The 121896-nt window shown below is 38.2% G+C and overlaps 7 protein-coding genes and 1 long non-coding RNA gene across 13 annotated transcripts; 2 read left to right on the plus strand and 6 right to left on the minus strand.

Moving 5' to 3' along the window:
* Nucleotides 1-3498: 3498 nt before the first annotated feature.
* LOC120112235 (spidroin-1-like) lies at nucleotides 3499-4195 on the minus strand. Its single transcript, XM_039131103.1, has 2 exons — nucleotides 3578-4195; nucleotides 3499-3507 (listed from the first exon to the last, which is right to left on the minus strand). Exons 1-2 carry the CDS (start codon nucleotides 4193-4195, stop codon nucleotides 3499-3501), a joined length of 627 nt encoding a protein of 208 aa, XP_038987031.1.
* Nucleotides 4196-9037: 4842 nt separating this feature from the next.
* Nucleotides 9038-15192, minus strand: LOC103722828 (cytochrome b5-like). Its single transcript, XM_008813523.4, has 3 exons — nucleotides 14999-15192; nucleotides 9630-9696; nucleotides 9038-9536 (listed from the first exon to the last, which is right to left on the minus strand). Exons 1-3 carry the CDS (start codon nucleotides 15083-15085, stop codon nucleotides 9292-9294), a joined length of 399 nt encoding a protein of 132 aa, XP_008811745.1. The 5' UTR covers nucleotides 15086-15192; the 3' UTR covers nucleotides 9038-9291.
* Nucleotides 15193-26807: 11615 nt separating this feature from the next.
* Nucleotides 26808-28188, minus strand: LOC103722827. Its single transcript, XM_008813522.4, has one exon. It carries the CDS (start codon nucleotides 27897-27899, stop codon nucleotides 26952-26954), a length of 948 nt encoding a protein of 315 aa, XP_008811744.1. The 5' UTR covers nucleotides 27900-28188; the 3' UTR covers nucleotides 26808-26951.
* Nucleotides 28189-30747: 2559 nt separating this feature from the next.
* LOC103722826 (probable serine/threonine-protein kinase WNK3) lies at nucleotides 30748-53746 on the minus strand. Its single transcript, XM_008813520.3, has 8 exons — nucleotides 53448-53746; nucleotides 53111-53148; nucleotides 52763-52990; nucleotides 52430-52653; nucleotides 52187-52344; nucleotides 32698-32878; nucleotides 32427-32570; nucleotides 30748-32327 (listed from the first exon to the last, which is right to left on the minus strand). Exons 1-8 carry the CDS (start codon nucleotides 53535-53537, stop codon nucleotides 31426-31428), a joined length of 1965 nt encoding a protein of 654 aa, XP_008811742.1. The 5' UTR covers nucleotides 53538-53746; the 3' UTR covers nucleotides 30748-31425.
* A 5339-nt stretch (nucleotides 53747-59085) lies between these two features.
* On the minus strand, nucleotides 59086-64116 carry LOC103722824 (elongation factor Tu, chloroplastic-like). 2 transcript variants are annotated; one of them, XM_008813517.4, is made up of 3 exons: nucleotides 62446-64116; nucleotides 60570-60615; nucleotides 59086-59304 (listed from the first exon to the last, which is right to left on the minus strand). In XM_008813517.4, exon 1 carries the CDS (start codon nucleotides 63999-64001, stop codon nucleotides 62553-62555), a length of 1449 nt encoding a protein of 482 aa, XP_008811739.1. In that variant the 5' UTR covers nucleotides 64002-64116; the 3' UTR covers nucleotides 59086-59304; nucleotides 60570-60615; nucleotides 62446-62552. The 2 variants fall into 2 exon arrangements, with proteins under 2 accessions (XP_008811739.1, XP_026655662.1); XM_026799861.2 differs by lacking the exon at nucleotides 60570-60615.
* A 4512-nt stretch (nucleotides 64117-68628) lies between these two features.
* On the plus strand, nucleotides 68629-84685 carry LOC103722832 (chloroplast sensor kinase, chloroplastic). Its single transcript, XM_008813527.4, has 9 exons — nucleotides 68629-69161; nucleotides 70981-71151; nucleotides 71792-72109; nucleotides 76829-76894; nucleotides 76969-77037; nucleotides 77125-77217; nucleotides 77665-77888; nucleotides 81449-81722; nucleotides 84202-84685. Exons 1-9 carry the CDS (start codon nucleotides 68664-68666, stop codon nucleotides 84448-84450), a joined length of 1962 nt encoding a protein of 653 aa, XP_008811749.4. The 5' UTR covers nucleotides 68629-68663; the 3' UTR covers nucleotides 84451-84685.
* A 10609-nt stretch (nucleotides 84686-95294) lies between these two features.
* LOC103722823 lies at nucleotides 95295-121542 on the plus strand. 5 transcript variants are annotated; one of them, XM_026799857.2, is made up of 16 exons: nucleotides 95295-95458; nucleotides 98552-98599; nucleotides 98742-98909; nucleotides 99000-99108; nucleotides 99213-99350; nucleotides 109310-109414; nucleotides 118683-118766; nucleotides 119433-119548; nucleotides 119638-119739; nucleotides 119825-119941; nucleotides 120144-120200; nucleotides 120295-120361; nucleotides 120442-120495; nucleotides 121018-121092; nucleotides 121185-121220; nucleotides 121312-121542. In XM_026799857.2, the coding sequence occupies exons 3-16, from the start codon at nucleotides 98881-98883 to the stop codon at nucleotides 121444-121446; spliced, it is 1224 nt and encodes a 407-aa protein (XP_026655658.1). In that variant the 5' UTR covers nucleotides 95295-95458; nucleotides 98552-98599; nucleotides 98742-98880; the 3' UTR covers nucleotides 121447-121542. The 5 variants fall into 5 exon arrangements, with proteins under 5 accessions (XP_026655658.1, XP_017702084.1, XP_017702086.1 ...); XM_017846595.3 differs by lacking the exon at nucleotides 98552-98599; XM_017846597.3 differs by lacking the exon at nucleotides 98552-98599 and having other exon boundaries at nucleotides 99009-99108.
* On the minus strand, nucleotides 114566-115525 carry LOC103722822. Its single transcript, XR_606536.4, has 2 exons — nucleotides 115123-115525; nucleotides 114566-115003 (listed from the first exon to the last, which is right to left on the minus strand). It is a non-coding gene; the product is annotated as an uncharacterized LOC103722822 (long non-coding RNA).
* Nucleotides 121543-121896: the final 354 nt, after the last annotated feature.

The raw sequence follows: 121896 nt of genomic DNA on the forward strand, positions 1-121896 counted from the left end.
GACTCCAAAAGCCCTGTGGCTCAAGGATAAACCTCACCGCATGACGAGCAATGAGCACCTCGCACCTCTCCAAAAGAGACTGCACCCCCAAATCTCCCTTGCGTATCGGTATACAGACTCTCTCATAGGCTACCAAATGCACCCCGTGGCTAGCTTTGTGTGAGCCTCACAGAAAACTCCGAAAAAGCCATTCAATCCCTATCAGCACTGTCTTCGAGACGATAGTATTGGCCATGAGATAAATAGGCATGGAGCACAAAACTGACCTAACCAGCATTAATCTGCCCATCATAGGGATGGTTTAGATATCCAAGATGTGTAGAAAATTCCAATGGGAATTTCTGACCTGGATTTCTTCACCTCTCTCTATTCACCATTGGGAATCCGTTCACCATTAGAAACTTCCGGTCCATTTCTCCTAACAAACTTTTCCATCAAACAATCAGGCAAATTATCATAGGTTAAGTCTAAATTCTGAAAAACCATGGTCCAAATCAAGGTCTTTCTCCTTTAAAGATCAAGATTTGGTGATGGTACGGATGGCAAAAGCAATGAAATAAAAGTAGAGGACAACAGGTACAAATAACGGCGTTCTAACCTGAGTGGTTTTTAGAGGAAAAATTTGCAATTAATCCACCACCAGGATGGTTTTAACTTTTAATAGGCTTCTTTGTCGGAGAGGTAGGTAGGGTGGTGATAGGGTTGTGAGAGAAGATGAAGCTATTCTTTCCATTTAAAATCAAAACATTATCGAGGGAACAACATGGCATGTTCCATTTACTAGTTACAGACCATGAAGGATACCGACCGCAAGATATTAAAATATAGGTTGCGTGGTACCAAACTCAATTATCCAAAAGTTGCACCACAGAGGATCCGAATCTCATAATAAGACAGGTGCCGACGTGTGATTTCACCGGCCAAATTATTTTTAGTTGATCCATTAAGTTCTTCTAGAGATCCTTTGCTTAATATATTTTGAGTGCTGCCATCCAACGCTGCTTCATTTCTTATGTAGATTCTAAACTTGAATGTGGATAGTTTTCAAAATTTTGGTGAATGATGGATGTCAATAATTGCAGTTGCATAACTGCAAAATGGAGTTGGTATCTAGGGTTTGAGAAAAAAATAGTTGATTATGCAGCAGTTTTCTACTTGGTGCTACAAAGCCAAAAACTTAAGTGTTATGGACATTCACCTAGGACTTGCCACAATCGGCACGTGGTCAGTCCAAAGAAATCAATGCTGCACTGTCCCATAATCCACATAGGTTATGGGCCCGATTTGCTTTGATATAATATATCAAATTGACTCGAAAATCGTCTCTAAAATAACAAAAACACAACTAAATCGACTCAAACAAAAGCAACTAATAAGGCAATAAAAGAAACATGACGCAGACTCGAATGAACCCAATCCGGGGCCTGACTTAATCCGGTGGCTCAAAATCATCTCCTAGCTATAATGATGTCAATCTCTGGCACGAACACGAGCGAGCAGCTCTGATGGCTCGATTGTCTAAACGAACGGCTCTGATGTCCCCATCAATTTAGGCTATTCACCAAACTAGTAAATATCTTTTTGCTGCCAAAATTCCTCTGATCTTCCTTTAAATCCACTCAGCCACTCTTCATCACATGCTGAACTATTGGGCTTGCTATCCAGTCAACTACCCAAATTTTCTATTTTTGCAATATGAGAGGAGTTTCATAAGAGCACTACCATTATGAACTTCTTGTTCCAGATTAGCTGTTGAAGTCCATACTGGAGTCTGTGATAAGCAAGAAGTTATAGATGGATTTCATAGTGAAGCTTTACTGACCTATGTTTTGAACGTTCTTCTTATGATTTTACTGCTTTCAAATTGCATATTCTCCCTATCGAAGTTAAGAATATAATCTTTTCAACTGGTCTTTCTTTATTGATCATCTTCTTGACGTAGGTAAGAGTTCTTTGTGGTAAGGCTAAGGAAATTTTGATGGAAGAAAGCAATGTCCAAGTAAGTTCTATTTCATTTCTTATTATTACCCCTTTTCTAGATTTTCTTATTTCTAGTTGGAATTTTCTAATACTCCATCTTCATGAGTATACAATATAAATAGTTGATTTAATGTCTTCTTTGTCTTTTTTCTTTCTTTTTGTGTAGAACATGTACTAATTGTGGCAAAATAGATGAGACACAATTATAGAATTAAATTCAATTATAATTTCTAACATTGGTGTGCTTTTGCACATATATATTTGATGGGGACATCAGAGCCCTTCATCCAGATGATCCTGAGCCCCCGGATTGAGCCAGACCCGTTTATTTGCATATTTATTTTATTATTTTATTTCTGGGCTTATTTGCATTCTAGGGTTTATTTGTGGTTTATTTTATTTCCGGGCTTATTTGCATTTTAGGGCTTATTTGTGTTATTTGTGGGTTCATTAGGATTTATTTCTGTGTAAGGGGGGTTTATGCAAGTTGTGTATTTGTGCCCTATATATAGGGAACTATTTTCATGATTAGGTTTTAATGAAGAATTAGAAATTTTCTCCCCACCTAATCTCTTTCTCTCTTCTTCTCTTCTCCCTCTTCTCCTCCTCCTCCTCTTTCTTTCTCCCTCTTCTTCTATTCTGGTTTAAAATCCCGCTGAATTTCTTCCTCCAGATTTGGTCCGGCATCAACTTGGTATCAGAGCAAGGCTGGTTTTGCCCCTGCTGCCAAAGCCCCGATCCAACAACAGCCTTCCGGTGCTTCAAGGAGAACAGGGCCTTCCCTCTGTCAGCCTGTTCAAAAAAAAAAAAAAAAAAAAAAGGATCACTGCCGAGTCTGTGAAGGCCCAGATCGACAGCCACCCGCATCCGACCCTTCCTCTCTCTCGGTCTGTGTTTTCATCAGAGCAAAAAAAAAAAAAAAAAAAAGGAATCTCTCTCTTTCTCTCTCGGTTCAAACCAGAGGAGAAAGGAAAACCCCTTTCCACCGTCAAGCCGCACTGCCTCCATCCTCCGCCTGCGCCACCGCCAGACCTCACCCGAGCTCCAGACGTCACCCGAGCTCTTGTGCAACCTGCTCGTGCCGCCGCTCTCTTTCACGACCGCCTTCGCCGACGTCCCAGTCGACGCCGTCGCCCGCCGCGCTCCGCCTCATCTTCTGCACCACCGCCGCCATCTGTCGCCAAAAGTCCGCCACCGCCACCAGCCGGAGCTCGTGACCGGTCGCCGTCCGCGCCTGTGACCGCCTACCCGAGGTCGGCCGCCCCCGTCGCCGCAGAGCCGCGGCCAAGATCTCCGCTCCGCCCGCAAGTGCCGCCGCGAAGCGCGGCACGCCCTCCCGAATCCGTCGGGAGGTTGAAGAAGACCGGCGTTCACGGGTAAGAGCCAAACCCATTAGCCCATTACCCGCTAGCCCGAGTCCGGCTCCAACAAATCAAAAAAAAAAAAAAGTTTCACGTGACCCACACGTGACGGGTCCGTAAAGGGTATCGGATCGGGTCAAACCCGTTAACCCGAATCCTAACGGGTCTGAGTTAAAAAAAAAAGTAAAAAAAAAAAAGAAAAAAAAAAGAAAAAAAAAGAAAAAAAAAAAGGGTACCTGTTCATCTTCCTCACCGTGAGCACCCTCGCCACTGCCTTCGTCCGCCGTCGCCGCCCGCCTCGCCGCCTTGCCACCGCCTTCGTCCGCCTTCGTCACCGCGGCCGTCCGCAGCTCCGCCCGTCCTTGCCGCGACCGCCGTCGCCGTTCCACCGCTTTAGCGCCGCCTCCGCCGGGCCCTCCGCCAAGCTTTCCCTCCGAACGCCGCCTTCCCCAAGCAGACCGCCCGCAGCACTTCTTCGTGCCCTCCGAGCACGCCGCCATCGAACCACCGAGCCGCCCCACCTCTGTGCCTCTTTCTCGGCGCCGAGATCCATCTCCCTGCCTCTGCTCCGCTGCCTCGCCGCTTCTCGCTGCTTCCGCTCTCGCCCCAACCCGCGTCCGGCTCCCTTTGTCCCTCTCCTCCCCCACTTCCGCCGCCCCCGCCCCGCTCCCCTTTCCCCTCCCTTCTTCTCCGATCAAAACCCCTCTTCCCTTCAAACTCCCACGGGCCGACTCCACAGGGGTTTCATCAGGCCCCACACCCTCACACTCGCCCGCCCCTTCCTCAACCTTCGGGCCAACAAGTCTCAGGTCCGCGCCACCACCATAAGCATAATCCACCCCACCCCCCGTCATCAGGCCATCACAAAACAGTATTCGGCCCATTCCTCCCCATCAGACCTAGCCTGAAAACCACCCTTTTCTTCGCAATCGGACCACTGTCGCCAAGCACGCCACTCCTTTTCAGAGCCGCTGAGTATAGGCCTACTAATTAGAATTATTCAAGTCTGCAAATTGCTGAAGTCAAATTCGGGAAGAGCCTACCAGCTGCATTCGTGCCCCTGATCGTCGCCCCAGTCCACAAGCACACGATTTTGGTCGACTACTTCACGACAGGTGATAGGTTTCTACTTTTTCTGGCTTGTTCATTTAATTATGTTCTAGTTCTCTTGCATGATAGCCATATTCTTGAAAATTTATATTGTTGTCAAAATTCAGAACATTAAACCTTTCACTTCCGAACCCATCCCATTACCCTTTAAATCTTAACATTAAATTAGCACACCCTAGTAACAGGACGTTTCTCAACATTATTCGATCAGATTACTTTAGGATCAGAACAACTGTACTACTTGATTGCAATCTAATTTCTTAAATTGAATAATCTTAATCCTTAATTCTGAATAACCGAAGTAAAAAATCAGCAACATTTAAACTTTAAGTTATTCTTGTGAAAACTTGCTGATCTCTGAAATCATAATAGATTGCATTAGTAGGTTGTCCCGCATCAAATTTGATCTTGCATCATATTTATTAGGGTTTCATTAGTGACACTGCATTTCACATCTTCACCCAGTGTTATCATTGCATGCCAACCTGTAGTGATATGGAGTACTATCTCAATCAACCTAAAACCCCTGTAGCTACCATGAATTCCGACATTTTGAGGTCTCTCTTAGAACAGATCGTTGCCATGCGGGCTGGATACAAGGAATTCCAACAAGAGATCCGTGAGCTCGTGCAAAATTCTAGGACCCCTAAATCGCCAACCCCTGTTACAGCCCAAACTAAAATCGGTTTGGTCGCACCACCTGTAGTCCTTCCCCACTCTCCTAGGCACCAAACCCAATACTCTAGGTGTCAACAATTCGGCCATATAGCGCCCCAATGTTCCACTAAGACCTACCCGATTACTGAACCAGAAGTTAGGAACCAAGAGGCCGAATATGTCGAAGAAGTCTATGAACCAAATATAGAAGACTATGAAGAAGACTTTGAAGACGAACCTACAGAATTAGACTTTGTCCAAAATGATTCCCAAAGGGAGACTATTGATCTAAGTACAACCAAGCCACTTCACATCACTATTGTGGAAGAGGTAGTGACAGATATTGAGAGCAAGTCACCTGAATTGGCACTTGTAGCTAAAGATACCCATGCAGAGTCCAACCTTGAACATTCCCCAGTAGTAGTTTCTCTTCTAGAGGAGTTTCATGATGCACTCCCTGATGATCTTCCGGATGCACTTTCTCCAATGCGTGATATCCAACGCGCAATCGATCTAGTTCCCGGAGCATCCCTGTCCAACCTTCCACATCATAGGCTCAGACCGAATGCATATGCTAGGACCTGGAATTTAATGTTACCAACAGTTGAGTTTGCATGTAATAGTCCATTCGAATTGGTGCATGATCACAAACCTAGGCAACCCATAGACCTGTTTTTCATGTCTCATCAGTATAGAGTCTTTGAGTCTACACAATCAATTGCATCACATCCACATTCATTGCATCAAGAAATCAGCAATTGTAGTCACTTTAATAACTTAAAATATAAATTCCTTGCTGATTTACATAGACGTTATAAGGAGTTAAGTGAAAAAGATTACGTCATGATAAGAATTAGGCTTGAACGACTTTCTTCGGAAACGTTTAAGAAATTGCAAATTTGTAGTGCAGAACAGTTCAAAATCTTAAAGAAAACCAGTTCGAATGCATATGTTGTGGAACTTCCTGATGACTATGGGATTAGTGCGACATTTAATATTGAAGATTTAGTCCCATACAAAAAGATAATATTCCTGCCTTCTGACCCCTTTATTGATATACCTGCCCATGTTGGACACCCTGCCCTATTACCTGCTGTTGAGCCACCACCTCCCAAATTTCATGCACGCAGAGAACAAATAGAACATATATTGGATGAGCAGGTTATTTCAAGCAGGAACGGTGGTTACCAACGTTACCTTGTTCGGTGGAAAGGTCGACCAAAGTCTGATGTGACGTGGATTTCCAAAGCACAGTTGCAGCGCATTGATCCCGATCTTCTGGAGCAGTACGACAGCCGGCCAGACCTGTACTCGACGGGGTCGAGTTTTTCTCACCCGGGAGGAGTTGATGGGGACATCAGAGCCCTTCATCCAGATGATCCTGAGCCCCCGGATTGAGCCAGACCCGTTTATTTGCATATTTATTTTATTATTTTATTTCTGGGCTTATTTGCATTCTAGGGTTTATTTGTGGTTTATTTTATTTCCGGGCTTATTTGCATTTTAGGGCTTATTTGTATTATTTGTGGGTTCATTAGGATTTATTTCTGTGTAAGGGGGGTTTATGCAAGTTGTGTATTTGTGCCCTATATATAGGAAACTATTTTCATGATTAGGTTTTAATGAAGAATTAGAAATTTTCTCCCCACCTAATCTCTTTCTCTCTTCTTCTCTTCTCCCTCTTCTCCTCCTCCTCCTCTTTCTTTCTCCCTCTTCTTCTATTCTGGTTTAAAATCCCGCTGAATTTCTTCCTCCAGATTTGGTCCGGCATCAATATTGACATATGTACTTTTGTTCATATATTTTAATGACTATCCTTTGGGTCTGTTGGAGCTTCTATATTTGAGATTAAATAATAAAATTTCTTTGTTATAGTCAATAGAATGGATTGACAATTATAGTCTTTCTAAGTTTTCTTAATGAAATTAAACTATGTTTTCTGAAGGGTACTATGGCTTGTCATAAATGTCACACTGCGACTGCATAACTATAATTAAATTTGTTTTGGGGCCAATCTAAATTATCTTAATGCCATTTATCTTTATGGTCTTGCAGTCTTTCACATGATTACTTTCAGGTCCTTTTCACATGACCTTTTGTTGGCCTGTGAAGTTATATCTACATGCTTTGAGCTTAACTTATCATATTTTAAATAAAATGAGCCAAAGCAGCTGAGTTGACATTGAAATTCTATAGTATTTGGAGAATAAAAATGCTGTATGTAAAAAAGGAACTGATATAATAAAATCATTGACCAGCTAAAAATTTACAGTTTCAAAATTCAAAGTTTATTACAGTTTCAAAATTTATTACCCCAAAGATTTTTGATGGCCGAGACCGAGATGAATGAAGATTCACAGTTTGTCTCGGGCTGACATGGAAGTCAAATCTTTTAGAAGTGGATACTTTCTAGAATCTTGACTAGAAACTTTTTTACTGCTTCTAGTTCTATAAAATTTTTTTACTGCATTCTACTCTGTTTCAAAATCCAGTGCTCGTTCTTCTCTAAACAAATCCAGTCTGCTTCAAAATGTTTTCAAATAGGACAATGGTTAATTTCTTAGAGGTCACACTAATGTGTAGAGGTGGTTTAGAGATGGTGTGTGAGGTGCATCTTCATAGTGTTTAGAGCATTGATATCGAACCCAAGTCGGAGATCGACCTAGCCAAGGGGCAGGATCACTACAACCTCGACTAAGCCATTGGATTTATCGGTCCGATTAGGTTTATAATTAAACATTTAAAATAAATTTAAAAATTAGATATAATATAAAAACATGCATAATTATTGACAATTTTTCATTTTAAATACTATTTTTGAATTATATTAATCTATATCATACACTACTCATTTGTTGCAGATAGAAAAAAACATGATTCATCTAAGTTTTCAAAAAAAAAACCATAGAATTTATTGATATTTTTAATTTTTAAATGCTAAAGTTTAAAATATTCAATAAATAGCATGAAAGTATATATTTTTCTTTAATCTTGTACAAAAGGGAAAATGAATTAACTATTTTTATGGAAATAATTTATTATTTACAAATTGAGCAAATAACTTCATTTAAATATAAAAATATGAACTTTATTACTTGACAGGGCATTCGAACTCTTGCTTTTTCAGTGGTTGAGAGAATATTAAAATAACAAAAGCAAAGTGCAGCAGGACCGTTCCCTTTCCCTCACTGTCCAACAAGAACCGAACAAGAGGCCCCTCTGAGAAATAATAAGAATACTTTTCTGGTGTTAAATGACTATGTTGGTCATAAACAAAAAAATGGTGATAAGAATCAAAGAAGTGAGTCAAATCCCAGTTGCAAATTCTGTAAATAATTTCTAGGTAAACCTCAGAAAGTCATGGTATGAACATTAAAAATCAAAAGTCACCATTAAATTTCTTTTTTAATTAGCAGAATAAAGGATGGGATAATATTGCCATTCGATCACTCCACTGTTGATTGCATCATTGAATTACCATGCTTGAGGAAAATCCAGGGTCAGAAGAACCAACATAAAACATGATTCAGAACATGCTGCATCAGTCAAGAGGAACAAATAGCTGAAGTCAGTATTACCATGTTGTAGAGGACAGTGCATGTATGAAAAATGAACTCCAATTCCATCATTCCTCATTTTGTCGAAATAAATTGAGGCTTGACGGATTTCGCAATTATTAGCAAGCACTGAGGACCTAAAGTGGAGTGCTTGGGAGACAAGAATTGTAGCATGACATTGATCCTGCTATGTGAATATTCTGATCTGTGCATTCTTCGTGAACAGAGAATACGATATTAAGTTTCTCTCAGTGAATTAAGCTTTCATCAAGTTTATATAGCACAATCTGATACCCGTTTGAGTCATATTTTACGATTAGCTATGCTGCCACTCTTTTCTATAGTTAGGGTCAGCTATAACAAACATAATTGTTGAAGAAGATAACATTTCAAAAGGCAACAAATGAAAACATTCAAGGGAATCTCAGGCATGGAGAAGAGTATATGTTCCAGTATTACAGGAATAACAGATGAAAATAAGTTAACCAGAAATGAGAAGTAACCCCAGAAATGAGACATAAGCAGAGAGTTAACAGACACACTTAAGTCTCCTAGAGTTGCAGTAATGGAAGACATTGCAAATACCGACTTCTCGCTAATTTATTTAACTTGGCAACACATTAAGCTCATTTTGTGTAGATTCTGATACCAACAGCCACCCCCAAGATAGCCAATGGAACCAAAAACTGGAGAAGCTTAATGATGAAATCAGAAGTCCTGTCCTGGTTGTAGTGAGGTTGCTTGGGAGGGGTGTATTTGACTTTGGTGGGAATTGTCGATGCATCTATCTCCCCAACACAGTACTCATCCATCATCGCCCTTGCAGTGGTACTGTGCCCCACATCCTCAAAATCATCTGTGGCATCCTTTCCTACAAATTGCAGAATCATATCACAGGTAAATTACCACATTGTCAAAAATATTTCACATATTCTTGAGCATTGGCAAGTCTAAACAGGTTTACCAGTTGACGACAACAAAACCTCGTCTCCGCCTGGATGATCTTCCAAGAATTTCGTTACATCATAAACCTGTGCAAACATAGAGATCATGTAAACGAGATGTTCAGTTTTAATGGCAACTGTGACGGCAAGGAAAAGAATCAACATGAACAGCTGCAAAGTATGAATGTCTTATGGAATCAGCAACTTCCAGCAGTGCTAGTAATCCATAACCATAATCATAATCATCAAGCCTTGTCTGAAAGTGCCAATGCATCACCGGTACAAGGTCTAGTACCGAGACTGCGAACCTTGGTAACAACTATAGGAGGCCTTTCAAAATATCAAACTCATATTTTGTTACACGAATATTGGTTAAGAGTTGGACCACACACTTTATGTCAACTCCTTGTAAAAGGAGCCAACAATTTTAAAATAATGATAGACCATTCAGATTGAAGATCCAAACTGTTGAACATAATCTATACTGCAAAAAAGATCTAGAAACCAAAATTCATACATTTCGAAGATCTCTAATCTATGCATCAAGTTGGTATAAAATGAGTAGTATCAATTACACTATTGTGGTTACAAGACATGATAGAGCATATAAATTGAAAAAGCACTTTATAGGTCATGATCTACACATCTTAAAAATAGATATATTTAAATTCAGTAGGTTTTGATGATTAAATCATAGTTAGACATGGTATCATATTATTAGAACCATCCATTTTAACATCTACTTGATTAGATTGGAGAGCACCCAAACACATGAATTTTGGTATATAGCACTTTTTTTATAATGTATATCATGTTCAACATTTCAGATCTTGAATTTGGATATCCTATCATTGATTTTGAAAACTTAACTTTTTTCAAGGAATTAATATGAAGTATGCAGTCCAACTCTTGTTTTAAATATTTTTTTTGTCTTCATGTTTTGTTTTACATATGTATAAACTATGCAAGTTCTTTTGGAGGCATTGCAGACGTTTGATAAAGTATCCAAAAATACAGAACTTCTGTTATTTTATATTCTCAACAAATATAATTTTGATTGCAATACAACTTCTAAGTTTTTTTGGTATTCCCTTTTGTTTTCTATTTCTATTTTTGCCGGACTTTAGTTTTGAGTATTACTATGTTTTAAATATCCTAGATAGCTTGTAAAGGTCTAAAAATGACTGAAACTACATAATATGCTATGTGGATCCCCATGACAAATATAACCTAAATCAATACATAATTATTTTCCCAATTTGTGCATTATTTTGCTCTGTTATTTCTCAGCTTGAAAAGGTTCTCTTCTTTTGTTTTAATCAAAACTCTGAGATCTAACCAAAAACATTGAAACTACTGAAATTCAAACCCACGTGCTCTAGCCAAAACCAAGGCTAAAACCAAGTTTCGATCTTTGATACCATTCAATTGAAAAGCACAGCACAAAGTAGAACATATATGATGGCAATGAATATAATACCTGTTATCAGCGATAATGGTAGTTCTTTATTGAAAAAAAATGAAATAGGCCCCACTATGCAAAATAGCATTACTTTAAGAAAAGACTGCTGCACAATCAGTTACAGAGAAAAGTGATTAAGTAGCTAAGAGAGATGGGGAAAAACAACTCAAACACGTGGAAAAGCACTTCCCTTGAAACCCAAAACATCCTTCAAATGGAGGAGAGGTACAACAATTGGGTTATAAGCAGCTGCTTAAGTCCAAACTGGATAATATTGTAGCACTTAAGGGCCTATTTAGATAATCCTATGCAATCCAGCAGAATTCACATGACCACAGGTTGGACCAGGCCTATAATCACAGAATTCACAAAAAAAAAAACCTTCGGAGTAGGCCGGCCCAAATCTCATAGGGAGAAAAAAAAAAAACCTAAGCATGTCTTTTTTTTTCTCCTTGCAGAAATAGGCTGAAGAGGTCTGGTTGACATGGGTTGGGCCAGGCCTCATATTCTGTAATACTAGAAATCCTGTTTCCAATCTTGAAGATCCAGCCGGGTTATCCAAACAAGCCCCAAGTTTAGTGGACTTCAAAGGACTGCAATTAAAAGGGTCCAATAGTATGTCTAAAAATTTGTAGTGAGATAGAGCAGAAAAAGGACATGCATGGCCACTGCCTTCCATATCTTACCCTTCTACTCCTCTAATCTTATGTTTTTCCTCATTATCTTTCTTCTGAACTCTCCCTTTTATCTGCTGTCTTCTAGTCAATCTATGACTATTCTTGTACATTCTTGAAAGATTCAACTTATGTAGTTTCTTCCTTTAAATAGCTTGCTATTCTGACTGTCCTCATTCTCTTCTATTTTAATTGCACATGTGCTTGAATGATGCAACAATTTTCTGTCACCAAACAGACAACACAGACTTCTTTGATTATCATAGGATTAACACACTGTTTTAAGTTTGTTTGGACTGCAATTGAGATTTATGTGGACATCCTCTTAAGTTTTATTGCTTAATGACCAGAACATATTTAGGAGCTTTGACCTATCAAATGACCTTTTAGGCTTGCCATAATTTCCTTAGAATTTAAAGCAGTTTTCTTAAAAATGCTGCATAAACTGTTTGCTGAATGAAATTGAAAGCAAGAGTGAAAATGAAAAAGCAAGAGCGAAATTGGAAAAAACAACACTGTCCATTATAAGAATGTAGTACTTGGACATCAAAAGCACATTAAGACCACAAATTTTCGAGGAATAAGTCACAACATGATGGAAAAATATCAAGCGCTGAGAAGTATAAGAGAAAAATATCAAGCACTGAGAAAAATATCAAGGGATAAGTCACACAATTGCACGTTCGAGCTACAGGCCTGTCCAGACCTAAAAGTTTCATTGTAAAACTCGATCTAGAAAATAAAAATTAGAAAAGAAAAATGAAATTGGACAGTTGCATTGTACATCTTGAATAACTATAAAGATTTGGATGAAATTTAGAAAGCATACTTAGTGGATTGGATCACATTGACCTATTTCTCTAAATGCTGCAAGTGGATCAGATTGACCTTTTTTGTGGTCCACAACCAACTGGAAGAATATGAACCTATCAAGTGAAAATAACCTGATTCAATCTGAACGAGTCATTTGGATTTTGGATGAAGCTTGGATCCAGAAAACGTCATTTGTTTAAAAGATAGAATCAATATGGATCATATAAGAGCTCCACAACCAACTGGAAGAATATGAATCTATCAAGTGAAAAAAATGATTCTCTGAACCAATCATTTGGATTTTAGATCAAGCTTGGATCAAGAAAATGTGACTTGTTTAAAAGATGGAATCAATATGGATCGTATAAGAGCACATCCAAATCTGCACCAACTTGAAGCTAATACAACATTTTTCCTCAGCCACCTTGGCCCTCCTCAAATATAAGAAACTACCGTGCCGTTAGTAATAACTTTGAAAATGGGCAGGGTGTCTTGAGTTTTCAGAAAGCTGCAGAGCAAGGTTGTGATGAATGAAATGAGCAGAGCTATTCACTAATGAGCCATTAGGTATTATATATACTATCATTAGATGATAAATCTTAATTATGACTGATGTAACATAGCAATGCATAACATTTGCATGTATGTAAAAGTTGCAGGGAGTTGCACACATATATATCCCCCTTATGAAACTGAGGATCGATTACAGATAGAGAATATGCCAATAAGATAATAAATGCATGAAGTACCACATGTCTTCATATTGATAGTAGATGATATTAAAAACACATTCATGAGAAACTAGATTGCCAGCCATCTAGACCAAGGTTTTAAATCCCGTGAGACTGGATTGTCTCGGTTTCTCCATGAAACGAGAGGCCCTGCTGTAGTGCCTCATCGCAGCAACCATCCCGGTCAAGTGTCCAGGTAGCTACCCTCCATCTCTCTCCCATTCTTCTTTCTTTTATTTCTTTCTTCTTTTGTTTGTTTCTTTTCTTCTTTCTTTCCTTTCTTCCTTCTTTCCTTTCCTTTTTTTTTCTTCCTTTCTTTCTTTCCTTTTTCTTCTTCTTTCTTTTCCTTCTTTCTTATTTTTGTCCTTTCTTTCTTTTCTTCTCCCTTCCTGCCTTTCTTTATTTCCTTTCTTCCTTCTTTTCTTCCTTTCTTTTCCCCTTTTCTTCTTCTTTCATTCCTTTCTTTCTTTCCTCTTTCTTATTCTTCCCCTAAGTGGATGGCTCTTGGAGTCCATGTCCCAGTCCCAATTTCTCACATGAACGGGATAGGACGGATGGGATGGCTCTCGTCCCACCAGGATTTAAAACACTGATTTAGACAACCTTTAGGTAATACAATGGATATATGAATTGCACATGTATTGCCTATGTCTGAGGGCAATTGATGAATCCAGGCTAGCATTGAGATCATTGCACATTACTCAAGAATAATATTGGGACGAGAAATGACATCTTGCTGCCTATATAACATGAGTTTTTCTAGACAAGATGCAAGATTCAACAAAAGAATGATCAATAGAATCAGTGCCTCAATCAATAAAGCTACAAAACTCAGTTCGAAGAGCAGGAAAGACAATAGAAGTAACAGAAGCACGAAGATGTCAAAAACAATGTATAGGCAAGTAGCATTTGGATGGATTATAGAACACATGCAAACTGAGTTATCAAGAGAACAAACCTGACAATGTCCATGAAGAGATGAATAAGCAGGCAAAGCCCCTTAACATCTATCAAATTCCAAGTGCAATTTAGCAGGGTTTTCCATTAGCAAAACAACTCAAATGAAGCCCCATCACATTACCAAGATATGAGGGTCGACTAGACAAAGCACAACCATCAGTAGGTATGCTCCCTCTCTTTCTCTCTCTGATTGCATAAGTTCCCAGAGAAAATTCTTTAATAAAATTATAATCTTTAAGATTGTCTTCTGAATTCTGATCTTCAACACTGAATGGAGTCCCCTCATGCTCATCTGAATTACTAAAACTTCACAACATATGCTTGGCATGATTAATTATCTAACTAACCAATTGTGCAAACAAGTAGAGTATGGCTGGATTCTTAATCTTTTTTCTGCATAGACGTAAGTATTAAGCAAAATATTTTGCATGTACTCATAGATATCAAAGGGTTTTATCTAAAAATCCTAGTGTATCAAAATACTTCTGCTCCAATGAGAGAGATCAGCCCTTTCTGTGCAGCAACAATCAACAAAGCTTCACCTTTTCCCACTAAAAGTATCCCAGAATCGATTCGTTAGATAGGTAAATATTCCCTTCCCCTTTTTTCATTAAACCAATCCCAAGAGACGGATCCACAGATAGATAGATCAATTCATGGACGACCAAACAAACATGTACAACAATGGACCAAACTACCAAAAGATGAGATTTTTTTTACCACAGATCGCGAATCAAATCCAAGAATACCTTGCCGCCGATGACGAGCCAACAATCCTCGTTGGAATTGTGCTTCGAGGCTTCCTCCAACGTGTACACCTTCGCATCGCTCCCCATCTCTCTCTCTCCCTCACTCTTTCTTGGATCCCAACGAAACCAAGACAGTAACGAAGAAGACGACGATTTGGAGGGGGGTAGAGAGGCACGGTAGGTGAGCACGTCTACTTCATATTTATATAAAGATATCTCATTTTTTTAATAGAAAATGGAAGGAAAAGGTGTGAGATCCCTGTCATCAGACAAGAATCTACCCGGACATTTACCAAACCCAGTCACAATCTGACATGGCAATCTAAGGATGGATATCCAGAGAAACCAACGAATACCATCTTGACACGTCATTTGGAACTTGCGGGCACCGCAATTACGGTTTTCCGGAAACCCGACTCCACCGAGAGGACGTGTTTTTTAAGATCCGCATAGATGGACGGCTGTGATGAGCTGAATCTATACTTCGCTGTTCAAGAGGAAACAGCAGATCCTAACTTTGCTTTGGGGTAGTATTGACGGACTTCCTAATTCCTAAAAACAAGATTATTTTAATAAACAGTTTTTAAAGCATCAGGCTGAACAAATCTCAGGTGTCTGATTTTAATGGACGGTGTGGATGGATGCAAAACATGAGAGATGAGAAGGGAGTAGTTGGCTGGTAGTTGGCTCATAAAACCCTACTAAAAATCTAAATTTACATAAATACTTTCTTTATTTTTGTACTTCATAAAATACTATTTTTTGCAAATATCTCTAATTTAACCGTTGTTCTAACATTATTAATAAAAACTATATTTATTTTAATAAAATAAAATAAAATTTTAAAATTATTTTTTTTCTCCATCACCGCTTTATAAATATTTTTTTATCCATCTATCCATTAAAAATATTTTAGTTATTTTAATTTAAAATCATTATTTTTTTAACGGTTTTAGATGGCATGGATACATATAACAAAAATAAAAAAAAATAGAATAGTAAAACAAATATTTTATAAAAATATACGTGTAAATATAAATTGTGAAAGAATATTTATACAAAATTTGATGTTCCGGAGGATATGCCTGCAAAAAAAAAAAAATATTTTTAATGGACAGTTTTGAATGCATCAGGCTGAACAAATCTCAGGTGTCTGATTTTAATGGACGGTGTGGATGGATGCAAAACATGAGAGATGGGAAGGGAGTAGGTGGCTGGTGGTTGGTTGGCTCACCGGCTGGTTTTCTTCTTTCCCTCGCACCCCACAGTGGGGGTTGTTGGCCCATCATTATTATTTTTTTTTCTCCCCTGCTTTTTTCTTTCCTTAAGATGATCCCATTGCCTATTGTTTATGCTCAAACTTGGTGCTGATTCAATTCGCCCACAGGATGATCATTAAAGGCTGGGCTCGACCCACTTAGTTTGGTGGAATCCGGCTTGAGAATTGAATGCGGCACAATGACCAGTCTCGATCGTTGCTAACTTAAGGTTTAATGGTTTGGACTAATAATAAAATTTATTGGTCAATGAGAGGTTGGAGTTGGCAAGAGCTTATATAAATGGCCCTTGAGGGTGGACTTAAATATGTACATTAAAAATCATGTGATATAGATGACTTGACTTGTGATTTTTTTTTTTTTAGCTAAAAACGGGAGTATCATACGTAACGTGTATGGATACAGCCAAGAAAGCAAAAAGCAAAACATCGCGCAGAACACTGAGCAACTCTGCCTTTTCCACCCAGAGGTGGTTCCCGAAGCGGTCGGCAATGAAAGAAGTCATCCAATCCGCGGTCTCATTGGCCTCTCTAAACACATACTTCGCCTGAAGTACCATTCGACCACAAAACATGGTCCGAATATCTCTTAGAAGTGGGTGGTAATCGCCGGCTCTCCCCAAAACCTACAGAATCCATCCAATGATCGTTGCAGAATCGCCCTCTAGAAGGACCTCTCTCCCCTGCAAAGCATGCCATATGTAGCACAATGCAGACCAGGCCGCTCTCAACTCTACCCCTGGCACCGAGGTGTCAAACAAATGGTAGCTCCCAGCTGCAATCATCCTAAAGTCTGGACTCCTAACAATGAAGCCTGCACCTCCTCTCCAAAAATAAATGATTAAGAAATTTGCTACTCGATAGAAGTACGGCTATAAATAGGTCAGGTTGACCCATGATTCGACCTGACCTGACCCGACTCGTTAGATCCGATCCGACCTATTTGCACCCCTAGATAGAAGTGTTGATTGTCAACAACAAATTAATTGCCCATAGTTTGGTGAACCATCCTAATAACACACCATCCCTCCATAATTTAGACATTCTTTTTATATACGGGAATCCTTTGTAAAGGCCACTGCATTATAAGTTCATGAAAAAAAAAAAAAGACACCAGAAATATCGTCAAGCAAAATGTAATCCAAATGAGGAGATAATAGATAAATGCGCACGTTGTAATAATGTTAAATTGATTTGTGTTTTTATATAAGTTATAGAGCTGATATGCTTCTTCCCAATTCTATATAGATGTTTCTGGTAATTAATTTTATACAGATGTTTAATTGCAGTACGATTCTGTGGTTGTAGTTCCTCAATAGGAGAGTTGATTGACAAATTAGTTGCCCATAGTTTGGAAAATCTTCCTAATAACATATTATCCCTTCATAATTTATATTTGGGAGATAAATGCTTCTTAACACCTTTTTATATGAGGGAATCTCCTATGAAAGCTTCATTACAAGTTCACGAAAACCTCCAGAAGCATTGTGAATCAAAATATATTCAAAACAAGGAGATAATAGATAAAGGTGCACCTTCTAATAATATGAACTTAACTTGTATTTTGATATAAGTTATAGAGCTGATGTCCCTTTCATTGTAGTTCCATAGCAATGTTGCATAAGTGGGTCACTCGATAAGACAATCTCTAAATCCCCTCATTTGGTCCAATAGATCCTTTTTTTTTCCTTTTCCTTTAATTCTTTATATTTTTTGGAGATGAAAAATTAAGGAATGGCCATTTAAATTCATTTTTTCATGGAGATATACACATAAGAGTGAACAAAAGCAAAATAAATTGTAAGAACGAATGCCATTTTTAATTCTACTACAAAAATAAAAGCACTAGACTTATCTCGATATATCTTCCATGGTTTTTATGAAACACTAAATGTTCCTCAATTCCCTCTCCTTCCACATTCTTCACCAAATGACACATAACATCCCATTTTCTTCAGCCTTTTTAAGATTCCTGAAAGAAAGCGAAAAAGTAACTGGCCCAAAGTCCTCGATTCAGACTAGAAGTAGTTATAAATTACTTTAGTAAAAGGATATCTGAATGCGATATCTGCCAAGGAATTAAAGAAGACATTGAACATTGCATTATTACTTGTTCAGTAGTAGCTACTATGTGGAACACAAAAATAATGCAGCAATTCTCACATTCAACTCAATGCAAGATCTAATTGATTTCTATTCGAACAAGCAAGTGGCAAATTTTGATAGATCATTGATATGTTACGCAGGCTAGATTACTTGGAATGCAACAAATGAGCACATCTTTAAGGGGAAATCAAACAATCAATATGAAATTAGCCACCATGCTCGACATCTTACGAAGGAATTTTTTGAAGCCATATCAAGCATCATCGAAGCCGATAAATTACAGCACCAAAACTAGGGTGCCGGCAGCTCAGTGAGCTCAAATGTACATGGGCACCCCCTCCCTGTGGATTCGCAAAGGTGAACTTCGATATTTCATGGAAGGAAAAATAGGGCCATAATTATTATAAGAGATCACAGTGGATCCATTTTACAAAATTTAAAGCATCTCAAGTTCTAGAAACAGAACTTAGAGCGACCAAGGAAGGAATATTAGCAGTTATTAACCAACTTAGATTAACCAGAATATGGTTAGAAGGTGATTCAAGCACCATTATGAATTGGATCATGAAACGTCTCAATAGTTTCTCCACGGCTTCAAAGCTTCCATTACTTTCAGATATCATCTATTTTGCTTCTTTATTGGATTTCTTCTTTATAAGCCATGTTTTTAGAGAAGCCGACCAGCAAACGGATAGACTAGCAAGAGCCAAAAGCCTTGTTATATGCATATGCTTATGGAGTCTAGTCCTTGTCAGCTTAATGTAGTTCAATTTGTTCTTTTTGGGATCATTTTCCCCATTTGTACCTAAAATATCATACAAAACATAGGAAGGTGGACTATGCTATGATGTATTAATGAAATTATTAGTTGGAATTATGCCTTTCCAAACAACAAGATACTTGTGAATGCTTGATATTTCTAGGAGGCACCTCTGCTCATATTTGGATGAATGGGCCGGTTGGGATTTATCCATGAGTAGGGGTTGGGCTTCATGGTTACATGAGTTTGGGCCGGATGGGCTCTCCTACCTCTTTCCCTTTGCTTCTCTCATCATCCTTTTCCCTTTTGTTATTTGTGTCTCTATTTTCCTTTTTCTGGTCGCCTTGTTCTCCTTTTTGTGTGCATCTTATCTCTAATGGGATGTATGGTGGCCTTCCCTACTGTTTTGCTGAAAAAAAAGATATTTTTAGAAGTCGAAGCGTTCGAAATAACTGAGAATTGATACCGAAATTCATCTAGAGTTGAAAAAACTATAATATGTTTTAATAAAAAGAATTTGTGAAGGTGACTGCCAGCCTATTTGGGCTTAATAACGAACTAGACCTGGTCCACTTGACTGGCTCAGTAAACATAAAATGGCCCAATCCAAAAAAAAATGGCCCAGCACGTGCTTTGCATGCGCACAGGTAGGTAGATAATTATTATAGTATTTAGAGCATAAGTGGATAAATCATAAGTCATATAATTATACTTAAGATGAGCATAGGTAGGTAAATACTAGGGACATTGGGATGTTAATCTATGATAATCGTGGCATAAGTTATCTAATAAATTATAAGTTTATTAAGGGTTTGTTGCTATCTTGTAGATATAGGTTAAGATACCTCCACGCTGGATGAAAAAGACTGCTCAAAATGCAGCTACAAAGGCATCAAACCAGCAAGTTAATGGCACTCCTCAATAAGAGGGAGTCATTGATCCTGCCAGGAACCATTAGATAGAGCAACTGAAACTTATCATAGCCCAACCGAAACCTACTCATAGAAGTCCTTCACCGACAATATGGATAGAGACATGGCCACCTAAAAACTTCTACTTCTACTCAAACTTGAAACCCTCTTCAGAGTGGAAAAATCTGTGTATTTCCAAGAGTTTCTTCTGACTTGAAATAATTAAAACTGCAACACAATCCTGTGCATATCCTTTTTTTGCCCCTACAACTACTTTCTTAGTTTGATGACAGAAAACTTTCAGAGTAGCTGTTTCTTATTACTTTTCCTTCATTTTCTTTTGTTTCCTGTGCTGTTGTATCTGAGATGCTTATCTAACCCTTATAGTTAGTTGAAGGCCTCTTTGAGAGTAGATATGTTAGCTATCTGATGGGTGAGGAGCAACGAGGAAGAACTAGAGGGGAAAAAAAGGTTAAAAAGATAAGGAGTGTTTTAAGAACGTATGCGTCTCTTGGTTTCTTGTACTCTTGTTAGACCCGATTCTGATACCCTTCTTGTATTCATTTCTCCTCATGAAATGAATCTAGGGGGAACCTACATTTCTGCCAAAAAAAAAAGAGAGCATTATCTTGTGCACTCTTCTTCACTTCCTCTACGTTAAAAAAAAAAAAAAGAGAAGAAGAAAAAGAGAGAAAAGGACAGTCGTAATGCACTTTTTGGATTTTCTGTTGGATCTCATGTCTTCTTTTTTTTCATGTAACATCCTCGATGCTATGACAAGCTGCCCTTGATCTCTACTTTATTATTGTGTAAAGTGGCAAAAGTCAAGCAGCCTAACCAGTTGATCCAGCTTTTACCAACACCATATATTACATTATGATATCTTGAGTAATATTTTCTTTACATATTTTGAGCAATATATAATGTATATTACATCTTTGTCCTTTTTATCTCAGTTAAGGTATGTTTGGTTGTTAAGAATTATCTTCTTAAAAAATTCAAAATATAGATTTTTTTTTCAAAAGTAGTTATTTTTTTTAAAAAAAGTCAGATTTCCTTGCAACCAAATATACCCTGATATAGATTGCATACCGATGCAATTTTAAGTTAATTGTTTATTAACAAGTTCTCTAAAGGATTTCTAGGTAGTATGTGATACCACTTTCATATTTCTATTTATAACAATAGCAAACAAAAAAATTTAGCAATTAATCTTGGGTTTTGGTATTTTGCATTATTTTCATAACATGGTTGAAAAATGCATGTGCTCGAAGAATTTCATGCTTGGGTGGTAATACTTTTGTGAACAAATTTTAGGTTATATCACAATTTTTGAAAGGATAAAATTTTATCTAATTGTGTCGTAAATATGTCGGTCTTTAGCCAAGCACCTTGGTCTTCCTTATGTCGATGCATATCTCAATTCGGTTGGGGCAAATTTCTCCCATGGAGCCAATTTTGCGACGGGGGATCAACAATCCGAAATCAGAACACATCTTTCTTCCAAACCGGCTTCAGTCCATTCTCCCTGAACGTGAAAACTTGGTAGTTCACTAAGTTCAAGTCCGGGTCCCAATTTGTTTGCAACCAAGACAAGTATAAATGTCTATTTAATCTTCGAACACAAATGCAATCTCGTCAATGTGTTTCCTTAGCTTAAGAGTGAATGCAAATTAGATGGAAATGGAACAGTATTCATATTACTGATGTTAAGATAATTTTGGTGCCATAGGTGGAGTATTCAAGGACCAATTACCCAAGGAAGATTAGTTCTCTCAAGCACTTTATACCTTTGGCATAGGCCAAAATGATCTCACCTTGGGCTATTTCACAAACATGACAACTGAGGAAGTCAGGGCATATATCTAGAAGTGCCAAGCAAATTCACTAACGATATAAAGGCAAGGGAAAGCTCGATACTGTTACTAGTATTAGAATCTGAAGCCAGATGTTTGGATCACCAAGACCCGGGATTTCTAATCACTATACTATGGGTTTTGTGCAGGATATATATGGGCAGGGTGCTAGGTTCTTTTGGACTCATAACGCTGGTCCTTTTGGCTGTCTACCAGATGTTTGGAGCTCCCTTTAATGAGGTGCTTGAGCCATCTTATTGAAGGGAGCTCCAAACATCTAGTAGACATCTAGCTCATAGCCTTCTGGGCGACTCATGTTTATCAGAAGACGAACAGTGTTACTGATTGGATTGTCTCCTTCGTTGCACATCATTCAGGAGAGTTTTTTTGTGGTCTCAACTCCATTCCTTCCCCTCTCAGTCATCGTCTTCTTTTTGACTCTTATGGGTGTACTCATGCACGTACGGCATGAGGTACCGTTGTATAAAAAAAATGAGGTGGCTCAACTATTCATTGTGAAGCTTAAGGAAAAAGTGGCTGAACTCAGCAAGGACCTTCCCCTCGCCGTGCTCACCTATGTCGATGTCTGTTCTCTCAAGTTTCAAGCTCATCAGCCATGCCAAGAAGCATGGTGAGAGCAAAAATTTTTTTCCATCTCACGAACAACATTTAGTCGAAGGCTAGATCGTAGTAGTTTCGATTCCTGATCATACCTTGATGAACTTGCTAAAACTTGCCAGGATTTGAGCATCCATGTACTTGTTGCTTGCGTTGGCATGGTGGCGAGTACAACTACAATGCACGTTTTGGCTGTGGAGCCAAGATTTCGGTGAATGATACCGAGGTTTTGGTTGGGAAGTCAAGCAAGAATCCCTCAAGAGTTCATTACACCGAAGCTGCGAACGGATGGGTGTTTGATCGGATTGTAGATCGTAAATTTTCGGATCCGCCAACCCCGCTAAGGATGGCATGCCAAAAAAAAGGCAGCGGGATGGCATGCCGACCCCACTAAAGATCTTAGTGGCAGTGGACAGCTGTCAGTTATTCAATATCAGGATCTCTGGTGCAGAGCTGAGGGTTGCCTGGGCGAGCCTTCAACATGCTCGGCGAGTGCTACTAGCTAGTTTAATCATACTAGAGAGTGACTCGGCCATGGTCATCAGTTAGATCCAGAAGGGTCCGAGGACTGCCGACTCCGACCATCTCTTGCTTTGAGCATCTGGATGATGATGAGGGATTGAGGGGCCGTCTAAGCTAAACATGAATTTAGAGAAGCTAATGGGACTGTGGATTGGGTGGCCGCCTATATGGCCAGACATGCTGGTAGCACCTTGTGGGTCGGGCATGGAGAGCTGCCTCGGGAGCTCCGCAGTATTCTGTTTTCTAATTTTATTGGATGTATTCGTACAAGTATTGTATGAATTACCTGCTTTAGCACAAAAAGAAAAAAGGCATAATGAGCAGCATGCAAATTTGAGCACAAATATTTTGGCATCGCCAAAGACTGCAAAAACAAATCTTAGTAGTATGAGTAGTTTGTGATCATAGAGTTTATTTTCTTTGTTGCTGATGCTACTAAGTACTTGCGATAATTGTTGATATAGAACAAAATGTGAATGCAAATTTTAGGAGTTTAATTGTTTGTTAGTCTAGTGCAAACTTAGTAATTATAGTATGAGTGAGACTTTAAAAAAAATATTATTAGCATGGTGAAATGTGTACATGCTATGGAACTTTGTTATTATTTAACAATTTGGGAACTATCATGGCCATGTTTAGCCAACAGGCTAATCATACTTAATATGCTTGCTTATAAGCATCCTGCATAACTTGTTACCCTTTCTCTGATTGCCTCTCATCAGCGTCAGAATAGATATCATCCTTTCCCTAAACAACTTGATGAATATAACTTACAATCAGAGGTTGTCTAATATAGAGTAAAAGGCCAAAATTTGCTCCCTTAGAGGTGGTACCTTGCAAGTAACTCAATTGAATCTCCCTAAAGAGGTCATATTGTGGAAGCTTTAGTAAACACAACCTTTCATTCTAGTTTCAGCAATAAAGTATTCCTATTAAATTGGGACATAGTGCATGTTTAATTGGGGATTTGGGGTCTGGAATGGGTAGGGCTGGAAGTGGGCCCAGCCGGGCCAGGCCATGACATACTCGAAAAACAAATTAGCTCTATTTAAGCCCAAATCCGGTCTGAATTTTTTCGGGCCTAGCTCGAACCTCGGCCTAGTCCGAGCCCATATTCATCCTGAGAAATGCGAATGGAAATGTGAGACTCTCATTCCAACTGTTTGGTTAGAAAATGTCTCATTCCGATTTCGATTCCGAAAGAGAATGAAAAACTGCCAATCTCCCAAAAATCTAATTTCGACTCTTCTCAGGTATTCAATTCTCATTTCGATTCCGATTCTGATTCTAGTTACGAACCAAGTATCGAAAAATATTGCTATTTCAATTCCTTTTCTAATTCACTTATGAAATTTTTAGTCCTACAACAAGTTGGAATCATCAATCCGTTGATTGCGGCAGTCGTACCGGATTCAGATGGCTCAAGCCAACCAGGTGGGTCCTGGTTTACTAGCTCTCTGACCCCAGCCCCAGGCGACGGGTCCAATACCCATCGGAATAGAGTCGAGTGGTCTCTCTCGGTTCTCAAAGGTGGCTTTGGACTTTTCGGGCATGCAAGACTTTGGACGCCAGGGGTTCCATGTTCACCGCTCCAAATATGAAATTGGAAGACAACTTATTATTTAGCACCAGAGCTTGCTGTGTCATGACCAGAGACAAGGGACACATGCCCCTACGCAAGGACGAAGGATAGGTCCATGACTAGTCCGGGAGATTCCAGCATTAGAAGCGGTAATTTATGGTCTGATCCGCCAATTTGACTCGTGAACGATCTATTTTAAACATGTTTGAATTTAACATAAATAAATTTAGGTCATAAATGGGTCAAATCGTCTAAATTTATTTATTAAATAGGTTGGATTCAGATCTAAACCTTAAATCCGTTTAACCCATTTTGACCCATTTAATAATTAGGTTGGATTATAACCTGATCCGTTTAACCTATTTAAAGCTTGTTTAAACTGTTTGAAACCTGCTTAATCTATTTCTGACTTGTTTAACCTGACACGTTTAATCTGTTTAAAATAATTTAAGCTATTTAAAACTCGTCTAACTCATTTAATCCTTTTGACTTGTTTAATAAATGGGTTATATGGGCCGGATCAGGTTATCTGTTTAATACATAAATCGGATTCAAATTTGAAATTTTAATCTGTTTAATAAATATGTTAGATTTGGGTTGATGAATTTTTGACCCGAACTATATCAAACTTAACCCGATCTGATTGCCATCCCTACCCGCACTCGAATATATATAATTTTTTGATGGTTTACATACCAAAAATTATATAATTTGGAGATCTTTAATCCATATATCGAAGGGACCAAAAAATTGAATTCTTTTGATCATTTAATGCATAGACTAGATCCATCTTCTAATTTAAATGTGTAAATAGTTTAGAATAGTAAATTATATCAACGGTTTGGATCATTAATGTGAGACCCTGTCATCTAATTCAAAAAAAAAAAGTATAACTAAACCATGGTCTATGTGTAAAACGAAAAGAAAGGAGAGGAATAGAAGAATTTCCGTATGCCCTGATCTCTTTATAGCTTAATAAATAATTTTACTTTTTAAGGGCTTGCGAATCTCCACAGCCTGTTAAAGATTAAGCAAACTAGAACAACAAGTGCGACAGTGACAATGGGTATCCAAGGATAGGATGACAGGAAGGATTATTAGATTGAATAATATATATTGTATTTCTCAAGAAGTGAAAACTTTGGTAATGAAAAATAATCAGCTTTTGTACTTAGAAAGATATTTGCATTTCTTCAAGCATTCTAATAATAAAAAGAAAAAAAAAGGCAAAATCCTTCTTCAAACTTTTTTTGTACTCTTTTCTTTTCATTATACAAAATAAATTGGTAAAAACATGATTCCATTCTTCCAAGCACATAACCTCGTATAGAGACGGTTATTGGTTAGACCAGATCTATTGTTCAGCCGGGCAAATTAGAAAAGAATACAATATATATACTCTCATGCATATTTCATCATGGCTGGATTGGCCTACCAACTCAGTGGTGGATCTGAACCAACTGCAAATCACTTGAAGAGTGAGTATTGGAGGATTATTTGACATGAAAATTAAAAAATAAAAAAATAATAATAAAAAAAAGCTGGAGATGCTTTGATACGGGGATTATTGGAGTACTGCATACTAGCGTGATTCCAGTTTGGCATCTTTTATCTTGTCCTTTTGGTCAAAGACAAGTTGAGGCTAACTTATAATCTTACACTGGAGCCCACCTCCGACTTCCCATGTGCTCTCTCTCTCTCTCTCCCCTCTCTCCTTCCTCCCTTCGCTGTGAGTCTCTTTGTCTGGCCTTCAACCAAACACAACTTTTTCAGTGGGACCAAATGCCTCTCACTCTCATTTTTTCCTGAAGGAAGAGAACTTAATTTACATCGAACATGAGTTACAGTAAATTGCATGCAAGGTTTGATCGAGGCAACCTCTCAACTATTAGGATCGTAGGCACTGTCATCTCACTAAAACCCGCAGGTGATAGTGAAGGCGCTGCCAACAATATAAAATATATAAATAAATCTACCTTATCCTATTAGCTTAAGCTTTTGGGACAAGTGGTGATTTTAACATGGTATCAGAGCAGAGATCCTGAGTTCAAACTCTGTCTCCGTACTCTTTAACCCCATTATTAAACATTTCACATGTTGGGCTCGTCCATTAAAGAAAAGTCCAGCCCACATGTCGGACACAACTTTTTCAGTGGGACCAAATGCCTCTCACTCTCATTTTTTTCCTGAAGGAAGAGAACTTAATTTACATCGAACATAAGTTACAGTAAATTGCATGCAAGGTTTGATCGAGGCAACCTCTCAACTCCCTCTAACTTGCAACAATAACATGGTATTAGACTAGCGTAAGAAATTAATCCATCATTCTAACTTCCAGGCATAAAGAAACAAGCAAAATCCAGATGATCCGTCTGCATCGGAATCCTTTCCATCAAAAGAACTCATCAATGAAGGGGAGGACGACGTAGAAGAGTGCAGTAGAGACCGAGGCTTAAATATGAACAATGCGTGCGTCAGACCAGGGCTGAAGAGCCAGTCATGAACATCCCAATACACTTCCACTCTAGCTTTGTTCACTGTGATAGACTGATTGCCTCTAAACTTCCATTGGAGATGTCTCACATGAATGGCCACATGCGCATCAACCTTTATCACCATCTCTGGATCCATGTTGCTTCTTCCAATGCTGCTGCTGCTGCTCCTGTTGCTGCACTCGATGAGTATCTCATGGAGCTTCCCCTTCTCACTGAGTATGGATCTTGCCACAAACCTCTTCTTGCCAAAGACGTGCTCCTTTCTGGACACCAAGGTGGCATCTATTGCTGCTGGCCGAGACCCCGTCCTCCGGTAGGCCTCCTTGTTAAGATCACCAAGGAGGAGGACCACCTCATCGTCGGAGACCACCGCGACATAGTAGTCGGATCGAGGCTCGGGTTCGCCTGAGAATTTTGCGCTCTTAAGATCCCAGAACACATCGACAGGTTTCCCTTCCACGTGGAAGCGCTTCCAGCCATGTTTGCGCCAGAAGCACCATGGCCGCAGCTCCACCTTGCAGCTATGCCGTTTGCTGCTGATCATGTTAGTCTCATCAACATTGTCTGAATCCTCCACCACCGAAATGGACAGTCCATGAACTCGGACATCTCTGCACCAAGTCACAGTGATCAATCGGCAGTGGCCGGCGATCATGGTCCGATAGACCGATGCCACGATGCTCCGGCCTGACCTGGTTGCAGCAATAGATGTGGGATCATCGGCCGTCGGCTCGCCCGGCGTGAAACAGGAAGGGATGGAGAATGTGTCTTGCATCTTCGTAAAGTAAGAAGATGGCTGGCCAATGGAATTGGAAAAAGCCTAATTGAGGGAGAGGAAATAAGCGATAATAAAGAGAAGAAGAGAGAGAGAATGAGACTATAGCTGGCCATCATCAACAATATAATAATAACAGGAAGGAAATACACAAACTTCAATCATTTTTCCTAGCTGGGGACAGAAGGAAGCAGAGTTGGTGAGTGGTCTGTGGGAGTGATTGAAGGTCTTATTTTTGGAGCCTTTGGGCTTTCCTTTGACCAAATCTAGTTTTATATGTACAGGCTTCCATGCTTTCCTTCTCTAATTAAAGAAACAAAGAACTAACTCCAATACACAGTAAAAAGGAGTGCATCTCCGTAATTGAAGTAGGTTACTTCTCATCTGTTGTACTTTCACCATGGATTTTGGAGCCTGAGATTTTAACGTACGCGGTCAGTTGGATCATACTGTGAGAGAGGGGGACAGAGCAACGTGAGGAAAAGATTGTAAAAAGAGTCATGTGATCTGTTTTTCTTTTTTTAACAGGCAGGGAGTTTTCGAAGCTTTATGGGATGTGTTAATGGGATTGGTTAACAGGTCTTTCGAGCAGTAGTTGAAAAGTAGAGGGGCATGATGATCAGTTGCAGAAAAAGATGAAGATGGGAACAGTGCAATGGTCCTCTCTGTGACAAGGATTTGAAAGGGACAATATATGAGAAAACTAAGGAACTTTATTTGGCAGCTCAAAGGACATGCATGGACGGTAAGAGGGAAGGAGGGTGCACACTAGCTTGATTTGTTTTGGAGCAGTAAATGTAGTCATATAACAACATATCAGTGAATCTTCTCACATGGGTTTCAGAAATGCATCAAAGTAAGAGTCTTTAGTTTCCCTTTCTGAAAAAAGATTATATGTATGTACATGTTACTTTGCTTGAGTTGTCGAGGGAACTGCAGCTAAATTGTTCTAAAAAGGTCCCTCCCAGCAGCCGTACGTTGGATTGTACAATGAGTTAGCAAATGAGTTAGCTGGAAAGACTAATCTGATTATTATAAGACACCAGTTTAAGTCCAAATTGACTTGCTCTAATATATATATATATATATATATATATATATATATATATATATATATATATATATATATATATATATATATATATATATATATATATATATATTGTAACTCTAAAAAAGGAGAGCAATTGAGTATTCTAGAGATTAGATATACTGGGAGCTAGAGTTTGTGAGGAATTCTTATATTTTATAATCTTCTATTTTTTATAATAAAACTTTTGCATCGTCCCTGCTCATAGACGTAGTTTAATAGATCAAATCACATAAATATTCTGTGCTCATGTTCTTTTCTCTCTTTTTTTTCTTGTTTCATTATTTTCTCTATCTATTGCAGCAATGCTGACTATGGTTTGTCTTAATTGGGCTGGTGAATCACAAAATTTTCTACATCAATCGATTTGGCAATGTTTACGGTTGGTGGAATGGATGTATTGTTTTTCTTTTTTCCCTTTGCTATTTGAAGGAAGGGTTGGTTGGATGAATTCATGATTAAATTATTGCTATTTCATTTTGGATTGAAGTAGAACGCCCGCTCAAATGGTACAGCTTGATAAGTTAATTGGATCAGATTTCCTGGTCCGGTTAATGTATAAGAAAGCAACCATTCTACAACGAAGATATACAGATTTGAAGCATTATGGGAGCAATATTAGTCAACATGTAATATGCTCGTTAGAAATGGCAAAACTTTGAAGTCCGTCATCTTCTTCAAGGGACCTGCATGGACTGGTTTATCCAACTCTAATAAATTAAACTCCATTCTTCACTTGAGGATTCCATTATTTAAGTAACTCATCCATGTCGACCCAGAGCTCACACATACGGGCATTGAGTACTTTTAAAATATTGAAGTTAGGAAATAGCTCATCATTCAAACAATCATGCACTTTGGCTGTTATGTTCTTGAAGAGAAAAGCTTGAACATCTCTCTCTCTCTCTCTCAAGAAAAGCTTGAACATCTCTCAAAAAAGGCCAACTAAAATCAAGGTGAGGGTAGGACATAGATACAGATAACCGCTGCCATCCACTTTACCAATTGAACCAGTTGGCACCCTTACCAGAGGAGGCTTTTAGCTAGTCGAATTGAACACCTTGGAACAATAGCTTTTCACCTTCCACTTTCTACCATTGGATCATCATTTCTATAATAGCTCAGGATCTCACCCAAAGGGCTAGCCAAGAAGTTATTATTTGTATTTATTAGTCCTATATAAATACCTAATATCTTCTACTATATAATTGATATGTGATTAAATATATATCTGCACGAGTCCTTATGCAATCCACATTTAAGCCCGAACATCCTCACTGGACAAATGTTTGATTAACAAAATCCAATCATAATTACCACAATCAACTATAGATAGCTCTAAAAAGGTCTGTACTGTAGTTTCTCCTAATCTACATAGACTCTAGATTAGATCCGCTCTGATATTATTTATAATGACTATAATCTCGCCTAAAAAGATTAGCTAGAAAGTTATCATTTAGATTTCATGATCCTGTATATCTCGAAACAAGATCCACGAACACCATACACACACATTTACACTTATTAATGGAGAGAACCAAAGTTGTTTTCGTAGCTTCATATGAATGGTTTTGAAAACAAAACCAAGCACAGCATATTGATCACGACCAAATAAGATAACCCAAATAACAAAATAAAATAAAATCAACAGACACACACATTCACATTTATTAATGGAGAGAACCAAAGTTGTTTTCGTAGCTTCATATGAATGGTGTTGAAAACAAATTCAAGCACAGTATATTGATCACGACTAAATAAGATAACCCAAATAATAAAATAAAATAAAATCAACTTGCATACATAAAACACCGGAATACATTTGTGCATCACTAGAAATTACATGGAAGCCATGAGGAATATCAAGATACTACTATCTCACAGATTCTACAAATATATACAATATGAATTCCAATAATTTATGGGATATATTGAACAATGCACACAAGTTGCTCAGACCTGCTTTCAAGAATTTTTTTTTCTTTTTTCTTCTGAAGCCACAGTCAAGCTGAAAGTTTGCTCTTGAAGAGCATCTATATTGGGCAACACCATCACTGCAGTTGATCTGGATTTGCAGAAACCATATCATGGTTCTATGACATCAAATCAAGAGGATACTTCAGCACACTTTTCAACAGCCGGGCCTTTCTAAGATTCCGATTTATCTCAGTTTCTCACAGGATTAAAGAAGACCCACATCAAAAAAAAAACTTGAATGTTGGATTAGCATATTTGTCCTGCCTCTGAAAGTCAACTCATCCACCTGCAGAATTAGTGGCCATCTATTCTAAAAGCTCAGTGCTTGGTGAAATGTAAGGTTATTCCAAAACACCATTCCAAAGCAAAGCTGGCCATATGAGATGGCAATAACTCTGGTGGTTAGAAGGAACAACAGCCACCAGAATATCCTGCATACAGTTCCCTGTAACAGTGGATCTATTTAACATTAATTTTCAAGCAACATTTATCTAATGTCGTATTACGAAGTTGAGGAGGCAGTCCCTTTAACACATCTGCTATAGCCATCTCATGCTTCCTTTTTAATTCATCGATTTCTTTTTGCTGCTGGACCATCAAATGCTTTAATTTCTGCACAACAGATTTCACATCCTCCGACTCAATTTCCAATAATGTATTAGACAAGTGTTCATCATCACCCACACGTTGCTCATCAGTGGCTCGATGTTGATTGCAGAACCACTGACTTACAGAAGCCACATCATGACCTTGATTAATCATATCAGCTGGGGATGCATTTTGTAAACCAGGAGATGCTAATGAGGAATCAATTTCCAAATTATCTTTACCACTGCCATTAGGTTGGGGGGAATCTGTCCGCTGGTTAGATGAAGTGCTGCCATGGGACTGATATTCCCTCTGTCCATCATTATTTAAGCCATCATTTTGCTGCTCATAAACCTCAATAGGTGCATCATCACTTGCATGCAGATTCAACTCAACAGAGGCGTTGGACAGTGTAGGACACAGTGGAGACTCCTCGCCAGTTCGCCTAGGAGAACTAGACCAGTACTTCCGACCAGAAGGTAGCCGTTCTAGCACTAGAGCACCAGAGGGATGATCTGATTCATTGGGCAAACGAGAAAGTACATCTTCAGCTTCAGTGTCAAGGTTATCTGAAGCATATGTATTGACATGACCGTCAAGAGCTTCTCCTGGCATCCATTCTGGAACATGGGCCAATATTTCTGCATCTATCATTGCAGCAATTGCTGTAACATCTTGATCTGTAAGGTCTAGCTCAGCAACCATTTCAGTGGCGACACTGATTGATGTGTCTACTTCAATATCAAATGGGAAGTGGATGTTGCGAACTTGACCTGCAGAAAGAAATTAGTGGCAGAAACATTAAGGATGTTCTGAGTAACATATGAAGACCATATGTACAACTAAGCGCCTAAGTCAGCAATTGGAAAAACCTGTTGAATCTGCAATTCGTAGCTTTAGAAATATCGTCTTAATGTCTTTGCGCCGACCTTCGACTGTGAAATCTCGGCCAGTAATGGGCGGTTCTTCTTGTAGACATGCATGGCTGGCACTTGCATTGGAACAGTTGGCATTATCTGCATTGGCAGTCGAATTTTATGAAAAAAGAAAAGGCATGACACAAATCTCAGAACATCTATATTACAAACACCAATACCAAAAACTAGGCCCTTTGTGAATGTACTTGGTTTTTATTTCCTTTACCTGCATGATCGGGAACAGGCTGCAGATAGCTTGATCTTTCATTCTCAATATCTGGTAGCAGAAAAGGATCCCTTAATAATTCTCTTGCAGGCAATCTCTCAGAAGCACTGGCAATGCATTTTTCTATAAATCGTTTAATTGTAGGATCCTTCACCTTTGCCAATGATGCAGGCTTGACTCCCTACATAACAAACAATAAAAGAGTAGGGACCAGACAAGCAGGAAATTCATAGTTTTGAAGATGCCAATCTATGATGAGCAGCTATGAAACACAGACATGGATACAGATACAACAAAATATGGATATGCTGACACGAAAAACCTTAAAAAGTAAGAAATGATTTGGCTAGGATATATCAATGGATATCTATATGTATATAGATAAAAATATACACAAATATACATGTACACATTACATATATGTATGTATATATTTATGTACACACACCAAGGTAGGCTGAACCGGTACCGGTAGGCATACCGGTCGCTTACCAGACCGGTTCGAGACCAATTCATACAAGAACTGGTTCGGTACGAACCGGTCTCCTACCCCCCCCCCCCTCCTTTTTTTTTTTGGTTCCCATCCGCACGCGGACGCATAGATAAAGGCCACAGAGTGGCATTAAATGCCATACTGTGGCATTTATGACCTGCGTGCTGCCCCGCACGGATGAACTGGCCCACGCCTGCTCGGGTGCACTGCCTCGCGCGTGGCGCTCTGCCCGAGGGAGCGCGTGGCCCTTTCGGCCACACGCTCTAACACCACGGCGCGCACGCTGTGATTAAAAAAAAAATTGGCATACCGGTGTGAACTGGTCAGTTTGCACCGGTACATCACCGATACACGACCGGTACGACAGACGTACCAACTGGTTTTCTAAATAAAAGCTTCCGATGCCGAGACCAACCTGGACCGGTTCATACCGCCCCGTACCGGCCAGTACGGGCCGGTATGGCATACCCTGACACACGCACATATATAAGCATCCGTGGAGCATACCAGGTCATTAAAATAGCATAGCCCATACTTTATATGATATCATCAAACATATTACGAGCCCATGATCTATTTATCATTGAAATCCATGGACCATGATCAATAACCCATACTTTATATGGGTTCCCTTGATTTTTAGCCAACCCTAACTAGTTTGGGATTAAGGCTCAGTTTAGTTGAGTTGATTTGAATTGGTATAATCGTTATGTTTCCTTACCTTGTCTGGCCCACAAAATCAAGTCTTTATATAATTCTCAAAAAGAACACCTAAAAAAATGTTTGTACAGAAGATCATTCCAAATAGAAGTGAGCTTGCTCAGAGTAGTTAGGTCCAGCAAAGTTCGTTGAACCGATACTGGGACCCATTTCGGTCGGCAGACAGATCAGTACGGTATCGGTTCGGTACCGTACTGACACAATACACTTAGGCGTGCCGGTTCCGTACCGGCATGCCCATTTTTTTTAGAGTTTTTTCAAGTTAATAACTACCAGCATGCCCATCTTTTAGAGTTTTTTCAAGTTGATTTAATTAGTAATCAATCTTTTCAAACTTTTTCAATAGATTTAAGTCTAATTTGATGTTTATTTGATATTTTTTTGATATTTTTTGATGTTTCTATGATCCCGTTTTAAACTAAATGATGCATCTTATTGTTTTAAAATAATGCAAAATATAAAATAATTAGTGAGATATTGCATGCTACAAAAAGAAAAATAAAATATCCTCAAATTAAGTAGACAGATGACAAATATAAAATAATACAACCAATTATATTTATTTAAAGTACAACATACATACTGGTATCTATAATCTCGTCGAGTGGTGATACCTCACGTAGATATCCGAATCATTAGCATAGTCAAAAGACACATCAACCCACCCCCCTAACCAAACAGGTTGTAGTATCGTATGTTCATCCCATAAGGAACGCGTTCCAAATTATAAGCACTCTCAGATCTCTCGCTGAAGCTCTGGCTTTGAGAGATCCTCTAGCTGATAAATTGGTTAATAAAACGACTGTGAAGAGGCCCATCCGAATAGGTCGGCAGCAAAATCCGACCCGTAAGATGCTTCAGGTTGTATACGACAGTAATCACTGGAAGATGCCTTAGACACACCATATCCATGTTCGTATCCATATGGGTCATAGGCTGCTTGTAGCTACGGGTAATAGGATCCAGTATACGACTCAGAACTTGATACGTCTATAGATTCCATCTACAGATTCATCTGCAGCTGCATCATGTCCTCTTAAATGACCTCGAGGAGCCCGTCTACTATATGCAATTAGATTTTTGCGGGCTCCACCAGATTGTGCACCGTGGTCTCTATCCTGTGTAGCATGCGTAAACTGAAACTTACCGGTGGATCGAAAACCATCCTGTGGTTGTCTCATAAATGGTAGTCTCATGTTCTCCACTTTTTTTTGGCCAGTCGATCCATGACCACCAGAATTGCTGCTCCTGATCTCTGAATTTGAGTGAACTGGCTCCTCTACACTCTCCATTGGGGTTGCAGGTGCTTTTTATTTTTTTTTGTGTGCTGGATAGCTGCCTTTTCACTATTCATGCCGCTCGCTGCCTTCTTACCCTTCGTGCCACTCGCTACCTGGCTATGTTGGAAGGATGTATGCCGCCCTTCTGACCAAGTCGACTGGATAGTGTAGTGGCCTCGTCTAAGCATCTCTCGATCATATCTCTGAGAGGATGCCTCGAACAAGAAGTCATGTGATGACCAGCTCTCTTGTGACTGTGGCTGATCAGCAAGAAAGATGCGTAGAATATTGCCCTCTGCCCATTGCCTTGTATCAACCCTAGCCTCACTGACTACAAAACTGGCCCGTCGTGGAGGCGATCCTCGCTCATCAAGTTCTGGTTCTGGCTCTTGCTGCTGGCCCATAAGCCATCCGATTATAGATCATCCTCCTGCAGTTGCTGATGATCTGGATATCTACGAGAGACATTGCCATTTGACTCGATTTTAGATATCGGCTTGGAACCGGTACCGAACCGGAACCGTACCAGTGCCGGTGCTCACCGGTACGCTGGTACGTTCGGTCCGGCGAACCTTGATACAAATCATAAAATGATTAGTTATCGATTTTAGATATCGGCTTGGAACCGGTACCGAATCGGAACTGTACCGGAGCTGCCGCGCGCGCGGACATCAAAAAACAAAAAAAAAATACGTGTCCGCGGACGCGTCAAATGCCACAGAGTGGCATGAAAAATGCCACTCTATGGCATTTAATGCCCCCACGCGGGCTGGCAGCCCGCGTGGGCACGGTGCCCCGCGCGGGAACCGCGCTTGGGCGCGATTCTCTGCTGGGGAATCGTGCGAGGGCTCGGTTCCTACGCGGGGAATCGCGCGTGGGCGCGCGTCCGTGCGCGTTTCCCAAAAAACAACAAAAAGAAAAAACGCATCCACAGACGCGTCAAATGCCACAGAGTGGCATTTAATGCCCCCACGCGGGCTGGCAGCCTGTGTGGGCATGGTGCGCCGCGCGGGGAACCGCGCTCGGGCACGATTCCCTGCTGGGGAATTGCGCGAGGGCGCGGTTCCTGCGCGAGGAATCGCACGCGGGCGCGCATTCTCCGCTCACGCGTCCGCGCGCATTTAAGCCACTCTGTGGCATTAAGAGGCCCACGCGAGCTCCAGCCGCGTGGGCGCTCTTCCCCGCGCGCCCACACGCGGGGAAAGAGTGGCTCGAACCGTCGCGAACCGGCCCGGTTCGCACCAGTCCAAGTACAGAACCAAACGATTCCAACCCAATTTGGGTCAGAACCGTTTTTAAACGCTGTACCGTACCGGTGCCCGTCGGCACCAGTTCGGTACAGGCTGAACCGACCAGTTTCGGTCGGTTCAACATACCTTGATTTGTATCATTTTAAAATAATAAGATGCATCATTTAGGTTAAATCGGAATCATAGAAACATCAAAATATCAAAAAGACATCAAATTAGACTTAAAATTATTGAAAATTTTCAAAAAGAGTGATTACTAATTAAATCAACTTGAAATACTCCATTAAAAAAAATTGGGCATGCCAGTACGGAACCGACATGCCCTACTGTACGGGTCTCGATACTGGTTTGGCGGACCTTGCCTATTGGCATTGTATGAATCATAAGAGAGATCAATATAGACCACCACTTTAGTCCATAATACCAAAGTGAAAGGCTTCAAGTAATAGAACACCTTCCGTGTGATACTCTGGAGACCGGGTCCAAAATTCATATCTTTAAAACTTGAAATAGAAAAATATAGGAGCAGATATAGAGTTCAAAAGCATTATGTTCTAGGTATTTACATCCACCAACCACCACTTGTCACCCACTTTTGGATATTGGCACAAATTTATCATCATAGATTTGATATATTTTGCACATATTCTATTATACCTTCCTTGGGTATAGAAATGCTTCGACTCTTCCTAGGCCAAGGCTAAGATGAAGTTTCTATGAGGAATTGTTACCAGCATTTGAGTTACGCATTAATTGCATACACTAATAACTCAAGCTTGAGAATTTTTACTCCAACACATCAGGCATCTTAGTAAATTGTTTGATATGATGGCCTTCTTAGTCTAAGTAAACATACAATTCTGGAATTATGTTAACTTGGGTATAAAAACAACTAATTATAGGGTACCAAACCAGGCATTTTGACACTAGGATAATAATTTAAAGCTATGGAAGGTTACAAGTTTCAAAAGTTCCCATTTGGTTGATGAGTGCACGTAGGATCTTTAGATTGAATCAAGGTCTTCAGAACCTAGGCTAATGGGGAAAAAAAAAGATAGATATATTGCAAAAATTAATTACAAAACACTTAAAGAAATTCACTTCATCAAACAACCAAAAAAAATATGAGGATGATAGTGTTATTTTGATGATTAACAAGCAATTATCTAAAGCATGCTATAAGCTAAATTGATGCTTCATTTATAAGTTCATTACTCTCAGTACATTTGTTTAATTGAGAATATATATATGGTCTTGTTCATTTGAGTGAATCTAACCTTAAGAATGCAGCAAAGTGTGGATTGAGTCGACCCATAGGTTGATTGGGTCGACCCCGGCACATCAAGGAATCATCTGGCACACTCCTGCAAAAACAGCACAAATGAACAGTGAGTTGGGTCGACCCAAGGTAGGCATGAGTCGACCCAACCTCCAAAGAACCTCAAAATGCAAAGGAAAAATGGTTCTCTGGATTTACTGAGAGGGTCGACCCAAGATGAAGTTGAGTCGACCCAAGCTTGAGTCGACCCAAAGAAAGGTTGAGTCGACCCAAGTGAAGAAAGGCTGAAATTCAAGGTTCTGATTTTCCTGAGTTTGGGTCGACCCAAGAAAAATGTTGAGCTGACCCAAGGTTTGAGTCGACCCAAAGAAAGGTTGGGTCGACCCAAGGCAACAGAAGGCTGAATTTCAAGTTTCTGTGTTTTCTGAGAGGGTCGACCCAAGGAATGTTTGAGTCGACCCAAGTGAAGGTTGGGTCGACCCAAGGACAGGTTGAGCCGACCCAAACACGGGCTGAACATAACGGCTAGTTGTGCAGAAATGCTTTTTGGACTCCCAACGGCTATAAACGGCTAGTTTCTTCAATCCAACGGTCAGAAAGGACTATTTGGAGGTTGGAGAAGTATTTAAGAGGGAGTATTCATCAGAGGAAGCAAGCTTTTGGGGAAAATACATCAAGTGCATTCAAGAGAGAACCCTAGCAAGACAAGCTTCATCAAGAGCTTCATTCAAGAATCAAAGAAAGGGATTGAGCAGATTCAAAGAGGCATTAAGAGCTCCTTCCCCCATTGAAGAGTGAAGCTTTCTTGACCAAGAAGAGCAAAGCGACTTCAAAGCGATAATTTCTTTCTAACTCTTCTTGTTGTTCATATTGCTTTATATGCTCATCTAGGAGTTTAAATCATTTCTTTTCATTTGTATAAACACTTTGTAAAGGTTCGTTGGTAAGCCCGCAAAACCAACAAAGGTTCGTTGGTAAGCCCGCAAAACCAACAAAGGTTTTTGGTGAACCCGGAAAACCAAAGTTGTATAGGTTCGTTGGTGAGCCCGCAAAACCAACAAGGTCTTTGGTGAGCCCGAAAAACCAAGTGTATAGGTTCGTTGGTGAGCCCGTAAAACCAACAAGGTTTTTGGATTGTGAGCCCGGAAAACAATCCAACTGTAATCCGCAAGATTATAGTGAATTCCCAAGGGTACGCTTGGGGAGTGGACGTAGGTGCTAAGGAGAGCACCGAACCACTATATATTGGTGTGTTTGCATTGTGTTTGTGCTTTCATTTTCTCTTGCTTTATCTTCTCTTCTTGCATTAGATTAACTCACTTAAATAACCTAAGAGAGCATCCATCGCACTTAATTTAGAAAGTTTTAAAAGTACCAAAAATTTAGAAGAAACCAATTCACCCCCCCTCTTGGATTGTCACCTTGGGCAACAAGTGGTATCAGAGCAAGGTGCTCTAATAGTACCCATTGATCTCACAATCAAGAGTTAAAGATCATGACAATCCAAGTGGGATGTTCTATAGGAGAGGGACAATTAATTGATAGACCACCTCTATTTAATGGCACAAACTACACTTATTGGAAAGCTAGAATGAGGATATTCATTCAAGCTTCAAACTATGAATTATGGTACATCATTACTAGAGGCCCTCACTCACTCTCTCACACTATTAATGAAAAAGACTTAGCACAATTGAATGCTAATGCTATGAACATACTATATTGTGCTATCCATGAAACTGAATTTAATAAAATCTCTGCATGTTTATCTGCTAAGGAAATCTGGGATACTTTAGAAAATATTTATGACAATATTCTGTTTAGCTCACATATGCTTCAATTACATACTAACAGTGAGCCTGCAGAAAACGATGTTGAATCTCCCAATCCGGAAGAAAGAACAACAAATGAAGAATTCGGTGATGAAAACAAGGATCCATACCCAAACACCGAAAAATTCAAAAGCTTCCTAAAGACAAAGAAGAAGAGGAAGCAAGAAGAAAGTAAGAAAGAGATAAAAAGGAAGAAAGCCTTGACCAAGGAAGAGTCAAGCAAGAAAATAAAAGTTGGGAGCAACAATGATGATACTAGCTCCAAAGAAGTACAAGGGGTAACTAACTTGTGCTTTATGGCACAAGAAGATAAGGTACAATCTGAATCTACTCTTACATCAAATGATTTTCAAGAAGAATTTTCTTATGATGAATTATTAAATGCTTTTCATGAATTGTATTGTGAATGTAGAAAACTAGCTATGAAGAATAAAAATTCTAAGAAACTAAATCTAAAAATTTCAAAAGAAAGAAATTCTTTTGCTGAAATACAAGACAAACTAAATTCTGAAAATGAAAGCTTAAGGTTAAATTCAGAACAATTGATTCAGAAAAATCAGAATTTAATTAAAGAAAATCAAAACCTAAATGAAGAAATCAACCAATTAAAATCTTTTATTAACAAATTCACTGTAAGTTCAGAAAAATTAAAAACGATGTTTGAAAGCCAACATGCTGTTTTTGATAAATCAAGACTTGGCTGGATTCCTTTGCTCAATAATAAAACCCTAAAGAAAAAGGTTATCAATTTGCCAAGCAAACCATCAAATAAGATAACTTATTTCAAATATAAAAAGATTGGGCATAAAAACTTTATTTATGGTTCTAATTCGAATAAATCAAATGGTAAAGTTATTACGATTAAACAAATTTGGATTCCAAAAGGAACCATATGCACTAACCCTCAAGGACCCAAGCAAGCTTGGGTACCCAAAATGAAAAATATGAGGGTATAGATGTAGGTGTGCCAAGCTACCCATGGAACAAATGAAATTTTCATACAAATGGGTGCATTGACACATAATTAAAGATAAGTCTCATTTTATTCATTAAATTTAGTATAAGGTTTAACATTCTACTTCGTGCATTGAAATTATCTTTTTTATGAAATTACGATACTCTCTGCATCAAAGTTTTTAAATGCCTCATATGTTAAATTTTATCTCAACGAGTTTAACATGAAACTTTCTAGTGCTTGCATCATGATAAGAAAACAATGAATGGATATATATATAACCTTCTTCTTCAAGTTTACAAAAATCTAAATTTCCTCTCTAGTATAAACACTTGATGCTGATTTCATACCTTCATGTTAAAACTTTATTGAGCATAATACTTATGAAATCTTATTTCATTATTTGTGAAGGTATGAGTATAATTTATCATAATATCACTCATTCCTTATGTGATTATTTGAAATATATTATGATTTACTCTATAAGTCGCATGTATGCATCATATGTTTCAATCATAAATGATTAATGTGTCGTGATCATAATGAAAATTCTACTAAAAAGTTTTATAACAATGATTTTTTTTGTAATTCTCAAGACTATTCAAAAAAATCTAAGATTAATAAATCTGATCTTTAAAGTGTCTCATTTAGTATAATCACTGTATCCTTGATTGAATGATTAATATCCTTACATAAAATTATCTCGAATTCTATTGATTAATGTTAACACGTCATGTTTAATCTGAGCATAAAAATATTCTAAAAGTATGAATATTAATTCCTTTGAACCATCTCCCATAAGTCAAATATAAAATCTTAATTAATCTAAAAGAAAATTGCCTATCTCTCTAAAACAAGATTATTTGTATTGAAAGCCGAATCATAACCAGAATTTTGATAGAAACAACTATTTAAAATAACTTGATTAAAACTTAACTGGTATATCTTATTGATAATTATTTTAAGCAAATAGAATCTAAGCTAAATTGCTTCTGAAAATAAAAAAAAAATTGGTTTGACTTTGATAAATCTTCCTATTGCCTCACATGGGTGTCCTTGAACCATATTATTTAATAAAATTATCTCTTTAGTTCAAGTGACTTGTGCTTGCTTATATTTAGACAATCTCTTGAGTAAAGTGACTTAATATTCAATTATTGTCATATCTTATGTTGAGTCATCTAGCTAAAGAAATATATTGTATGAATGTTTTGTATCTTGAAGAAACTAATGACTTTCCTTCAAGAAAGAAAAAGAGTTTATTAATGATACAGGATTTATGAGCAAGAAATTTCAACTTGAAGGACACCTTGATGAAAGATACAATAAACATTCCTTGCAAACAAAAAAAAGGAGAGAGATTTTCTTCAGCCAAGGGTGTAAAGAATCTAAAAGGTATTTGGCTTGAAGAATGCTAAATACACTGGTAATCTAAACTCTTCTCTTGTGAGTTAGTTGAGCAAAATCAATAATCTGAAATTATATGGTAGCATGATTAAACCTTTAATTGCTGATCATCTTGATATCATGCTTCATTCTCATGCTAGTGATGATTGTTTCATGGTGTGATTAAATTGAAGTTTACTTTTTCCTATATAATGCATAACCATGAAATACACAAGTTTATGCCTCAAATCTCTAATTCAAAATAACTTGTGATAAGCTATGAATCATTGGGCATAATGAAAATGCTGTTTGCATGATATATATTTATATGCAGCATATTAGATTAATTCTTTATTCTGCTCTTTCATGTAACTACTTGAAAATAACAAAAAGATAGAGAGATAAAGAAAAAGAAAATGAACATTGCTCAGAAGAAGTAAAAGCTAAGTAAATACTCCAATCTTAAGTAAAAGCAGCACAAGCATAATATATTCAGCATATTTGTGAGACTTGTGTGAACATTCTTTTGGAAGGGATAAAATCCGTAATTAATTATATTTAAATAGGGAGAGTTTGGAGTGAATATCTTGTTGCTAAAGAGAATAGTTTAACATTTCTACATTGCTCATTATAGGGATGGTGCCAATGGAGAGGCTAGTGGTAGTACCCGGCACTATTTGACCCAACTATTCGGTGCAGGGCATATTAGGGACGGCACAAGAGGGAGGCTAGTGGTAGTACCTCGTGCCCCTTCCAACTCCACCGGATAGGGAGCAAATAGAATATAGAGCATAGAAAAGTAAAACCGAAAAATAAATGAAGATAATCAAAATGTTCATTGAATGGTTAAAGAAAGAAATTAAAAATTTGGGGAATGAATGATAAATAAATAAAAATATATAAGAAGGTTGTGAAAAATCAAATAAAGTTTGAATCACTTGAAAACACACCTTAAGGATAAAATCAGTGCTAAATTGTATTTAAATAAAGAAAATTTTATTTGAAAAGAATTGATTTTGATCCATGACATGCTTGTTATGTTTTGCATATTTTGAATTATGTGTTTTCAATATTCAAATAGCAAAGATCTTTCGTAGATATAACTTGTAATGCTTTATGCCTATAAATTTTGATTGAAACATGTTATTACCAACAACAACATCATTTTGTTTTAATGAATATATTTTGAAAAATAAAAAAAATTTAATTTGTATTTGCAAATTAGGCAAAATGGATTGATTCTGACATATCTTTTATCTTGCCTAACATTAGTACATAATATCCTCCAATTTGTACCAAAATTCAATATGAATTACAAAGATTCTAGATGTGCTCTAATGTTCTTGAAATATGTGTCTTCAATCTTAATAATTTAAGATGAGCTACAATGTAGAAGATGCATATCTCAAATTATAATCCTGAAAGGCTCCTTGAAAATTTTTATGAAATTCAGAATCTGATGTTGTATAAAAGCTTAAACTTAATTTAAAAATGCCTCTATCATTATATTTTTGTAACCTTCATTATATGCTTCAATGATTGCATCATTTTGGGGAATAACTCAATATGAATTTCTAGATAAAATTACAGCTTAAGAAAAATAGAATAATTCTGATGCCTTGATTGCTTGCCCTGATACGCATCTGAAACATATCATTTCTTATCTTCAAAGTGTACTAATATTGGTCTGAATGATGTGTCTTTTGATGATCTTGATTGCAAACAAATATTTTTTAATATATGATTTTATTTTGATATTGAAAAGATTTATTGTGCTTCATATATACATTGCTGAAAAACCTTGATTAAGAAATTGAGTTCTATAAATACATATACTTCAATGGTCATCTATATATTTTTTTTCCCTCTCCTACATTGTTAAAGACTTTCATCAAAATATATATGTATATATATTATTAAAAGAGTGAATGATCTCAAGTCTAGAAATATTTCAGCTCACTCAAATGATTCTTAAAAGAAAGAAAATGTAAATGCTCTTGAAAGAATTTGAGCTTCAAATGAATCATTTTCTGATTAATATTTCAGTACATTTTCTCAAAGATTAAGAGGAAGCATAACTTGTTCTTAAAAGATTAAAAAGAGTGATTGCTATAAATTTTGAATAACTCTAGATCACTCTACATTCTTGATATCATAAAGTTTCAGTTTTATTCACGTTTATCATTAAAATCTGAAATTCAACAAAAGAAAAGAAAGTTTAAAAGAAAATGCATCTTTTGAGGGGGAGCTTTAAATACTCAATCTCTTTATTGAAAATTATCTTCAAACTCTAAACTCTCAAATGGAATGATTAATTAAGGGAGAGAAAGAAAATTTCAGAGGGAGAAATCATATAGAACTTAATCGTATAAATTCGCATCTAAAGATGAGACAAAGAATACTAAATGTAAAGTGGTATTAAACTATGTGCTTTATTGAATATCTTTTGAAAGTTGGATTTCCATCTGTATTCATCGGTAAATCATTTATTTCTGAAAATTAATTGACAAGGATTCCGTCTGTCTTAGTATCGAAAATTTATCTTGAATCTACTTATGAGTTCTTATTGGCTTGCACCTTAGTGTTTCAATCCTAAGCCAATTCATTTTAATTGATTTTGATGTTATGATCTTTAAAGGAGTAAAAGAAAGTCTTTAAGAGAGCCTTAAAAGAACTTTCAAAGCCCTAAATTTAATGTATCCTACATTGCATAAATTCATGTTTTGGTATCTATGCCCCAATACTTTTATATCATGAAAGAACTTTGAAGTCATTAAGAATTAAGGATTCAACATAATCTTATATTTTTCGAGTATATAAGTTTTGATCTTTATCTGCTCTTATATTATACTCTAAAAATTAATTAGATTGCTCTCATTTTGCTATATACTTAATATATTAAAAAAAAAATGTTGGATTTTCATCCGTGCCTTTCTTTGAATATTATTCTTGATACTTCTTGAAATAACATGAAAAAGATTCCATCTACACTTGATTTCAAAACTATCTTTGGAATCTACATTTAGAGATCACTTCTGGCTTACATTCTAAATATCTCATTCCTAAAGCCAACCACATAGAAATAAGATATCATTTTATTAGGGATCATGTGCAAAATGGAAACATATGAACATATATGCACTGAAAAACAATTAGCCAAGATAGATTCTGCACGCTAAGGAGGAAATTAGGCATATGTGATCCGTCTTATTGAAGAGATATAAAAGGAAGCAAGCAATCTCATGATACATTCCTCTCATTTCTAAAAAAAACCTATGAAACATGAGTCAAACTTGTAATCTATAGATTCCTTACTCATGTATCATTGTCCCATAAAGAGTTTATAAGGATTGGAAGCAAGGAAAACATTTTAGAAGCAAAACGGAAGAGAAAAGAAAAATTCTGCACTTGGGTCAACCCAACCCAGAATAGGGTCGACCCAACGTTGAGTCGACCCAAGAAGTTTCTTGAGTCGACCCAACGTCGGGACCCCACTGTTAAAAGGGGGACCCGTGAGCTATCTGGGGCACTGTTTACCCTTTGTCCTCTTCCGAAAACCCTATTTCCCACTCTCAATTAGAGTCTCCCTAGGCTGATCTTAGCATCTATATCTAGAGCCTAGGCTAGAAATCTAGTTCTCGTATGTATCTTGCCTTTTCTCATATGTATCTTGCTTTTTCCCTTATGAATCTTGTCTTTCCCTTATATCTTTAAATCTTGATTGTGGAACATTGTACTTTTCATCATTTTGAGCATTAATATATGAAAATGTTCCTATTTTGATCAATGAAGTCTGAAGTTTGTTCTTTATTGCATCTTTTCCTATATATATGTTTTTGATGATAACAAAAAGGGGGAGAAGAGAAGGAAAGAGTATATAAAAGAGAAGAGAAGGAAAGATAGAGTATATAAAGGGAGAAAGAGTGTATAAAGGGAGAAGAAAAGAGTATATAAAGGGGGAGACGAAAAGATAGAGTATTCACTCTAAGAAAAGAAAGAGTATTTCATTTGAGAAGAAAGAGTATTACTTTTGTGAGAAAGAGTGAGTAAAGAAGTTATGAAAAGAAAAGAGAAATAAATGGGCAAACAAATTGAAAATCATATAAGAAAGCTTACATATCTAAGGGGGAGCAATTTGTAACAATGAAAATCATCAAATCAAAAATTTCTATCATAATTCAGAATTTGGCACATATAAATTCAGAATTTGGCACGCTCCTTTCGCACCCCGATACATAAGCTGAAACTCATATGTTATCTCAAATTTTTGAAGTTTCATTGCTAATGAATTATAAATGAAAGGGGGAGCCATTCAAAAAGTCAAATTGGCAACTTTTGAATGATATAGGGGGAGATTTCACAAGTATATATGAAAAGCTGAAATTCAGAAATTTAATCCCTCTTATAAACTGATTTTAAAGACAAGTATCAATAGGCTTATACTCTTTATTTTGTAATCATCAAAAAGGGGGAGATTGAGGATGATAGTGTTATTTTGATGATTAACAAGCAATTATCTAAAGCATGCTATAAGCTAAATTGATGCTTCATTTATAAGTTCATTACTCTCAGTACATTTGTTTAATTGAGAATATATATATGGTCTTGTTCATTTGAGTGAATCTAACCTTAAGAATGCAGCAAAGTGTGGATTGAGTCGACCCATAGGTTGATTGGGTCGACCCCGGCACATCAAGGAATCATCTGGCACACTCCTGCAAAAACAGCACAAATGAACAGTGAGTTGGGTCGACCCAAGGTAGGCATGAGTCGACCCAACCTCCAAAGAACCTCAAAATGCAAAGGAAAAATGGTTCTCTGGATTTACTGAGAGGGTCGACCCAAGATGAAGTTGAGTCGACCCAAGCTTGAGTCGACCCAAGCTTGAGTCGACCCAAAGAAAGGTTGAGTCGACCCAAGTGAAGAAAGGCTGAAATTCAAGGTTCTGATTTTCCTGAGTTTGGGTCGACCCAAGAAAAATGTTGAGCTGACCCAAGGTTTGAGTCGACCCAAAGAAAGGTTGGGTCGACCCAAGGCAACAGAAGGCTGAATTTCAAGTTTCTGTGTTTTCTGAGAGGGTCGACCCAAGGAATGTTTGAGTCGACCCAAGTGAAGGTTGGGTCGACCCAAGGACAGGTTGAGCCGACCCAAACACGGGCTGAACATAACGGCTAGTTGTGCAGAAATGCTTTTTGGACTCCCAACGGCTATAAACGGCTAGTTTCTTCAATCCAACGGTCAGAAAGGACTATTTGGAGGTTGGAGAAGTATTTAAGAGGGAGTATTCATCAGAGGAAGCAAGCTTTTGGGGAAAATACATCAAGTGCATTCAAGAGAGAACCCTAGCAAGACAAGCTTCATCAAGAGCTTCATTCAAGAATCAAAGAAAGGGATTGAGCAGATTCAAAGAGGCATTAAGAGCTCCTTCCCCCATTGAAGAGTGAAGCTTCCTTGACCAAGAAGAGCAAAGCGACTTCAAAGCGATAATTTCTTTCTAACTCTTCTTGTTGTTCATATTGCTTTATATGCTCATCTAGGAGTTTAAATCATTTCTTTTCATTTGTATAAACACTTTGTAAAGGTTCGTTGGTAAGCCCGCAAAACCAACAAAGGTTTTTGGTGAACCCGGAAAACCAAAGTTGTATAGGTTCGTTGGTGAGCCCGCAAAACCAACAAGGTTCTTGGTGAGCCCGGAAAACCAAGTGTATAGGTTCGTTGGTGAGCCCGTAAAACCAACAAGGTTTTTGGATTGTGAGCCCGGAAAACAATCCAACTGTAATCCGCAAGATTATAGTGAATTCCCAAGGGTACGCTTGGGGAGTGGACGTAGGTGCTAAGGAGAGCACCGAACCACTATATATTGGTGTGTTTGCATTGTGTTTGTGCTTTCATTTTCTCTTGCTTTATCTTCTCTTCTTGCATTAGATTAACTCACTTAAATAACCTAAGAGAGCATCCATCGCACTTAATTTAGAAAGTTTTAAAAGTACCAAAAATTTAGAAGAAACCAATTCACCCCCCCCCTCTTGGATTGTCACCTTGGGCAACAAAATATGATGTCAAAAAATCAACTAAAGCCTAGAAGAAAGCTGGCCCTAATACCAGTTCAACGTAATCAATAGTCAACCCTAAGACATGGAGAAGAAGAGAAGATTTAGGTCACTAAAAAGAGAACAGTTGTGGTGGAAAGTTACTATTAATGAACTAACTTAAACAAGTGAAGTTTCATTTGACACTAGAAACACTTGCACTTTTCTGTTCTTGATCAACACAAAGGGAAGGGAACAAGAACAAGAAAAGAAGTTTTCGTTCATGGTCATAACAAAGGAAAGGGAGGAACAAAAAGAGAAACAATGTTTCAAGGGAAAGAAGACACAATCTCTACTATTTTAGCGACAAAAGGTGTCTATTTTTTGAGAAACTATACTGCCCTTCAATTGCCAAACTCTTTTTTCTAACTTTTCTCTAATCACAATCTCCCAAGTAACTCCCTACATTTCCGGCTCTTGTCTTCCGGATAAATCCAGTCTTTTCCATGCTCCCCAATTCCAGTCTTTCTTTTCTTTTACTCGTGGATATTTTTCTTTTTTTTTCTTTTTCTTTTTGCTTATCACAATCCTAAGTCCTAAGTTTCCACTGGCCTACTCCTTGCCCCCCTCATTCTCACTCACACATGGATTTGTCCGCACATGCAAGATGCTGGTAATGTTAAAAGGGGTGCCAGGGGATTGCATAGCCTTTAGCAAAAAAAAAAAAAGAAAAAGAAGAAGAAGCAAATCCTATTGAAAAATCTAAAATTTAAAATAAACCAGAAATGGTAAACTACATAACCACTTGTAAATTTATTTGAGGGCCTATTTTAGTATTGCATTAGATGGTAACTAGCATAAAGAAAATTTGTCAACAATCTTAACCAATCGTTCAAAAAAAAGAAACAGGTTAAATAATTCAAGATGATGCAATGAACAACTTTACCAACAACAGGTATACAAGATTGTAAATAAAAAATTATTCATATATCAACAAACTTGTCTTTTGAATGTTGTAAACAAAATAAGCTATTATACATAAAGATGGCAAAGTGATAAACTACCTACTTCACATGTCTAGATCCCAACAAATATCCAAACCATCCCAAAAGATAAATATAAGCCTCAACCTCCCAGTATATCCATCACTAAAAAGCTTTTATGAAACAACCAAATCCTGAGGCCATTTAGGTGGCCAGACCTAATTAAGGCAGATTATGGCCTTTTATAAAATTACGTGACTGTTTGTGGGTTAGGAGACATGACAAATGGAAGAAAAGAGGGACCAGAGGTAAAAAAATAAAAGATGGAGAAATGGAAAGAAAGGGAAGGCAGAAAGCAAACACACTTTTTAGAAGTAAAACAAGATGCTTATTGTTGTTATTTAAAGAAGAGACAAAAGATACAGTTGGAAAAAAGAAAAAAAATGAAAAAAAAGGAAGAAAACCAAAGGAATTAAGAGAGGAGAAAAGACAATAGGAAAGAAGAGCAAAACAAAGTAAAAGAAGCAAGTAGTTCATGGACAAGAAACCAATGTTTAAAACTTGGACATTTGGTCAAACTAGAAAAGCTATGGGTTCCTTGGTTCAATCATCTTATAAACGGAAAATGAACTATGACATCAATTTGAAACAAAAATATATTAATCCTTAATTAACTATAAATAAGAATAAGTACATTATCTAGTTATGGTTCCAGCAATCCAGAGTCCTAGGAGGGGCAAACTAGAAACAGACCTAACCTTTGGCTTTTTTTCCTTTTGCAAAAAGTGGCCGCCTCAGGACTCAAACCTATGTCATCGCGCTTGTCAACCCAAGCCTTTTACCATTGCACCAAGCAATGAACCCCATTAATTAATTTAAAAATAAAATATTAAAAATTAAATAAATTTAATGACTAAAATTTCTCCTCTGGAGGTAATGATATGGTCCAACCAGCTCCATCTCTACCTCCAATTCCTAATTAACAACTACTTATAAGTACAAGAGTATATGGAAGATATCAAACTTTATACCAAAAGAACCCCAAAGACAACCAACAGTGAGAAAAAAATCTCAAAATCTCTTCTATCATGAACACTAAAGAATCATAATGAGGGGAAAAATCTCTATTTTCATCAGTCCTAGATTAAGATTATGATGGAACCCCATGATCTCCTCCAACAATTCCCCAATAAAAAATATAAATTATAAAATAAATATATGAAAACTAATCAAAAACTTATATTACCTTGAACCCTTAGTGACATCCCATGGCTTTCCCTCTTCTTTTCTTTCGATCACTTCTTTGGCCCCATCCACAACCCTAGTGCCATCTCCTCCACCCCTAGTCAAACCCAAGACCCAAAGACTCCACCTCTATAAATCATCATCTCCACCTCTCATCCATCTCTCTTAGGATGGTTTACGAGTATATGAACTTTGAAAGGAGGGAGATGTTCACTAGGGAAGGGAAAAGGTCATGGTCTTGCATGACCGGCGAGGAAGGGATAGAATGATGGTCACTTCCACACTCTCATAAGAAGAAAATAAAGTTTTAACCCCTATGTTTCAGTTATAGAGAAAGCAAACCCCTCTTCTTTTTTTTTTTGCTTTAGCAAAAAAAAAAAAGAAGAAGAAGACCAAGGCAGTTTGAATGGCTCCCAGTTGAACCAATTGTTTAAGTGGTTCTTACTGATTTTACATATAAAATAGGTTTTGTCGCTGTATCCAGATTATAGACCTGACATATTGATAGTTCAACCGGTTCAATCGACCAATCAGGTCCGGTATTTTAAACATTGGAAGAAAAAAGTATAGGTAAGAGGCAAAGCAAGGAAAAAGAGACAAGACGATGGAGTGAAAGGATAGGGATTAGAGAACTTGTTGAAGACATAGAAAGAGATAGACTCTAGTTGAGTGAAGCTGCTGATGATGAAAAGGCATTTAATTGAGAAATTTCATCCCAAAAGCTCTTAATTCATAGATTAAATGTCCCCTCCATTATTGACTTATAGCATATAAATATAAAATTAATAGAAATGGTTCGACTAAGCATTCTATATCACTAAAAAAATGTATTATTACAGTATGCAATGAGCACAACCAACCATACAAACAAAAAATAAAAAGAAAGTAGAAAAGTAATTAATGCACCAAGTAAGCAAAACCCATATTAATATCAACCTATTATAATCAACAAATGCAACGTGGACATTCCTCCTACTTCTCTTTAGCTCAAAACCAAAGCCACCTAATTTTAAATATTTTCCTCCTTGAATATATGAATACCCTCCCATAGTACAGATGCCACACCAAGACAAGGACCAGAAAGTTGAGTACTTGTCTAATTGCCTTACCTCTTCTATAGAAGGCACACAACAAACTCAAGGACTCTGCAAAATTGCTCCCTAGGGGTTATACATTTGATATTCAGGGGTTGCTAAGATATGAGGTTTAACTAAAATGAGTTCATATAAAACCTGAAATGGATGAGTTTCACGAAAGCTTGGTTGCTTTTCATAATATCTCTTTTGTAAAATCTAGTAGGTCATAAAACCTGAAAAATAAGTTTTGAGAAAAGCAAGTCTCCCTTTGTTTCTTATAAACCTGTTGCAGAAAATCAGGTTTTATGATTATCTTAAAAACCTCACAGATAACAAGCAGCCCCTAAATAGCATAGCTTTACAAATTAACACAGGGTATGAGAATTAAAGGAGGAAATGGTTCATCAATATCTCCTCGAAAAAATGCATATATCCAGTAATATTATCCTCCGAGAATGCAAAGCTTCCAATGAAATCCATCTTCCATTAGCAGCCTACAATGCCGTCAGCATGTTCTGGCGCAATTGCTTTGGCTGAAATGAAGAGAGATGGGGTCTCCTTGATTTATGCCACACCTAGAATGGAGTCAGCTTATGAATCAATGTGTAATCCATCAAGATCAATGTTTCACAACAATTTAAGGCCCCTTTTCTATATTTAAAAATTTGAAGAGATCCACCTAAAAGCTAAGTTATATCAATTTAAATCTATAATTTTGACAAAAAAAAAGGATAATTTCAAGAAGACAACTCACAATCATAATAACAAGAATCAACCATAAATAACAGCCATCAAGAAGATGGACAAATGAATAAGATTGTTTTGTTTGCAAACACAAGACAAGGCCTTGGAGTAGTTACTTTTCTAACATCTCAAGCCAAAAGAATGATTAAAGATGACAAATATAACGACTTAAATTAGGCAACCTATTATCTCGGCATGTTGGATTTAGAAAACTCACTGATGTCACTTTTTTGTATATTTGTGCTGCATTGGTACATTCGGAATATGGGTACTCAAATGTCACCAGCTCCAGTAAGCACATGCCAAATGCATAAATGTCAACCAGCTCATTGTATTCTTCCTCATATAGCTCTGGAGCCATGAACTCCGGTGTACCTACAATCCAAAAAAAAAAAAGATGAGAAATCCATTAAAGCCTCCAGGATCATTGACAAACTGGACCAACGAAAGCAGCAGTCACCAATAACACTGTGAGCTGAATGAGCATGGAGAAGAATAGCTGCCAATCCAAGGTCACCAATCTTGACCTCACCCTGGTTTCCATTCACAAATATATTGTCACATTTCAGGTCCCTGTGAATAATTGGTGGGTCATGACTGTGGAGGTAGAGAAGGCCACTCAATATTTGTCTGGACCAATTCTTCAATGCTCTTACATCTACATGCTTATGTTTCTTGCGGTACCTAATAAATGAATAAATAAATCAACAAGAAATTATAAACAAATGAAATCATCATTATAAATGAGCTATAATCATAGATAGCAAAGGATCGAGGATGCAAAAATACTGACTGGCGCAATGTCCCAGAGGTGAAGACCTCAGTGATGAAGTTGATATTATCATGCATGCTATCAACCCATGAGTTGTAAAACTTAATTATATTCTTGTGTTTCAGAGTCTTGAGCAAGTGAACTTCAGAATAGAGGCGTTCCAGGTCTTCCGAGTTCCGCAGTACATCAGCCACCTTCACCTGGTTCCAAGCAACTTCTATTCCTTCCAATTCATCAAATGCTTTATAGCTGATAAGTCAACCCCCACCCCCCAAACAAATTAAGGATCCCAAACAGTAGCAAAATTCATCATAAAAACAAACCAGTACAGCGATAACGAAATTAAAACTATAGCATTAAAAAGGATACACTGTCTTGAAAGCGCCCTTTCCTAATATCTCTCCATACTGCACGATGGCAACAACAATTATAATTAGGCTAAGGTAGTTTGTTCAAAGATAAAACCTTTTCAAATAAAATTACCCAAAAAAAAATCAGTGAGACCACAATGTCGCAATCATAAGCACAGATTACATCAATTAACAAACAAATGCATAAAAATGTATCAAATTGTCGTCAAAACTTAACACGACGTGATCTAAAAATCCTTATGAGCAAAACTGCTGCCAAATTCGTGACAAATTAATCGAAAGGAAAAAATTTGGAATGGAAGGATTGGATAAGCTTAGGATTGAATTAAACTTACCCGGCCATAGCGACCGGTTGGATCGACCTCCGAGAACTCGGCGTCCGGCTCGTCTTGCTCCTGCTCGGACGAGCACGAATCTGCCGCCATTCCTTCGAATTCGCAATTCCAACCCCGATTCTTCCTGCGGAACGACCAATTTCTTCCAATTCTTCGAAATTATCACTAGATCCTTCAAGACGAATCCAGACCAACCACTCCGATAACGATCTGGGATTAGAAATTCGATGACGATGGAGAGAGAAAAAGGGTGCGACAGATCAAAACGCTCGTCGTTAACGGGCCAAGGAATTCGAAGGGAAGAAATAAAAAAATAATAGAGGGAGGACTGCCCGAGTTGCCCGGGCTGACCGTGCCAACCGCTTTTTGAACTGCCCGGACTGACCGTATTTTGGAGGTTCTGAAAATTGAGCTTTCGAAAAAGCTATTTAGGTCCCTTTCCAAACTTTGGTAGGCTAAAAAGTATTTTTCTGTCTTCCAAAAATATTTTTAAATTAAATAGAGGTATTTAGTAAAAATTTTAAGAGCTATTTTACTTTTCTCAAAAAGTTAAATACAGCTTTTTAAAAGAAATTTTATTTTGGAGTTTTCTAAAACAGAACTTTTAGGCTCGATCGGAAAGCTTTTGATTACCAAAATATCCGTAATAAAATATAACAATTACACAAAACGTCCCTTTGGTAATTATTTTTTTAATATTATGAAACTGTAATGATAAGTAAAATAAAAAAACATTTTTTTAATAAATTAATAATAAAAAATATTATATAATAAAGTATAATATAATAATATATTAAAGAATTGTTATTTTTGTATAATATTATTATGGTATAATATAATATTGAATACTATAGTATAACAATATAACATAATTTCATATGATCTACTAATGTATTATTAATAGTATAATATTACTATTAATAGGAGAAATACTGGACATTTCGACTTCGGGTCTGACTGACCTCTCTGTTTTCGGACATAAACCAAGGTGAACAACTTCGACTTCCAACCGAAGAGTCACCAACTACGGAGAACAATCGACATGCATCGACAAGGGCTAACGACCTAATGACTGACAACCCTAATAATATGTGATCATGGCAGTCCTACGTCTCACATTAAACTTACATCACACTCTATTTACACAAACTAACTCCCACGCCGCGGCCTTACCACCAACCGTTGTCTAACGTTATTGCACATCACGTTGGCTCAGGTAACAACAAGGTTGGCCCCCCTAAATATGAAGAACAATGAGGGAGATTTAAGGGACGCAATATGCTATCCTTCTCACGGAGCCTTCACTCTGCCAAAATCTTTCCTTTTCATATTATTGCCTCGTTGTTTTGACTTAGGCATCGGAAGTTCCCCATCAAAAACCCTCTAACAAGTGGACTTCTTGCATGCCACCCGTGGAAGAGTCCAGCACCCAATGCCTGAACCATTCTGTTCAGCCTATCTCCAACCGACCTCAAGGTCGTCCGAGCTATGCTCTTATCTCGCTCCGAATACAACGGCAACAACTACAATGCAATATATTGTAATATAATATTTAATATAATGTAATATAAGATAATATAATAGATTAGAATCTACTCTAATAATAGATTATATTAAACTATAGTATAATAATATTATATTTTAAAATATTATTATATATTTAATAATATAACATTATCATAATATTCATATAATAGAATATGATATAATATAGTATAATCTAATATATTATCTTGTTATATTATTAATATTGTACTATATTATTATTATTATTATAATATATTATATTATCAATATAACTATTATTATTATGATAATATAATATTATGAAAGTTAATATATTATGCTATGCTTATAATATATTATATAATAATTCTTATAATATGTTATATTATGATTATGTATTACTACAATAATATAATATATTGTACTATTATAATATAATAATATGACATAATATGTTATTAATTTATTATTATATTATATTATATTTAGTATAACAATATATTATGATAAGATAAGATATAATATAAGATTTAATCATAAAATTTGTTGGTGGGTATTTTGGCCATCAAAAAATTTTATTAAAATAAAAATAGTTTGCCAATATTGGCCAAAAAGTATTTTGGGAAGAAGCTCCAAAATAAAATTTTTTCCAAGTAGATCTTTTTAGCTTTCCAACAAAGCCAAAATAGATTTCTGATTTTTTTTAATCAAATACTAGGATACTATCCAAAAATATTTTTGAAAGAACAAAATGTATTTTCTGTCCTCTAAAAATTTTGCCAAAATGGGGCTTAGTTTGTAATTTTTTCTTGCTTTATCTAAGAAAAACCCAGAATCTTTTCCGAAAGCGGGTTTCAATTTGTCCTGAGTCCGGATCTCAATCTTGCCTTACAACCAATTGGGGAAAATTAATGGCGGTGGAGAAGCGTTTTAAGAGAGAAGAAAACAAACGTCTCTTACCTGGCGTCACGAATTTAAACGCCCACGTATTTATTTTCTTTTCTCAGGTTTAAGAACGTTAGAGGCTTAGGTTTTTCTTTTATTTAAAAAATGACTGTTCTTTCATTCTCTTTTATTTTAAAAAATAATTTTCCTTCTTACGGCCCAAATTTAAAAGTAATTTTTTTTTTATTTTTAATCCAAATTTCTATTTTTTTCCCTAAAAACTCATGTTAGATGAGTTAAAAATCTAGCAAGAATTAGGAATCTATTTTTAACTAATTATTTAATATTATATCTTTATTTTCTTTACGAAATTTGAATCCCAGGGAACTAAGAAAGTCTAGTGGCTTTAGAAAATTTCACCTTTAAATAGGCTTTGGTTGTATACTTTTGATACCAAATAATCATCAATGAACGTTTCAAGTTTTTCTTAAATTTTTTAATTGGAGGGGTTCCTTGCTTGCTACAATGTGAGACCGTGATTGCGTGAGAGGTAGCCGAAGAGGTCAAAGGTGCATTTGTGGCTAAGAAAGCAAACAATAACATTTTTCGGCTAAGAGCACTTGTGCATGCGATAATATCATTCTTTCGGATTTTCTTGCGGCTAACTGGCCCCTCACTATTGGCATCGCGCAGATGGTCCAAGTTTCTGCCATCTTGGAGATGCGGGCAAGAAAGCTAGGGAGTTCTCGAAGCATGAGGCGGCTTGGACCGAGTTGAAGGAAACCATAATAGAGTTCTAGGAAGAATTGACCTCAAAATCTCTAATGTAAATTTTATTCTAGGGGTGGCACTGATTCGCACCGTTTAATGTTTCTGGACCGCCTTCAAGAGAGGAATCTATTGCTAAGGTTTGGAGTAGATGGGTTGGGGCAGGAGAGGCAGGTCTTGACTGTTTAGACCCAACAAAGTGAGTAGCAGTTGTAGGTTAGCCCACAGGTCCCGAAATCGAAACCTAGCCCTGATATTATTTATAATAACTCAAGACCTTATCCAAAAAAAACTAGCTGGAATATTTTTTTTGAATTTCTTAACCCTATATAAACATCCAAGATTTTTCCAGCAAATAACTAATACACGTTCGTATACGTCCTCACAGTTTGGCAGAAGGCAATTCATGGTTTTAGCTGCTCATCTCTACCAGCTCTAACCAAACTACTTGAGGGGAAGAATCAAAGCACAGCCCGAGAAAGTACCGACAAGGTGGTAGGGTCATTGGGGTGTAGGAGACGGTGCGTGAATCAGCCATTTTGAGGAGAAGATGGTGAATGAGAGGAGATAGGGACCACCTGGTCAATTGTACCCTCACAATTTCTTTGCAGCATCTTCACTGAAAATGTTAGCACTCTACTAGTTAACATATATTGAAATCTAAAACTTCATCAAAAAACCTAAAATTTAATAATGGACAACCTAAAACTTTATAATGGAAAACATTCTAAATGCTCCATTCAAAATATTTGATCATGTGAGCTAGCTTTTGCTGAACAGATCTCAGGCCCAGTCCAATTTCTTTACTTTAACATTGTCAAATTGCCTAAGTGAAGCTAGTAGGCATTGAACACCCTTATGCCTAGGCAAGCGCTATGCAGCTGCCTAAGGAGGATTGTGCTCAATGATATAGATAAATAAGCATATTTATATATTATATATGCACTCATATTTCACCAATATATGATATCATAAAACATTTTTTTACGCTTAAAAGTCCAAAGATCAAAATCCACGATAAAAAGATGAAGGAAATAGCACTGCTACAAGCTACAGGGCAATAGCATAGCAGCCAACACTCAGCAAGTAGGAGCAAGCAGAACAGAGGTTAGCAAACAAGACAATGGAGGAAACATCAAAGCAGGGGAAGCATGGCCAGATGAAAAAGAAGCAATAGTAGAAGAGGAGGAGGAGGCAGAGGAGATGATGATGAGAAGAAAGATGATCATGACATGATGATGAGGAGGAGAAAGAATATAACTGAGAAAGAAGGAAAAAAGTGAAAAGGCGTATGCCTCTAACAACACTGTGATCCTTCCGAATCTCCTAAACACAATGACGACCATCATTAGGGGCTCGTTTGGTTCGCGGAAAGTATTTTCCCTCCTAGGAATATGATTCCTGGGAATCAGATTCCTAGGAAGAGGATACCTAGGAAAGTACTTTTGGCATGTTTGGTTAACCATGGAAAAGTGACAAATTTCCAAAGTGCTTATGTTTGGTTGACCATCCACTTTCCTAGGAAAGTCATATATAATTCCTATTATACCCTTAATAAAAATTAGGTCTTTAATGCCTCTTTAATGCTTCTTTAATGCTGAAGGGTCTTTTTGGGAAAAAATAAAAAAGGAGTGATTCCCACCTCATGGGAAAGTAACTTTCCCATGTTTCTCATGGGAAAGACTTTCCCATGAAATGTGGGAATCATATTCCCATGGGAATACAACTTTCCCATCTCTCTCCTTTGAAAACTCCAACCAAACAAGAGGCATTTCATTACTTTCCCGTTGACCACACTTTCCCCCCTCCTTTTCCTGCGAACCAAACGAGCCCTAGAAGTTTTAAGTCCTGCCACTTACTGAGACAAGAAAAATAAAATAGAAAGGTCAAATAGATAATTTATCTTACTTAAAACCTACTTGAAATAATTAATCCACAAATTTGCTCCTTAATGCTCCACGTAGACTAGCCAAGAGATAATGAAAAATATACAAAATAGACAGAAATGTCATATAAACATCACATCACTTGTCTGACCCAATGACTCCTCGCATCTAATTTTTTGTAAGATTTAGAACAGCTACAAAAATAATTAAAAATATATTAGGAGTTTCTTAATATAAAGAAGATCTTTAGTAGCCCCTCTAGAATTCTAATCACATATATTCTCCCAGTTCATTGCCCTTTCATGCAAGCATGGTATGCCTCCTTTATGAATGCCCCCTCCATTCTTACAGAGCATGACCACACAATTATGTTATATTTCTGCAAATCATAACTACTTATTTACCTAATCATTACTGTGGCATATTCATTTTCAACTTTATTCTTTGAATTTTCATCACACAGTAACTGTAGTGTGAAGTCTCTTGTCTTTGTTGAGCTCAACTTTCATAAAGGCACTGTTACCATTGCCAAACATTCCAAGCAACATTATCAACACATTGCCCAAAACAACAACCATGGTAAGCGCAGTATGTAAAAGTTGAACACCAGTGCAAACCTATCACCATAAGGGACCCCAATTTCTCCAAATAGAGTTCACAGTTATGCTGTCCTAAATGTAGGTTTTTTAACACCATCAACTTGACCATTTTACATGCCTTTTCCCCCCAGTGCCAATAGAATGAACTCTCTGAGTTATATGGTAGTTTTCTTCTGCATCTATAAGAGCCACAAGGGCCACCAGTATTTTGACCTGGATCCCAAATCAAGATAGCATAATTAGGCTCCATTCTAATCTCAGCAAAATCCAACCATCACACCTATGTGTAACACCTTCCAGAATCAAAATTGTCACATGATAAAATGCAAATCGACATGAAATGATGTAAATATGCTGTCAATGAATGCCGACCAATTTCATCTCCCTGCTATGACAAGAGGGGAACTGCATAAAAGAAACATCAGCTTATTAAGCCGACTTAATATTTGGTTCTGCAACCAAGTAATTCATCATGCTTCTTTGCAGCTTGAAAGGAGTAATTCCAGTTGCTTGTGTGAATTTGAGATCCCACAATAGGATGCTGATTCTAGGTAGAACAGGTTCCAAAATTGTGCCATTCTACTAGGTAGGTCAACATTTTTCCAATAAAAAGGAAACAGCAGCAAATACCAATACCAAATATAGATTTAGATCAATTCAGGTGGAATCAATCAAGATACGAGAGAAATAATGCACAGAAAATGGTTCTCTTATTTGTCTTCGATTATCAGCTGAATCATTGACGGACAAAAACAGTGACTTCTAAAAGAAAGCATGAGTAAAGAAGAATGCTTCCGGAAAGACCTTAAAGTTACATCAAAATTTTCACAAAATGTCATCCTTCATTTAATAATTTCATGTTTCATATGTACCAAAAACAAAATCCATTTCATCAATCAAACAAAAATAGTCCTAAGATGACTTCACTCAAAAGGCAGCCTAAATACTTCTGGAACATTCTATAATAACTGTAGAGACAAGCAAGAGAAAATAAGCTTCATTCTTGTATTCATAATCTGTACAAACAACTCTCGGACAATTTACCCTGCAAATGTTAAGTGCACATTAGCAAGGGAAAGCACTTAGATTTTTCATCTAATGGCTTTCGTCGAGACTATGTGCACAGTTTAGAGTAAGTAAAAAAGTTCTTAGAGGAGATATGTAATAGAACGGGACATTTAAAGAGTCAAGATTGAAACAAAAAGGCCCAATTTTAGATGTCATTGTGAATGCTAGAAAGTTTCTTTCTGCATTATTCTCCAACATCTTACATGAAGGTGTGACAATTGACAACAGAGATGCTAGGACGAAGGACGACAAACATCTAACATTATTCACAAGATTTCTGCATAAGCAGTTAATATGAATGTTTCAAAATATTTAAAACAATAAATATAAGATGAAACCAACAATAAAACACAATTGATGGATGGTGACAAGAGACCAAAAATATTTGGGCACATGACTGTCAAGCTAACCTTTTGGGAGACAAGGAATTCAGGTCGGGCCCTCATCAATCTAAAACTGTTTACCAACAAAGAAATTACATTATGGAATAAATAAACCAGTAGTAGCAACTAAATAAGTGAAAATTGCAGTCAATGACACCTGTAGATCAGTTATAGCAAGATAGAAATTTTGTTAAGATCTATGATCTTAAGAAACCTGAAAGAAGCTGAAATCCACAAGAAATCCAAATACGCAAGTAATAAAAGTAAAAATATTTGAGAACATGACGGTGATGTAAACATTAAGCATCGAAACAAGAATTCTTGCCAACACCCTATGCCCCCACCCCCAACACTACCCCCACAACCTGTCCGCATAGGCATAACATAGGCAATAAACAAAACTATAAATATATTGGAAGGCATCTAGAAGAAGTTGAAACCAACAAGAAATCCAACTAATCAAAAGGGTTGAAGAGTGCAAATATGAGCACATGACTGTGAAGTAAAATATTAGGCTCTGCAACAACAATTCTGAGGAAGCCGCCATCAATGTACAGCCAGTTACCAACATACAGAATATCATATGATGGAATACGGAAGTTAGTACCAGATTTCCAACTTAATGTCAGTGCACTGATACTAAAAGACCAGCTGTAAAAAATTAGAAGCTTTCTATGATGCTAAAATGGTATGACATTCTGGAAAAGGTGGGCAAAACAGAAGAACACACTATTATCAAAGAATCCTCTGGGCACTCCCTTTGCCTCCCCCTCCACCCCCCATCCCCAACAAAAATAACAAAATAAATAAAGGAATCAAACATGCCATTTAAAAAGCAACAAGCATCAATACTTAGTAAGATGACAGACTAATAAGTTTCTATAAGGAATTATTAGTTCTTTGTTTTTTTTTTTAATGTAAACTAGAAAATTAGAAGCTTTCTATGATCCTAAAATGGTATTACATGCTGGAAAATGTGGGCTAAACAGTAGAACACAGTATTATGGAAGAATCCTCTGGACACTCCCTTTGCCTCCCCCACCCCCTCCCCAAACAAACAAATAAATAAATAAATAAAGGAACTGAACATGCCATTTAAAAAGTAAGAAGCATCAATACTAAGTAAGATGACAGACAAATAAGTTTCTATAATGAATTATTAGTTCTTTGTTTTTTTTTAAATGTAAACTAGATTGTTTGACAATAACAATAAAGACATCCATGCCTGGAACCACATATTGAAAAAGGAAAAAACAGAAGAATCTTGATGAACAGGACACCAACAATCTTTTATCGTAAGACAGTATGTAGACATATATCAGAAGCGCTCAAATACGAAAAATGCATAAATATAGGAGGGAAAGCAGAATGTCAAGCATACTTTCCTAAGTACTAATAATTTTTAATTATTAATTCAATGGCATTCAACAGGTTAGGATTCATAGGATAACAACATAATTAAAATAATCTGATAACAACATTGATAACAACATAATTTGACAAGATCGATACCTTCATAGTAGATAACTCAACAGCCATAATGGCTATAATTTATCATCAAGTCTACCAGGCAATAAGCTAAAAGAAAAGGCATTGAAACTGTACTGCTTATACAAGTGAAAGCACCTTGAGATCGAAGCATGAATGGTACCTTCATATCGAAGCATGATTTTCATAAACTAACCTAGTGCATTCATAAAAGCAACAATCTACTATTGTCTAGGAACTACATCTACTGAAAATCTTTCATCCAAAACAATAATCATAATGGAATAACACAGTTCTATTGCTTCAAGTTTCTAGCCACAAGGACTGAACAATACTGCAAAAAGAAAAGCAAAACTGGAAATATATCACAAATGCAGGTCTTTGGCTATCTTTGATTTAAAAATGGCAGACTTACTAACTGAACAGCAGCACAATTGAGTCGAGCAGCCCCTCTCATCCAACTAGCTGGAAAGAAAGCAGTAGATTAAGGAGGAACACAGGAATAAGAGATAATCGTATCCATTACTCAATAATGGACTGAATGACGCCGGCCCCGACAGTCTTACCACCCTCCCTGATGGCAAAGCGCATACCCTGCTCACAAGCAACAGGCATGATAAGCTCCACAACCATCTTGACACGGTCTCCGGGCATGACCATCTTCGACTCCTCGTCCTTATCATTCATAATGGTCGTGACCTTGCCGGTAACATCAGTAGTCCGCATGTAAAATTGTGGCCTGTACCCAGGGAAGAACGGCGAGTGCCGGCCACCCTCCTCCTTCTTGAGCACATACACAATAGCTGTGAACTTGGTATGCGGCGTAATGGTGCCGGGCTTGGCTAGCACCATTCCACGCTGGATGTCAACCTTCTGGATACCTCTGAGGAGGAGCCCCACATTGTCGCCGGCCAAAGCATCATCAAGAGTCTTCTGGAACATCTCCACACCGGTGACAGTGGTGGTGCGGGTATCCCTGAGGCCGACAATCTCGACGGTATCGCCGATCTTGATCGTGCCACGCTCGACACGGCCAGTGGCGACTGTCCCACGACCAGTGATGGAGAATACATCTTCGATGGCGAGGAGGAAGGGGAGATCGGTCTGGCGCTGGGGGATGGGGATGTAGTTGTCGACGGCATCCATGAGCTCATAAATCTTGTCGACCCAGGGGTTTTCGCCACGCTTCATGTTGGGGTTGGCCATGAGGGCTTCAAGGGCGAGGAGGGCAGAGCCGGAGATGATGGGGACGTCATCACCGGGGAATTCATAGGAGGTGAGGAGCTCGCGGACCTCGAGCTCGACGAGCTGAAGAAGCTCCTCGTCGTCGACCTGGTCCTGCTTATTGAGGAAGACCACCATGTTGGGGACGCCCACCTGCTTGGCTAAGAGGATGTGTTCTTTGGTCTGGGGCATGGGGCCGTCGGCGCCGGAGACGACAAGGATGGCGCCGTCCATCTGGGCGGCGCCGGTGATCATGTTCTTGACGTAGTCGGCGTGGCCGGGGCAGTCGACGTGGGCGTAGTGGCGGGAGGCGGTCTCGTACTCGACGGTGGCGGTGTTGATGGTGATGCCGCGGGCGCGCTCCTCGGGGGCGGCGTCGATCTCGTCGTACTTCTTGGGGGCGCTGTTTCCGTGGGAGGCGAGGGCCATGGTGAGGGCAGCGGTCAGGGTGGTCTTGCCGTGGTCGACGTGCCCGATGGTGCCGATATTGACGTGGGGCTTCTTCCGCTCGAACTTGCCGCGGGCGGCGCGGACGACGTGCAGGCCGCCGCCATGGCGGGGCGGGAGGCTAGTCGCGGGCTTCCGGGAGACGGAGATGGAGATGTTGTGGGTGCCAGAAAGAGACCAGGAAGAGGATAATAAAGAAGAGGTGTTAGTCTGAGGAGGCTTAGGGGAAGAGGAGGGGAGGAGGGGCTTGGAGGTGGCGGCGGCCGCAGCTCCGGCGGCTATCATAGTGATGGAGGCCATTAGGGCGGAGCCGCAGAGAGAAGATGGGGTTTGGGACAAGGAGGAAGGGGGAAAGGGGAGGAGAGCCTTATCTACTATCTACGGTCTTGATGTGGGCTGAGGAGGGCCTCTTGTCTTGGGTCCATGAAATGAACCCTGAATGCCTCTGGCGCTGGAAGGCTCCAATGAGGCGTTTGGAGCCTTTCTCAAGTTCTTCAGTGTAGGACTGTCACAAAATGTTGGTGGATTGTAACATAAAAAAAAAGAAAATGTTGGTAGTAACTTGTGACCATTGAAATTTTGGTGGGTTTTAACTAAGGAACGTGTCCACATGAAATGGTTGATGAGAAAAATCTTGGCTTTTGGTCCTCATTTAGCAAGTAAAATGTTGAGAAAATTGCGGCATACATTATTTGTCTTTTTTTCAGAAAAAAAGAGACAATATTGTTCGGATTAGATAATAACTCTAGGAGTTGGGTACATTTACTAAATCATGATCTAGCATACAAAGGAGGAAATTTTTTTATTATTATTATATGATAATATTTTAGAAGCATTTCATTTGCATATAGACCCTCCTCACTATGAGAAATTATACGAATATCCTTATAAAGTTGTTATATATGTGTATACGCCTGTAAATTTTTCTTTTTTACACGTCTACTTGTCAAGGGTATTTCAATCATTTCAATTTTAAATCTCTCGTATTTTAATTGTGTTAGATGGTATGGTACATATGCAATATACATACATACATACATACATACATATATATATATATATGTGTGTGTGTGTGTGTGTGTATGTATGTATGTATATGTGTATGTGTATATGCATGTGTGTATATATATATGTATATATATACGTATATGTATGTATATGTATGTATATGTATAAGTATGTATATGTATATGTATACGTATATGTGTATATATATATATATGTATATATATGTGTATATATATACATATATATACACCTATATATATATATACACATATATATGTGTGTATATATATATATATATATATGTATATATATATATACACACACATATATATACATACATGCACAATAAATATTTATAAGGATATACATGTAAATATTAATTTATAAAGGGTATTCATGCAAATTTAAATATTACAAAGGTATTCATGCAAAAAAATTTATAAATATTTTATAAGTTTTTGATTAGGCACTCTTTAGATCCAAAATATGGGCTGATATGATTTATAGATGGGGTAAAGCAAGATAACGCATGGTATAAAGGTTAAAGACTTTATGGTTTGAATATTAGATTGATTGGATATTGGCATGCGATGATTTAAACAAGAGAAATATACAAACTAACATTGAGAGTTTATTTATCAACTCAAATACAAATATATAAAATCTAATGTTCAAAATTTCTTTACCTGATAGAATTGTAACTATCTATCATGTTATGACGGCCAACTATGACAAGGTTTTTAAAGAACTTATTATGCCATTATAAAAGTTTTTATAACAGCTTCTTAAAAAATCATTATTAACCGGTATAAAAGTTACAACAACCACGTCTCAAAAAAAGCAACTTTCAAATTTTTAATATTAAATTTTTAACAAGTAAATTAGTGTCATTATTCATATTATAATGGTTTTTTATTCATATTGTACTGATCCATGATGAAAAACAGCACCCCTTATATTTTCTACATTATTAGCCTGATACGAGCGGCTGAATTATTATACTAATTGTTACAATCATAGTTGGCGGAATTGTCCGAATCGGCTTACTAGGAGGATTCTGCCAAGCAAACCGAAACATCGGATGTGAAGACCTCCATACTGGAGATTTTGGGGGTGGGAGAGCAGGAGGGTATGTTGAGGTATTTGGGAGTGCCGATCTCAGGGCAGCGTCTACGTAGCAGTGATTGCTCTTCCCTGGAGATCGGTATCAAGCACAGGTTGGAGGGGTGGCAGATACATTCACTTTCTATGATGGGCAGGATTATCTTGGTACGGTCAGTTCTCTCCTCGATCCCGATTTACCTATTATCTACCTCTTTTATACCGGTGGCGACAGTGAGGAATATTGAGCAGATCTTCAGAAACTTTATTTGGGGAAGGAACGGAGGCGGAAGGGGCATCCATCTCATGGCATGGGAGGTGGTATGTCAGCCGACGAGATTTGGTGGCTTGGGGTTGCAGTCCTTGGTGGCGAGACGGGAGGTCCTAGCGGCACGGCACGCCGCTAGAGTTGTGTTAGAGCCTGATAGCATGTGGGCCTCATTGATGAGGGCCAAGTATGGTGGTCTGGTGCCTGGGGCCCGTACGGGGCGTCGCCACTCACCGATCTGGAGGGAGATTTGCGCTAGAGCAGGGTTGGTGCTTCCCGCGATTAGATGGGCTATTGGTGATGGGCGATCCATTGATGTGTTAGAGGATCGCTGGGTGACGGAGCAGCCTATGAGTAGACTACCGGTCATGGTGGATACGTCGAGGTTAGTCGGTCTCAGGGTCAGAGATTTGATGGAGCCCGGAGGGGGGCGTTGGAGGGTTGAGTTGATTAGAGAGGCTTTTGGGGAGCAGTTGGCAGAGATGATCTTGGCTCTACCTATTCCTGCCCGGGAGGGGTCGGATAGACTAGTCTGGATGCCGACAGGGCGATCGCAGATGCGAGCCAGGGATATTTCCATGTTGTTGAGCCGAGAGCCAGCCCGACAGATAGATGGAGGATGGATTTGGAGGATGCGGATTCACCCGCGTGTCGCGCTCTTCATATGGAAGGTGGCATGGGGTTGCCTACCGACCAGGAGTGTGTTAGCACGGCGTGGGGTGAGGATTACTCAGTGTTGTGAGGAGTGCACGGAGACTGTGGAGACGATTGATCATGTTATCCTGCAGTGCCCCAGAGCTAGGGGAATCTGGAGCCGATCACCATCTTTGCTGCCCTACTCAGTCGAGTCGACACAGGATTGGATTCATTGGTTGAGAGTTTTCATGCGGAGGCCCAGTACTGTTGAGGCCGGGATCCAGTGGGCTTATTTGGCCCATTCTATCTGGTTGGACAGGAATGCTGGTATCTTTGAGGGCAGACGGTTACCCCCGAGGGTGGTGGTGGACAGAGCTATGCGGCTTGCCAGGGAGGCTACCACTATTATCGTTAGGTCTTCTTCTGAGATGGCCAGGGACACCTGGGGTACTCTTTCCGCTGTCACAGCGCCCAGGTTCGTCCTAGTTTCTTGGGTACCCCCACCCCTTGGTCATCTCAAAGTGAATTTTGATGGTAGTATGTCGGTGGACGGGGTGTCTGGAGGAGTTGGTTTTATCATCAGAGACCACCTGGGTGGTCTGATAGCTGCTGGTGGCCGCTGTGCGCCGGGACTCACCGCTGTCGGTGCGGAGCTGCGGGCAGCCTGGGAGGGGATATCCTATGCGAGGCGGGTACTTCGTGCTGAGCATATATGCCTTGAGGGGGACTCCTCTGTGGTGATAGAGTGGATTCGGGGAGTGGACAGATATGGTGATGGGCACCCTCTCATTAGTGAGATCGGAGATTGGCGCAGGAGTCGAGTGATTTCCGGGCGTTACATGTTTTCCGGGAGGCAAACAGTGCAGCAGACTGGGTTGCCTCTTTTGTTGCCCGGCATTCTGGAGAGGTCACATGGACATCTATAGGAGATATTCCTCCTACCCTGTATGCTTTACTTTCTTTTGATATGGCTGGATGTACTCAAGTTAGAGCTATATGAAATGCCGCTTTTATCAAAAAAAAAAAGGGGGGGGGGGGGGGGGGGGGGGGGGGGAGAAGAAGAAAAAAAGCGGAAAAGAGATAGAAAAAGAAAGTAAGGGAGGGAGGATAAGAGAGAGGAAGGAAGAGAAGCCAGCCAGAGCTGGTTGCTGGAGGTTGGAGAGAGCGAAGGCGGGGCTCCGCCTTCAATTTTTTGTTTTATTCGAATTAGGAGCCTGGAGGGGTCTCTTTTATTTTTGCATATTTTAAGTTGAAGACGGCAAACCCATTACTGACTTCACTTAATTCTTTTACATATTTTTTTTAATTTTGTGATATTTATGTGAAATCGGCAAACGATTTGCCGAGTTTACTTAAAAATTTGCCAGGTCTCTATTTGAAATGAAACAAAGATCCAGCCGCGGCCTCTGCTTCCTACTCGAGTGCCGACTTTCGCCACTATCCACCAGCCTCCTTCTCTCTCCCTCTCCCTTTTCTCCTTCTCTTTCTTTTTCTCTCTCCCATTCGCTCTCTCTCTGGCCTCGTCTGCTGCATTGGTATAGGTTCGGCACGATACGATGCATGCCTATACTAACTTGTGCTATCGGATAATCGGTATGGTGTGCTGGCATAACAGAACTTGCTTACAATGTTATAATGCCATTATTTAAAACCATGACCAATTATTCATATCACGAGATGATGATTTCTTGGTTGAACTTTGTATTTCTTGAAAAAAAAAAAAAAAGTACTTATAAAGAGAGCAACAAATCACTGATTTTCTTAACAAAATAAATAAAAAAGAAAATTAATTTTATCTTTTAGTCACCAACCGCATTGGACATCTCCAGCATAATCCTTTTTTTTTTTGGTTGAATCACAACCCGTTCATCAAACATAACTCCACCACCAATCGCGTCCAAAAGAAATGTGGCTGCACCGCAGCCACCCCTGAACTCGAAATAATCTCCATGGGACCGTTGGCTCCGCTCCCCACCTCTCTCTCGGCAAATACCAAACCACCCGTGTCGATGCTGCTCTCCGCCATCGCCACCGCCGCCGGTGTCGGCGGCGCCACCCATATACCTCTCTTCTACTGCCCCAATTCCAGCACCGCAACGCATCTCCAGCCCCCTGGCCGCAGGCCCTCCGTGGGCGCCCGTATTCCCTTCCCCTCCCAACCCAACCCGACCCAAAACCACCACCCATCACCAGTTCTCCGGAGCCAACCTCCGCTCCACCCCGTCTCCCTCCCGGATCGCAGTGCGGAGGAACTGGCCCCCTCCTCGGCCGCCGCGTTGGCCGCGGCCATCCGCCGGGCCTCCCATGCCTCGCCGGTGGAGTTCACCCGGCGCGTGGAGAAGCGTGGTGAGGGCGGGCTGGTCCTGCCGAGCCCCGACTTCCTGCAGCTCTGCGTCGAGCAGCTCGATTTGTTCCGAATGGTTGTCGAGCAGGACGCCATCTTGTCGGTCAGTTGATCCTCGCACTTTCCTGGATGGTATCTTTGTTGTCCAAGTTAAATCATTTACTGAATGTTGATGAATTTAAAGGAAATCTACTTTGGATTTCGATCTTAGATTGATTGCATTTGTCTTTCGACTCCTGTCATGTATGTTATTTGTGATGTTAATGCTGCCTTTATGCTATTTGATTACTAGTAAGCTGAATAAGTTGTCGGTATTCATCTAATTTTGATGCTCAATATACGAGATTTCCAAGCATGGAAACAGCCTCTCCTCATGCAGGGTAAGGCTGCATGCATCTAACCTTCCCCAAACCATATAGTGGGAGGAGCCTCGTGCACTGGGCCAACCTTTTTTAGTATGTCAGATTTCCAAGAAGTTTGGAACTTTACTGGTTGCTCTTTAGATGATTGAAATAAAGGAAGAATGTTTATAAAGTCAGTTTCACGACCACTCCCATAAAAGCTTCTGTATGTCAAAAGCTTTCCTTGATGATTTTTCAGTAAGTAGTAGGGGAATGTTTGGTGCGCATTGGAAAGATAGAAGAACGAGAAGATTGAAGAGAGAGAACATGATGGTGGAAGAAGCAACATGGAGTCAGTAGAATTAAGCAGATGAGAACTCACAACCCTCTTTATAGCCCAATATTCTACAATTCACAACATTGAGGACTTATTGCCTGTCTTTATAGAACTTTGGCTCAAGTCTGAAAAAAATGCATCGACCATGTAAGACGCTGGGTAGATCTCTTCTTTTAATCCACACAACCCTAATTCTGTTAGACGTGTCGTCATCTATCTTACTGTCTTTTTCCATAATATATTCTACATAATGAAGCTGATCACGCTAAAATATTTCTTATCCATCAACTTTGACTTGGGACAAGTTTCATTTTTATTCCTGACTTCCTGTTGAAATTGTATTCAATATGCTCTATTTTTCTATTAATTTTGGACATGATCCGTGGTGGATCTTTGTAATTTGTAGTTAGCTTTTAATGTTCCTTAATCATCAGTTAACATTTTATCATCTGCATTTAACATATGCCATTGTATATCTTCTTGGATAGTGTCAGCAAGTTTAAAACAATCAGTACAGACAGTTTTAGGCTTGTGTGGACCCGTAGTTTATGTCATCGTGAAGTTAACTACTACTAACATTTGTCACTGCTCCATCATGCTTGTTTTAAACAATTTCTATGCACCTCTATGCTGAAATTTTATCCTAAATGCCCCCAAAATACTCTTTTGGTACCCTACTGTGTACTTTCTCCAAGTTGATAACGACCATTTGTAGTTTTTTCCTCGTTATCAAAATCTTTCATCAGTTTCCTGAGCATGAGATAGCTTCTATTGTTGATCGTCTTGGGTCTATGACTGAGTTGGTTGTCTGAGATTCTCATAACTTTTTTTTTATATATTTCTTATTTTATCATCATTCTCACAATGTCATTGAATGGCTTATTATTCAATAATTTTTTCTTTATGACCTTTACTTTTATAGATTGATACAAGAGTACTTCTTATCTGATCATTTGGCAATATCTTAACTCTAAATTCTTCCTTAAAAATAGTGTTAAATTGGTGAGAAGTTGAATTTAAGTTCAATATACGGGCTGGGTGTTCATCACGACATTGGAATTTTGTATTTTTATATCATTCATCTTGCCTTGCAATGTACTGCCGTACAAAATTCTGATTAAAAATTTAAATCAAATGCCAATTTGTAGAACAGTTTTTTTATGAACAACTACTTTATAATTTGTGCAATCTAATAGTTGTTTCCTTTCATCTTGAGAAACAATCCTCAATTGTCTATCTTGCAGGTGTATGTCAGACCAGCTGGCAGTTATGTTAGGGACCAGTTAGAACTACGTCGAGTTGCATTTTATCCAGGAATTGGCATCTCAGAAAGTACAGATTGTGTGATATTAGTTGGTAAATTTGCAATAGCGGCAGGTTTACATGCAGCTGAAGCTGTTCTTTCAAGACAGCAGGTATGTTGATCTTTTTTGCCATTTTTGATAAATATTTAAGCAAAGTTTTGAATCCCAGTTCCAGACATGATATTGATCAGGGACTGGGTCAAATAGTATCATCCCAACACTTGGGACAAATTGGCATCCGGGTGATTCACCAGGACACCTTTTTTTATTTTTCTTTGTTTTGATTGTTCTTTCTATTTTTTGTTTTTTGAATTATTGTCTAGACTCTAGAGGGTTTTTAGGTTTTTGTTTGTCAAAGTATAGGAATAGGGTAGGTTAGGTTTGTGGTACCACTATTGGTATCATCTCTTACTCTCCACTTCTTTTGCTTTCTCTTTTCTCTTTTCAACTCTCCTCCATGTGCAAAACCAGACAAAAAAGACACAAGAACCTCAGGCTGTTCCTTTTAACCAAGTCCCAGTCCTGTACCAGTTGGTACTGGCTGACCCAGTTACTAACCCAGCCAGGACCCACCGGCATAGACTGGGATTCCAGTTTATGTGGACCCCAGATCCCATTGCTGTCTGAGGACCTGGCCTCTCTTTGGTCTGATCAAGGACAGCTGAGATCAGCCTGGTTTGAATCCATTAGTTAAAGATATTAGTTGTTAATCTTGTAATTGCTGATGATTTCTTTGTGCTTTGAGCTGTAGGTGGAAGTTATACCTGACTTTGGTGCTGTGGTTCTGCCAATGGTGAAACATCCATTTGTTGTGGGATTTCTAGTTGCAGAGCTTCCAAAGGTTGACATGGGTATGGTTGCAAACACACTCACTGACGAACAACAATTGCAGTTCAGCTCATCTAAAGATGGTTCATATGGGTTACCACCATCTTCTGATAAGAAAACCTGGGAAATTCAGGTTTTCAAAGAAGACTTGATGAAAGTTCATGGTCAGTTTACTAGTGAAAAAAGATCCAGAGCTATTATGATTTCTCGATCTTTGGCTATGGCATATGTCATGGATCAGGTAACTTCTAAGCATAGTTTTGTTATTTGTTACATTCATAACAACATTTGTAAATGACAACCACTAACTGAACCAAAATGCCTTTCATTCCTAATAGGTTATTTTGCTGAGCCTATCTTCATTTTCCATTCCTGTTGAAGCCCACTAAGAGGCATTGCAAACCAAATTACAGTCCATTTATCAATTGTCGGTCTGCATTATGATCTAGTGCTTAGCTGTAAACTATGCTAACTTGACAGCTGAAAAGAAAGGAAGGACTTTCATATCAAGATGTAGTGAGTGGCTTGCCTGGTACCCGATACTGACCCAATGCTGGATGCTGATACTAGTCTGGCATGGGCAGACACTTGAAGTTAAAACCATGACACAAGGACATACTTTGCAGTTTGAACCCTTTTTCAAATGATTAGCTGTCAACCTGACACAGAGCCTTCTTGTTTTCCATCAAGCCTCAGGATCCACAATGGCATTATGACCATGGAATATAAAGAAACAAATAGAATTTTAAGCCTAAATTAAGTTATAAAACTGGTTGTTACAAGATGATTGGGAAAACAAACAATAAACAGCAAAACATCCAAAAAAGATCAAGGGGAAAGGAGAGTCTCGTGTTCAAAGGATTGTTTCTTAAAATCTTTGGCGATCTCTTGAGTTTGTTGGAGAAGCATATCAATGCATCTTCTTGACTCTTCAGGAGCATTTCTTTTCATCCTTGAGCATTTGTTTGTTCATTTTAGTTCATAACCCTCAAATGGTAGCTCATGTTCTAGAATGAAGCCTGCTTGACACCACATTCCTGTTCTATGGGGAACAAATAAATTTGGCCCCAAAGGTTTAAGAAGACCCAATTACATAGGAGAATCCCAAATATTTTGTTGAGATGGAAAAGATAAGGAAATTTCATCTGTCATTTTGAAGCCTCATTACAATTGATAGTTTGCTTTCTTGAAATATTCCAGTGAAAGGAGCTTCTCTAGCTGCTTAAGGCAGTTGTGCACTTGAACCTTAAGGGAAGTTACAGTTTTGAATGTTTTATCATTGTCAATGAAGTGTACTATAGCATGTTGTAGTGGTTGGTAGCTATAAGAAGTTTTTGGAATTGAGAACTCTTTGATTTCCCTAGCCTCGCTTATTAATCTTTACTATCTCATTCAGTTCAATCATCATCAAATATTTCAAGAAAACTCTTGTCATGATTTCATCTATGTCAAGGATTATATAATTCGGTGTTGTTTTCACATGAAGTCAGTGGTTGGTTTTAATGTTTGATGTGTATAGTTGTTAGGCCTATTTTAGTTCTACTTAAAAATGACTGACTGGTATTGATCTCCACCTGAAAATTGGCATAAGTGTTTGGTTGATTCAGAATCTCAGTGATGAGATAATGAAAGAGAAATTAATATTTATAAAAATAAAACTGCGAGGGGTGATTAATAGTGGTGACAATTGGACATGTGATGCATGTTCTCATGTTGTTATTAACCATCTCTTATTACTCTTTTGTCTGTTTCTTTGATGATTGGAGTATGAGAATGTAGTGAAGGTAGATTCACCAAAGAAACACCTTCCCAAGTCCTCCAATAATTCCATCCAAAAGGTGCCTGGGCTTCCTGCTCTGCACCTTTATACATACCTCCATAGTACCCATGGATCAATCACTTGTTGATTTCCAGGGTATGGCTTTGATAGATATATTGGCAATTCTATACTGTAGATGAGCAAAATGAGCTGGATATCGCTACTTTTGTCATGAGAAGGAAAACAGGCAGACAGGTGGCATGATCATTCCTTCATAAATCAAAGTGTCAAATGATGAAAAGACCAAATAAAAGCTCGAAACTTTTTTTTTTGGAAGCGGGGGCAGGATATCTCAAAGTAAAGCAAAAAAAATCGTTGACACTGGAATCAGGGGACCTTCACCACTTCATTTTATCACATTATCCTTATTGAGGAAATATTGCATTGTTTACTGAGAACTCAACCATTTCCACTCTTAAGTCAACTTTCAGATTCTAATCATGAAAAGAAATAAATTACTCATCAAATCACAGCTCCAAATATTTTATACTTTTTAAAAAGGTGTACCTATGTGCTCAAGGAGCATCATAATATCCATTTGCAAATCAATGACAACAGAGGAGCCATAAGCGATAAAAATTATCATCTATGTCTGCGATGAATGGGTTCATGGTTCTCATATGAATTAAAAGAAATGCATAACTGTTCTAGAAAGAGATATTTTTTATATTGGAAAGCTTTAAGAATTTTGGCTGATATTCGTGCATTAGAAGCAGATGAGAGTCAATTCTTGGCAAAATTGCGTTACTGACCTGGATGTGTGCATCCATACCTCTAAATAATCTTATAAATAATGAAATAAAATTCTAAAGAGAGTTCTGATAGTTAAAATTTTCTTAGTTCTTTTTACTTAGTTCCTATTAGATCCAGTTAAATTGATATTAATTGTACTTTTATTTATTATGATGGATGGATGACTAATTTACTTATGCTGTGAATATTAGTTGTGCACAACTTCCACGAATGCTTATTTATTTCTTTTGGGAAGTTAGAATTGTTGAGTATCGATATTTAATGAAATTCAACTGAATGTATGGAATGAATCCATACATTTCAAATAATTTAATTGTTATCTTGACCAGAATCTTACCCTTACTATGCATTCCAAATAGTTTAATTTTTATCTTAACCAGAATCTTAGCCTTACTGTATCAGTATATTCATGCACATAGTGAGAACCTGAAGAGGATTTTGTCATCCTTCAGAATAAACTTCAGAGTTTTCCTGGGGACTCCATGAATTAAAAAATCACTCTGCATTGTATATGTTAGAATTTAGAGTTGTACCTTTTATCTTTGAGATTGCTATTTAAATTAATAGAATTAGGATGATAAAATGAGATTGTATTTTATTTGCATTAAGAAAAAAATGGACAAGCATTGTAAACTTGTATACCCAACTCTTAACTGTTGATTTCGTATTTTTTTGAACCTATGTGTACATTTGATCTCCCTCTCAACTATCTCAATTAGTTTTATAGATTGTTCCATCTGTAAGATGCAGTCTGCTTTACATTTATCAGTGACTGCATTCAAAATTGGAAGCATGCGTGTAAGTATATCTGTTATTGTGCACGCGCATGCATGTGAATATGTTGTGTTTCTTTGTGTTGTGTGTGCAGGTGTCTCTATATCTATGTGAGAGTGCATGTATGGCCCATGTCTATGTGTTCATATATCCATATCTGTCAGTGAATGCGGGTATGTTTGCCTGTTGTGTGTTGTGTATGTGAGCATCTGTGCATGCTGTGCTTGTGTGCGTGCGTACATGCATGTGTACATGTGTGAGACATGTGAATCTTATTCTATATCTAGGATAATTGTCAGGGAGGTGTCCATTGTTCATCTGAACTGAATTTGTGATCAACTTACATGTGATCACCTGAAAAAGGAAAATGGGTAGAAAACTGTACCTAATATCTATTTTTCTATTAAAAAAAATTCTGGACTGTAAGGTATTCATGTGTTTCCACATTTCCATGTCTCCACCCTGCCATAATTACTCTCATATGATTGAATTCTAACTATTAAAAGAGAAAAATAAGAGAAAAGTATCTCTCATACCTACAAGTGTATGTGAATTTAAACCGATTATGAAAACAGATTAAATAGATTGGAAGATCTCACCCATCCATTATGTTCTCTTGTGCATCATGCATGCCAAGGGTGATGTGAGAATAAATGGAGCATGTGTTGGGATCTAGTTAATGAATAGATGAAGCATCCAACATCAATGTGGCATTATGGCAGATCAGTTTGCAATAGACCTTCCAGATAGCATGGTCATTTCTGTTTGAGATGTAGTTTGACATAATTTGAAACCATTCAATGATGATGTCAAGGTGAGTGTGTGAAATACATAAATATTACAGGCAAGGTTCGCCGTTTTGATACCAAATCTTGTATTGGTACCATCCTATTACAGTGTCGGTATGCAATACGGTACAAAACGGTAAGGCATATCGAGTGTTGGTATACTACGAGATTGTGTACTGGATCAGTACCGTATGCCTGGTACATATGGTACGATATCAACCGGTATGATGAAACTTGGTTACAGGGTTAAGACATCAAAGGATGCTTTGTGGTTGTATTTATATACAATAAAGTGATAAAGATGGCCGACAATGTTCGTGGAGGCCTTGATAGTGTCGATCAAGATTTGTCATGCCAGTCAGTACCATAGCATACCAGTACCGAATCAGTATGCAATCTCATACCATACTGACACTCGGTATGCCACGTTGTTTCATACCATACCACGTACCAACACTGTAATAGGAAGGTATCGGTACGGGGTTCGATACTGTAATAGTGAACCTTTGTCAATAGTTGGTTCTAAATAAGAATTTATCATAGCTGTAAGCAAAATTGGAACACACTTAACAGGAGTTTGAGAGAGAGAATTTGGAGGCATCAATATTGGTCATGGTATGGCCTTTGGTTAGGACCAAAATATAGGGGCATTCAATAGTTGGCATATGATTTATCCTTGAATGTATTCATTTATTGCTTTCTTTTGCTTGATTGTCTATTGATGCTTTGTCGTTAAAATATTAATTTCATTTTCTTTTTTTGGTTTCAAATTATGTTCACACTGGGATTTAAACGTATAACCTGCTCTATGTTTCGTTGTTTCCAGAAAACAATGCTTCTCCAACAAGCATCTTGGCAAAATAATGCCAGAATGAGTCATCTAGTTGAGCAAGTCAGTCTCGCTGTAGACAGATTTTAAGTTATAATACTCACAAGATGGCTTTTCTAATTTAATAGTTCTAACAGATCCGTGGACCTCTTTCTAGCATCAGAGCTCTGAGCAAAATGTTATCTGTTCATACAAAGAGAAGTGAGGTTTGAAAAATTAAAGTCACAAAAAAAAAAGCATTCCTTTCTGGGATCTTTTACCTAGCATGAGGTTAATATCCATGTTTCTATCAGATCTCTTGTGATATCATTGATGACATACTCATTCAAGGTGATCATATGAAGGATGCCTTACAACAACTCCAAGATGCTGTTTACCTCACCAAGGTAACTTCCTAGCCATGTATCAAATTATTTATCTTCTGATTTTTGATAGCATGGTTTGCCAGAAATATGGTCTATGCCACTGTATGAAACCAAGGAATATCAGTTTTGATATTGGTAGAAATCAGAAGGGCAGCCTAATGCATGAGGCTCCTACCACTACTAGGTCTAAAGAGGGTCAAATGTATCCAGACTTACTCTCGCATTCAGAGAGGTTATTTCCATGTTTCAAATCCGTGCCACCCAGGTCACAATAGAGCAACCTTACCATTTTGCTAAGACTCACCCTCTAATATTGGTACCCATCATTGTGGTTTCTTGAAATGCACTGGAAAATCATTAGTTAATCCATATTCATTCTAAGCCCCTGATATTAGTCAAGTTGAAAATTGTCACTTTCTGTCCCATAGTAAATACTTGTTTCATAGCTTTTCAGTGCATGTTGTGCAGGACAATATAGTGCAGTACAACGAAAAAACATTGAAGAAAATGCATGACTCAACATACAGTCATCCAGAATCATCTAGGTCTCTGCTATCCAATTATGATTCACAAGAAAGTGGAAATTGTAGTACGCAAAATGTGGATTCATTGCTGCCAACAGGCTCTGAAAAGGACATTGAGATGACCATGCCACCTCTTTGGCTTGCACCCCTACAACAACACAATATTAGGTAATGTTTTGCATTAATTGATACTTTGATACCCTATATATATAAACCGTCTAAAATTCAGCTGCATTCACTCTACTTTATGGTTTAGGTGCATTAAAATATCATCTAAATTTCTTAGTTAGACTACCACTTTTTTAATAGTGTTTAGTTTTTTTTCATGAGAAAGTTGATATGGATAAGTAAACTTGTGTAGATCTATCACATAGCCTTAACTTGTGAATGATAGCTTACACCCACTTTTTATATCACAAGCAATTCACCTATTACCCTGTGGAGGCATATCAAGGTACGAGAGTGTATCAATTGCTGAATGATAATGTATGTGACATATTGCTTGCTGTATCAACAAATGATACTAATTCATACTCTGGAATGGCTGATATATGCCCTTGATATGGCTTATTTAGTCTTGAAATTTGTTTGCTATGTTGTTTCATAAATATGGTAGTGCGTTGATTTAAATGCTGTAGTCATCCTGTTTGATATGCACTGAATTTTTTTTGTTTGTTCTTCCCCTAACTTGCAAAAAAAGATAATTGAAAAACTATGTGTTTACATTAACAATTGAAACGTAATTGATGACTGGAAATCAGTGAATTGATAAATTATGCTAAAGATTGTGATGGATTCAAGATAAAATATCTACAACTGGCATTAACTTGCAAATGAAGGAAAAAAATTGCCAAATTATTGAACAACCATGGCCATGTTTTTGATAAATTGTAGTCCCTCACCTCAATGCCTTGGAAACTAAGATACATTATTTGTTTAATCAAACTTTTGGGTTTTACAGTATCTAGATAAAATAAGTTTTATGAGCTTGTAAGATTTGAAAAATACCTCAACATTTATAATGAACTGATCTTAAAGTTTTGGAATTTGAAATAAAGCTATCAAATCAACATTTTATCTTAAGAAATTTGAATTTTGAATATTTTTATTGAAATCAAATAGGGGGTTGTTCTTTATCTACATGTACTACTTAACAGATATTCATATAAATAGATTTGTTTTTAGCAGTCTGTTTATCTATCAGTAGTCTACCTCCTCCTTGATTATTCTCAATCTCAAATGGTGGAAAATGTGTAAAAAAAGGAGCTTAGAAAGCTTTCTGATTGTATTATGCAATACTCATCAGTCTTGGATGGTTCGGGACCAATCCGTCCCAATCCCAATCCTTGTTGATGCTATACAAGATATGAGGATATAGACTTTTTGCTTTTATTACAACTTAAATTGGCGGTGAGGTCTGCCTAATTACTATGAAAATGTTTAATAATAATAGAAGTGAGCTACACAGCTTAATAAGTAACTCACCATGGTTGAATAAACGAAATCTTTCATTGGAAACAATTGACATTTAAAAATATAACAAATACATCAACTTGTCATTTCAATGGTTAGTCCAAAGGTCAACGAAAATGCAATTTTAGAAATTAGTGCAAGTGTCGCGCATAATATCAAAGTTGTTAGAAAGGTTCATTTATAACCTTGAGGCCATCCATATCATCCTCACTGCTAAAGCAAACCAAGCCACTTATATCCTCCCCAATATTCAGATGAGGGCACTTGTACCCCCTAGCCAGCGATGTCTCCTCGATAATTCAAGTGAGGCACTCATATGCCACCTGGCCCGAGATTCACTTTTAAATAGGTTTTTTTTTTTTAAGATTAATAAGATCTCAAATGGTCCACTACAAAAAGCTTCAATAAGAATGAATACTATTATAAATGGTTCTGATATGCAAACTTTCTCGCTGGAACTCATAAACACAAGTTCAAAACTATCAAGACAAACTCATCTATTTTCCCAGATCTCCAATTAAAGATTAAAGATATCAGTTCAACTAGCATAGAGCATAAACCTCCCAAAAGAAATGCATTGGGAATCTTTTATAAATTATAACCAAGCATAGACCTTAAACTAATATGGGAGGTGTTTGTAGAGTCCAAGATTACCAAAGAAATGTAGGTCTGAAAAGCTAACTGATGTTTTGAAGTTTCAAAATAAAACCTAGTTTGGAAAGATTCAAGTATTAAAGACATCTCAAAATTCAGATTCAAGGAACATTTTAACTCCAAGATTTTCAAATGTAGCTAGACTTTGGGGTCCAAAAGAAGACATATGCTTGACTAGTAATTTTCTAGAAATCCCAATTTAACTGAAATTCAAGCCGTAGTTTTCAAATTTATACAAAAGTTAGTAAACATGGTAGTTTCTTTTTTAAAAGAATGGAACTTGCAATCTCTTTGGCAATAGAACCCTTAAAATCCTTAGCTTGGTGTCTCTTCTCCTTTTTCTTCCTTTTCTCTTCCTAGTCTAGCCCCCCTTCTTTTCCTTTTTCTTCCCTGGCTGGTCCTCCTTGCATCTATTTATAGGCAAGGTAGGTCGGTTTTGCAAGTGGGAACCAGTAAGTTACTTCACTTTCTTGAGTTGGTTGCTTAAGTTGTTTGGTTCCTTTAGGTCACATATGTAGGTTGATTGGATTAGCTAGTCAACCAAACTGGTGACTCAACAAGTAGAACTAAATGTCCTCTTCTTCATTTTATTTTCATTTTTATTTGTACTTACTTAAGACACTACATGTAATAAGGAAGTACCTCCCCTCACCCCCCCCAATTTTAACTCAAGAAAAATACTATTTAAATTCCTTTTGAATAAGAAGTTTATTTTCCAACTTCAGTACAAAATAAAGTTTTTTGACGCCAGGTCAAAATTTTGATTTTATAATGCTAATATATTTCTTAAAGATTAAAAGCTCATAAATTTTGTTATATCTTGTATTGCTAAAACCTGAAAGTCTAGTTAGAAAAGTATTATAGATGAGTCTTCAAAGCATGCTCCTAAAATAATGCTAAAAAATACTTAGCGCATTTAACAAAGGGTTCATTTTCCCCCTCACACATAGACACTTGTTTAGGTATATGATAGGTTGTCACAAGCTCTCTGCTAAATCAACTATCTATAAGTTGAAGCTGAGTTTCTGACCAAGGCAATTCTAGCCTAAGAGAACTTTCATGCTAGACGACAGATGGCAGGTTAGAAAAACCAGAATTACTGGTTATAATTATTTAGCTCTCATAACTAGTGAACATCCTTAGCTTGCTATTACCAAGGTAATATTCTCAAGCCTGCTGCAATCTGAAGGTGGAAAATTAGATGATATGTTCTAGAACTGGATGACTGTGAATGTACTTTCTAAAAAAAAAAAGAAAAAAGAAAAAAGAAAAAGAATGATAGAACGAAATGAAGAAATCTTAATAGACCTAGTTGAAGAAAGATTAATACAATTAAGTTTCAGGGATGCTTTTGTCTGTCTGCTATAGTTATTCGGATTCCATTTATGCGTATGGATACATTTTTTTGCACTACAAGCATTAGAATTTTTCTGCTGTTCAATTTTTTCATGGTCTTGATTCCAAAAGGAGTCTATTGGTCTAAATTAGTCATGTGCTAGTTATTTGCATCTATCATTTACTAGATTACCTTAAATATATCTGCTGAAGTTCTCCCAGGTGTGCAATAACATTTGCTTGTGTTCATTGTTTATGTCAGGCAGACCATGCACTATCTCCGATGTATTGACAGATTTGGTTGGTGCTGCGGTACCTCTTGCTAATAAGCAGCAGCGTTTGCTAGAATTCAGTGAACTGTCTCATCCATTGCAAGTCTCTGTGGAGGAATCTGCTCTGCGACAGGCACTTAGTAATCTTATAGAAGGGGCTCTGTTGCGTACACATGTTGGTGGTAAAGTTCAAATATATGCAACCAAAGCACCTGCTGGTGGTGCCCTAATTGTCATCGATGATGATGGACCTGACATGCATTACATGGTACTGATAGAACTATTTATTCCGTTCTATTTGGTTATTGTATTGTTAGAGATCATCAGTAGGAATTTCATTTCTTCCAGAAATTCTCATGGAGCATTTTAAACTTGGTCTTTCTTCTTTTTCATCATTATCATGCTAAACCATTTCTGCGCTTGAGATTATAAATACTATTGCTGGGGCAAATGCATGCATGTGAGCAATAAAGCATGGATGGCTGTGATCTCCTGAGTAATTAGAGAATTGTGTCATTACTTACATGACTTGCCCATGCTTTGCCCAGCACTTCTTTATATCTCAAACCCAAGGTGAGTACAAAGTAAACCAAAAGGGGCCTGTTCTATTAAAGATGGGAATGCAAGGGTCTTTCATGTAATTAGACGGCATCCATGGCCATAACTCGTCAGATACCAAGGCTTTTTCATTATTATAATATAGATATTCTGACTATTGCTATGAACTTTTTGCTTATATATATTGGTTACAAGTTTTTCATCCTTAGATTTTTTTGCATATATACCCTCCTAAATATCTAAAATTGCATGAATATCCTCATAAAGTTACCATTTGCACATATACCCTCATAAAATACTTATTTTGCATATATATCCTTCTTTTTCTTTCTTTTTTTGCATATGTACCTATACCATCTAACATCGTTAAAAAATAAACGGTCTAATATTAAAATGACTTACCCTTCTGGGTAGCTATGCAAAAAAAAAAAACATTATAACGGTATATACGCAAATAGCAACTTTACAAGGGTATTCATGCAATTTCTCATATTTAGGAGGATATACACTCAAAAAAATATATTAAAAAAATGATAAAAGATCGGCAGAGGCTTGCCAAGTCTTTCATGACTCGATTGAATCGGCAAGTAAAGAAAAAGGCCAAGTAACATAGTTAATTTTTCTTTGTTTAAGATCTTAACTTGGTTAAGTTGGAATTGGATGACCAATTTTGTAATTCTATTCTTCCATTTGATTTTGATGTAATTATCATTATTGAGTCTATGATAGATATATATTCTTCATTATTTTTGGAATATTCGAGCATATTGAATTTAAATTAATTGTAGATGTTTAGATTAGTGAAATGGTTTTTAGTGATTTATAAATGGTGAGTTATTTATTTGTTGAGGCGAGAATTTCATAAAGACATCACGATTTCTTTTATAAGAATTGATGTCAACACGAGATCATACAACATGATAATACTGATTTTTTTTGGTCACCCTCCTCAATTAAAATGACTGAATTATCTTCACGAGAATTGACTTCTGCTATTTGAACATAAGTCCAAAATCTTGTGATTGAATTATATTCAATTTGGGGCATATGCTCAAATGGCAGGGTCAAATCAACAGAAGATAATTCAGTCATTCTTAATTGATGAAGGTGACAAAACAAAAGTATTATCATGCCGCATGATTCCATATTGATATCAATTCTTATGGAAGAAATTATGATGCCTTTATGAAACACCTCAACAACAAACACCAACTGAACATTTATAAATTATTAAAAAATGTTTTACTGATTTAAACATCTATAATTAATTAAATTCAATATGCTTTAATCTTTTAAAAATAATGAAGAATACTTAGATGTCATAGACTTAATAATGATAATTATATCAAAATCAAATGAAGAACGGTGTTGCCAAAATAATCACCGAATATTCTTACCTGACCGAGTTAAGATCTTAAATAAAGAAAATTGACAATGTGACTTGGCCTTTATTTTGACTTGTGGATCCAACCAAATCATGAAAGACTTGGCAAGTCTCAACCAAGTGATTATATTTTAATAGGTTTTCTTGAGCGTATACCCTCCTAAATATGCAAAATTGCGTGAATACTCTTGCAAAGTTGTTATTTACATGCATATGACAAAATTTTTTTTTTGCATGTCTACCCATAAGATTATTTCAATCATTTTAATTTTAATCCATTTTTTTGAATGACATTAGATGATATGGGTACATATGCATAAAAAGAAATAAAAAAAAGGGTATACATACAAATAAATATTTCATGAGGGTATACATACAAATAGTAACTTTACAAAGGTATTCATGTAATTTCGCATGTTTAGAAGTGTATACATGCAAAAAAAACCCTTCATCCTTTTAAAACAATCAACATGTTCATAATGTAAATTCAGGCATCAAGTGAAGCACATATCAAAAATTTCTTTATGCTGTTAATATTGAAAGAAAAGTAATATATATGAGCAAATTATGCCAGGGACCATAAGTTGCAATTAAATTTATATGTGTTATTCATGTCTGTCTTTTCCATACTTCTTAACTATGTTGATGCTATATCATTGCCCTCGCTGCCGGCCTAACCTTTTTTTGTGTGTGCGCGCGCGCTGACTAGAAGGAATATCACTGCAATGCTTGCTTATGTCAGTTTTATAGTGATCTCAATACAATACCCGCAAACTAATATATTTCCTGCCATCTTCTCTTGCAGACCCAGCTGCCTTCTCTCACACCATTTGGATCTGGTCTCTTTTCAGATGGTATGGTTGAGGACAATATGACATGGAACTTTATTGCAGGACTGACCGTTGCTCGTGAGATCCTAGAGAGTTATGGTTGTGTTGTGCGTGTCATTTCACCCCTGACACCTGATGCTGCCAACAGGAGTGGTGGGACTCGTATTGAACTCTGGTTTCCTGCACTGCAGTCTGATTCAATGGAGTCAGCTCAAGAAGAGTAGTTGGTGGAGAGTTATTAGGCTTTTCCCAATCTTAGTAACCTTTGTGTAGGTTTTTACACATTGTTTCTGGTTCATCTACGTGAAATGATGTAAATAGAGTTGATGAGTGCAGAGCAAAGCACTCTGGTACCAAAGCACACAATGGTATATGTCCCATTCAAAATTCTGATAATGTAACACAAAGACCTTCAATTTTCTTTTCACAAAATAAAGTTCCATGCATTACTTCGTCTAATCTCATTATGGACACGGACCTCGTTGGGGTGAAAGTAGATCAGAAAGTAGCCGTTCGCATCTGTTTGTATATCGGATAAAGAAACATTTTAGCATTTGACTAAGATGTATTCATATTTGTATCCATTTAATGAAAGAGATACAGATATGGATAAACAATTGTACAATCTGTATCCAAATATTCAGTATTATATAGCACTCATAAATTTTTAAGATAAATAAATATTCATATTAAACGTTGGGTTTTATTTCCCTTCTACTTGGTGATATTTGGTGGTTATAAAGTTTAAAATATTTAATTTATATCTATATTTATATCCATATTTTTAATACTCAATCTGTATCTATACCTATTTAAAGCAATATAGATTTGCATGTTATGGATATACTAATATCCTATCTGAATTCTATCAGCTTTTAGTCCCGGAACATGGAGAAGAGGGGATGTGGAATAGCTATTCATTCGGGTAAGACTCTATTCAATATGATGCAAGACGGACATTTCAAGGATGGGTCTGAAGGAGATATCATTGCATGGAAAGCCCAATGATATAGTTTCTAAGTATAATCAATGAACTATATAAAAAAATGTGAGGGATCTAATAATAGAGTTATATGTTATATTTTCAGCAAAATGTTGGGTTTTGGTTCGTGATGGGTTGGGTTCATAAAAATCAAATCCATGATAGAAGACAAAGCAAGATAAACTTATTAGTTGGCCTAAACTTTGAGCCAAAAAGTTACATTAGTCTACGTCTAAACCTATACCTGAACTACAAGCCTGCACATCAACGCCGGGCAGCGCCGGAGGTTAATGCAGTCTATGAGCCACCTTGACCACAGGTTACCAACGAGCAAGGTAATGAAAAGGTTACCAAAAAAAGTTTTGTTATCTTTTGTGGATGATGTTTCGGTGTTATGCTAGCACTATGAAAATATGTGATTTGTTGCCGTTGATATCTATTTCAGTGAAGTTGTGGACAACTGGTTGAATTGTGATGTAGCAATTATTTTTTCCGGACTTGATGTTGGATTTGGACTTTAGTCCTGTTTAGTGAAAATGTTGAACTGGTCTCGGACATATTTTTACTTAAAATTTGTTTGGATATTCTTATAGAAATATTCTACAAGAATCGGATCTGTTCGCCCGCCCGATCCAACATCTTTAAAAGACTCACCATGGTTTTACCTAATTCTCAGTCTGTAGATATGTTGGTCTGCAAGAAAAAAAAAAGGACCAAGGAGATCCTTTTTTTTTTTTCCCCTCCCCAAAGGATTTAGATTAAGAGAGTGTTGCATTGGTATAGGTTATGCTCAAATTGGCTTCCTAGTCCTTGAATTCAATAGACAATTCAGTCCAAATATTATTGGATTACCCAAACGAGCTTTTAGTTAGATATTTGCATCGTGTTGCAAAAAAAAAAAAACCTATTTTATTTTTCTCTTACAAATTTCAATCATGTTTAATTTGTTTTTTTAAAAAAATTAATCAAATTTTAGAATTTCTAGATACTTTTGCCCCCTGTCTGAGTGGGCATACTTCAATTATGTATTTAAATGAAATTAAATATACATATTTCTAAGGTTGCATGCAAAAATTTGTTGAGTATTGGTTGCACATAATCTATCTACGAGACCAACGGCACAAGCATCTAAAAAAATGAAACTAGATCAATATGCTCTAAAAAAGAATAAACAAATAAAATTAAAAGTGATTCTAATCCACAAAAATAATAAATTCCCTATCTCATGAAAATTAAAAGTGGCTTTCTTTTATTTTTTACATAGTCTCAAAAGGAAAATATAATGCCCGAAAACCATGAAGTCGGCCATTAAAGCTTCAATTTTATATTAAAATTATTAGTGTATTCCAAATGATAATTATATGCAAAATATGACGGCATGGCAACCGGTTACAAGAACTCTATCTACTTTTCAACTTCAAAAACATAAGAAAAATCATTTTCCACCAATTGAACCAAAAAAAAAAACATACAAAAAACCTAGAATCCACCAATTAAAGAAAAAGAGGAGGATCTGTGGGGCACCATACAAAGATGATGTGGATGCTGAGGTTATAATGGAAGCCAAAGCAATCAATGCAAGGAGACAAGATGGCTCCAAAGGGGTGAGAGAGGAGGGAGAGGAAAAGGACGTGCCTATTTGGTGATTTTGTCCCCCTCTCCTAATTTGAAATAAAAGCCTCCTAATATAAGACCTCTAGCATAAAGAAACAGTGATCTGTATCACTATTCTTTTTGGAATAAAAATTGAGAAAATGATGTGATTTATAAGGGCATCAAATCTCACCTTCCCCAAAATTATTAGTGAATGTAGTAAATGCAATCTTAATCATTTCCTATAGTTTGATGTATTAGAGCTCCATAAATATTGGTAGTTATTAAAACCCTCCCAGGAAAATGGTCATCATGGTATGCCTCTATAAATAAGTACTGCAATTAACAAATTATCTCCAGTTGCCAATACGAGTATGAGATGTTTTCTCCTTCTTCCTTTTCATCTACATGACTAATAAGTTGGGTTAGGCTCAATTTGAACTTGATTAGACCAACCGGCCTACTGGGTTGGATTGGACCAAAAATTTATGAAATCGGGTTAGCTTGGGCTCAAGAATCATCCCTATTTCGATAAATAAATGTATCAATTTTATTTTCACAAAAAAATATATGTTTTGCTTAACTATATATTTTTAATCCTATTGAATTAGACGTGCACCAAATGAGATCCTAACCAACAAAATACTAACTAAATATTTTTTTTTTTAATATCTTTTTTGATCTTGAATGACTCATACAATTTGCCCTAGGTTCATCTAATCTAGTCCAATTGGAGATTAAACCAATCCGGCGTGAAGTTAGGTCAACATGGATTGGGTTATTGCAAAAAAATTCTAATCCAAGATGGGATAGGATTAGAGTTGTGAGATATAAAGATTGGTATAGGCCAGGACTAGCCCTTAACTCAAACTCGCCCATCCAAATTGCAATCTAATCCAACATGACCTACAAATCCTATGATGCCTTACATTAGAGATTGGCATGTTAGACTACTAAAGTTATATGATCTAAGCCCATTTAGAAGATCATTTCTGACCTAATGAGGATTTCCACACTGCTCGACCCATATATCGATTCTGGATTCGGGTGAGACCAAGGTCACTTGACCTACTTGCATCCGACCCTCTTAACATGGATTCTCTTGAAGTTGCCCAAACTATGTGATAATGTGGGACCAATCCAATGCCTTCGGTCTCTACCAAAGGAGAGGAATTCCTACAAGTCTTCCTCACGTTGCAGATATTGAAAGAAAAAGTAAAATAAAGTATAAGGAGAGGAGGGAAGACAGGGTCCAGATTTCCTCAGATTTCCCCAATGGAAACTTGGTTTCAACATTTGCTGAAATGGGCCTCCGCTATTTTCATTTTTCACTATTAACATACAGATAATAATTTAATAACTATTATGTAACTGGATCTAGTTGGATTTGGATGTTAGGAACTAAAATAGTAGCTGATATAATGATTATTATATATCATTAAATAAAAAATAACAAAAATAATTAGGAGATGATAACTTTATTTTTAGTTATTGTTTTTTGATTAATAGAATTATTTTAGTAAAAGAAGTTTTTGACTTTCGGCTTAGAAGGCAATGCCACTGGGGCTACAAGTAATGTCAATTGGATTGGAGATAAGTAAAATATAGATCCATTTATATTTGAACCAATGTTTTAAATTATAGCAGAATGAAAGGTGTCTTGACCATTCTATCGGATTTTTCCCATTCTTATGAGAAAACAAGATTGAGGTGGTGGCTAGACTCAAAAATCCATCCATGTAGGCAAAGTAGAAGAAAGAGGCATGGGAAAAAAATAGAAAAAGGAAAGATAAATGAAAGGAAGGAAAAATGAAAAAAAAAGTAATGAAGGAATGAAGGAAGGAAGGAAAGAAAGAAGAAAGAAAGGAAAGGAAAAAAGAAAAATATGAAAAAAGGTAAAGAAAAAATAAAAGAAAAAGGAAGAACAGAAGGAATAAAGGAGAAAAGAAACAATCAAACAAAAAAAAGAATAAACAAAAAATAAGGTAATAGATGGAGGGTACTTATGAAAACGCTCAAGTGGGATGGGTAGAGACAATAGGGCATCCGATTTTATAAAGAAACAGAAACATTCCCATCCGCAAGATTTAAAGCCTTCATTTAAGCTGAGTAATAAATTAATCAAGGCCTAATCCATTTGTATTCAATTGATTAGATTAGATTCATGATTTATCTTATCGTTCTATCAGATTTTTTTAGATCAAACCGGCTCAAAAGAATGTAAACACAAGCCATCCATCATAATTATATCTAACTAGATTATATAATTTTATCGTACATATAATATGCAAATAATATTGATAAGTAATACACAAATATTATCGACAATCTAAAATTAAAAACTACGTATACATTATCATGACTATGCTAAATTTAAGATCCATTTCATAGTTGATGATATAATTATACAACCAGCATGTCAATGCTCCGCATTTCTTATTCGAGCTTGGGACCAGCCATGATAGTGTTTAAGAATAAATTCACGAACATCATAAGATATATGATGTACTAATTTCAGGTTGACTCAAATTTGGGTTGGGATACACGGTATTTCCGTCCTATACATACTTGAAAAGGAACATAATTTTCGAACTAAGCATGATTTAGATAATTTTGATTTAGATCAGTCTGATCATTTTTAAGTTGGTTTAGGATCATAAATGTGTCAAAGTAAGTCACTTGTAATGTCACAATCTAAGGATATATACACCGGTATAGATATTTTAATTAGCAATACATTAATTTGTAAGAAGATGAATAGTCAAAACTTTGAAACAAAATTATTATTCTTATGATATAACGACCATATAATGGCACTATGGGCACCCTTACAATAGGTCACAAAAACAGTTATAACAATTATAATTGTAAACATTGGCTGTTATGATGTCATAGCCTCCATCATTTTAAACCTTGGCAAAAAACAGGGGCTAGTAATGTTTTTTTTTTCCAGTTATTCTTCAAACTGCTGTGCCTAAATTTCAAGCACTGCAAGTTTGGTTGGTAGGTGACTCTCCAATAGTGGCTAAATGAATTACGAAACCCCTCTACAAACAGTTGTCATTAATCCCCCTTATTGAATTATATTCCTTGCATCCCATATCTATCGAGAAGGCGATCGAGCTACCGTTCTACATTTTCTAGTTCTTGATGTTCAGTATGGTGTGTTGGTCTCTGTTCACTTATGGTTCCTGATGTGTAGTTTGGTGTTGGTTCTGCAACTTATATACTATGAGATTCTCTGACTTTGGTAATACCAGCTACAAGCTTCTCTTCCTACCAAGAGAAAGAAAAAGACCTAAAATTGTTTCTAGACTCTAATTGGACAGGGCATGGTCCAAGTTATAGTCATAACTTAATTTGAATTAGAAGTTGTCAACTGCTAACTGCTTGCATGTTTTACGAACAGGGTCCATGCAAGTTTAGTCCACTTTGTCTCAATTATATGAGTGGAGCTTGATAAGTATACTTTGTTTTTTCTGGAGATGCGTGCTTAAACTTCTATTCTTGTTGTGATTATAAAAGTATTTAAGGAATTAAAATATCCATTCCCTGCTTGGTTCTTCGATTGCCGTGGCAATTGGAGATTGGTGCAATGAGTGGGATGTAAGTGAGTGTCCCATAAGAGTTTAGGCATTTACTAGATATCACATCAGAGGAAGGAATGGAGTGGGAAACTGTAGCTATGCTCCATAATATATCTTTATTTTCTGAAGAATTCCCATTGTGCAACTCTTTTGTCTAAGATTTTCATGCAACTTTTGCATCTCTTCTTTCCTATAAAATATAAGGTTTATAATAACTTTGGTATAAATTCCATTTATAATCAAATATTGATGCACATTCATTAAGAGTAAATTATAGGAGGGAGAAGGAATTTAGAAGAAAGGCATGCTACTTGTTACCCAATAATTAGTCCCACCTTCATTCCTACTTCCTAGCTAGAATAAAGTGGATCTAAAAAGTTTAACCACAACAAGAAGCACCAATACCTGCTAGTTTTAAAAGAAAGGCATGCTACTTGTTACCCAATAATTAGTCCCACCTTCGTTCCTAGCTAGAATAAAGAAGATCTAAAAAGTTTAACCACGACTGGAAGCACCAATACCTGCTAGTTTTAAATCTCATGCCCGAATGATATATTCTATAAGCTAAAATGTATTTTTATTCAACATAGTTAATGATAAGATTTGCTACCATTAAGCAGATTACGAGAATATATCCTTTCATGCTTCCTTTGCATGTAGCAGACACACCTTTCCCATAGATTAGCCTAGCAATTCACATTGAATGCCATCATGGCTCTAAATCAAAGGAAAAAATAACCTCCAGTTAACATGATCCCCACCATCCTTTTGATATTTTTCATCTATCACCCCTTCTCTTTTAAAAATAATAGAAAAATTATAGTTGCAGCCCCTCTATTTTGACTGATTTGTATTGACACCTCTTCGGATTTGAAAATTTTTAATTGGATCCTTTAAATTAGCATATTCGCCCAATGTGATACTGTCGGTCATCTCCATCAATAGAATGGTGTTATATGCTCATCACATGATAATTTAATTATTTTAGGTTTAAAATACCTTGGGCATCAATTTTCAGGAGTGGAAGCCATAGAAGGGAAAATGGAGAAGTCTTCAATGTATCTTCAAGCAATTCGATGTGAATGGCGATGTTGTCGTCTTGTCGGATCCCTACAACAAAGGCCTCGACCACTCCTACTACATCCGCCGGACGCCCCGTCGGCACCATTGCCTCCTCCAAAGTCCACCACGCCAAAGAAACCACCACCTTCCGTACCATCTCTGATGCCTCTGTCGGCACCAACACTACCATTTCTCTCTCCACTGCCCTCTCCAACCTCAATTACCCGCCAATCTTCTATGCCACCTTTAAAAGCTCCACCTCTTTCTCCTTGGTCCCTCTCCTGCTCGTTCTCCCTTTCTCCTCTGAGCCTAGGGGTGCAAATGGGGTCGGACCGGGTCACGAGTGACTCCGACCCAACCTGGTTCCTTGTTCGGGTCTTAATATTGGACCTAGACCCAATCCAATAAAAGATCGAATCAGGTTGGGTCATGTCCGTTGCTAAAATTTTTGCACCAATGAGTCATTTGGGTCGGGTCGGATCCATGTATAATCCGTTCCCAACCCAAAAAATTCAGGTTTGGGTCGGGTCTGGGTCGAGTCCAGAACATTGAAAGCCATTATAGGAATTACAAAGTAGAAAAATAAATTATATAATATAGAATAAATAAATCATCACAGTGAAAACCATGTTTATCCTAGAAACACATTAATTGCTAAAAAAATCTATAATCTTTGACCATCTGTGACCGCAAGTTTTTGGTTTCTTAGGGCGAACAGAATTCATAGGCTAGAGATAGCATCAAGACTTTTGTTATACAAAAATAAAATAAAAAAATAAATAGATAAACTCAAACTCATGAACATAAATATGTGGGTTGCATATTTTGGGCCCTATTCGGGATAACCCATTGTAGGCCCATGGGCCCGGACATAACAAGTGAGGTGGTAGAGACTGCTTGAAAGCTGTGGTTCGTGGTCGAGCATTCCAGAGCTATCGACGTGTTCGCACTATGGAGTCTGGAGGCTTCTCCGCTGCTAGCGGCGAGCCCCACCACCACAACCACCTTCTCTCTCTCTTCACGAGGGCCCACCAGATCGACGCCCTCATCCTCGCCACCTTCCTCCTCATCCACATCTTTGACCGCCTCTATTGCCCCCTCCCTTCCCCTGCTCCCCTCTCCACAGGCCGCTCCGCTGCCTCCCTCTTCGACTGCATCGACGCCCTCTCCTGACCCGATCAAGGCTACGACTCTGGCCTTGACCTCAAGGTCTACGTCTACGAGGAGCACGACGAAATCCAAGGTTCCAAAGAGAAGAGATCGAAATCAAGAACATGCAAAGGCATTGAAAAATTCAAGGTTTGTACCATCTTGGGTGGAAATGTAGTTGACGTAGCTATAACCGAGAGAGTGCCCGGTGGCGAAATCGCGGTAGACCCGGACAGATGTCAGCACCCCAATAGAGGAGAAGAGCTTGAAGATGTGCGCATCCATCACTGCCCTATGGAGGTCTCCGACGTAGAGCGCCAGCATCGGGGCCGTCGGAGGCACCGCCATTACTTTCCCCAATAATCCAAGAAAATAAAATCTAGGGTTAGGTGCAGTTCGGGTTGGGCCTGAATTCAGTAAATCCAAATCCGATACAAAAAAATGAAACAGGTTCAATTTTAAAATCCAACTCGGCCCCATAAGTCCTCCAAATGGGCTACGTTGGGTCTAAGCGGGTTTGGTCAGGTCGAATCACGGTCTATCCGACTCATTTGCAGCCTTATCCGAGCTCCTCCTACCCATCCACATGAACCAATGGAAGCCTCCCTGCCAACTGCCTCATCACTGGAGCCGGACATTCGACATGCCCCCACACTTGGCTGGTAGCCCATGTGGACCCCACCCCTAATGACGACCTCTTTGAGCCCGTCTCCCTCAAAGATTCGACCCACCCTTCCCTGATTTCTTCACCCCAACCAACCATGCCCCCATCACTAACTCCGTCTACTCTATCTCCAACAACTTGAACTGCTCCTTTGGCTTCGACACTACTTTAAATTTTCCTCTTTTGTCATCGAGGTGGAGCTCCGAGACTCCCTCTCTACTGACATGCACATCTCTCCACCATACGACCTCTTCGGTTCAATGCTCAAGCCATCGCCCTTGCCAGCTAGCTTTGGCTCCTACTCATCCCTTGTTGGCTCACTGTGAGGACCCATGCCGGCTAGCCATTTTGGGTGAGGTCCTGGGTTGTTACACTCACCGTCGAAGTCGAGGGTGAAGCTAGCAATGCTTAGACATTGTTCATTTGGTTGACTTCACAGTCATAGAGAAGGCGGAGAGCATCAAATCAATGGCATCAAATGGCGGCACCTATGATTCTAGGGATATATCAAGTGCACTGCTTGCTACAATGGGAGGAGGGGAAGGCCTTCATGAGACAAGAGGTGATGCGCCTGCAAATCGGCCAAGCTGATCCTTTGGTTCCCCTAGGATGGAGACTCAAAGAACTACAAGTCTTCGAGAACAATAATGGTTAAAGCTTTGCCTTTAATTTTGCGAGCTTGCACTAGAAATCACACAATGTGCTCAACTGAAGGATTGCTTGGAATCTTATTGCAACTTGTAGAGTGCCTTGAGATGGGATACCATTGTGCCAAGGAGTTCAGGTTTTAGCAGGGCATGGGTTGAGCGAACTCATTAAGAGGGGTCTTTTTTCTTTCTATTTTATTTTTGAAGCCTTTCTTGCAGTAGGCCGGCCTAAAGCGAACTCACTAAGGAGGGTGAAACTATAATTTTCTTAAAATAATAAAATAAAACTTTTCTAGCCCACCCAGGGTCTACTACTTATAAAGTATTTGCCGAAGATGCTAACACAAGGAAAGGCTATGTGGGGCAAGGAGGCATACGGTCCAGCCCCATAGAGAGAGGGTTCATGTTCGAGAATTGCACTCAAACCCTCGCCTAATTAGCAATCCATTAAGCACATGGCATTTAAAGTGATTGATAGCATGAGAGCAAATATCACAAGCCGTAATCCAACAAAACCTACAATGACTTCAGCAACAACAAATTTTTGTGATGATTAAAATTCAACTCTACCTATGTTAAGAGAAGAAAACATTCAACCACAGATCGTAACTAGGAACAAAAATAAAATAAAAAATACAAAATTCGAAGAATTAATGAAGAGAGGTAGTTTCATCATTTCAGATGATGGACTACGATATTGGATGATGGATGAGCTATAAGGATAATATTAGGTCAGTGTTCTAACTTAAAAGATTCAATTAAAAATTATTAAACTCAAGATGATGTAAGTGCAAATCGACCAAAATAGAAGAATATAACTATAATTTTTTAAAATAACAATGATAAAACTTTCCTAGCCCGCTCAAGACTACTACCCTTATAAAGCGTTTATTAAATAGTAACGGTCTAAAAATAAGACCAAAATATGCCAAATTCTGTCTCCACCAATGCTAAGAAGCCCAACTTTGGTACCAGAACACAATGTCTGAAACCATTCTCGACGTGACACGTGGCGGTACTTAGACCGCACTCTGGAGTATTTGATAAAGCATTTACTAAATATAATTTTGAAAAGATAATGCCACAGCTACGGAAACATACGTGAGGAGATTTTTCATGCCATGTGGCATCGAAGCATTGGCTCAACCAATCACCCTCTCGTCACCCATATCACCATCGGTCAACATTGTGTGTACAATGACGGCTCGGACGCGACCAACGTGGGCGCAATCAATAAAATTAGATAAAAAAATATATAAAAAATAAAATATAGACACATATTTTTTTTTCGATAAATTTTTTTTAAAAAAATTTGATAAAATAATGAGCCAGAAAAAAACCATCCAATCGGCAGCACTATTTACCTTAGCATGCATGCCTGGCCCGCTATTTGTCGCCACCTTTTCTTCCTTTCGTTGCCCGAACGGCAGCTGAGAATCCGAATTTCACCCGTGTTCTTCCAGTGTTAACAGAGGAGGAGAAGAGAGGGGTCTTTGAGGAGTCCCAGTACGCTGCAAGTCTTCGCATTTGTTTGGAGTCCTTGATCAGGTCTAGGGCTTCTATCCTGGGATCCAGCTTCGTCTTCTTTATGTCCTTTTGATTTGAGCGGTTCAGTTTGTTTTTATGAATTATGAGATGAGATTTCCGTGATTAGTGTTAACAAAAAAAAAATAAAGAAGAGGTCTTTACGTTGATTTTATTTTTATTATTGAGCATTTCTTTCTATGTTCTTGGGAGTTCATCTTATTTGTTATTTGATTGTTGGAGTCGGCTTTTCTTTATTCCTTATTTAAATTTCTTGCGGGATTTTTTTTTTTTTGGAGAAAGTGTTTTTAAGGATAAAAGAGTGTTTTCGTTTGGGTTTCTGTGGATTGTACTTTTGTTGATTTAATTGGAAGTGGTTGATACTTGAATTTTGGTTGGTGAATGTGGTTTTCGTTCTTGGATATTAGATTGTCGCAGTTAGATACTTCCTTGGAGGCTTGAGTACAGGACTTGTATCGCAATGGAAACACAACTAGTATGAACTGTTTGTATGATTGCTGGAGATTGAATGTATTGGTTTCTGACGATTATCGACTCATAGGGATGTGAAGTCAAAAAGCTTGCACAGCGAGTGTCAATCTTTGCCTAGCTCTGTGGGAACAAGGTCACAAGTTCTTCTGGATGAGTAAAATCATCTCTTGAATGCAATTTTCACAAGAAGCAAGTATAGCATGCTCGCCCTTGTTGTGCTCCTGTGCATGAAGAGAAAGGATACAAGTTGCCAATTTTTTGATAGCAGACTATAGTTTGAGGTAGTTTTTAAAGCATGGCGCAAGGTTAGGCTATTTGTGATTGGTGATTGACATATGTACTGAAGAAAAGACATGCATGCGGTTGAATATGTAGCTTTCAAATTTACTAGTGGTGCCCTTTGGTTAGCAACATCATTATTTCAAGCCTTCTTATGTGCTTTTTGTTCATAAAATGTTAAAAAGTTTTGACTATACCTGGATGGAACAGAAAGAAAAAAAGCTTTATCCTGGTGGAATTATGAAGAATCATGATTATTCAGTAAAGCTTCTTGCTTTGGGACTAGGTCTTGTTATTATGAGCTTCATAGCAACTATTTTTTTATCCACAATCTTTTGCATAAATGCAGTACTGTTTCTTGCAAATAAGTTGCTTTACATGTATGTGGGTTGAGCCCTAGTTTGTTGGAATGTATCATGATAGATAGATAGATAGATAGATAGAGAGAGAGAGAGAGAGAGAGAGAGAGAGAGAGAGAGCAGTCTGCAGTCTGCGGAATTTCATGATATGTCTTATGAGTTACATGATGGAGTATTGTCAAAGCCTGAAGATATCTATGTTTTATCATTGATAGAGATATGTCTTGGTTTGTCTTGTAAGCATATTATCTAGTGTATGTATGTATGTATGTATGTGTCATCAGAAGAAGGAAATTTATGATGAATGCTTACTGCCCTCAGAGCATGGTGTGAATAAAAACATGATTTAAGGTATGGTACGCAACTGCATACCAATTTGTTACTGATACGGTATGGTATCTACTGGTACGACAAACTTCGGTTATAATAGTGTTAGGGGTTTGAAGATATCATCACATTTTCAAGTTTTCGAGTTTTCAACGAGCTGGTTGTGTGCAATATTGTCAGTATAGTTTTTTCTTTCAGAGATTTGAAAATAATGTTTTTGATAGGGAAATTGATTGAAGCAGTCTGGTCAAAGATTCATTGCTCTTTGCAATATCCTGAGCCTTAAACTTCTTAAATGAACCCTCCTCTTTGAAACCTCTTTGAAGCCTTAGGTCTATGTTTAGAGCATTGAATACTTTCTCCTTCTCTATGTTCCCCGCCAGATTGGAAGCATCAGGCTTTTGACCACAGTGACTTCAATTAGAGTTGTTTGGGTTTGTGTCTAGAAGCATCATTGGTGGCAACAAATTGTTTACCAATGAAGGGGGAGAAGAGATTAGCCAGGGAGAAGAAAGCCATAGATTTTGATTTGACTAGATAAGCAAGAATCAAGAATCAGAGAGTAGAAAACTCTCAGCCAATTTTAGTGATTACTTCATCATAATATTTTCTTATAGCTGAAGTGGCACATGTTCAGACCTAAATCTTTTCCATCATAGAGCCATCTCATTAAAATGTTCAGTTTTCTTAAATGCATTGACTTTTATGGAACAAAATTTATAATTTAATACATTCAGGAGCTTAACATATCTATTATCTGGAGCAGAGGTTTACGCACAGCTCAGATCTCCTCCGGGGTTCCATAACTTGGTGGAAGCTTAACCTGGTGGATTGCACCTTGAATCAACCTTGCTCTTGATCGAATTTTGACCAGAACCTATAGCTCTTGGACCAGGACAGCCAATTGGCATCCCTCCTGGTCTTGGTGTAGATTCCATTTGGAGAGCTAAAATGTTGGGGGTTACATTCAATTGGATATGTAAATGGATAGCTTGAGATCCATATGTGCACCTTTTTTTCTTACGTGGCTTTTGTTGTAATTAGATTGCAGTGCAATTGTCAAATATAGGCCACTTTTTCATATCATTCATCAGTTCTGCTGATCCTATGTTCTGCATATTAGCCATTGACCAAGACATGATAGTTTTTCTTTTCTTTTTCTTTGTCAAGAATTAATATATGACAGGAAAACTGGCCAAGAAAAGTCAAATAGTTAGATTTCTCGGCCAATATGCAACTAAAAAGATAATTTATAACCAAGATAATTTTAATCCCTAATTTTTGTCTCTTGCCTTTGTTTTTTAATCAATTGCTTTGCTGAGGAACTTATACAAAATCCTGAAGTTGGCCTTCAGAAGCAACAGTTTCTTTTCTCTGTGATGTTATATTTCTTTTTCTAGGTGTATGTGTTGGTGGATCATGTTTTGAATACTAAGCAGTGTATTTTTCTATTAGGCTAATAAAATGTACAAAAAATGGTTACTGCTTTTCAATGTGACTATGAACATCTTATGGGTTAGTAATATATTTTCATGGCACTTTTCTGTTTTTAATGTTTTAATGGTTTCTTTTCCAAAAACAGTCATATTCAATAGAATAATGAAACAGAATCATCATTTCTTTTTCACTTTATTTTTATGTCTTCTTCTCAATTAAACAGGATATGTTATTGGAAGTATTCAACACTACGGTGTTTTCTTAGACTGAGGTCTTGTTCTTTAACTGGCTCATGTACATCTACTGACTTGCTGCCTATGATGCCTGGTTATGAAACTTTATCATTCTTGAGCTAGAACAATTTTGTATCATTTACACTTTATTTAACTTTATTTCATACTAAAATGTTACAGAACCTGCTGCTTGTTGATCATGTTGTCATGAAGGCTGAGCCATCTTTTTGAAGAACTAGCAATTATGAACATTTGAACAATGTGGAACAGCTTCCGGCTTCAAGAATCCCTATCTTTGCGATTTTAAAGTTGGAAAATCATGGCAAAGCTTGGTTCCATCAGCTGCAGGTGTATATAAGTTCTTGTGAACAGAGAGCTGCAATTTTTATGTATCATATACTTATTTTCACTGTACGCTGTTTTGCTCGAAAAAACTAGGGCTTGCAGTGGACTCGTTGGGAAAAAAAATGTGACTGTGAGGTTCACTATAGCAACGATCATAGGAATTGTGGTTGGCTTTTTGATTGGAATTTCTTTTCCTACAAAGGTAGACTAAATTGTTCCTCTCTCCCTCTTTCTAAGTTTGTGTGTCTATATATACACACATAAATAATGCAAGTAACTAAAATTTTTACTGGATGAATTTGGCAGCTCTGCTTTCCTTCTAGCGTTATTCCATACATTGAAGACAGGAACTGGGTCACAACTCAAGCATTGTTGAACCATGCTTTGACATCTGCAAGAAATCGCAGCGGAAACAATTCAAACGATTTCAATGATACTTTAAAGGTACTTGCTATGCTACAAAGTACCAATACTATATCAATTTCAATGATACTTTAAGGTCTCCTTTGCAACCTTTGTGCTGCAACCTCAGAATCTGAAGGTCAGTGTTGCCTTAACTCCTGTCATTTATGTGGATGTATTTCAAGATTATACACAAGACGAATAACCTTCAACACAACTTATATATTGAATCAAGATAGGTATAACAAGGTAGTCCATGGTATGATGAATCAACCACAACTGATGAAAAACCAGACCTTAGAGACTGAGGATGTTATCTGAGTCGAAGGCCAATATTTTGTATTGGGGCGTGAGCTGAGCTGAGCGGGGTACTATATATACAAGCGTTTCAATCTGGCCCTGTCCAGAGGTAGCTCAATGCAAGCTCAACATGTTATGAGTTTAGCAGTTCATTTTGTCTCCCCTTGTAAAACTAAAGGAGGAATTCTAGAGTTGTATGCTGACCTTGACTTGAATTCACATATGATCTCTGTTTTAGTGGTTGTGAATTTGCCTCTAGTTACTCATCCATGCTCGCATGCTAAAATAGCCTCTCCATATGGTGCTAATGGCTAGTATTAATAACATAATTTGTATCTTTAGCTTGTCTATGAACTTGTTTGTTCCTTGAGAGCTATTTGGAAATTTGGAAGTTCATGATATCCATGTGAAACCTAAGCATACTGACATGGTTATAGATTTGTGATATCAGTCCGCTTTTTCTGGATTTGCATCAGTTAGAGGTCCTTGAAGTATTTCTTTTGGTTGATCCAAATGGCAATGAAAACAAAATTACAAGTAAATCAAATGAAAGCTGTAACATGAAGATCACCCCCTTTTTTATTTTTTTTGGTACAACAACGGCTCAAACCAGACGGTGTAAGTATGGCCAACAAAATCAGAAGAGAGGAGACTACGCAAGGGCTGAGGCACAGACATATAGTTGTCCTAGATGAGGCCTCTGGAGTGGTGCGCCGCAAATGAGACAACCCACTCAGCAGCACCTTTCGCCTCCCTGTAGACATGTGTAGCCTGATAAGAGCAACACTCTCTCAAGAGTCTGCGGATGTCGTGGAGCAGCAGCCTACCATCAACAATGCACCCCCGACTCCGAACCAACTCGATCACCGTGGCCAAGTCCCCCTCGAGGAGAATGTGATCCGCACCCAACACACGCTCGCATAGGTGATGCCCTCCCTGGCAGCTCTGAGCTCGGCACTGTCGATAGACATGTCGAAGATCCACCATTCACCGGCCGCCACCAGTCAGGCATCGTGATCTCTGATGACAAATTCCACACCTCTACTGCTCTCTCCCTCACCGACACTGCCGTCAAAGTTCATCTTAAGAATGCAAAAGGGTGGGGGTACCTAGGAAACAAGCACTATTCTGGTCGCTACGAGAGCAGAATGGGTACCCCAGATTACCCTAGCCGTCCCAAAGGATAAAGCTTCAGTAGTGCCGATAACCTCCGCTCCATGCCGTAGAGCTCTGTCCGCCACCAACCATGGGTACGTGCTGCAGCCTTCAAAGACTCGGGCATTCCTATCTAGCCAACAATGGTAGGTCAGGTTGGCAGCGCTGATCCTCCGCTCCATAAGATTGGGCCCCTACAAGGAAGCCTCTAGAAAGTATAGAAATACTCGATCGACATCCACCTCCGCCATAGGACAGGAAAGTCCGAGGCGCACCCCCAGATCTAAGTGGCACATGGGCACTCAATAAAAACATAGAGAATAGACTCCTCCACCTCCGAGCAAACCATACAAACTGAGAAAATCCTCACCCACCACCGAGCCAGAACATCTCTGGTAGGCAGGCAAACTCATGCCACCTTTCAAATAAAAAATGCACACGGGGATGGATGTGCAACCTCCAGATCCAGCCCCCATCAATATGCCGAGCTGAAGTCCTCCCGACCACCCCAGATAGGTCTCAAGCTCTCACACCCGATCTCCCCATCGTTCTCCAGACTCTCTTGCCCAGCGCCTCCCCAGCAGGAATCGGCAATGACAGGACTCACTCAGTCAGCTGCTCCACAAATATTCGCCTGACGAGGTCCTCATCCCACCTTAGCTCCCTCGATGCGAATATATCACAGACTCTGCGTCCCTCTAGCCAACCATGTGGTGGGGTGCGTCAGACGGCCGCCTCTACACCACATAGTCCCCTTGCCTCCTTTGCGTCTGCCCTTTGAATGATAGTGCCGCCTCGATCGGATATAGGCAACGCCGAGTAGATTTGATGTTCGACACACTTAAAATCTCTTTGTCGAAGATCGAGATTACTAGCTGTAGCTTATCTCGATGTTTGCACAAGAAGGATGGTTGTCTCTTCCTCGGAATTCTTGAACCAACCAAGGGATTACTGGCTGCAGCTTATCCTTTGGTTTGTCCAAGTTGAATCAAAACACACGAGATGCACAATGAGAGAAAAGCTTGATGATCTGATTCCAAAAGAAAGAAAGACAAAAACAATCTAAGGAGGGATTGGTTTATCCCAACCTTAGCCCAAGCTCGAAGGCCGATTACAATAGGCACTAGGCCTCCCAAGCCTTTGCGGCCAACTCACACTCTAGGTGGATAAAAACAAGACTTCCAAGATACCTTCCTTAATCCTATCCTACGCCTTATATAGGCTTTTACATGGACACATGCAGAATTCTAAAATAATTCAAATTTAAATTTGAAATTCAAGTTCAAAGGAAAGATGGAGGGCAACACGTGGCATGGAATGTGGCTTGATTTGCGCTGGGCGTGATCAATGGGCGTCGGTTGCTGTTATTGTGTGGATTGCACAATTCAAATTCAAAATTTGAATTGAAATTCAAATTCAAAATTTGAATTGAAATTCAAATTCAAAATTTGAATTCAAATAAAGGCCAGTTGGTTGGGTGCATGGGGCGATTGCTGCTGGATTTGATTCGCCAAGTTGGCGCGGCGTAATCCTCGGCTTTAATTGCTGCGGTGCTTGATGGTTGCAGAATTCGAATTCAAATTCAAATTTAAGCGGTTGTTGGAGGCTGAATGCGATGGACAAGTGCCTTAGCCGGGCGCTTGGCTAGGGGTCTCATCATCCCCCTCTCTTAAAGGACACCCTTGTCCTCAAGGGAGAGTTCCTGTGAATACTTATCCTCTTCTATTATTTCTGCTAGCAATGGGTTTTCCTTCTTCTGTGATAATGCATATGCTACCTTGTTGTCTTTGCCCGATTGGTAAACTATATTGTACTCAAATCCAAGCAATTTGACTAAGAATTTTTGCTGCTCCGGGGTGGTTATTTTTTGCTCAAGGAGGCGTCGGATGCCTGCTAATCTGTAACAATGGTGAATCGCCTCCCTAATAGATAGGGCCTCCAAACTTTCACGGCATGTACCACGGCCATCAATTCATAGGCATAAGTACTTCAAGCCCTCTTTTGTGGACCCAAAGTTTTGGACATGTATGTGATTGGCCTCTTTTCTTGGACCAACATGCCCCAGTGCCCTCTCCGCTAGCATCGGTGTAGACTTCAAATGACTTGCTGAAATCCGGCAATACAAGGACTAGGGTTTGAGTCACTCTCTTAAGATCTTCAAAGGCTTTTCTAGCGGCATCTGACCACTCAAACTCCCCTTTTTTAAGCATGGAGGTCAACGGTTTTGCAATCAGCCCGTAGTTTTTTACAAACCTCCGGTAGTAGCCCGTCAACCCTAGAAATCCCCTCATAACCGACACATCTTTGGGCAAGGGCCAATCTACCATGGCTTCGATCTTTCGCTAGTCAACTTTAACTCCATCCCTCGAAATGATATGCCCAAGGTACTCCAACTCTTCTTGTACGAATGTGCATTTAGAAGCCTGATATAAAAATGTTGCTCTTCTAAAATGTGCAACACCAACTCTAGATGCTCCATATGCTCTTCCATGGACTTCAAATAAACTAAAATGTCGTCGAAGAATACGATGACAAACCTTCTCAAATAAGGTCGGAAGACTTCATTCATGGCGGCTTGGAAGGTTGAAGGTGTTGGTATACCGTGCATATTGCAGAAAAATAAAATCGCAGTGAAAGATGCATGCACGATCGTTCATCTCATGAACAAAATAAAAATCGTTCATAGATAGATTAAGATTAAATTATTAGAGGAAAGATTGTATCTTCATCTTGTGCAGGTAGATTTTCACCGCAATCTGATGATCGTAAAAAAACTTGAAAGGCTCGCTTGAAGCCGCACACGCGTCTGGCTTCTACGGATATCCACACAAGGAAGAAAACCAATCCAAGCATCTAAATCTCACCGGGGTGCTAGCTTACTTGCAGAGATCATCTTTAATGGTTGAAGCCCTCTCTCTTTCAATCAACTCTTTGATTGTTTTTGAGAGGAAGAAGAAGGATGAAAGGAGGAAGAGAAGGCTACACCCAAGAGAAGGGAAGGGAGGTCGTACGCACCCTTTTTATTTTTTTCTTTCTTTTTCTTGCGGTCCAGATTTGCCCCCAAAGTCCCTTAGGGCTTCCTCTTACGCATGCCCCCCAAAAAATCCGAAAATAAATTAAAATAATGAGCGGCGCACGCCCCTCTTTTTATTTTGTGCGTGAATCCTTCTCCAAGGGGGATTAGGTAGCCTAATCCAATCATAACTCAATCATGGGCTCCAGGACTCTTAATCCTTATCTAATAAGAAGTCATATTGCAATTAGGATTCTTCATCCTTATCTAATAAGGAGTCCTATTGCAATTAGAATTCTTTATTCTTATCTAATAAGGAGTCCTATTGCAATTAGGATTCTTCAATTAAGATTTTCAGTCCTAATCTAATTAGGACTCTAGGAGTCCTACTCTAAATTGGACTATTATAATTTGCAGTCCTAATCTAATTAGGACTCTAAGAGTCCTACTCCAAGTAGGACTCGTAAAACTTATCTAATAAGGTCAAGCCCAATTTAATTAAGTCCAATTGATTCAATCTAATTACAATTATTTTTTCTTCAACTCACTAACTCTTAGTGGGTTAAACCAATTATCAATCAAATTGATAATCATGATCTATCGTGATTCCAAATCACAATCCAACCATCAGATCGGTCAAAACTCTAATGTGTGTGACCCAATAGGTTCTATTCTATCTGGTAGTGAGATATATTGTGATGCCTATCACAATATTATTGAAAACTCCTTTCAATAGGTTGGAACAATTCCAACTCATCTCACCAGAAATCATTGACCATCAAGATAATCTCTGTGAGTCTCACCATCCACCAGTGACACCTAGCAGCATGTAGTGGCAACCCAGCAGAATGAGATAAATGAACCTCTAGGTGCAGTTATCGTATATCCTTCTATCATGGATCCCTACAAGACGGAGGTCATGGATAACTCGTCAAATCCTATCGTCTATCATATGTCAAAATTTATTCGACTTTAATTCGAGAGTGGAAAACTTCTTTTTCACTGTACATACTGCCCTGGCTGAGGTTAAGTCTTTCGAACTCAGTCTCATAAATCACATAAGACTACTCCTTATCTACCAAGATCGATAGATTCCATGTATGTGCACATCCTACTCCTACAGTGAACCTACTGCAGCCAATCTGCACCACAAGGACTCATATGACTAGAGACCATGTATATGTGCAGTCAAACTATAACAACCTCACTATGAATAGCCAAGGCACCGAAGGTTAAAGGACCAGTCATACCACTACAGCATCAAGTAAGTCACCGACGAGTGGATAGACATCCAAGTGACTTTTTGCATTAGTCACGCTCGGTATCCTTTTCTCTAACAAGCACTTGCACTATCACTCCAGTGTCCCTACACTGTGGACTCGAGACTCATCCATCCAAAAAGAAAAATGATCTGTGCACTAATCTCATCAGATCAATTACCATCCTCGTAATGATCCATCGATCAGGAGCATTTAGGAATTAATCACCAATGATATATGACTCAAATTCTCAACTCTTGAGAATATATATCATCATCTAATTAATTTCTTGGATGATTCATGGATATATACACAACATGAATGAAAACAGATGCCCAATATTATTAAATAATAACAAAGTCAAGAACAAAACTATGCCTCAGAATAAATAATATATCAACTAAATTGACTTTTAGGCTGACTTTTAGGGCATACATCTAACAATCTCCCACTTGCACTAAAGCTAATCAGCCATGTATCTAAGCCCCATCTTCTCAAGGTGAGCTTCAGTCTTCTGCTGACTAAACTGCTTAGTGAATGGGTCTGCTACATTGTCCGTGGAGTTTACTCTTTGCACCTCGACATATTTCTTTTCGAGGTAGTCGCGTATAAGATAAAAATGCCGCTCTATATGTTTGGGCTTCTGATAAGACCTAAGCTCCTTAGTAAAAGCTATGTTGCCATTGTTATCGCAGTAGAGCGTTATGGCATCTGATGACATTACATCTAACTCTGCAATAAACTTCTTGAACCAAAAGACTTTCTTTGCAGCTTCAGAGGCGGCGATATATTCAGCTTCCATAGTGGTATCAGCAATGATCGGTTGTTTGGAACTCTTCCAATTTACCGAACCACCATTGCATAAGAACACATATCCTGATGTAGACTTTCTATCATCAATATCAGTCATAAAATCTAAATCTATGTATCCTTCTACCTTTAACTCTGATCCTCCTCCAAAGACCAAGAACATATCCTTAGTTCTTCTTAAGTACTTAAGAATATTCTTCACAGCTATCTAGTGCTCCTCTCCTGGATTCGACTGATATTTGCTCATGGCGCTCACAGCAAGGGCTATATCAGGTCGTGTACATAGCATGACATACATGAGGCTTCCTATAGCCAAAGCATAAGGGATCTTGTTCATGCATTGAATCTCTTCAGATGTGTTGGGGCACATCTTCTTGAAGAGATGTATCCCATGCCTAAGGGGTAGAAATTCTCTTTTAGAGTTTTCCATATTGAACCTCTTCAGCACCTTCTATGTGTACATTTTTTGTGATAGGCCAAGCATCCTTTTAAATCTATCTCTTAGACCTTAATCTCCAAAATATAGGATGCCTCCCCAAGATCTTTAATGGAGAATTCTTTAGACAACCAGACAGACCTTGACCGAAGTTAGTATAGAAATATCATTTTCAATCAGGAGTATGTCATTCGCGTACAATACGCGAAATACAACAGCACTCCCACTAACTTTCTTATAAACACATGATTTCTCTTCGTTCTTGATGAAATCAAGTGATTTGATCGCATCATTGAAACGAGTGTTCCAACTCCGAGATGCTTGCTTTAGTCCATATATGGACTTTTGTAGCTTGCAGACCTTGTGATCTCCATCACTGAAAGTGAAACCCAAAGGTTGTCCATATAGCTATCTTCCTCAAGATATCCATTTAGAAAAGTAGTTTTCACATCCATCTTCCAGATCTTATAATCATGATATGTTGCAATAGCAAGCAATATTCAGATAGACTTCAGCATGACCGCAGATGAAAAGGTCTTCTGATAGTCAATGCCTTCGCGTTGACTATAACCTTTTGCCACTAGCCTTATCTTATAGGTCTCTACCTTTCCATCCGAACATATCTTTCTTTTGTAGATCCATTTACAACCAATAGATACTATACCTTCTGATGGATCCACTAAGGTCCAAACTTGGTTAGAATGCATGGAGTCGATTTCTGACTTTATTGCTTCTAGTCATTTTTCGGAATCGATGTCCAACATCGCCTCGTTGTAGGTATTAGGACCCTTTCCATGTTCCCCATCCCCCATGAGGAACATTTTCTCTATATCCTTTGTAAGCATACCTAAGTATCTTTCAGGAGGACGGAAGATCCTACTTGATTTACGAGACGGAGGAGGTAATACATATACTGGCTCAGTATGAATAGGTTCTGCAGGTTCAATGACTCGTTGCTTTTCAGAGATTTTTTCTTCAAGCTCAATTTTCCTCCCACTGCCTCTATCATGATAAACTATTTTTCCAAGAAGATAGCATGTCGGCTCACAAAAATATTGTGATCCTTTGGGACATAAAAATAGTATCCTCTGTAGTCTTTTGACAAGAGCCGGATATCCCAAATCTTGAGATGACCAAGACTAGGCTTCTTACCATGCCATATCTCATACGGTGTGGTAGGAACGGAGAGGGAACTCTATTCAACAAGTAAATTGTAGATAGTAAGGCATCTCTCCAAAGAAACAAGGGCAAATCAATGAAGCTCATCATTGACCAGACCATATCCAATATGGTCTAATTCCTCCTCTCCGACACCCCATTGAGTTGAGGTATTCCAGAAGGGGTCCATTATGAGACTATGCCATTTTTTTTAGATAGTCATGGAATTCTTCACTAAGGTATTCACCTCCTCGATCTGATTGAAGAGCCTTAAGGAATTTTCCAGTTTGGTTTTCTACTTCATATTTGAACTTTTCAAAAGCTTTAAATTTGTGTCTCATAAGATACACATACCCATATCGAGAAAAATCATCGGTAAAGGTAATGAAGTAAAGATAACGACCCCTGACTTGCACATCAAATGGGCCACACACATCAGTGTGTACTAGAAAAAGTATCTCAGTGGAGGTGGCAACACCGAGAAGTAAGTCTCAGTTTGGTCCAAAAATAAGAAAAATGGCTCGACATAAGAAAGAATAGAGAGGGCAGGAAGGGGAGCTCATCGTGCACGGCGGAGATAGTGGATCTCAGCCGAAGACCACTGGGTCTGGCAAGATTTGTGGTGGCAATGCTCGGAACAAGGGAAAGCATGGTAATCAGGTTTTAGAGGGATTTAGAGAGAGAAGGAAGGGAGTTCGGCAGTGGCGCTCAGCTGAGGTGGCATGCTGGCCATCAGAGAAGAAGAAGAAAGGAGAGGAGGTGCTCGGTGGTAGATTAATTGCTGAAGTTGAGGGACATTTAAAGGGTTTTAGATAGGGGGATAGGCTCAATGTCGTTGCACCCGCCTATGATTCTGGCGACAGTTGAGCGAGACCAAATGGCCAACAGCTGTTCGAATGACCCGTAGAGGCCTTACCAGCCACGGTTCCGCGTGGTTCTCCCCAATGGTGAGCGATCGGGTGGGGGATCGTGATACCTTATTCCGACCCTATTCTTTTTTTTCAAAGTTCTGAGCTGAAGTTGATTGGGCCTGCTGACTTCAGTTCAGAACGGGCCCAATAGGCCAGTTCTCATATCTCTCCCACATTAAGAGAAGTGGATCACCATACTTCGACTCCGCCCCATGAAGGCCTTGTCCTAGGCTGCTCCTCCTCGCCTCCTTTCCATCACATTCATTCGGCCTGTGTCGTAGGTGTTTTGGCATGTGCCTCATTTGGTGGCTTAGATATGGTGTAAACAGAGGGTAAGGCTATCTGCATCTAACCTGCTACAGGCCTGCAATGGCAAGAGCCTCGTGCATTGGGGTGTTTTTTTTGTACTCTAGATGTAATGAAGATTATTAGTCTTTAGCTGAGAAGCTTTGGTGAGCAGTAGTCCTGTGATCCTTAACCACACATATCAAAGGCTAGAAAGTGGTGTCGTCTTAGTTTTTAGTAATCATAAGGCCCATGGAAGTTAAGTCTTTTCAGGTAGTTGATGCATGGGGCTAATCAAGAATATAATAGATATGGCCGAGATTCAGCAAATGTATATGGTAGAAATCAGAGATCAGATGTAAAATGCAACTGCATGAAGAATGTATTAGATAAATACTGGAGAATTTTATCAGCATTTTAGGGGCAGAAATGTATTCATGTAAGTCATGATGTTCAAGACTGCAATTAGTCGACTCCTTCATGTTAACCCTCTTCAGTCGGATCTTTTCTGTCATCCTTCTTTTTAGCCATAGCATTTGCTTTTCTTTCTTATAGCAAAGTTTCAGGTTTCATTACTGACTAATTATTTGAGCCTACAGTATTTTTTAATAAGATTGAGCAAGTAATTTTTCTATTATCTTCATAACATTAACTTCTCTGTTTTTCTTGTGTAGACTTATGTTCCAACAAAACCTCGAGGTGCAGAAAGACTGCCACCAGGCATCATTGTATCAGAATCAGATTTTCATCTTCACAGATTATGGGGGAACCCTGATGAGGTATGTACTTGTTGTATCCTTAAATGCAGACTGAATTTTTTTGTGTATCGCCATTATTAGTAGAACTTAGAATGCACGAAATGTTTGGTGTATTTGGATGAGGATATAGTCTTATGAAGTTTTTGTCAAAGCATCATCCTTTGTTGTCCCTGATAAAAATGTGTCAATTGATAGTTTTATAGAAGTACATGTATTGAATGCTTTTCTATTATACACTTGGTTTTTACTGAGCACTATTAGAATGACGAAACTTGTTCGATCTTGTTTTCTGTGTTTTCCGTACATACATAGAATATCTATTTACTATGTTCTCATGTGGTGTTAAACAAGAATCAATAGCAGGAGCATATTACTGCTAGAGCTTTTGATAGATATATGTTGCTTTTTGCTTTTGATTCAACAATTTATGAAACCGGTATTATGTTGTAGTTAGGGGTGGCAATTTTGCCGGATCATGTCAGATACGGCAAGAAATGTGGAACTGTCGGTTCCACCCATTCCGAACCGTACCAGTGGTCTACTTGTACGGTTCCGGCGGTGAAACGGGTTCGCTACTAGAGCCGAAGAAAACAAAGAAAAAAAGAAAGCAAGTGGGAGAGGGAGAGAGAAGAAGCGGTTGCGGACGCCCGCAAAGTGCCGCAGGAGGCGGTGGAGGCTGAAACCGCAGAAAAAAATAGAAATTTTTATGTAAAGTCGGCGAAATTTTGAAAATTAAAAAAAATTTCAATTTTTTTTCTGTGGCCACATTCCCTATATCCACGACTTCTCCTTCTCCCTCTCTCCTCCGCGTGCTCTCTTTCTCTCTTCTTATTCTCCGGCTGGTTTATCTCAGTACGGGCCCGGTACCAAACCGGTATCGCTCCGGACTAGTCACCAATCCTTGAATACAGGTCTGGTTAGAAAATTACAAAACCTGAGCCTAACCTACTTAGTCAGAATTTGAAAGCTGAAACTCTCAAGTTTAATAAGTAGTTAACCTGACCCGGCCTACTTAATATAGCATATTAGGTCAAGTAACTTGTTAGCTATTGAGCTGGTGTCTCTCTTTAGGTCACTGGAGCAGCTGTTCAGGAGTTTCATTTGGGGCAGCCGAGGAGGGAGACGGGGGATGCATCTCATGGCCTAAGAGGTGGCATGTCGGCTAGTACAACAGGGGATCTGGGGATTCAGTCATTGGTGATAAGACGAGAGGTGCTAGCAATGCGACAAACAGGTAGATTTATATTAGAACCAGATTGTCTATGGAGTGCCCTTTTGAGTGCTAAGTACGGTGCTTATACGGTGACGGGGGAGCTCCGGGCTGGTCAGCGCTCTTCCTTCATATGGAGGGAGGTATGCTGTTCGGTGGGCGGTGGGTGATGGGCATTCTATAGATGCATTGGAGGACAGTTAAGTGTACGATCAAGCTCTTAGCCGCACGCCGACCTTTTTTGATCCATTTAGACTAGAGGACCGTCGAGTTAGCAATCTAATTGTTTCGGGCTAGGGCAGGTGGGATGAGGCATTGATTCGAGAGGTCTTTGGTAGGCAGCTGGCTGAAATGATCCTGACCATTCCACTTCCCGCGATGAAGGTGGCTGATAGTGTAGGGTTTCATGGCGATCTAGGGGCGCAGTAGAAGCACGGGATTTCAAAAATTTCTTAATAAAATTCCGTTACATCAAACCCTTATGAACCAAGAGCACCTTAATGGTAACAATCAAATAAATAAATATAAATATAGGAATAGAGGAATAGCTTCAACGCTATATCCAATATGCAAAATTTCTACTAGGTGCCTAAGTGTTCACCCTCCAACGTTGATCCACACGGAAACTTGCTTTAAGATTCTAACTCCGAAAGATCTTGATTCTTGATGCTGAATTCTTCCAAAGAATTCAATTGGCTTTTAAGCAAGATGACACTTCTCAAGTGTTTGGCCCTTCTCTTGGCTTCCTACTCCCTTTTTCTAATTTTTCTTATCTTTCCTAGTTCTTCTTCTAAGCCTTTTGACCTAAAAAAGACTCGTCTTAATTTAGAACAACCTAGGAGAGAGATGTAAGAAAGAAGGGATAGGAATTGGTGTGTGAAGAACCCCAGGGAATGCCAACTATTTATAGTTGGTGGAGGGGTGCTTCTTTCTTGACGTGAGGATGCATCACCAAAGGATGCATCCTTATCCACACGCCTTATGGAGAGGGAAGAGGCGTGTGATCAAGAGGTGGCTCCAACCAGAAAATTCCTCAGGTATCTCATCCTATAAAATAGGGAAGAGGCGCCATCCTTCTCCAAACACCCTTCACGTATCTCATCCCAAAAAACAGGGAAGAGGCGTGTGATCAATTCCTATGGGGCGCCAACCTCATCCAATGGCTGATGGTAATCAGAAGGTGCGCCCCATATGGATAAAGACGAGAGAAGAGAGAGAAAGTTGAATGGATAAGATTACTTTATCCAAATGGATTTTTCATCCTTATTCATTCATGGCACCATCAAACCCAATCTAATTGGGTTCAAACCAAGCCAATTAGGTGTCAACTCTTGGCTAACCCGAATTAGGATATGATCTAACCAAAAGGCCAATTTAATTAAATCAATCCAAATCAAGAATCAAAATTCAAATCCAATTCAAATTAGGAGCTAGAGTTTGCAACACGTGCTAGCATGTCCATTCTGCAAACATGATCTAATCTAATTAGATCCTTAATCAGTTCCCTTATGTGTGACCCATTCGGTTCCATATCTAGTCAGGTCCAGGTGCAAGTTGACCAGATTTGATTAGAATTCTTCTAATTGATTTAGGTCCAAACTGTGCAAACTCGAACTTAACAATTAGAACCCTTTCTAATTGGTGATTGAATTAATTTCTTTAATTTGATCAAACCTACAAGACAAGATTGACGTCTAGCAACGTATCATATCTACCCGAAAGATATAAAATTTGGTGGAAATATCAAATATACCCTTCAGTGGCAAGTTATCGTGCAATTCAATTCTTCAATCATACTGCATTCCGAATATGTATATGAGTATGAATCTATGTTAAACTCAATTAAATATATTCATATTTCTCTCAATCTTGTAACGATAATTCGAATAATGAAATATTAAAAACTCTTTTTAATTTTCATTCTACTTTGATCAAAAATTTTCTGAATTATCATATAATTAGAGTAAGTAGGATGCGCTCTTCTCTTACTATAAGTGATTGATTCTTTATTGACCTACTTATAAGCTTCGTACACAATCTACCATATCCGAAAGACCCCGTGCACAAATTATTATCATGAATGAGAGTAAACCAAAACATGAATTCCTGTGCACAAGATACCATGGTGATCTTAGGTCAAAGGATCAATTGTACAACTCCCACTAAGAGAATCATTTTTTGATATGTAAGTAAGACTTCATATGATATTCTTTTGGCAGGTCAATTCAATGAACTCATTCCTCTAATGAGCACCCACATCTTTATATTAGTATCTCCACACAAGTGATTATGAGATCAATCACCCTCTGCATCGAGCATACATAAGATGTGCCAGTCTTACCGTAGCATTGATCCCCGACTCAATGTACCATCAACTGGAAATATCTTAAATTAGGATTTTAGGATTTTAGGTCTCACTGGCATAATCTCATCATAGCCCTAAAACCATTTTCCTAATATATGGGGTTCGTCATAAATATAAGATGCAACAAATGATGAAACATAATGCCTTTTATTTATAATCAAAATGTCATGTATATGATCGGAAAAAAATAAAAGAAACCCTATCGCAATATAGAATGCGGTTGGCTTTTAGGGCACTATCTTTTCAGATAGATTGGTATGGATAGTTACAAGCAGATCCAGGGTATGCATCAAGGACATCCAGGTGGTTATGAAAGAAGAGGCAGTGAGATAGATGGATGGGAGGTGGATTTGGAGACTACGCATTCACCCTCGCATGGCCATATTTCTATGAAAAGTGGCCTGAAGCTGCTTACCCACGAGGGGCGTGCTGGCCAAAAGGGGCATAAGGATCACTCTAAGTTCCGCCAGGTGCTCGAAAGTGGAGAAGTCCATCAATCACATGTTGCTTGGCTATGATTGGGCAGTACAGATTTAGAGTTGAGCAAGCATATTCCAAAGACAGGTCATCCGATCCTTGGACGACCTACTATAGCAGTTGAGGGGAGCAATACGGCAGCTGTAGACAGTGGAGTGGAGAATTCGAATGGCCTATGTGGCGTATCATATATGGTTGGACAGAAATGCTCAAATCTTCAATGATAGACGAGAGCCTCTGTGACGCATTGTAAAGAGGGCTCACATCCAGGCGGCTGAGATCATTAGGGCTACCTCACTGAGTTCATCGAGAATGGCTAGGGACATCTGGAACCCCCGCTCGGAAGCTTCAGTGTCATCTTTAGCGCCCAAGTTTCTTCTTATCTCTTGAAAATCCCTACCCCGGGCTATCTAAAGGTGAACTTCGATGGTAGCGACCCAGAAGCTAGTGGTAGGGACGGTGTGGGTTTTGTGATCCGAGGCCATGACTCACAGTTGATTGTTTCTGGTGGGTGACGGACCGATGAGCTTTCGGCTACAGAAGTGGAGCTTAGAGCAGCTTAGGAGGGGATCTCATATGCGAGACAAAGGTTAGAGGCCGAACGCATCATTCTGAAGGAAGACTCGGCCCTAGTGATCGATTGGATATGGGAGGAGGGATGGAGGAGGATTGCAATCCCCTGCTAAGCGACATCAGGCTGATGCTGGGAGATTGCAGCGCCTCCCAGGTGGTGCACATGTACCGGAAGGCGAACAAGACCGCAGACTAGGTTGCATCCTATGCTGCGCAACATTCTGGAGAAGTACTTTAGCTACACCGGAGAGCCCCTTCCTCGCATTTGAGCTAGGTTTTAGTCTCTAATTTTGTTGGCAGGTCCTACACTAAAGTAGGGTGAGCAGCCGTTGTACCAAAAAAAAAAAAAAAAAACATGTTAGCTGTTGGGTACCTACATAACTTGTTTAACCCACTATGAAATCACTAGATGAGATTCAATCCCTTACAAAATATGGAAGTAGCCTTACGCACATACAGAATAAAACTCCAAATACATGATAAAAGTTCTGATCCAATTTCTCTGCTACCATTCTCAGATGAACAATGCATATTTTGTAACAAAACCTAGAGTAATAGATCCAGCAATTATGCATCGATAAATAAGCTAATTAATGAATCAAAAATAGTGAATAGGATTCACTTTAAAACAACAATTTTTGGTATTAATAACAAAGAAATTCATGGCCTTCACCAAGTGTTGATTTTCTCCTAATATCAGAAAATAAGGAATTGATCAAAAACCATAGCTTTACAGTGGGAGGACATCAAAACCCTAGAAGGGGGAGAGACAAAGGGTGATGGGGATGCCATCTTCATGGAGGATGAGGGTGGGGTAGCTGCAGGCGAGCTGCCCGGTGGAGATGACATTGTCATCGGGCTCGTGTTGTTGCAGCATGAGCCACATAGCCTCGATGTAGTCCCGACGACTCCCCACTCATGGGCGGTGGACAAGTTCCTGAGGAAAAGCTTGGTCTGCGCGGAGGCGGCCGACGGTGTGCGTGGTCTTGGGAATTCGAGAAAACAGGTGAGGAGTGTCGATCCAAGACCAAAATCAAATTCAAAGAAGGAAACCGTTGAGTGTATTCCTAGGAGCCTAACAAACGAAGAGAAATTGGAGATAACCTCGAGGATTCTTCATCCTCAGAATCTTCTTCTTGCGCTTCAGTTTCTTCTTCCTTGGCGGAGGAGGAGGAGGAGGAGATGGAGATGATCACGCGCTTCCCCTTCTTCGAAGTTAGCGTCCTTCTCAGGAGAATGGTGAAGGATTTCGAGATGGGGAACGAAGCTTGAGGAGGAGGATGAGGAGGGTAGCAGATGAAATTTGAGGAAACGCGATCGGTGTGCTCTCCTCTTATTGGATGAGTATTTTGATGAGGATGGCTCGCTGGCTCCGCCAGATTAGGACTCGAGATGTTGTTTTGATAAAAATAGTCAGTTATCAAACGAGTTGAACGAGTTAGGGCCGTTTACCGAGTTTTTTTGTGGAGTAGGAAGTATTATTTTTTTAAAAAAAAATATTGTTAGATGAAATGAGATGTTTACTTAAAAATTTTAAAAAATTATTTTAGTTTTGCCAAAAAATAAAATAATTTTTTGAAAAAAGTTTCTAATGAATTTTTTTTTTTTTTTTTTTTTACAACGGCGGCTCACATTCATTGAGTATAAATGCGGCCAACAAAATCAGAGAACAAGTGGCTACAGAGAAGCTTCAGCGCGGATGCATGATCCACCCAGATGAAACCCTCCGAGTGATGTGCAGCGAAGAAGGCAACCCAATCTGCGATACAATTAGCCTCTCTATAAACATAGAAGTCATACTCTCTCAGTAGTCAGCAGATGTCATGGAGCATCGGCCTCTTCTCTGCAGAGCACCCCTGACCTCAGACCCGCTCGATTATAGTGGCCAAGTTTCCTTCCATAAGAATATAGTCCGCACCCAGAACGCGTCTCGCATAGGTAACGCCCTCCCATGCTGCTTTGAGCTCGGCGCACGCAACGGACATATGGAAGATCTGCCGCCCCCTACTACCACCAATCTAGCGTCATGATCTCAGATGATAAATCTCATGTCTTCGTATTTTTCTCCCTCGGCCACACTGCCATCAAAATTCATCTTGAGAAAGCCAGAAGGTGGGGGCACTCAAAAAACAAACACACTCTTGAGCGCTATAATAGGTGAGTGGCAGCCCCAGATTTTCCTAGCTAACCCTGCAAGTGAAATTCCAGTGATGCCAGCGAACTCTGCCGCATGCAGTAGTGCTCTATCCACCACTGCCCTTAGATGGAGCTTCTTCAGGGAAAAAAAAAGCTATGTAAAAAAGTTATTTTGATTTATAAATTTTTTTAACCAAAATATTTATAATAAAATATATTAATTATAAAAAATATATATAATTATGAAAACCTGCAGAGTACTAACAAAAAAAAACCGGCGGGACAGATTCCGAGAACAATTTTTTAAAAAAAATTTTATCTATTATTTTAAATTTTGTTTTAGCAAAAAAAAAAAATAGCTTTCTTCTCCCTTGCTTCCGAAACAATCATGGAGTCGTCCCTCTCTTCCATCGATCCCTTCTCTCCTTCTTTTTTCCCTCTTTCTCCTCGTCCTCCATCACCTACTCTCGCGGTCGGCATCGGAGAGGATAGAGGGGGATAGACAGGACGGCGACATCGCGGTCCACCTCTCACCGTGGACGGCGACATCGCGGTCCTCCTCTGAGCGTGGACCGCGATGTCACCTCTCAGATATTGACCGCGATTGGTGATGGAGGAAGCCGCCTCCGCGATGGCCGACACCTCGTGGAGAGGAACGGGGAAGAGGAATTACGGTAGGGATCGCATTGAGAAGCCTTGTCGCGAGAGCGGCAGAGTTCATTCTCTCTTCTTTATTTCCCTCTCTCGCTCTCTCTCGCTCTCTCGCTCTCTCTCTTACTTCGTTCTTTGATCGGTTGGGGCGGGTTTCTTAAAGAGCCAACTGCCAATGGATCTATCTATGCTCGATGACGAAAAGGCCAAGATTTTTTGACCTTCCAATGGATGGGAAGAAGGCAAATGGAAGCTGGAAGCTTTCGCACGTGGAAGGGCATATTATTATATTCCTTACGTTATGTTTTAATGGATAATTAAAGATGAGAGATTTTGTGTGCAAAACAAGTCATTAGATTTTGTTTCGAGTGATCAATATTTTGTCTGCCACGCAAGCTGGATCTTGGATTTTCTTTAGATGCTATCTTAGATTATTGACTAGGAAACTAAAGAAAAACACCCGGGTGGCTTAATGCTATGGATGAAGAATTTGATGCATTACAAAACTAGGGCATTTGGTCCCTAGTTCCAGCACATGCAAACGAAAATATTATTGGATATAAATGAGTGTGCACGATGGATCAATATAAAGCTCATCTTATTTCCAAAAGCTTCCATCAACAACATAGTATTTACTTTGATACACATTTTGCCAAGTAGCCAAACATGTTACATCATAATATTTTAATACTTTTATTATTATATTATACTATAAATATAACATTATATTACATTATATTATAATACTCTTTTACGTTAAATAATTTAATATTATCTTAAATTATTATGCTATAGTATACGATATTATATTACTATATTATATAATATTATATTATATTACAGTAATATCATACTATATCATATATTTATATATTAATACATATTATATTTTATTATACTCTGTTGTATAATACTATGCAATGTTCTTTATGGTTATTTTATCATACTAAAAGTATTTTCTCAGTTTGTTTACCAAACACATGTTAAAATTCCACAGCACTTCAGAAATGTAGTTTCCAAACAGCAAACATTTTTTTATAAAAGCTCTACTTCAAAAAATTCTACTTCCAAAAACTCAACTATCAACAGCTCTACCAAACAGGACCTAAGAATATGAAAGCCAAACCTAACCCATTTAATAAAAACATCAAGATAGGTCAACCTGTTTATAACCCGAACTTATTTAGTTTAAATCCAAACTTGTTTATTGCAGGTCCGATACAGGTCGGGTTGATGCGTTGGATTACTTTTTGCCATCCCTAGTTGTAGTGTTGTATTTGATTGTTTTCAAAATTAGTAGAATGTATAGGCATTGTATTAGGTTTGCTCCGTGAGGTCATTATATCCAGACAAACTAAATTTTGTTCTGTCATGTGTAAAACTTAAATTGATAGATACAACAAAATACAAGACAATAAAGATTGTTTCTCTTATGGTTTCTTTGATGGTCGTTGATTAATGAACCCACCAGCTTTAAATTATTGGTCTGATTAGCATGTTTCACTTTTGCTGATTTTCTTGTATGAATCTTTAAAAGTAATTTTACACAGCTTAACCTAATATTTAATCTTAACCTTATTGATCTCCTATACTCTTACATATGGTTGGAAATGCATAGTTGGATTTAGAAATGCTTTTGCTGATAAATTTGCAGTTACATAACACCTCGCCAGCTTTTTCTTGAAAGTAATTCTGCCATTGGAAATTAGAAAACCATCATGCGATGGCCTTTTTGATCATTGTATTTTGGCTTGATTTGTTGAAACATGCCCAGCAACTTGAAAAGTGAATGGTTTTCAACCTGTTTTGCATATGTGGTGCTTAACCTCATTTTTTGTTATTTAACTAATATAATGTTTTGGTCTGGTGATATGCAGGACTTAACCATCAAGCAGAAGTACCTTGTAACGTTCGCAGTTGGATATGACCAGAAAAAAAATATTGATGCAGCAGTCAAAAAGGTTAGTGAAGAACCATCAATGGTAAAGGTTCTTAGAATGGCTGTCAACAATTGTTAACCATAAGAGTGTTATACTGTGATTGCTTTAGCTCTTCTGAGGAAGAAAAATGCATTAGATCGTTGTGAGGACCCGTGCGGGCGCATGTTTAGTTCCATATTGGTTATTTGTTCGGTAGATCTTGGATACTTATATAAGATCAAGGAACCTAAATAATATATTTTGGCTAGCCATTTTGAGTGAGGTCCTGAGTTGTTACAAATGATATCAGAGCGGACCCGGCTCACTCCAACATGTCTCCATTGGGACTGACCACGGGCCGATCGTGGTATTTGTGATTAGATTTGAATAGACGAGGACGTCAGAGCTTAAACGGGAGGAGTATGTGAAGACCCGTGCGGGCGTGTATTTAGTCCCACATCGATTATTTGTTGGGTAGATCTTAGGTATTTATACAGAATCAAGGAACCCAAATAATATCTTCTGGCTAGCCATTTTGGGTGATGTCCTAGGTTGTTACAATTGTACTACTGAAAGTAAATAATTACAAGCAATTCGTCATTCAGTGGCTTTGTCTAATTACAATTAATCTAGCTACTTCATTTTCAAATTATAGCTTCTTTTTTCTGTTTGTTCTTGCCTGACTTAATAAGAATCATGAAATTGCAGTTTTCTGAAAACTTTACGATCTTACTGTTCCATTATGATGGCCGAACTAGTGAATGGGATGAATTTGAGTGGTCAAAACGGGCTATTCATGTGAGCGCTAGGAGGCAGACTAAATGGTAAGAAAGAATGATCTGTTTTAGTGAAGCTTGTTACAGCATAGCTTGAAAACTAATAAATTGCATTGGATGCTGATGGCTGGTTTAAGGTGGTATGCGAAGCGATTTCTGCACCCTGACATCGTGGCTCCATATGAGTACATATTTATCTGGGATGAAGACCTAGGTGTAGAGCATTTTAATGCAGAAGAGTAAGTATCGGCCTTGTTCATGCACGCATTCATTCTACTCTAGAAGCTCACTGCTGACCAGGAATCGCAATATTTTTACACCCAGGTACATTAAACTGATAAAGAAACATGGGTTGGAAATATCACAGCCTGGTTTAATGCCAAACAGAGGATCTATAACCTGGCGAATGACCGAAAGGAGAGGGGATCATGAGGTCCACAAGTGAGTTATGAGTCACTTTAGTTGGTTTTCATCTTCGATTATATATTTATATATTGAATTATGATGCATAACTGAGCCTACCAAAGAATTATTTGATTGGTGGTCATGTTGGCAATAATAAGGATACGGCATATAGGCAAAGATAGTAACAAGCTGATTTGGTGAATCTCATTTATTGATGTGCATGATTGTTGTGCAACAGAGAAACAAAGGAGAGACCAGGCAGGTGTTTCGATCCTCATACTCCACCATGTGCTGCGTAAGAGTTCTTGGTTCCTCATCTCATCCATACTGCATTGCCATTGCTGATTTACTAGAATCCACTTCGATCTCATTTGTCATCCCATCTATAGGTTTGTCGAGATTATGGCGCCCGTCTTCTCTCGAGATGCATGGCGCTGTGTGTGGCATATGATTCAGGCAAGTTCATCTCCGCTGATCCATGCTATAAGGGTCTCCATGCCTAGATATAAATTAAATGCAATTGTCTATTGCTGCAGAATGACTTGGTCCATGGATGGGGTCTCGATTTTGCTCTTAGAACATGTGTGGAGGTACTTTATTTTCACAGTTTTTCTGTTCCACTAGTAGGCAATGCATTGCGACTTGTCCTCCAAGCAGGAAAGATATACTTGATGCTATATAAAAACACCGCATGAACTTGATTGTCTTTTAAAACCCCGCATTCGGAGTCCGAATGGTGGCAGAGAAGGTCACCCCCTACTTCGGAACATTTGGGCGATGGTAAGAGATGGAGTGGCCTTTCAGGCCAAGCATGTATTCAAAGAGGCCAACAGAGCTGCAAATTGAGTAGCTGCTTATGTGGCCTGCCACTCTGAGAATACCTTATGGGTGGGAGAAAAGAAGTTGCCTAGAACACTCCATGACTTGTTGTTTTCTGATTTTATTAGATGTATCTGTACTCGTAATATATAAAATGCCCGTTTTACCCAAAAAAAAAAAAAAAAAAAATCCTGCATTTGGAAGGATAACCAATATGAACTTTGGTTTTTCGGTCACATTTTCATGATATCCCAATTATCTGATTACATATACTGTGCTCATATTGCCTTCAGCCTGCTCACGAGAAAATAGGAGTGGTAGATTCTCAGTGGATCGTTCATCAAGTGATTCCTTCACTTGCGAACCAGGCAAGACAAAACCTCTTTTTTCTTTTTCTTTTTTTTGATGGAGACTTGATGAACTTTCTGCTAAAATTTGTTTACTTGGTATTTTACCACAGGGCCAGGCTGTTAATGGAAAAAAACCAGGGGAAGCGGTATGGGACTTGCATGTATCACGAATGCTTTAGCCCTTTTTGTTAGAGCAAACATTTTATTCTTTCTTATGATTCCGCAATTATGTGACAGAGGGTTTGTTCATTGTGCTGGTTGTTGTTTGGCAACGTCCAGGTGGAGGAGCGGTGCCACAAAGAGTGGCGGATGTTCCAAAAACGAATGGAGATAGCATACTACATGGAGATCGGATTCCCTCCCCCAACATGATGGCTGCTATAGATTAGTATTGTAAGGATTTTTTTTTTTTTTGTATAAATACCCTCCTATATTTTAAATTTTACACGAATACCCTTCCAAAATTAATATTTACATATATATACCCTCATAAAACACTTGTTTTACTATTCTACTCTTTTTTTATCCATGTTTTTACATATATACCTACATCATCTAACAATATTAAAAATTAACGGTTTTAAATTAAAATAACTAAAATGCCCTTAGTGAATAGATGTGCAAAAAAAAAAAAACATTTATAAGGTGATTGTGATGGGGGATAAAGAAAATAGTTTCAATATTCTATTATATTTTTAAATAAAATAAATATGATTTTATTAACGGCGTTAGAAGAACCGTTATATTAAAAGTATTTATGCAAAAACAGTATTTTATGAGGATACAAAAAAAAATATAAATTTTAAGATGGTATCAATACAA

The sequence above is a fragment of the Phoenix dactylifera genome, chromosome 10 (assembly GCF_009389715.1).
Source record: "Phoenix dactylifera cultivar Barhee BC4 chromosome 10, palm_55x_up_171113_PBpolish2nd_filt_p, whole genome shotgun sequence".
In the NCBI taxonomy this organism is placed as follows: Eukaryota; Viridiplantae; Streptophyta; class Magnoliopsida; order Arecales; family Arecaceae; genus Phoenix; species Phoenix dactylifera.

What these genes read in the sequence shown, in the direction of transcription:
- LOC120112235 (XM_039131103.1), bottom strand. Translation starts at nt 4,195, where the DNA reads ATGACGGGGGGTGGGGTGGATTATGCTTATGGTGGTGGCGCGGACCTG.
- LOC103722828 (XM_008813523.4), bottom strand. Translation starts at nt 15,085, where the DNA reads ATGGGGAGCGATGCGAAGGTGTACACGTTGGAGGAAGCCTCGAAGCAC. An exon ending in GGCTCGTCATCGGCGGCAAG is followed by an intron (nt 9,697 to 14,998) that starts GTATTCTTGGAT and finishes ATGTTTGCACAG; the next exon opens with GTTTATGATGTAACGAAATT. An exon ending in GGTTTTGTTGTCGTCAACTG is followed by an intron (nt 9,537 to 9,629) that starts GTAAACCTGTTT and finishes TGCAATTTGTAG; the next exon opens with GAAAGGATGCCACAGATGAT.
- LOC103722827 (XM_008813522.4), bottom strand. Translation starts at nt 27,899, where the DNA reads ATGCAAGACACATTCTCCATCCCTTCCTGTTTCACGCCGGGCGAGCCG.
- LOC103722826 (XM_008813520.3), bottom strand. Translation starts at nt 53,537, where the DNA reads ATGGCGGCAGATTCGTGCTCGTCCGAGCAGGAGCAAGACGAGCCGGAC. An exon ending in ACCTCTGGGACATTGCGCCA is followed by an intron (nt 52,654 to 52,762) that starts GTCAGTATTTTT and finishes TTCATTTATTAG; the next exon opens with GTACCGCAAGAAACATAAGC. An exon ending in TTCAGCTCACAGTGTTATTG is followed by an intron (nt 52,345 to 52,429) that starts GTGACTGCTGCT and finishes TTTGGATTGTAG; the next exon opens with GTACACCGGAGTTCATGGCT.
- LOC103722824 (XM_026799861.2), bottom strand. Translation starts at nt 64,001, where the DNA reads ATGGCCTCCATCACTATGATAGCCGCCGGAGCTGCGGCCGCCGCCACC.
- LOC103722832 (XM_008813527.4), top strand. Translation starts at nt 68,664, where the DNA reads ATGGGACCGTTGGCTCCGCTCCCCACCTCTCTCTCGGCAAATACCAAA. An exon ending in TGGCATATGTCATGGATCAG is followed by an intron (nt 72,110 to 76,828) that starts GTAACTTCTAAG and finishes CGTTGTTTCCAG; the next exon opens with AAAACAATGCTTCTCCAACA. An exon ending in TTCATACAAAGAGAAGTGAG is followed by an intron (nt 77,038 to 77,124) that starts GTTTGAAAAATT and finishes TGTTTCTATCAG; the next exon opens with ATCTCTTGTGATATCATTGA.
- LOC103722823 (XM_026799857.2), top strand. Translation starts at nt 98,881, where the DNA reads ATGGCAAAGCTTGGTTCCATCAGCTGCAG. An exon ending in GCTAGGAGGCAGACTAAATG is followed by an intron (nt 119,549 to 119,637) that starts GTAAGAAAGAAT and finishes GGCTGGTTTAAG; the next exon opens with GTGGTATGCGAAGCGATTTC. An exon ending in GTGTGTGGCATATGATTCAG is followed by an intron (nt 120,362 to 120,441) that starts GCAAGTTCATCT and finishes CTATTGCTGCAG; the next exon opens with AATGACTTGGTCCATGGATG.